The sequence below is a fragment of the Phasianus colchicus genome, chromosome 2 (genome assembly GCF_987193195.1).
Source record: "Phasianus colchicus chromosome 2, bPhaCol1.hap1.1, whole genome shotgun sequence".
NCBI lineage: Eukaryota > Metazoa > Chordata > Aves > Galliformes > Phasianidae > Phasianus > Phasianus colchicus.
In genome coordinates, this window is record NC_143437.1 from 67,048,544 (window position 1) to 67,192,722 (window position 144,179).

Here is a 144,179-nt window from a genome sequence, read left to right on the forward strand (position 1 = left end):
AATGCCTTTACAGTCAGTGGTAGTTTTGTAAGAGAAGCCCTGACTTCACAACCTTCTACTTCTGAGGCAGTGATATGGTTGCAAAATACCTCCTCTCCCTGTAAGCTCTCCTTTAAATTTTTCCACCAACTTCTTTCTTAGTCTGTTTCTTGCTGAGATACATGAGGCTGCACCAAGAAGCCAGATACACCTGCTGGGGACTCCGCAGACATCTTGCCTCTCTGGAATCAGTGTGAGCCCTCAGACCATCCTTGTGTGAGGAAAAGGATGCAAAAGTATGGACGCAGCCACTCATGCTTTGACGGCTGCTCTGTGCCAGTTAGATAATTTGCTCCTGCAGATGCGGTCTTGGCATGCCTCAGGTGATGTCTGCTCAGGGTGGTACCCTTTGTAGCGATAGCATCAGTTTCCCGTATCAAATCACATCTCAGTGAACAAGCAGGGAGACAGCCTTGTCATACTTCCTCTGTACCTGATGAGATGGCAGCATCAGTGAGGGTAACTGATGGCTGCTTTTCAATTACTCCAAATGCTAGGCAGAAGGAAGATCACTTGCATCTGCATGAGATTTTGAATAGATTTTAAGAGTCCGAAGGGAGAAGCAACTGGGTATGAGCACACACTGTATTAGCAAGACCAGCACTGGGATGGCTCGTGTTTTTAAATTGATATTGAAAAATTGGCAGTGGAACATTAGAGCCACACAAAATGATTCAGAGTTTGAAGAAAATGCTTTGCAATTAGAGACTTGCAGCATTCACTCACTCTAGCTTATCAAAAAAAGACTGAGCAGGGAATTGATTATGACGGTAAGGAACTTCATTGGGAGAAATATATCAGGTACTGAAAGGCTCTTTAATCTAGTAAATTATGAGAATGTGTATCAGGAAGCTGAAACCAGATAAATTCACATGAAAAACTGAGATCAAATTTATTAGAATGAAGGTGATTAATCACTGTAACAAGCTGTCAGGGCAGTTGGCACATTTTACGGATGTGCCCAAGCCAAGACAGGCACGTTTCTCATGGATGTGCTCTAACTGCATTTAAAAGCATGAATGACACTGTAGTCAAGGTAAGCAGGCGAGATTTGAAGGGCTGTGATATACAAGAGGTCTGACTAACAGTTCCCAGAGGATCCACAGAGATCTAATGGTTCCCATCTGTCCTTACCCTCTAAGAGACTGAGAAAATAGCACTTAGCAGAGAGCGGAAGGGAAGGATGGAAATGACAGCCCTGCCACTGGCACACTAATGTGCCCTCTGTATCTAGGAGGATTGTACCCTTCGTCTTTTCAGATCTTCATTAATATATTTTCAACACCAATTTTGACACTATTTTTTCTCCAGCCCACCGCTGATTGGTGTCAGTGTCTTTCACCTTACTAGAGTGTGAATAAAAAACTGTGATGCCGAGCTGCTCATATGGTAGCTTGGAAAAGTAGTTTCCTATTTTGTTTGCTGTTACTTCATCTACTTGAGCTTTGTGGTCACCTTTCCTCCATACATCCTAGTTCCCTTACCACCCATTTCCTTTTATTTCCTTTGCCACCAGGTTCTGTACAGCATCAATAGTCTCTGGTGCAGTACATCTTGGAGGCTTCTTTTAACTTATTCCAGGATAAATGTAACAAAGTGAACCCTTTCTTGCACAGATTTCGCATGGGAGGGCTATGTGCTGTTTAGATAAGATAAACCCTTCATTCAGAAGTATAAATTTGTAGTTAACTGTAGCTATTGATGCTCTAAGGTGTCCTTGCAAAATAACTCCTACTGCAATCTGTATCTAGAAGAGTGCTCTAATCTAATTTTAAAAATGAGACTTCTTTCCTGGAAAACCAGTTGGTTGTGAAAAGCAAGATTTTCTCATTCTCTGTTGCCTTTTCCAGGGTCCCAACGCTCTCCCACTTTTTCCCCATCTGCTCAGAATGATGTAAGAATTTGCTGTTCTCTCGAGCCCTAAGTAAAGTCTGCTGGCTTTTCCCTGTGCCAGAGCGTAATTTTGTACAAAGTCAGAGCTGAAACAAGGCAAGCAGAGGGACAGAGATCTAGTCATCATCAGTACCCGTGGGCCATTAACCTGATGTGTGGAGTCTATGTTTGAAACATGGAAAATAAGTGGTAGAGAAGGAATTTGAATTAAAATTTTCAAATATTAAGTGAGAGCCCTGAGTTTATTTTAGCATGGAAAAATCTTTTTAAGGATAAGAAATCTTATTTATTTATTTATTTATTTAAGGAAATACAAGTAGTGTTTCATATGGCTGGCAAAATGCCAGAGGCCCACATGCCTCAGAAAAGAGGCAGGAGCATCTGCATGAGCAAAGAGCTCCAATCTGGGAAAAGACAGAAGATGTGGCAAGAATCAGGCTGTGGCCTGATAATGGTTTAGTCAGGGTACCTAAGTCCTGCCATGGCTGGTCTTATCTGCAAAGGCTGCAGCTGAAAGCAGACCAAGGTAAAAGCTGATCCAGAATATTCCCAAATTTAGGGGAATATTGGGGTCAAATAACCCATGTTTTAGGCTGAACTGAACCCATAAATATCAAACTTTCTCAAAACTCAGGGGAGATGTTGCTTTTGACTTTACTCCATAGCTCGGCTCCATTTGTTTAACCCTAGCCATATGAAGATTATTCACCTTTGCTCTCTAGCTCAGATTTAGTTTACTGTCCTCTCTCCATGTTTTTCTTCGTTCATCTGTTTTTCAATGTACATCCTGCTGTTACACGTGAGTGAAATAAGTGGGTAGCCCTTTTACTCTGTTTTATTTTGGCTTGTTGATCACAGGATTCAGTCATATGCATAGTAGTGCGCAATGGAAGGATGGCAGCTTTGCCCAGCTGGCTGAGATTTCACCTCTAAGCTCAAAAAGACCTACCTATTCTGAGTGGCGTAGGAAGCTCTCCAGGGCACAGAAGGAGAGAAGTAATCAATTCTTGTAGAAATGTTTCTGCGATGCCGTGGAATCCAGCCAAGAGACATGATGAAAGTGAAAACTGTTTTCTAGGGCATCCAGTTTCATTTAATTTTGTCGTGCCCATAGAACTTTTCAGCAAATGTCTGTATCCCTTTGTGTGTTGTGTCCCGTATGCTTTTGTGATTTGGTTACCCTGGCAATCCAGCTAATTTCCCAGAAAAATCTGTTCCATCAAAGTTAGCTGACTTGCTACAGTAAAAATCTCTTCTTATGTGTCGCCTTTCAAAGTGCTGTTGTTCATTCTTGGAATACAGGCAGTGGACAGGATTGTTGCAAGCTGAGCCATGTGGGAGGAGTTGAGAGTCTGATGACTAATTAGTGGCAGAACAGGACAGGGGACCTTCCAGAAGCTCTTATCAGGGCAAGCATGATAGGACAAGGGGGAATGGTTTTAAACTGAGACAGGGGAGGTTTAGGTTAGATATTAGGAGAAAGTTTTTCACACACAGGGTGGTGACGCACTGGCACAGGTTGCCCAAGGAAGTTGTGGATGCCCCATCCCTGGAGGCATTCAAGACCAGACTAGATGTGGCTCTGGGCAGCCTGGTCTGGTGGTTGGCAACCCTGCACATAGCAGGGGGTTGAAATTAGATGATCATTGTGGTTCTTTTCAACCCAGGTCATTCTATGATTCTATGATTCCATGAAGAATCATCTCTTTTTGTAGAGGCATAATCATGGGTTTTTCTTTAAGAGGATTCTACTGTAAGACGAATATTAAGAATGCTCTGGATCTCAGATCAGCAGAGTTTCAGGCTTCTCTAGGCTAGAAAGGCACTGGCTCGTGCTATTAGGGAAGAAACGAGGTTGTGTCAACTCCAAATCTGTTCCAGGTGTTGTGATTTTTTGAGAACAGTGTCAAGATCCCAGCAGAGGAAGAATATATTGCTCTAAGATTTCCTTACTGAGATACAGAATATCTTGTCATCACAGCTGCAATTGAAGTTGGGTAATTCACAGTTACACCTGAAATTGGTAATTCTCCCTCTATCCCAAGGCTACTTGTGTATGCACACACAATTAAATAAAAGCCTAGCCATGGATGACACTAGTCATCACCCACTTGCCAAAAAGTCCCCACATGCAGGGGTAGCAATGATCCTCTTCAAAGAGCTTCCATGCTGGGGGGAGGAAAAGGCCCCCCAGCACCAATGAGCTCAGTCACAAGAGAGAACAGCTTGGAGGTGCAGACCAGCCGGGGATGTGCCAGTCCTTCAGGGAAGCCTGTGGGGGATGAAGTACCTCATGAGCTTAGCTCCCCAGGCAGAGGAATGGTTACCATGATCACCACTCTAGGTCCAACTCTTTGTCACCTTCTCCACTTCTCTCCACTTTAAATCAAGCTCTAGCTTCCCTCCCAGGCTGTTCCTCCTAGCAAAGGCTGATTATAACACAGGGATCTGCAAGCCTATTGGTGTTGTTATGCAAAGGTAACACCTGGCAGTTTTTCATGGTCATCTTCCTTACGTCAGTATACACTCTGCTTTCTCTGATAATGCTTTTCTTCCACACTCTCTAGAACTGGTCTGCATCTGCTTCATTGCTTGAAGATCTCTGTTCACTCATCTCCTTGTTTTTTCTGTTGCCTTTGCTGACTGGACTCCAAAGTGAAACCACTGAGATGAGCCTGAAAATTTGAATTGGCCTCTTATGTGTGATCATGGAGCACATCACTTACTCTGCACAGGTAACCAAACCCCTCTCTAATGGTTCCTCCTTACTCCCCTTACAGGTTCTAGATTCTCTATTCCAGAGGCACAACAGCACAGGTGGACAAAGCCCTACTCTTGTTCACCCTGAGGTTAGAGCAGCCCCAGGTGCTCACAAGACTAAATGATATTTGACTGGCTACGTACTAAAAAGAACTCTTCTGTGTCATGTCATCCTTATCCTACACAACTCTTTGCTGCCCAACTGCCCCATACTGCCCTGTACAACAGCCTCCCTGTCACCCTGTGTGACTCCTCTGCCTCCTTTTTTTTTTTTTTTTTTTTTTTTTTTTGTGATCACCTGCTTGTATCTCATCCAACAGTGTCTACAGGGTGCCATTAAGCCATTAAGCCCCTGGTGTAATTGCACTCATTGTTTCTGCCTGCAGCCAGCTGTGGGCTTCAGTGCTGCAGAACCCTCCTGCAGGGCCAATGGTTGGGCTAGTTGGTCTTAGAGATCTTAATGATCTTAATGATTCTGTAATTCTATGATTATATGCACACCTCTAGGTAGACACAGGTCTCTCTCTTTGAAAAAGTCATACTTGCTTACTTACCTCTTTCCTACCAGCCTTTATGCAGCTTTGCCATGTTGTTTGAGGCTGGGATTCTACCTGAAGCTCAGGGCAAATCGCCAAGCCAAGTCTTGGAGGTTGCAACAGAAGCGGGATCTACTGCCACAGGGCACTGCAGAGGAGCCTGCTGTTTTGTTTTGTGCCAGGAGCAGAGGGCTTTGGAGCTTACATTTTTTTCCAGCACTTTGCAAAAACAGTCTCTTTCCAAAGTAGGACCGTGTGTTTATTTCACTTTGTTCTCTGCATGACAGCAATGTGAAAGCCATCAGCAACCTTTATCCGCTTCTTAACTTTATGTAAACTGTAGGAAGAAAGAAAGAAAAAAAAAAAAAAAAAAAAAAAAAAAAAAAGTGAAGTTCTTTACAGGAACAGCTCTGACCAACCCGGAGGCTGCCGGGTCACCTCGCCCAGCAGCGCAACAGCAGCTGCGGAAGCCCCTCCCCGCTCTCCGGGCGGTTCCCGGTCCGCAGCCGATGGATGCCCCATGTCGTGGTGCAACGCTGCCATCTCGTGGTCCTCTTCTTCCTTGCAGGCAAACGCCCACCGAGTTCTCACGGCTTCCAGTGTCGTTGCACGTGTTCGTGCAGCTTTTTATTATTTAGGGAATGCGTTTCAGTAGGAAAAGGTACCGAACCTCAAGAAAAAATGTGTGTTTCATGGGAACCTGCCTGCTTGGTATCGTTGAAACACAGCATTTAAGAGAGAGCATTTATATTGCTTACAAGTTAGCATGGGAAGAGGAGAGGATCCCGACGCATGGTGGAGCTAGATGATGGCGTATGAAGTGTCCGGCCTCCATAGGCGGACCCCGTAGCACAAAGGTGCTCCTACAGGGTTAGGGACTCGCTTTCTGTTGTCATTTACTGCTTATCCTGTTGTAGCCTGCATTCTACATTTTCGCCTAAGCTATGGAGCATTTTTGCCTAAGTTTAGTTGCCTAACATCCTCTTAAATACAACAGTGACCTTATCTATTGCTACTGATTGTAACTGCACCAAAGCTAATAGAGAGGTAGACCCAACACCTGACTTGTCCAGCTGCTCCCTTTGGTGAATGGGAGTGTCTCAGCTCTCCTGAAACAGTGAAACCTTCCAAAGAGCCACAGCTCTGTATGAGCATGAGAAGTGCTACGAAGCAAAGGTGATGGGAAAAGGGGAGCTCCTGTCTGTTTTACAGAGCTGGGAAGCTCTGCCACAAGCTCTGGTTTTAAGCATCTGCTTGAACTGCTATATGTAAGGCACGTGAGCTCAGTCATCTTTGTGTTTACAAGACAGGAAGTGCTGCATCCAGCTCTTATGCAGAAACCTACAATTTACTCCAGTGAGGTATCCTAGTACATCGGAAGATTTAGACCCAAGGGCTGAGGCTTTTGCGTCTCATTTCACTTGGGACGTAGGCAGGAGCAGGGCATTAGCAGCTGTAGTAGTTTCAGTTCAGCAACACTATAAAACTGTGCTTGGGCATGGGCATGCCAAGGGGTATTTGGGTGCAGGCAGGTCCTGTCTGGTACACCGAGACTTGGTCTGAGAGGCAGAAGGCAATTGAGCAAGGAAAAGGCAAAGCTTTGTAATGCTGTGGATGGAGGGTAAAATGAGAGCAATCAATGAGCAAGCTGCTGTGGCTTCAGGAAGGCGATTACAGACATACTAATGTAATGAGCACATCTGATGCACAGGAGCTATTTAACCTTCAGCCTTTTGCCTTATAAAGCACCTCTGGGGCACTGGGTAAGGCTGTTAATTATTGGGGTCAACCTTAGCAGATGGAGGTGTCCTCAAGTATGGGTTGCTGTGATACGCTCAGATAATTTCTCCATTATGTCAATAACTAATTTCCTAAATTGTTTAAGAATTTACAGATTAGAGTCCATTAACCAAGCCTTAACTCATGGCTGCAGGAGCAGTTACAGTCCACAAGGACTGCAAAGCCCATTAATATGTCCTCGAGTACATATATATATGTGTGTGTGCATATATACATGCTATGTCACAGCCATTAGTGAAGCAAATAATCAATGCCCATAAAAAGCCTGAGTAGGAAATGACAGGTACTGGCTTAGGCAGAGCAAGCACAGCCTTCAGATGCTCAGATAACAGAGGGGGATGTCTGTCTGTTATTTACAGCACTGTGTATTTAGAAATTGTAATTGAATAGAGTCAGACCAAAGTGCTGGTTATGCTTAGAAACATAACAGTGTAGAATCGTTAAGGTTGGAAAAGACCTCTAAGCTCACCTAGGCTGACTGTCAGCCCATCCCCACCATGCCTACTAACCAAGGAAATCAGTGACACATCCACACGCTCCTTGAACACCTCCAGGGATATGACTACCACCTCCTTGGCAGTCCATTCCAGTGCCTCACCACTCTGAGCTTTTCATAATATCCAACCTGAACCTCCTCTAGTGCAACTCAAGGCCATTCCCTCTCGTCCTATTGATGTTACCTGGGAGATTTCAACCTCCACCTCATCACAACCTCCTTTCAGGGAGTTGTAGAGAGTGATAAAGTCTCCCTTGAGCCATTGCCAGGCTGAAATCCCAGTTCCCTCAGCCTCTCCTCATAAGGCCTGTGCTCCAGACTTTTCACCAGCTTTGTTGCCCTTCTCTGGACATGCTCCAGGGCCTCAATGTCTTTCTTGTATGAGAAGCCCCAAACTGAACACAGTACTTGAGGTGCAGCGCTTAATACTAGTAGTGAACTATTTGTTTCTGCAGAAATTATCTACAATAAATAGTTTATGGATTTGATAAGCTATGACTTGCTGCATTTCTCACCCTTACTCTGCACGACAAATCCCACTGCTCCTGTTAATATATACCACATAGTTGTTTGTACTTCAATGCAAGCAGTCTATGAAGAACCAATGTATTTGGAAACTGCAAGACAGAAAGATAGGAGATCCCATTGTTTCATGTGGAAGCCAAGCATGACTGGAAAAGCAGCTGTCATGAGGGCTGCAGGGCCAAAGACTGTGCTGCCTGAGCTGGCACACACAACCCATGAGCAGAAGAGCACTGTGTGTGTCTCAGTGTACCTGCTTGGTGCTCTCCTGGCTGACTGCTGGGAGTTAAACTGAGGGAAGCTGAAGAAAGACGAGAGAAAGGAGGAAATCAGTGATGGCAGCAGTAAGGCCTAGTGACACCACCAGGCCTTCAGGAGATCCGTGGGGAGCAAGTTCCTGTAAAAGGCCCCACCAGCCCCTGCCAGCATGGTCCAGGCTGTTTTTCCAAGGCTGGTGGTGGACATGAAAGCATATTGAACCCTCCTCCAGCACAGATGAGAGGCCCAGAGTGCAGAAAGGAGGTGGGAGCAGCCTCAAAAGGAGAGGCATTGCTGGAGCTGCAGATGCAGCTGGATGTGTACAGACTGATGGGCTTTGGGGAAAATCTCAGGGAAATCTCAAAAGCCTGAGCTTTTGGAGAGGTGTCAGGTGGGGAGCCCCGAGCCCTCATGCAGGCTTGGCTGTGTCCATTCCTGTCCACAGGTTCAGCCAGTTGTTCTGCCCAGAGGGAACAGCTTTAGGGGTCTGATGCAGGGTTTTTTGGAGGGGAAGGGGCTGGCAGGCAATATGTCCATCTTTATATCAGTACAGGAATCAGGGACAGCTGGGACAGAAAAGGGATGCCATCCCCCAGTAGTGCTGCACTGAGCAGAGGGAGACGAATGTGGCAACTTTGTGTCTGGGGAGAGGTGGCAAAGCTGGGCCAGGGCAGCGTCCAGCATCCCAGTTGGGCACCTGGGTACACATCTGGCTGTTGTTTTTCCCCACAGACTCCCCTCACCTGTGCCCTCAGGGCTGCACAGCACTGTGTGCCATGAGCACAGGTGCACTGTGTGCTGGAACCATCTCCCACCCACAGCGGCCAGGCGGCTCTGACTGAAATTTAATTTGCCTGGTGCGTTCAGGGGACATTCTAATCAGCATTTCCTACAATTTACTTGGCAAAGAAGCTCAACTGGCAGCTGCCTCACTGAATGGGCTTTGCACCCAGTCTAACCTTCTCCATTCGCTATTTGCAGTGCTGGAAAACCTCTCCGTCTCACTCTCAGAAGTTTCTATAGCAATCACTGCCGTCGTAGTGAAGCACCGAAAATGGTGAACCATTCAGATTGCAATTTTGCTGGACAGTAGTTGCTCCTCTCCCCACCGGCCTCTGAAATTTCACTTTTTGTGAGATATCACAATTGAAGGAGACCAGTCTTCAGCCCGTGTATGCAACGAATGACCGCGTTAGCTGCGTGCAGTGCCTGAATATCGGCCAGCAGGACCTGGGGCGGCTGCTTGCTCCCTGAGCTCCAGGACAGGCCTTACGTGAGCGATGTTCTTAACAAGGCGGCAGGAAAGAAACAACCCGCCGACACGTCATCGTGTGACCCGAACGTCATCCATCACTGGAGGTAGAACAAACAAGTTACACAAGTGCGTTTGGCTTTACTAATTGTAAAAGAACAGAGGACACAAAGGGAGCTTTCTCTTCGTGTCAGCGAGCTTACTTTCCCTGGTTCATTTAACTTTAGCTTAAACAATCGCTTGATCTTTTGTTGCGCGCTTCATCTTCCAGCGGCTGTGATCTCTCTTAATTACTGTGACGTTCACAAACCGTGCACTAAAAATATATTAAGCAACAGAACTGAAGCGCTTGCTTTCTGCCCCGAGAGGATGTGCCAGAATTGTACCATGGCTTCTGAAGGAACCGAATGACCATTTCCTAAGCTCTTCTAATAATCTTTTCCTACACTTTTATGGCTATTGTTGCCCACTGGAAAAATTAGCGCAAAGCTGAGTAAGGGGAATTGCGGATAAGTGTTTGTAATTTGGCTTTGGACTAACACAGTGTGATTGCACTGAAAGAATCTGAAATCTTTGCACTGGCAGCGGTACTCGAATCTGGGAATATAGGATTCGCATTGGAAAAGAGTGGATTTTTATAACGATTTAAATGAACAATTTCAGCTAGAGAGTGGATTAACGGAGCCAACTAAACCCTTCACCCTGACAAAGAACTGGCGGGAGAACTATAGAAACTCATCCAAAATTTTACCAACATGAATGCGGAGTAATAGGTCAGTGAGAAGCGTTTCTGTGTTTTAATGACGCTCTTAGAATTCAATTCAATTTGAAACAAAAGTTGTTTTACAAATATGAGGAGAATGCAGAAGGCTGGAGAGGGAGTGAGTGGCCTGCATCCCCCATCTGCTCTGTCCTCCCTCTGCTCTCACACGTCGAGCTGCCACTGCAAGTCCTGCTTCTTAGCAAACAGGAGGGAAAACACAGGCGCTGCCGTAGCCAAAAGGTCAGAAACATCTCCCACTTTGCAGGGCCACGGATGCTCCTGCTGTTTTGCTGCTACACTCCCTGTATTGAGAGGAGCAGTGCTGCGCTTCACAGCAGAACCTCCAGAGGATGTGATGTTACATGAGATGAAACACAGGGAGGATGCAATCTCCTGCTTCACACACCTTGGTGAATCTCTAACATGCTATGGAGGAATTTCCAGATCATCTTTATCACCGGGTATCAACTGAGTCCATGCTAGCCTTTCCTGTGCTGCAGAGTGCGTGCAGGCAGGGAAGTGTAAGAGGAAGCCATGACTGCTTCTCAATCAGAATGTTCTGCTTTCCAGCCTGGCCAGTACAGGATCCCCAGACTGGCTCAGAGCAGAACCACAGCAGAGCAGTTCTGCTCTGAGCTGGCCCCATTGCTCGCCCAAGCAGGATGCTTTGCAAATCCATCTTACTAGTTTTAAAAGTAGAGATCAACCATTTTGCACAAGTTGTGATTTTAAAGGTGAAGAATATTTCCCATACCTATGTCAATAGACACATTGGGCTAATGCTCTTCCTTCTTCATCAGATCTTCCAAGCCGTGCAAAACCCACTGCCAACCGCAGAACTAATTGGCTGATAGTGAAAGCAGCTCTCAAGCAATAAGAACCTCATACTAGAAGAAAGAGAGCATTTTAATTGTGGTTTGCACTGAGATGGAGCACCCAACCCTCAGGCTGCTGGAGAAGAGAGAGATGTGAAAAAATGGTTTCCAAGACAGAAATGAGAGCCTGTCAGTGCCAGGCTGTTGGCAGCAGTAACAGACGAGGACAAACTCAAATCTGTTCAGAACATGTACCAAGAAAGAGAGGGAACAATAAGTGAAATGCTTATAAAATCTGGATGTATTACTTTTTTTTTTTTTTTTTTTTTGTATTACAACATAACTTATTTTCAAATAACAGAAAGATTTAACAGGGCTCATTTATATATTAGACTCAAAATTACGTATTTTTAAAAATTCTCAGTATCCATTAAAATGAAAATCCCAACAAAATCTACAAAGATGCTGTAGTTCACAGGTACAGGAGTTAACGCTGTAATTAAATGTAAAGACAATCTGTCTTTACAGACAGGTAGAAGAAAAACAGCCTGAGTTGTTTAAGGTTTTAATCACATTGCTCTTTTTTTCTTTAAAATAGTCGAGTTGTATAAAAAAAAAAAAAATTACTCCACAAAGAGGCACGTGGTGTTTAGTTGAAGGCATTCATTCTGTAACCCAAATCCCAAACTCCTCATGGAGTAGTTAATTTTATTTTGCACTGTTTATACACTTTCATCCCACAGCCTCAGTATATCCAAATAATTATGAACTAAGCCCAGCAGCACTCCAGTGCTAGTAAGTAAGACAATAACATTCTCATTTTATCAATAAGGAAACTGAGGCGGCGTAGTTTAGATCCAGACAGCTGCAGGAAGCAACTTTCTGGATCTGCGTTGTCTGGTCTTGATGGAGACACTCTTCTTCCTCCTTGGCAGATGTCTGGTGGCCGTGATGAGCACTGGTTGAAACCTGGTCATTTTATTCATGGTTAAATTGCTGCAAAGCAGGTGATGTCTACCCAGCTGCAGTGTCACTATGATCACATTTATTCACAAAAAGCCACTCGTGCTTTTCCTTTGTAGATCAAAATAGCACCATAAGAAGCACACCTTCAATTCCTATGAAGGCCTCGGGTAGGCTGTCTCACTATGCCCACAATACTGCAATTGTTCCCTCAATTTGTGCAAAGGCAAACAATGAAAACCAGTAGCTTAGAACAACAGAATTGTGTTCTTTGTTTAAAAATAATAATAAAAAAATAGCTACTGCACAAGAATGTGAAAGACAAATAAAGCTTTAAAGATAGCTTGTCTACACAGATAAAGTAACAACACTCACAGAGATTGTATCTTGAATTACTGGTCATTGGGAAATAGTTTATCTCTGAGGTCTTTTCCAACCTTGGTGATTCTACAGCTCCTTTGTCAGTCAGGTATTTGCAACACATTGGCCAAGAGATTCTCAGCCAGGATGTACCCTTTACAAACCAACATGAAGAACTTCACATGGTCAATAATCACATGAATTTTACTTTCTATGACAGCAAAATATCATACTGCACCAATAAGGTTGCTGTAAGTGTTTCAAAAAATTACATTAATGCTCACTTAGTAACTAAAAGTTAAATAGAAACACTTGTGGATCTGAGGTGACATGAGTTTGCAAGATAAGAAAAGCCCAAGAAGCCTGGACTAGATCTTGAGATAGCATAAATCCAGCAATTTTAAGGCCATTAAGGGACATTTTATTCACAGGCATTTCATTGTTTGCATTCTGGCAACTAAAACATCTTAATGTTTTAATTAATTGACGCCTCGGGGACACATCTCATACAATGCTCAGTTGCTTGGAAGCTATTTGGGTCCCCAAAATTGCCATTGGAAAGAGAATTTATGCATGCCACACAATTATAAATGACACCCTACAAGAAGAATATAGGGCTTTACATACTTTAAGGAAGTGGATACATGCAAATATGCTTCTTTTGCAGGTACTGCAGTGATCTCTGCTCTGGCATCCAGGCTGGCAGATAGATTGGTCCCAGCAACTTCTCCTCATGGTCCTGACCTCAGTGCAACCACAAATGCTGCACAGATTATAGCAGTTTTTCCTGTTTTTCCAGCTCCTTTCAGCCCCAAATTGCTTCTGAAATACTCCCCATTTCCTCTGCCTGACTGCTGGCAGCACCTACCAAAGAATCCCAACAGAAGGCTTCCTAGCTGGCCAACTCAAGGCTGCACTATGGCTTTACTCAGGAATGCGCTCAGTGCTGACTCTGGAAGCTTTTGGGAACGTGGCTTCCCTCCCATGGTTCAGCAGAGCTAACCTGCATCCCCAGGAGGCTTTCAATGATTCTGAATTGCAGGCCTGCTGCAATTAGGGGCTGTGCTTCCAGAAAATTCTGGAGATTTTCAAGAAGAAGGTAGATGTGGCACTGAGGGACATGGCTTAGGGGCATGGTGGCAATGGGTTGACAGTTGGACTTGATTATCTTACAGGCCCTTTCCAAGCTTAATGAGTCTACAATTCCATGAAACTTGGAGAATCTGAGTTTGGGGTCAGTGCACAGAATACAGGAAAGCCTCAAATACCACCAGATAAAGCTGTGCCTGTTGGAGCACAAGCACATCAGCCCCAGGGCTCCTGGGAAGCCCTGGTTTAATGAGATTAACCCACAGAGACTGGGAGAAAGCACTCTGCTTCCACAGCCTAAGTTCTGTGGGAACACAGCCTGCCAGAGCTCCTCTCTCACGTGTCCCATGTCTCACCTGCATTTCTGCAAGATTCTGCATTTCTTTTCTATCATAGATAGAGGAGAACATAGGAGCTAAATATACGCACTGGTTTTTAAATAATGCAAAAAAATATCTACCACAGTAAATTCTGGCTTAGACAAGGCCACGGGGATTTCATGCAATTAGAAAAAAAGAAAAGTTGAGTCTAAACTGAAACTTCAGGACAGCTGTTAGCTTAGGCCAGGCTGATGAGCAGAGATTGCTATGTACAAATATATGACCAACCTCTTAAGTTATATGTATTAGCTTTACCTACACGTAGGTATGTATAAATGAAGTATACATCTATGTGTCTGTGTATACACACAGATGTGCATGAATCTCAGCAGTCTCTCTTTTGAAAAACAAAACAAAAAAATTCCTGAAAGCATACATCCATTCTTCAGCAATTCCTAAGTAAACGTAATATATTCTCATTAGATTTTTCATAAATATACATTAAAATTCTCAGGTGTGGTCACTCTTGTGGGCATAACACAGTTGCATCAATTGTAAACTGTAAGCACAGGCTCTAAAGATTATTTGGAGAGCAGACATAGTCTGTACAAATAATACCCAGGCCAAAGAGGTGGTCAGAACAGGAATCCAGACTTGAGCACATGACTCCCAAAGCATCTGTACTGCTGTAAAACTCTAAGTGCAGAGGACCTCTCCTCTTCCTCCTATTAAAAAGTCCCTTTTAAAAGCTTGCTTTAATTGTGATGGGGGTTAGGGCTCAAACAAGCATCATAAAGGCAGAGATGAATATTTTTGATAATAATATTTTACCAAAATAATATTTTTGGTAAGAACACACTCGTATTGCAAAATGGTGGCACTGCCTCAGTAGCACTGTCCTGCCATCTCCAGCTCAGGGCAGATGTGTCACTAGTGATGGAAGGTACTGCAGAGATGAAAGTTCAGGAATACATTATTAGAGTGAAAGGAGTAAATGCAGCTTGCAAAATACAGGGGAAGTATTAAGTTGCACTTACAAGTTATGGTATACACTGCCAAGTTAGTTTCTTTTACTTTATGTTATTACTTGGATTTAATCCTCTGAAGTTTCCAGTACCCTCTAGCTCCTTCTCAGGCTGCTCTGGGATCAAACTGTTCATTTTCTATTAACCAAACTGAGCAACGGGCTGATTACATGAAACTCTTGGAGTCTGAAAGTCAGCAGATGGTTACACACAGAAAACAGGGGGGGGAAAAAAACAAGGAGAATACATTACAGAGGAGCTACGTAGCTCTCTGCAGAGAGCTACAGAACATGAGGAGTTTCATCAGGAAAGCCTTCCATCTCTCTTTTGTGCAAACTGTGCAAGAGGGGACAGACGCAGTGCATGATCCACAAAGTGCCCTCTTTGGGTAACAGCATTCCCGACCCACTGTGAATCCTACAGAGCCCAGTGATTTCGTCTCCAGACTAATTCTACAGTCATACTACCTCAACATCAAATTATGTTTCACAGAAAATAAAATGAAGGTAAAATTTCACATGCCCACACACTGAGGGTACAGAAGAATAAGTCTTCATGTCCTAAGCATGAAAACCAAACAATGAAAGAAACACAGTCCAGATGATAAAGTGCCATTATTACTTCAGTTGTGCTATAAGGCCTTCTAATTCTGTAGTTTTACTTCTTTGCATACTTCCTGGTGCTTTTATTCAACTTTTAATTACAACTGCTCTTTGTTTCTGTCCCCATCTTTCCAGTATTGTTCAGTCTGCATTTCTGTGAGCCGTGAGATAGTACGCTGAAATGCAAAGATTTCCTCTTCTCCCGTGAACATGGAGAGACTTTTGGCAGCATCCTGTATCAGTACACAAAAACAGTACCACAATAAGTGAGAAACAGAGCCATACTGAAGGGCATCCGACCTCAGTCTTTACATGCTGAGTGCTTTACAGGCTTGGACAACAAAAACAGCAGCATGGCACCAAGAGAAAACAAAATTAACCCCCTAAAATTGAACAAAACCACCTATTTCAGCTAAGCAATCCTCTGACAGAGCACAGCAAGGTAAGAATTTGGATGCTAACACAGTAGCCATCTACTTCCACTTCTCTGTTGGCTACTTGTATGCTGATTTAAACAAGTTTAAAAATCATTAACAATAGCTCTAAGAAAATGGAAAAACAGAATGAGCAACACAGAGAACTGTCTGTGAAGATGTGCGAGGAAGCCCTGGCAGCCTAACAGGAGACAGAAGAGATCATTTGTAATTTCTGGACTTTAAATGTCGGAGCTAAACTTATTTTCATATATCACTGAACACATCTAGTGACTAACAATCAAAATTACCTTAAAATTTAAGCAAAATGGTTCTTTAAATTGTCATATTTTCTTTGACTATGAATAAGTAACAAAGCATACAATTATGAGAGCGACAGATATGCTGCAGAAAAAAAACAACAGATCACTGGTTAAACGTTTACCTGATTCCTCTTCTTAAAACGGCTGCTGTAATTACGAGACCACAACCAATTTTGTTACAAAAGGGAGAGGATATTAGTATCATGTACCTGGCTCAAATCCAAATCATCCATCAACACTCTGCTGTCCTCCAGCTCACCGCTGCCGGCTTCCACTACAAACAAGCTTTGGAGAGGAGTGGCTGCAGAGCAGATAATGCGCACCTGAAAGGAACCAGGCAACGATATTCAGCATCCATGCTGCGTGGAAAAAGGATAGCAAGCATCTTTTATGAGAGTCAAACCTCAAGTAGGATCTTGTGAGTTCTTTTTCCATGTGCTTCTCCTTTCTCTAACACTGCTGATAGATTAACGTTACTTCTTCATCTGGAATATTGACCTCACGGGACCTTTTCCTTAATAGCACCTCAAACAGTAACTTTTACTCAGAGAACAGAACAACTGTGCCATTAAACACTTGATGCACTGCCCACATGTTTCTACCTGAAGAATGCCTACACTCGAGATGTCCCAGCAGTCTGAGTCACTCCTCTCGCACCTAAGACACTCAGATGCACGCTGTTTGCTGATAACAAAGGCTGGTCTGTGTCTGCTGGGAGAATATGCCAGGTGCAGTGGGACATGGGCTGACTGCAGCCTTGTGGTCCCAGCACTGTGGCCTGGCCTGCACACCGCATGCAGGCAGCCAGCGAGCACCAGGAACCTGGCTGTGATGTGACTGCGAGCACGCTTAGCTCAGTGCCTTGCTGGGTCAGGGCCTCTCTCATCTTGCCAGGACAGACTTGAAAAAAATCTCAATTTATATTTCTGATTGCATAAATATTGAAGTTTATGCATATATAATTAAACATAACACGTAAAATCCTTTCTTTCATTACTTTAAAGAAAATCTAAAACATGAACTTTTCTTTTTTTGTTGCTTTAAAAATCCTGATTTTGCTTCCATGATTGAAACCACTGTAAATCCAAGTGAAGTGCTGTATTTATCATCACTATTTCATTAGCAGCTCCACACCTAATGTAAAGCCCAAAGCGATTGTTTCCTTTAAAATTAATAATGTAACGATGCTATTAACTCCTTAGTGCTCAGTGCAGGAAGGATACCTGACCAGTGCCCATTCAGCCTGAAACCACTTACTCTCAGTTAGGCTTCAACACAATCTTTCATTATTAAAATATGGTCATGCTTATTACTCACAGAAATACAATACCTCCTCGTTTGCCTTATTCACAATGGGGCAATCTGTGAAACCAGAAGGATGTTTCCTTGCAGCCTTTGCTGCTTATGTTTTCCAGAGTATTGATATTTAATTGGCTGAAGGTAACAGGCAGCTCTGGGGGCTCTTGCTGTTACTTCTACTCATGTCTGAAAGGCTCAGTTCTTACCTTATGCTCATAAAAGGTATCAATCAGAGTAATGAAACGCCGAGCTTGAGTCCTTTTTGCCATGGTAAGAGCTGGGATGTCACGAACAAACACTGTGTCAAAATGCTTTGATATTTCCAAGTAGTCACTGGCCCCAAGAGGCTGAAACAAAACAAACCACAGGAAATGGAAACCCGTGAGAGAAAGATCTATAGCACTGTACTCTGAACTATTATGCTTACAGAAGAAAGGGTGAAAAGTCCTCATCACATTCTTATTTTTCAGGAATAGTCCAGTTTGCTCTTACTGACACAGGTAAACGTGTGCTCACTCAGACTAATGGTTTTACCCAAACACTGTTTGTTAAAAACTTGGCTTTTCTGTACCTGACCACCTCATGTCTTGACAACTTCAAACAGAAATGAACCACAAACTGTAAAACAGTAATACATAGAAGAAGAGAAAAAAATAGTTAAGCAACAACATCAACCTAAAGCATAAATAATTTGAACAACGAACAGGACCTAAACCATCAACAGAAGGTACAGACAAGAAGTGGTCCCTCATTCAAGTATTCAAACGTATTCATTTAAAATGACTTTCATTACCTGGAAGGTCATCTTTTAAGTCACTGTATTCAGGAAAAAAAGCATCATACACCTGAAATCCATCTCGTTAGTTTTACTCGTGTGGGTACTTGAGTATATTGATGCAACCATTCCATAGAGTAAGATCAGCAGCATCTTGCACAATGTTACAACTCCCTTCCTAATGAAATGCACTGTCTCAACAGGACAATATGGTGACAAAGCATGGCAATATTGCTTTGTCACAAAAATAACATAAAAACAGGAAAACAGAAATATTGTACATAACAAATTACTAAACAAATTTACTGTAGGCCAAGCATAGCTGCTTCACTAGAATCTTTCCTCAAGAAATTATGGGCAATTATTAATGATGATCCATGAAGAGGACCTTGGGTTTTATTTTGAGGATGAAAACCCCACAGAAACTGTCAACACACCAGCAGAGGACAGTGAAGCTCTGATAGCATTTCAGAAATTCTTCTGGTGACAAATAGGAACAAGGAGAGCTTCTCACCAACCAACCTCGCAGGCAAGGATCGAAGACCCAGACTCTAAGCCAGTTCCCCCACGTGCACTTTGGTGAATCACCTGCTTCCCTATTCACAACCGTGCAACTTCCTTGTGACATCTGCAGGAAAGAATTACTACACTTTCAAGTACTTTTAGCAGTGTTAAAGAGCAGTATGTATCGTTTCTTCAGCTCCAAGTTGCACATACTGTTTACTTTCTCTCTGGTTTCAGCCCCCCTGCCATTATTATGGTGTGAAAACGTTCAAGAAAGTCAAAGGAACTGATGGACAAACACTGCAGAGCCAGCCCACTTAGCATCTCACCACTGGATAAAGGTCAAGACTATTTGGACAACAATTATATTGCGTGCAAAAGAAAACAAGGCAAACTGTAAAAGCATGACACACCTTGTGAAGAAAGGAAGACATTGTACTACTTTTGCTTCTTTCTACTGCCATAAAAACATTTTTAATAGATGGTTACAATAGGCATCCTTATCACAGCCAAACAAGGATTCAACCTACTTCAGCAGCACAAGAAGCAGGCAGTTCAAAATTCCTCTAATTAAAGGAAGGCAGATCATTCTGAGTGTTTTAACAAGAATTTGTGAAACACCTACATCAGCACTGAGTGGTGATATTCTGTAAGTGTGGATGGAAAAGTGCCCTTGGAGACTCCCGGATCTTATCAGAAAGATCTGAGCCAAGCAGCCATGACTGTTTAGATTGCACCTCCCTGCCAAGACTCGAGTCTGGTGAGACAACAAAATTGCTGAAGCAGCCAGCTGTTGTATACAGTTTAGCTGTATAGTTCTCCACACAGAAAAGTTCTCCAACCCTCTACTTCTGGAGTTGAGAAATACATGGCCCTGCACATGGAGACAAAGCTTTTAATGTTAATCCCAGCATAACTTGCTCTCACTTTGAACAAATCCTTCAAATTCCCTTCTGCCCTCTTCTACTTCTGTAAAAAGAAGGAACAACTCACTAATGGTCTGGGGACAGTTTAAAGCTCTGCCCTAACTAACTAGCTCGTGCAGCAAAGGGAACAAAGCCAGACTAATGTGTTCAAGGCCAGCTGACACCACTGCTAGAGATGCAGACTGTATACTCTACACACAAAGGCTCAACCTAGGAGAGGACTTCCACTGTTAGAGCAGCCAACAGCCTGTGCAGCAAGATCCTCAGTACTGGCTGGGTTCTGACTTCCAGCAATTGAGGCTTGGATAAGAGGACAAGATTAGTGAGAAACAATTTCAAACACTTACCACTGTCCCCTCTGTAAGTCTGCAGTGCTGAAGTTTATTTTATGAACCTTAGCCAGCGACGGAAAGTCTTCTGTTTTTTATTCAGTAGAGTACTCAAAGGTATTACTTTCTCTGAAGTTGCTAATGAAGCTAATATTCCTCCTAATATTAACACAGATATGTAATCTTCTAACTAGAAGTTAAGCCTGGTTAATCTGGTCCTCTGAACAGCATCCTACAAATAACCACTTAATTTGGTATGTGTTTCTCCTACTGTCTGATCTTCCTTCTGTTTTAGAGGTTATTGATCAAAGCTGAGCTTCAGAACCATAGCAAAATAATTGTCAATAACCATTTGTTACCCACTCTTTCATCTAATGAGATTTTTGTTGTCTTGCACAAAATGTTAACAGATATGAATTTTTCTCATGGTTCTGTTCTTCCTGGATGTAAAACTGCTGTAGATTAACTCTGATGCCAGGAGTCACTATTTTCTAGACATTGTACTAATGCAAACTGCATTAGCACTAGCATGGGCTAGCCTCCTTACAGAGTGCTTACCCCACTTCAGCCTGCTGGAGACTGAGTTCTTGTCTTCATTTGTTTTTGTTCTTCTCTCTACTTAATGCATTTTCAGCCATCATCATCTCAGTTCGAGTAGGATGTTTATTATTTGGAGCTCTCAGTGGACTGTTTTAAGAGTTAGTTGTCATCTGTTTCTATTATATATCCCATTAATTAAAGTAGAAAGCACCCATCTTTAGTGGCTCATCAATGACAAAGCAGCTCATCTTTTAGAGGTTGCCTGAAGAATAAAAAACGCTTTACATATGTTAGGAAAAGATATTTCATCTTAGGAGAATATTTGCTTGTTGACGTTGGAAGATGTTCCAGAGCTACTTCCAATAAAACACTGAGGAGTTGTGATTGACAGTAATTATAATTTAATGCAGAAACTCCAACACTTCAAAATTTCCTAAAAACGAAATACAGTTTAAGACTATATAACATTTACAACTTACATATTAGACAACAACAAAAAATTACAAAGCTCTTTCTGCTGTTTCCTAAGGAGCCACTACTATGGATGATGAGATAGAGCACCAATGTAACATTTCAAGATCACAATTCAAGTAAGAAACAGTGAAGAATAGGTCTGTGATGCATCTACATCGAAGTTTAAGCAAAAACAAAGCATTTATGGTTCAGGTAACTTGGTGAAGAAATTTAAAGAGTCTTAAGGCAGTATGAACCTTTTAGAAAATTTGGTTGATCAAAGGCAAAGAGGAGTTCACTGAAGCCCTATAAGTAACCTGGGAATTTCATGAAGAAGGCAATTTCTTAGTAAGTTTTACTCAAGGGGTCTTGTGGGGAAAAAAAAAAAAAAAAAAAAAGGAAACATCATTGTGTCATTAAAGATCACATCTGAGGGCATACCAAGGGAAGTTCCAAATAATAGTACTGATTTCGTGTTTCCTACATAAGCATTGTGAGACAGTCTGCAACTTTAGATCATGTAACCTGCCTCAATATCGCTTGATAGGAGGCTATATAACCTCTTTGCTGAAATATAAACTTACTGATCTGTTATTCTTTCTTTTAAATATGCTTTAAAGTATGTTTTAGCTACTCTCAGTATGACCCCCCAAAAAAAAACCCCAAACAACCTACTTCTCTTCACTGTTAATCGCACAAACAGAAGACACATTGAAAAAACTGACAGTTCAGACAGATGTTAGCCTGTGCAACCTTAAATCTTTTGAATATATGACATCTGATAAAGTCTTGAATGGCATTACCCAATGTTTCCTCCTACCCTGTAGGGCCCTTGACCCACCCAGGGTATAGAACAGAGATTTTCACATAACACACATTCTTAAGTACTAGTTTTGTCCTCTTTACTGGTGTGTCACAAGGTCTCATTTTTCATGGACTTTTCAAATACTCGTGTTGAAGAAAAACTGTGCATTTCTTCTTTGGCTTTTGTTACCACAACAACTTCACTAGTAATGAATTTATCTCCACAACTATGGCTGGGAATCAAGAAAGTGATACTGCCTCTATAGTACAGATGACAGAGAAATTCAAGCTACAAGTAAGCTTTTGGTACTAGACCAATGCCCTCTGAAACTCAGTCTTCCAGGTTTCATGGATGACATCAATTCAAAGCAGAATTCCTGCTGACTTCAGCTGACTACAGCCATGACTATTGCAAGTTATGCTACAGAGACAGGGGAAAGTCCAGAAAAATGGTTATGATTGCCAACAGTAAAGAGGTGGGTATTTTGTTTTCGTTTTGTTTTCTTAGAGGAATAGCATTTTGGCATTTAACATCACCATTCTTTAGGTTACCCATCCATAAGATCAGTTTTATAAGTACTGCCAGCAGAGGGCAGCAATTGCTATGCTCAAGCAAGAGGAGGACTGAAAGACAAGAATAGTAGCTAAACAGTACCTACTCACTCCTTTAGGAACTTGGAGAATTAACTTGGAGAATTAAATACAATGCTGTCTTCTCAATTATTTATACCAGATCAGAAGTCAAGCTGCCACAACAACCAGGTTTTAAGCAAAATTTTAAAAGAAAAGTGAAGAAAGAAGACTGGCAGAGGGTGATTTTTCTAAGGCTTAATGAATACTGACCTTAATGTGTGTGCATAGAAATGAAACTTGGCTTTGATGGGGTATGATAAAAAAAAAGGAACAAAAACACAGTTCTGAAAGATTAAACCAGAGAAGCACATTTTCCAGGAAGCCATTCTAATAAGCAGATAACTACTTTCACGCCACCACTCACGATACTGCCACATAAGCCCCAGATGTGGCACAGACCTGAAAGATTGCTTTTTATTTGGCCTTAAAGCAATTGAAATAGGTCAATATTCTATCACCCCATATTTTACAGTTTCTCACATGCTTACGTAATCCAGTAAAATTTTAAAAAAAGAAAAAATTTAACATTTGATTTGAACTGAATTAGTTAAAACATGCAACTTTCCTCAGTGAGGAAACTGATGTAAAAATTAATGCTATCAAATCAGCTGCATGCCACATGTCTCTGTGTTTTACTTCTATACAGATTAATTGGCAACTGCTAGTTATTAATACCTGATGCATTATTTTAGACCTATTGTTGATATAGAAAAAAAATTATAGTAAGACATGAAGCAAGATAATAAACTGTAATACTATGTAGGTCACTCTAAAAGTAATGCCTCCCATTTATTTTCACGGAAACTACAACAGACACAGAGAGCACAATAACAATGTTTGATAGAGCAAATTCTCAGCTACAAAACACAATTTTTCAACGCTGTCATCACCATTAGCTATGCATTTTTGCCAGTGATGAACAGCCTGCATGCTGCACTTGTAATAATCAGCACCAGTGGAGGTGATCCACCGTTGCTGTCATCACAGCTGAAACGCAGCTCCCACTGCCTCACTGTGCTCACATCCACTGTTTGGTCCCCATCAGTGTTCAGCAAATATCAAAGAATGTCAGTGGGTGCCAGTTTTTTCCACATGGAGGAACTCAGTGACACACCTTTGCTTCATTCTTCCATGCCAGACAATATTCTGTCAGACTGCCCCTCTGCTGCTGTCTGTGGATTAAGAATGTCAAATTTGGAAGAAAGTTGCTTGGTGTCAGGGTGATGTCTTACACATGACCAGGGCACCACTCAAACCACAGGAAGTGACTGGCCTTGGCAAAATGCACTCTGCAATCACCACACTCATGGTAGAGTAAGAACTGCCCATCTCCCAGAAGTGATGACTGAGCACAGGCAGTCGTCGTGCCCCCCCCAACATTCCCCTGTGAGCTGCTGACCTCAGTTACTGCACGCACAAAGGGTAGTGACAGCAGTGATTCCAACACCCTCACGTCTCTGGCTGCAGACATTTTAAGACCAGAAGAGATCTTGAGATCACCCACTTCCCTAAATTTTAGAGACGGTCAGCCAAAGAACAATTACTATTTTAGCTCAAACACCTCTTCCTAAAATGATACACAGTTTGGACACAAAACATAGCACAAGTAGGCTCTGCCATTTCCTTCAATACTTGGGGAAAGTATGCTGCTGTTTTTTTTTTTCCCCCTCTAATCTGAATCTCTCTGCATTCTCTGGCTTTCATCACGTTTCTTCTGCTAGATTTAGGAGCCCATTAATACCTCTATTTTTTCCAACTAAGACAGCTGTGTGTTACAAAACTATCTTCCAGTCCTCTTTTTGACAAACTGAACAAAACAAACTGTAAATCTGTCATGCGAGGGCACAAATTCTCCAGCTTCAACAATTTGTGCCTTTTTCAACAGCCTCTTCAGAATTTTCTGTATCTTCTAAAAATTCTGATGTCAAAACCACAGCTAACATTCTGCCATCAATCTCACAGTGCTGCTTCCAAAGCTAAAATAGTCTTTCTACCCTCTTTTCTATGCCACCAACCCAGGAGAAATCAGGCCTCAGTACTCTAGCACTCTATTTGGTAACAACTCTTCTGCAAGAATTATACATTTATACATTAGTTAACTAACTTTTCAATCCATTTAACAGATAATGCCAATTTATTAGTAAGAACACCATGTAGAAAAGTCAGCCTTCTCTGCAAAATCAGAGAGACTGAAATTCATTTCCTTTCCATTCTTTAATTATTTACAGTATGAAACCAGAACCAACTTTTCCAAGACCATTTCTGGGCTAAAAGCTGACTGATAGACTGAAGTTATACAGATCCTACTGGTGGCTTTTTGCCTCTTTGTCTGTTACCACTGACACACAGTAGCACTCTTTAGCGCTCTGGAATTTCACTTGCAGAACATTCACTTTAAATAAAAGCCCTGTCAAAGATCTCAGCCCAATTTTCCAGCACTAATGATCCAAAATGCATTTGCAGGCTACTTATAACATATTCTCAAATTATTAGCAGATTGAAAGTTATTTTACTACTCTTTAGTGAAATACATATTTTACCCTGCTTCATCTTGAACTAAGTTTTTCTTGAAAAACCTTTTCCTTTTTCCACATTGTTATTAAAGGTTCAGTCACCTCGCCTGAGAAGAAGTCAGCAATGCTCAGGTAATATAAACTGTGCCAAAATTCCTGTCTTACTTGACGAAAACAAAAACTGGTTTTGTTTGAAACTGAAAACCCGTAAAATCCCAAACCTACAGTCTGCAATGTAATTATCTGAAAAGCACTTTCACTGATTATCACCTCAGTAGCTACAAGGAAGTGAAAACAATGCCTACAAGGAAGTGAAAACAATGCTACAATCAAAGGACTGGTGAACATATTGGGAAGAAAGGAATAAAGGTGCTATCAGCCCAGCTAAGAGTTCTGATCACATCACAGTAACTTCGGGTGTAAGGCTCCTGGGGGACTGTCTTCACACATGTGAGGTCATACACAGACAGCATTTCAGGAATTGCACCCACATACAATCACAAAACACACCTAACAGGATTTGGCAGTATTTAAAGAAATATAGCAAGTTTTTAAGAAAGCCTGGGACTAAATAGGCCTTGTACAGCTAGTCACAACCAAGGAATGCAACAACAGATTAGAACAGCAGCAAAGCATTAATCTGATAGCAGCAGGATTACTAGTCTTTTGCTCAAGTACCAACTTATAACCCAAATTTTAAGCACAGTATTTGGATGCTTTTTATATATGATTAAGTTTTGTCTCCTAATATTCCAACAATGATCCTAGCCCAGGCACAGACTGCAGTAGGATCTTCAAAGGCAATGTAATTAAAAGTGAATTTACCGTATCATTAAAAAGAAAATGATTACTGTTCTTTTGGGAAGTTTTGTGGGTTTTTTTTTTTTTTCCTTTTAAATTCAAAATCTTTCTGTGGGTTAAAAAAGCTTTTAATTCAGTAAGACTTGGAAAAATAGTAAGTTTGCATGGTGTTTTTTTAAACTGTGAAAAGTCTGAGCGTTAACTGATCTAGATTTGACTGGGTACTCACTCTGTCACACAGCTCTTCAAATGTGAAGTCTGCAATGGTTCCACACGCTTTATTCAGCCTCAGCTCTCTGCCTTGCACTTTTAGAATCCTTGGTCTAGTTACTATGGGAACATGAACAAAGACTCAATCTTCTCTGGATAATTACTATAAAATTCATCTCTTACAGATAGGAAATGCATAGCTTGATGAATAATAGCACATGATTCAACACATAAATTAGACAAAATGCTGATACAATGACTGCCACTTGAGTGTGGCATCAACCCATATACAGCAATGGAACTTATTAATTGGTCAGTGGAGATTGGGCATTGTGTTCTAAATGTATTCTCTTTCAAGAGAAATTAACTTACGTACAATCATTTTGTTTCTGAGCCAGCTCATCAAACAACTTATCCATGACAGCCTCCACATCAGCTTCACTTGTGCTACAGTGAAAAGAATAATAGAATATGAAATTAATAACACTTGAAGCCAACATCAAACAGCTGCCTGAGCCTGCTTAGCTTTTTGCCCATAAAAAAGAGAACAGGATGTTATGCTCTAAATACAAACATTAGATTTAGAATACACTTAAAAGTAGAGAATATTAACTCTCAGGTAGATGATTCTGCCTTATTTGCATACACTGAAAGACTTCTGTGTTTTGAGCCGTTTCCAGTAATGAGGCAATACAGGCAGAGCAGATCCATTAACACTATGTGTACACAATGAGAAAAAAGGCTTCTGGCTCTATCTAGCATGCAAAATAAGAGCAAATAGACAAGGCAAGGCAGTCAAGCACCTAAAGAAGTATCCTTTGAAATGTCTGAAGGGACTTCTTGAAATTAAATATTAGAGCAGCTTTATGGAGAAAAAAAAAAATCAAGTCAAATGATTGTATTGAATGAAATGTACACAGCTTGTAAAATTAAAGTGAGATTCATAATGCCAGCATTAGTAATTGTATCCGCTTCATTTTTTCCACCAACCCACAGAATGCTGTTTTGGAAAAGGTCAACCACGGGTAAGGAAAAGGTACACTATCTGTGCACACTGCTGAAGTTTATGTTCTACTTCTGATACCACAAGAATGACACATCAGTCCAATCAGAGAATTATTTTTCCCATAATGGTTTACAAGGCCAAACTCTTTGTGTCCATCTTCCTTAAATAAGACAGTATGTCTAGCTGAGTTCAAAAGCAGAGAACAGTAAATTAAGGCTACAGCACACAACAAACCTGTGCTAAAATATATAATGCTTCGTTGAAGCTTGTATAATACTTGATGCAAAAAGTCTCCCTTTATAGATAGTGTATGCTATCTATAACTTAAGTTGTGTTGCTGCACACAGACATCCGTAAAGTGACAAGTGACAATCAGCAAATCACACAAATATTTTCCCCTTCATTAAGCCTCAAGCATCTTAAAAATGTTAAAAGCAAAACTGAAATAACTACTTTAGTAGTTCAAAATTAGTGATACCAAACCTCGTAGACACATAGAATCTGGGGGAAAAAAGACTTCTGCAAGTTCTATTTGAAACCCTCAGAATAAAACTCTTCTAAAGTATGAGGTTACATCAGATAAAATATGTTCCAAAAGATTAGATTTCTTAAAAAAAAAAGTGTCAAATGAAAAGGAGCAGACAAACCCAGAACAAAGCCATAGAACAGAGAGGAGAGTGCTTACGTATCAGAGAACATGCACCTGTGCATTCATGTACCGGTCACAAAGTGTGATACAAAGACTATGAGAAACACACAAACATGACACAAGGTGGATATTTGCACCTAATTAGCAAGAAAGTTTGTTTTGAAAATAGACACCTGAGACTGAGATCAAGGAAGTTGCTTTGATCAGTCATCTTGTAATTATGTTACACTGATTGCTTTCAGATGAGTAAAAGCAACTTAAAGCAACTCCTGGATGCAACCCTTATTTGAAATGAAGAAAAGACTACACAGATCATGAAGCAATGTGAGGAGTTAAAAAAAATTATGATGATGATATTATAACCATTAGTAGGGGAATGTACATATGTTGAACAAAAAGATTTTCTTTGGTGGAAAAGACTAAATGAATTTCAAAAATTTGAAGCAAAATACTATACAGTACCTAATAATTAAGAAAAAATACACAAAAAAAAAACCACTAGATGAGTTATGCAGGGCTGAAAGTTCCAGTGAGCAACGCTGAATAGAAGAATAAATGCAATTCCCTCAGAGAAAGAGCAGACAATGAGACTAAGCATCTTATTTCCAATGGCAACTTCAGGACTTCTGTTTTTTCACTGCTTCCAAATGAATTACTAAATTCTAGAGGTAGTCAACATCCTTCCAATGTCAGAACGTGGAAAAGACTTATCACCAATCTCTGCCATTCACTTGGTCTCAAGTTTCTCAGCGGAACACCATGAAATGCACGGAAGGGCACTGCTCCTGGGCCTTATTCACACGTTCCTTCTCCTCTGAGAAGCGATGCCACTTAGCCTGTTACCTATGGGAAACCACATGTGTAGTCTTCATTTACTCAGAGTATGGACAGTGAAGAAAAGAACATGGTAATGGCTCCCCACAGCTCCCGAACAGAAGGTCACAAAGTGCACCAGGCACACTAAGCACAGCCAGAAGCAAGGACAGCTGTGTAGGGACCAGAGTAAGAGCCACAGGGACCAACTCTGAGATAACAGTGGCTACTTCCAGCAATGCCTCCAAGAAGACAACATGAAACTTAAAAAAAAAGTTAATAAAAATAAAAAAAAATGGAGCTACACAAGAATACAGAACAAGAGACTTTTTCTTGAGCTTGTTTGCAGATGCAGAGCCTCCATTTAAGCTGCATTTTCCATACATAGGATGTTGTAATTTCCTTCCAGAATTAGCTAGAGCTGAGTATGTTCCTTTCACACATGTGAGCAAGTAACAGTGGGGCCAGGCCCTAACAATCTTGGAATGAAGGAAGCAATGAAGGAAAACATTCAAACATAGGTTTGGAATAAAGGGAAGGAAGAAATCTGTATTTCATCAACATTTTCCAGAAACAACTTACCTGCTGCAATTCCCCTTATCTTCTTTCAGACAAAAAAGTAAAACTTCTAATTTTATAGTGAAGCAATGGGGGCATGCTTGATTTCAAATATTCATGACAGAGGTGGAAATACTGCACTCTTAAGGCAAACATGATTTTAAATCAATATTATATGCCGGGTTGAAAGATACCATGGTTAAAAATCTTATTTTAAGCTACTGTCTGCCTTACTCATGTTGTCACCAATTAAATAACACTGTAACTTAAGAGCAAATAAGAGAAAAATGCCTGCAATGTAAAGGTTTCCAAGTAGTTTTAAAAAAAGAAAGGACATTTCTAGTAGGCAGATAATGCTGCAACTGTGAATGTGATCTTTAAAGACATTTATTTGCAAACACAGAATGAAGTGCTGAAGAAATTTTGTCACAATAAACAGAAAATGTCAAAATATGAGTTTGCTGGTTTTTTTTTTTTCCAATCCACAGCACTGGAAACACCCAACATGAGATGAATCCTTGTCATTGGAAACACCCAACATTAAATGAATCCTTGTCATTAGATTTCTGCAAATACTTAATTACTTAAATACAATAAGGATGTTCTTCTATTATAAGAGAATTGTGCAATCTCTTACAAGAGGATATTCATTACTTTCTAACCATCTGTCACTTCAGTTCTCCAAACACCACACCTCCCCAAAAAATCTAATTAGTTTTTATTCAGTCACACATTATAAATGATGCTAGTGTGGGGACTGAAAATGTAGTTTAATGAAGTTAATATCGAGGCATAATGGAAGGCGGTTTGCTGAACAAAATGGACCAGAAAGCAAAGAAAGGAAAAGTCACACCCTGCTAATTCTACTACACATTTTTCATCTCCCATTCACTAGGAAATTATTGGCTAATAAGGAAAAAGAGGGCAAATACCATACTGTAGATCAACTTACAGGTAGTACAGTTTTCCAGCAGCAGGAAGCACTCGTTTCCTGTAGTCTATTCCAGAATCAAGCTGGACTGTGCTGCAGTATTTCTACAGAGAGGGAAAAAAGAAAGAAGCTTTCCTCAAGCCAAAGCTGTAGTTATTACTGCCTGTATTAGATAGAGGCACACTGCTGTGGCAAACTATCAGCATGAATATCACCTACAATCCAGATTTAAGACATAAAATTGAAGTCACTACTGAAGGAAAAAATAAGATGAAAATTATACACACATTCAAAACAAAAAAAAAAGTGACTGTTCTCAAAAACGTATCAGTTAGAAAATTTACACAGATTAGAAGAGTAATAAACAAAGTGGGTATTACTTAATAACTGTGATAAGGTTTTGTTTGGTGGTAGCGATTAGAAATAATTATTTGACATTCAAGAATATAAGTTTAAAAATAGGAAATGTGATTTTAACAGATCACAACCAACTTCTAGCAACAGAGATGTCTAAAACTACTACTCACCCTGCTAAAAATAGTTGGTTTTTTTCCCTCTACTAAGATTAACAGTGCTGTAAGTCAAACATCATATATGTAAGCCATACAAAGTCCTGCTACAAAATGCACTGAAGCATAAAGGGGAGCGAATGAACCAAACCTTTTCTGACAAAGTACCATCCATTCAGACAAGGAACTTTAAAAGAAAAAAAAATTAAGCTTCTGAGTATGATATAGATGTCCCTGAGCATTCATACGTGCTGTATTAAACAGTTCGTTATTATTGTTACTATTATTATTTACACATGACCTTAAGGTTGAGAGCAATGTTTTCCTCTAACCCCAGTGGGATTAAGATTTTACAGCCCCTAGCAAAGGGAATATCTCTGTTTATCTATCAGTATTGCTGCCAGCATACACCACTGCTAGCTGTTACCCAACCCCAAGCAAAAGAAGCTGTAAAAGAAAAGGAGGGAAAGTGTTAGTATTTTAGAAAATATAACTCTATCAGCAATTTAATTAAACCGATCTAATTTATTTTTGTAGGTAACTCAGCCCTATTAGAGTTCTTTGGGTTGGTGGAATCCACTAAGTGATCCTGCAGTGTCAGTGCACTCTGAACTACCAGTTTCTCTTTAATGTTCTCACTTACCATTTCATATTCTCTATCAAACTTTTTCAGATATCAAAATTGGAAATGTCAAATCTCACTTACAGCAACTACGTTACAGAAAAAAAAAAACATCCTTAAATATCTGAATTACTATCCTCAGTGACTTAAGGGACAGTGGAAAAAAACATGTTGCACGGGACTTAGCAAATACAAATATCTGCCAGAGTGACTGCGACGACTCACGGCACTCATTTTTGCCCCTGACAATTACTGAAGCTTCTGTAATTATTTTAAACCTCCAGCTTCTCTGCAGAGACGTACAGAGAAAGAAAGATGATGAAGAAATGATTCTGAGAGCACAGAATCCCGGGGAAACGCATGTATTTTTAATTGCGGTAAGTGAGAAAGCCATGCTAATCAAATCATTATGCCGGGCTAAGGCTACTGCAAACACAATAGCATTGGTGCTACAATATTATTACAATCTATTCCCTTTCTCTTGGTGAAAGCTTACAAAGGAAAAGAGTAATGGAGCAGAAGAAAAAAGTTACAGAGGCGTGTGATAACATGCGGAAGGAAAGGAGGATATGTGCGTTTTCTTCAGCATCAGGCAGGCAGGCAGGGCTGGAAGGGAGGTTGCTGAAGTCTCAGTGCAAAGCTGTGCACTTGGCTGTTCCTCGACAAGCAGCGACGCTGGGCATCTTTCTGCCTACAGCTGTATTTTTTCAAAGTGGTAGATTAGCTCAAGTACTATCTTCTTCACGTTAGCAGGAATAAAATCCTGCTGTCAGGATGGAGGATGTGCAGATGTTGGAGTTTATTTAGATTTTAGATACTCTGATATTTAGCAATACTGTTTAGCACCTTTTTTTTTTCTTTTTTTTTTTTTCTTTTTCCCCCCTGAAAACAACAGATGGCAAATTCAGCATGAATTCAGCCTTATCTCTTTGGCCTTCAAGACAGGATGCCAAACCATGCCACTCTTGCAGGGTGCTGTGCTGCAAGACAGAGAGAACAGCAAACACAGAACTAGACATGCTTAGGAGCCTGGCATGTTTTTTTCTATTACTGAAAGAAAAAAAATGCACCTGAAACACTGTAGCTGGTGTAAATTCATCGTGCTGATATTTACAGCAGTGCTAGCAGCTAGGCTGCTAATGACTGCTGTGAAAAGCAGGCACTGTGCGTGCTCGAATACAGACCAACAGCAGGGAAAACGACACAGGTTAGTGAGGCATGCAGAAATACGTATCAGCACTTGGGGATGAAACACTTCAGCCTGTTTGCATTCTGCTTCCAAACTTTGTGCTCCTTAAACACAATCACAATCTGTTCTGACTCATGATATTACATTACAGTGAATGAGTTTTGGAGATAAGAACTGGAGATGTAAATATTATTGACATAGATATGAAGTGGCTGCATTGCTTCCAACTTCCCTCCCTTTTCTAATCCTTCAAAATAATTAGTGGTATCAATATTCAGGATAAATCACTATCGTTAACAACACCAGTGAAGAAGAACTTGTTTACAAAAAGCTAATTTATGGTTTGGGGCCCTTTCACAGCTATGAACAGTTGCCTGAGGGAAAGATACTACTTTTTCCTATAAACCTTATAGTGTATAATCATAGACACGCATCGCACCACATTAGAACTCAAAGTCTTGTACCATTACATAGCTTACTTGGAAAATATAGATATCATGGACTATAGTGCCTCTCATCCAGAAAAGAGCAACATCCAGTTCAGAGAGATATCAAATACAGTTCTTACAGTCCTATTGATTTTTTGCTTCCTTAGGAAGCGAAGGTCAACTTAACAAAACATACACAATACGGAAAAACACAATTCTGATACACAGCAGTTTTCTGTAAGACATGATATAAACACAGGGGACAGCTAACTGGCAGTTCTGAAAGATGGAAAACATTCAGGGTTTTACTGTCTTTCTCTTTGGATCATCGTAAATTTTTTTGCTCTGTTCAGCAGTGTACTGCAACCACTGGACACAGACCCATGTTCTAAACAAGAACAGCCACAAAACTTTCCTGACCCTTCTGTGGGTTCACGTGAATAAGAATCTCCAACTTTTTGCCAATAACTATTTTTACTGTTTTAAAGCACACTCCCAATTATTTTAGAATTGTATAAATATATATAAAATAGATGGCCCCTGCCATTAAAGGAAAATGTTATAATCTGTAGAGCAACGTGTTTCCAGAAAGCATTCCTTTCCAGCACAATTGCTGTTGTTATATTGTAAGCTTGGAAGGCAGGAACAGCTTTCTCCTTGTGTGAATGTACAGCACAGATCTGTAGGTACTACTGGAAAATAACAACAACAATAACAAAAGCAAAACAAAAGCATGAATAACACAAGCAATCATTAAATGATGTGGTGGAAGAAGTAGCTGCCGACAAAACATCTCACAACCAAGCACTGTTGTGGGCATTGCGATTTCCACAAACTCAGCTCAGACTCCACACTGAGGAGAGAAAGGGTCTGACAGCAGCATCAGTGAACTCAGGGCTGCTGTGGGAGGACTGCTCGCACCAACAGGCAGTAACAACAGCATTTCTCATCCACGTTGGTGGAGATTGTTCTAAAGGGGAGGGGGGTTCAGCACTTGGTCACCTTCATTCAAAGCCAGAGTCAAAAAGGTCACAAGGAAGCTACGCACAGAGCAGAGATCTGAAGGATTTTCCTTTTGGGGTTTCCTTTGTAGGCAACGGTAGCCACCCAGGCTCTTTGTGTCTATACATGTAAACATTCACTTATCTGCTTCACAGGAGCACACGGGGCAAAACGTTCATATTTGTAAATGCTTTAAATGGTAAAAAAAAAAAAAAAGACAGCACGCAATCTAAACACGTAAGAGAAGAAAATAAAAGAAACTAAAACATGCATTTCCAGGCTAAAAATGTAAAATATTAGAATTACAAAAATAAAAAAATAGATCCGTGGTTGCATAATATGGAATGAAATGCTGAATGCCATAGAAGTCAAGCACATTGAGTGCCACAATGCATTTTCTCACTTCTTCAGAGTATATCCCTCTTATTACAGAACCAGGAAAAAAAAAAACAGTATTATCACTCACAAATTTCACAAACTCTTAATTTTAAAAAAAAAAAAAAAGAATGGCACACTTCTACTTTTTACCCTTATTTTTTTCTATAGCATGGGAAAAAAACACCCAAAAACCTAATAGAATTACATACAGAAGTTCTAGTTTCTCCCTCTGTCTTCAGACTAACAACTTCACCACCAAACTGATTAAATCCTGCAGATGTGATTGCATCCTCACAGTCACTAATCACCACCATGGAATTCTAATCAACAGTCAAAGAACTAACCAGTGACTTCAGACTGTTAGTACTTAATTGTCAAAGCTGCACTTGTAACTATTAGTTTACATAGTTTTATATATATGTGTATATATATATATATATTTTTTTTTTTTAAGATGGAGATTTACAATTACAAATTTCACTTAGGCTACATTTCTACTTCCCTTTTGATGAAAACGTGTAAAATCAAAGCTACAGCTCATCCGGTCTTTTCCTGTAGAACCACTTTCAGTTTCTGAGAGATTTTCTATTCTACTGAGACATTTCTAGTCTGACTTACCCTATTCAAATTAAATGCACAAAATTAATTAGTCATACAATTTATTTTGAAGTCATTTATGTATTTATGTATACAAAGAACAAATACAATTACAATATTGAAAAAGCAATCAGTAAGTCAAAAATACAGCTTGATCATGCACTCATTTCCAGTGAAGTGGTAGAAAAACTTCCAGAAGGAAAAGAAACAAAGGCTGAGTTCAAGTAAGAACACCTAAAATGACAGTCTTCAGATAGAATAGTTAAAATAAGACTCTAGGTAGAAAGTTATTAACCATAGACTTAGAATATTTTTCTCCTTGTAAGCTCCTCTGATATACCTCTGCTGCTGCATTCCTGAACGGTAGCAATTGAAATGCTTAAACTACTTAAAATACATGATGTGGTGGTTTCTTAAGTAGAGGAACAAAAGTTTTAGAAAATTTCAAGATGTTCCAAGCGAGTTGGATAACCTGCAATTTCTCACCATGTTTGTTTCCATGTATCACAATAAGATACACAAAATGCCAAAGGCCTTGGAGTCCATGAAGGACACTCGACTAAGTAAAACATGTTCCTGTTAACTCAAATACTGTGATCAGCTCATGACCCTTGATAATGCTGATGAGCAACTATTCTTTAATTTTATCCAAGACCGCTGTAGGTCAACTCAATCATCGTTCTCTGCTCCAAACTTTAATGGCAATAAAAAAAAAAAAAAACCACACACAAAAGCATACATTATGTCCTGCTGGCCTACGAGAACAGACAAACCCTATCTGAGAACCCCAGAGAAGGTATAAAGTGACGGAGACAGAAGTGATTCATCTTGGGATGATGATTACCCTAATTTCCACACCTGATGAGCTTCCTCAGCCTGTCACACTCAGGTCACAGCTAAGTGAGAAGTGCAACTTCTAACCAGTCTGATATTTCTTCCATCTATCACATCAGAAAACGAGACTGTTCATTGGCAATGTTTCTCTTCATACACGTACATCCATCCAAGGAGAGAAACATTCTCCCAGAACACACAATGCATACATACACCACAAGAGCCTTGGCCTGCAACAGAGAAAGAGTTCCTCAGGTAAACGAAGCTCACCGGAATGACTCAATTTAGCCTCAAGTTATCCACTAGAAATTTATTTATTTGATCTTATTTTTTTTTCCTAAGTGATTTCAAGAAAGGGTTTCTTCATCCAAAGGATATCGTTACAGCAGGTGTTTTCCCAAGTGTTTCACAACTCTGGTAGAACAAGAATCCTCTCAAGTCAGTTGCAGTGTGCCATTAAAAACGTGTTTTCTGACCTGCAAAGCATACCGCAGGCTTTACCTTTAGCCTAGTCTCCAATTTATCAGCAAGCAGCAATCACCAGCATGCTTCAGAACATGAAACTGGTCTGACTGGGACTTGTGCTAAGAGAAGCATGAAAAATACGTGCTGTGCTTCCTCAACTCCATTAGGAAACCACCCTGACAGTTGCAGGCAAGCATGGCACGGATGCAGGACCTTCAAAGAGCTGCTCACTTTATTCATGCTTAAAATTGGCCCTGTTAAAAACAGAATTTGTAACATGCCTAACTTTCTCCTACACAGATCCATGAGACTACAGATGTACTTGTAGGGAGAGGGAAGCAGAAAGAATCATCAGGTATTTTGTGATGGATAAAAACTTGGTCTAAGCACTGTTGGGTATGCACACAGTTTTTGGTCTTTCTGTTCACATGTTGCTGAAACAGTAGACTTTAAAGAAAATGTCAATGAATCCTCATAAGCACTATGTGTGACCTCTGGGGTAATTAGCAATCATTCAAAAGCAACAACACTAAAATGTTCTATTCTTTATTACTGTCAGCTCTTGTCTTGATCAGCATTTTAATAAAGATGGTTCATTGCTAAGACAGTTTCATGAATCAGTCATAATTACATTCTGACATGCAGTGAATAGTAAAGCAAAACTAAATATCACTTCATCAACCTTTCTAACCTTTATGCAAGTATTAACTGTAAATAATTTTTACACAATCTTACAACAGAAAATCTGCATACTTCTTAGCTTTGTACATACTCTACCCTAACTGAATTTGCTGTGACCTATACCTGAAAAAAAAATTAATCCTACAATCAGACATAATTACTTAGCATGATATTCAGGTGTTGCCTTTCACAGATCAAATCAACTTCAAGTACAAAAGCCTACCTGATCTATAAAAATAGTGCAATGCTGTAAGGAGTTAAACTGATTTCTTAGTCCTTTTTCCCCATGTTCTTCATTACCTGCAATAAGGAAATACAGGGAATTGCTGCAATAGCCTTGGACAGAGGTATTTGTTTCAATTTTAAGCGTTGAAAAAAAAAAAAAAAGATGAACTAAGTATACTATACAATGTCAACAAAACTAATACTTTGGATGATTTTAGAACATTTTATTTGTGAATTGTTTTTAAATGGACTTAAAGCACAAAGATCTGGGAAGTCAAATACTGACTAGCAGAATTTCTTAAATGAATCTTTGTCTTGTACTGTGACAAGAACACATTAAACTGAAGAGTTCAGCATAGATAATATTTAGAGTTAAAATGAATTCAGTGGAAGTTGTGCAAGTTTACATTACAGCCCTCAAAACTTTTAACAACTAAGAAAGCCCACTATTATTGCTACCGCAAGGAACATAAGATCCATTGTAGGACTTTTCAATAACTTATTTTAAGATCTATCTATAAATCAGCTACCCCCTAAGAAGAGGAAAAATAGACAATTAACTTGTAAAATAATGGTGCATGAATAAAGACAGAGACTCTTAAAATGCACTGTTACGTGAATAGTATTTCAGATATTCAGACAAAAGTGAAAGAATTCAGGCGGTACAGATGTGGCAGTTCTGAGTAGGAGACAAGTAGTCTCTCCTTTTTCCAGGCAAGGAACAGAATAATGGCAAACAGCAAACTTCCAGCACAGCATCACACTGAACAGCTTTCCTCATTTCACATTGCTTAGGAAAAAAGAAAAGTGCCCTTGAAGACTAAATGTAAATTAAAAAAAAACACACAAAGATTGTATAAGATGCAGTTTTGCTAAAGAGCCACAATGACTGTAACTTTCAATCTCCTAATAAACGAGCCGTGCTGTTCTGTGAAAAGCAAATTGCCAAGAGTTCACTCCGAATTTCTAGCACAATGATTCATGAGCTAAGGGTCAAATTCACCCCTACTACATGTATTTCACTTGAATGACGCCCCGAAGTTATTTGTCTCCATTTCTTTTTTTTTTGCTGTTTTTTTTTTTTTAACGTTTGATTCGTATTTCTTTTCCCAGTATTAGCCTTTGCTCCTGCCAGAGCTGTTGGCAGGCAGGGGGAAAAAAAAAAGTATTGATTTGCGAAACTGGATTTCTCAGAATAAGAAAAAAAAATGCGATTAAGATCTAAACAAAGGCTAAAGATGGCTTACGCTTAGCTCTGATGAGGTCCACTACCTCATTACCAACAACTGAAAACTTCTGATGCATTTTGTTTCAAGAGAATCCAAAAGTCCTTGCTGTAAAGCAGACTGGGGGGTGCAGAGTCCATTCACTCTTTCTGTATCACGACCATTATGCGAGAAGTATAAAACACTGCCTTTATGCTGCCAAACCACAATGACTCTTCTTACATCAAAGCATTTTCACCACTAGGGTTTTTTTTCTCCGAAATTTATTCAAGCCGAGGGCAGGGAGACAACAATTCATACACGCTAATTACACCTAATTATCTATTCCTTTTTTTTTTTTTCCACCAGCTTCGGCCAGTGTTATTTGCTATCTGGGTTTCTCACAACCTCCCCTTGCCCTGTCCATCCAGCTCAACAGTAAAGTCTTTGAAGAAAACAGTCGTGGCTTCTTAGAATTTTAACAATATAAGGTTCGACTCGAATTAAATTATTCTATTATTAGTTTTGACACATTTATGTGTTAAATATGAAGGCCTCTCGGTTAATTTGGCAAATTCCTCACATCTCTTCGTGGCTAGAATCGCTGGTAACACCCTCTTGTAGGAGCTTCTCCTCATGCTTTCTTTTCATGATCTAAATGAAATGTTTATTGGATTAAAGTTCTTCTCTGCAGACCTCCACGGTGGCCTGTGACAAAGAGCTTAAAAGCTTTATTAATTGGCTCGGGCTTTTGAGGGGGAGGCAGGACCTCATTTCACATTACATCACAAGCAAATAAAACTGCCACGTGTAATTAGACTAATTTACCCTGATACAGCAGGAATCAGTGATTCCATATCTACGATATGCTTCGGTTTATTCATTTTATTCAAAGTGCAAACAAATCAAGCAAGAATTTGGGAAATAACAAATCAAGGAAATAAGGAGCAGAAGTGCCCCGCATGGAGCTACAATAGGAAATGTTTTATCCTCAGATAAAGTTTTGGTCTGTGTCTAAATAAGCTGTCTAGGAGCGAGCCCAGGCGTGTGTGTATAAGACAGTCATGGAAAGTAAACAAACAGCTGCTTGGTAATGGGAGAACAAGCTAAGGCAATAGGTACTCTATAATAAGCAGTAGTGCTTTAAGCTACAGAATTCAACTAACCCTTGAGTTTAAATTTAAAACAGACGTTGAAGGCTGTATGCAGAAAGGGCTGATAACCTCTAATTTGACACCTTGCTTTCTAAATACAACATTTTTTCAGTTCAGTCTTGCAAATTTGTCACTCAAATTACCCATAAATGACACTGGTGTTCAGCACAGAAATACTTGCAATCATGCTATATTTTCTATTTTTACATGTTTAATTAGGTACACTTCACAAAAGATGAATGCTTCTATTACTCGCGAGGAGAGAGAGAACAAGAACAAATGCTCCTTCTACTTAGGAGTTTGCTTGGTTACATACTAAGAAGGGAAACAAAAGGCCTAACATCTTCAGTAATGAAAAAGTCAATTGATAGGCGAAGCCATCACAATATCAAAGGATTAATCCCAGCAATCCTGACTCAGGTGACAGTTCACAGGGGTCAGAGTGGCTGACACTGACCTCAAAAGCAGGTTTTAACTATTCAACATACTGAAAGCTGCTGGGCTATCACACCATTAGAATGGAACAAACTGACAAATCAATTTCATCAATGAGATGACTTTTTTTTTTTTTTTTTTTTTTAAGAGAGCAGATCCGCCACTCAACAAATCCCTGTATTTCCAGCACAGGTGGTTGGACAAAAGCTGAATGCACAGTCAAAGAAATTTTATATCTACCGAATGCCTTTGTACAAAGCTGACTTGCACCAATTTCCTAAGGGACAGCTCAAAATGTTTTAAATATTTTCACCTATTTCAGTTATTAAAAAGTGAAAACAGTTTTCCATCTCTCCATTTGTTGCTTTGGAAGAGAGAGTACGTTTTAACTAAAACTCACCAGAGCAGATAAAAACGTCCATAAATAATCACCAACCCAATCTGAGACAAATAATAAACACAACACAGCACACACAGACACTGCTTTCTATGTGAAAGGTGTTTACCAGGCTTGCTGTTAACAGTCATTTTAACCAAACAGTTGGAAAGAAATAATGAAATAAAATTCACCATAGGAAGCTTACAGTAATTTCCTGTCCTACTAAAACCAGACTTCTGGTTGCTTCTTTATCTTTAGTTCAAGCAGGACAGGTAACCAAAGTCAGCTTGCTTTTATTGTTACTATTATTTTAAATATTTACTTTTTAAAAGGTATACTCAGGCAATCAAAGCCCCTAAAACCTCCTGACTTAGAGTTGGGACTTTGTGCAGTTTCAGTTCTATTCTGGAAAGAAAACCTGACAATATGCTGAAGGTACGTATTCAATATTTTGACTTGGCTTGACATTTTAAAACTTTGTACTACAGCTCCATGAAATCTTTGCAAATACAAGAATAGTTTAAAATTTTAGTTGATATACAGCTAACTATTTGAGGAAAAGCGTTTGCCTGAAGAAGCCACTGAATTAGAATTTAGGATTCCAGAGCAGTGAATGACTGATGTAAATATCTTCATTAAATGTGTATAAAAATTAAAATTGCCAAATTACTGTCAAACCAGTAAATTAAATTTTTATTTTCTCTTTTCTGAAAAGCCTCACTTCTGATCTTACATCACGTTAGGGATGCATGGCTTTATTTGTAAACTAACGGTAAAACGTTGAGAAAGTTTTCACATTTTCATATTACTTTAAACTAATAATGTAGGAAGCATTTCTGCTCCAAGCACTTGATCAAAGTAACCAGTACACAAGGTTTTCTTGTCAAGAACTGCCTTTATAAAAAATCACTAAGGAGTTCCATGCACTTCAAAATTCTCAGTAAGAGATGCCGCAAGATTAAAAGCTCAATCAGAAGGGACTGAATCTAATTGCAATTATAGAATTAAAAGATTTTTCCTTCCTAATACTTATCTCTGAAAAGCTGTATTTTTAATAAAATTGCATCGACTGGAGAAGCACTCCTATCTGCTGCAGAATGTTAGCCTTTCTTTAAAGAATATTCCATCCCAAAGAATTTCAGCCACAACAAACCAATCAACTGAGTGTATTTCCCTATTTAAGAAAACTAAGACTCTAAGTTACAGCATGAAATAATCAGTGAAAATTCAGATCCCAAACTATGTAAGATTTTAAAGGATCAAGACACTGGGATAATGGGATAAAAGCAGACTGCAGAGGGAACCATGTGTTGAACTACAGATGCGGGCTATAGGACCTGCACCTTTCACGTGGGCCTAAAAAAAATGACACCGATTGCAAGACCCACAGTAGGCATGCAGCAATTACGTGCCCCCAGTAGTCTACCTTCTAGAAAAGCAATGGGAATTCTAGAAAAGCAACGTGAAGAAATTCTGCAAGGCACATTTTCCATAAACCACTGTTTCTCCTTGTGTTTATCACACAGAAATCGGCTTACAATTGTCTTTGCGAGAAACAGGAATCCAAATACAGATACTAGAACTATGTAATCTGAATAAAATGAAATCCAAACAAAAAAAAAAATCAAAGATGAAAATAAACAAATCCTAGATTTAAGATGGAAACTATTTCGCTATCATATGAAAACAGGAAAAAAGAGTTTTGCTACAGTTATCAGGGTATCTAGGAGCTACTCACTCCACTTTTGTAGAATAGAAAGACCCTGAAGTCTCTACCATTTCAAGTGAAATTTCTCTTCACAGAAACACTGTTGATATCTTCCATTCATCCTATCTTCCTAAGATGATTTGAAGGAATTTAAGACTCATATGTTGAATTACTTCCAGTGCTAAGTTTTTATCTTAAGATTTATGGTCACAAAAGACAGGAAAGAAAGAAAAAACATCGCCAAATCCCAAGCAAAGGCAGGGCAGGAGGCTCTGAATCCAAAGAAAAGTAAGACAGAAATTAGTCCAAGTTATCAAAGCCACTTCAAGGAAACAGGTTAGATTACAATAAAAATAACACAGACACATTTGGCTTGGAATGAGCTGAAGGTACAGAAGGTAGTAAATCAAAGATTCGCCAGTACGCAATCTAGTATTTTCCCATTATATTTTAATTCAGAATCCTAAAAAATATCATCTTTCCACTTCCTAAAGACACACACGGAATTCTGAACAACTGAGGAAGCTCCTTCGTGCAGTAACACCACTGTAGTGAGGAAAGATACAGGGGTACATGATGTAGATTGTATGCCCCTGGAGGAGGCCTAAATCTGCACTTCTCAGGCCACCACAACCAGAAGATGGGTTTCTTTATATCCTGTGCCTTTGTAATTTAACAGTCACCTGTTAAAATCTTACTTCAAAATACATTCAATTCATGAGGTTTCTAATGCCTGTTTCTGATGTGCTGAATTAAAAATGTAGACCTGGATATTTTATTAATTATTATTGTTTTTAATGACTTGTCATCACCCTTCCACTTTCCGACTAAGGTCAGAGAAACATTTGTTGATAAGCTTCATCTGATCCTCTCTTCAAGCATTATGTTTTGGGAAAGAATCATACTACTTTGGTAACACTTACTGAACACTTATAATAAAGGCAGGTATATTTAGAGTTGTATTAAAACGCAAAGACATGGGGGCAAAACAAGCAATCCAGAATTTTAGAAACGTCCTTCTGAGTAGAATATTCAAACTTCATTTCTCCCTTCCCTCATTACTATGGTAATGTATCTCGTTTATGTTGTGCTACTTATTTCTTTTCACATTACTCCATCCTCAAATGCAGCTCTACACCAATGCACCAATCAATAGGATTTCTGTCAGCACCGAATCTACGAGGTCCTTTTGAAACATTTATTTTCCCAGTCCTAATGAGACATTCTTTACGTGTAAACTACATTCTGCTTTTTTTTCTTCTGCTAGCCAAAGGGAAAGTAAAAGTAAACTACAGATAAGCATGCACGACAGATATTCATTAAGTCTATCATAAGTGAAATAAAAGAGCTTTACATTCATCAAGGTAGAAAACTAAGAGCTAACCAGGAAAAATACATAGAAAAGATGGGTTAACAGCAAGGAAAAGAAAGATTTGTCATAGATGCTGAGAATGATGCTGCATTTAGAAAAACAAACGTATGTAAAATTATTACTCTTCTTGAAAATGTTCTGTGATTACAACCTATCATGCATCTATTAGCTACAAAATAAACCCTTTCCAAGAATCTAAAGTGGTTATAGTTGTTCACTTGTTTTTACATTTTTTACTTTTTCAAAGCCGTCCTGTTAAGAACCACTTTAAGTGGTAACCTCCCTGACTTTATACACAGCCATTCTGAGATATGTAGGGTTGCCTGTGTCAACGGCATATTAACTTTGGAACATGGTAATTGTTCAAATATGTACATCAGATAGGATTTTCAAAGGTGGTTAGGCAATTAAGTAATCTCATGATTCCAGCATGCCCCACTGAAAGTCCAAAGCACTTAACTACCTCACTGCTGACCACCTTAGCAAAAATATCCAACCAATCTGCCTATTCTGCAATTCCAAATTCTTTATTAATCCAAACCTGACCTCAATTTCTACGTTCCCTTTCTTCTTAGATATTGATATAATTCACCTTATTTATGTATTTACGCTTGGCAACGCTACTGTAAGAAAGGAAGTGCTGTTATTTGCACCTTGCACGTCATGTCAGTCCAGCCAGACCCAAATACAGGGGCTGTATGCTAACCCCACCAGCTGCAGATTAGCCCTCAATGCATGTAATAACATCAGTATTAAATACATAATATATAATAAATATATAAATAAATACAGTCACAGTTTGGGAATTAGAAAGATTTGCAACTCTTCCAGAACTTAAAATGTGAATTCAGCATATATTCTTTTAAAAGCAAAGTGAATGATTGTATTTTTCACGTTTAAGAAGCATGTTCCATTTTTTCACCTAAATGAAGCACTTCACACATGTCACACTCCAGGGAGCGTGCTTTGGAACTTCTACTTGTTGGGCATCACACAAAGCCTTGCAAATACAGACTCAGAAGTCCACTTCCACGCAAGGGGAAAAAAATCCCCAAAGAAGGTAAAAAAAATCCACAAAGAAGGGAATTCAAAGGTACATGTACAATACTAATTTCTTTAAACCAAAGGAATATAGTTTTTTTGGTATAATAAATGTAAAATGTCCACATGTATAATACTGTATCACTGTTACAGGAATTAGTATGTCACACAACAGTGAGAAAGTCCCATCCAAACAAATTCTGCTGCTTCAGCCAAGAAGGCAAACTTTTTCTCGTGCTGAATGTCCTGTTTGAGAACTATGTCTGTTCTAGAGAGGAAAAGTTCCTCTTTGCCTTACTTTCAATTATTTTTGATCCAAGCATATACATCCTATCTGGAAACTACAGGGGCTGCTCCAAAAGTAATGCCTCCTATTTCATTATGTTGACCCATGATGTCAGAGGCAGATGTTGAGGATACAGCAGTAGAGGTTGAACGCTCCGACCAATTACACGTTGTTGTCATGTGAGAGATGGCAGCAGGGGGACAGTCTGACAGAACTGTGTCTGACATGGAAGTACAGACTAAATTCCTCTGAGCAGAAAAGATGGCACCCACTGACATTCATTAATGGTTGCTGAATGTTGATGGAGACCAAACAGTAGATGTGAGCACAACGAGGTGGCAGGTGATACATTTCAGCAGTGGCAACAATGATGTGAAATACAATCCACACTCCAGACAGCTGTGCACAGCTGTCACACCACAAAATGAAGAGCATCTTGATCAGCTCATCCATGCAAATCAGCAGATTACAACCAGGGAACTGCGTACAGAACTGAATACTGGCATCAGTGCATTTGAAATGATGGTTGCAGCTTTGGAATATTGCAAAGTTTGTGCCAGGTGGGTCCCACAAATGCTCACACAGGAACCAAAAGAACACTGTATGCAAGCTTGTCAGGATCTACTTGAACCAATACGAGGCTGAAGGTGACAGCTTCCTGGAGTATATTATGAAAAGTGACAAGACATGGTGCCATCATTAGAAGCCAGAGTGAAAACAGCAGTCCATGGTTGGTGACATATGAATTCCCTATCAAAGTTCAAGATGCAGCTCTCAGTGGGTAAAGTGAAGTGTAATGTCTGTTGAGATAGAAAAAGGATTATTCTTTGGGATTTCCTGAAACCTGAGCAAACCATCAGCTCTGACCACTATGTCACAGTGCTAACTAAGCTGAAGGCTTGAACTTCTGGAGTCAGACCAGAGAGGATGAACTTTCCCTTGTAACATGAAAATACGAGGCCCTGTACCACACTGAAGACCAAGGAGAACATCGTCAATCTTGGCTGGACTGTCCTACCGCACCCACCATATAGTCCTGACTTGGTGCCTTCTGACTTCCATCTGTTCAGGATGATGACAGATGGACTGTGTGGGCAACATTTTCCTAGCAACAATGCTATCATAGCAGCTGTGAAACAGAGGGTCATCCCCACTGGAGCAGACTTTTACAAGTGCAGCATGCAGGTTCTTGTTCATTGGTGGCAAAAATGCATAGCTAACGATGGCAACTGTGTTGAAAAATAGCATTTTGTAGTTGAGAATTTGCTCCATCAAATAGTGCTATCATGTTTTTTGTATATGTTGTAGTTTCCATGGTAATAAGTAGGAGGCACTTCTTTCAGAGCAGCCCAAGTAGTATCAAAGCAATCCTGTCCAAATCAAATTGATTAATACAGCAGGCAAAATTGAAAAGCATTTATAAAGTGATTCTCCTTACCTTCAGCACAGCAATGAATGGTACAAAATTAGCTCTCTGAAGACCGTTTTTATAAAGATCTGAAAGAAAGGAAATCAGTACCAGTTTTGCTACTTAGTCTTAATAACAATGTGAGCTTGTCTTTTAGACTTGCAAATAAAACTGTGTTGCTAGAGCGATAAGGAACAAAAGTGGAAAAAGGAAAGCTGAAATTGATTTCTGTTCTCTTACTGTATGAAAATTCATTACATTTTCAAGTAAGAAAGGAACATCCTTAGGAAGTCTGGAAAAGGCACAGAGTAAAAGATGAGACATGTCTAATGAGGTAACTGATTTTAGCAGAAGACATCTATTAAAAAAAAGGATACAAAAAAGATTTGTAATGCTCAAAATAAACTGTTATAAGGCTGTCACTATATAGTTGCTAAATACAAATTATTGGGTAGAAGAGAAAGACTCAGATTAAACTAAAATAAGCAACTTGTATTTAAAAAGTTAGTATAATTCTTTTTCAGTGTAGTTTGGTAAACTTGAAGCTTTAGCAACTGTACCAGGTGCACTCTTTTTCTAAAAGGACAAGAACAGTCGTCTCTAAGGCAAAAACAAACAAGAAACAACCTTACGTGAAGTTGCTCAAAATGCAACCGAATACAAAAAATATTAAGATGATTTTTGTGCAATGGAATAAAGATCTGTGCTTAGAGAAACTATCCAACTGTCTAACATAATCAAAAAACAATTATTATGTCTGCTCTGTGAGGATTAGTAAAAAAGACTGTAATTTTGGTGGTAAAAATAAACCAGGATTCCTCACATACTATACCTTAGTATTTCCCCTCATACTGTATTTGGACAGAATTGTAACATGGTTAAGCAGTTCACTAATGGTCAGCTGCTGAGTGCATCTGCCTGCTAATGAAAAAGCCACTTTTTTCTTTTGTATTTACAATAGGAGAATTTCTTAATTCAATCTTAAACCTTGATACAACATAGTGCATTAATCCAGCACTCCTCTCTATAGAAGGATTTCAGACACACAGTGTAAGTATTTACAAATACGGAGCAGTACAGGGAAAAAACAAAAACAACAAACAGCAAGCAGTGATCAGTGAATGGACAGCAATACTGCTCATTTCTGGAGAAGCCTTTATTGATGTGACAACCCTACCCACAGCAGGAACTGAGTGATCTTTAAGTTGCTTTCCAATCCAAGCTATTCTACGATTCTATGATGTGCTCTGCTAAGCAGGTAGTAGAAATGAATGCTATTCAGGTTAACTAAATAAGTACTAAAAAATAAACACATGACAATAATGGTCACAGATTGACAAATTAAGATGTAAGATGGAATACCCAAATTATAAGAATTTCTCCTGTATTTCAGAGAGTAGTGATACTGATTCAACAAACACGAGGACATCCCAAGCGAGCGATGTCCCAGTGCTGAGTTAATCTGTAGTTCACTTAGCTAAATTAGTTCTGATCTTATACTGCACACTAAAAAAAAAAAAGAAAAATAACAGGAAATTATTTTGCCTTTCAGTAACAGTATTTTATTGTTTTCTTGTCTTTTTAAAGATTAAAAAAAATTGCAGTGATTCTCTTTTACCTAATTTATTTGGGTAGAAAAATTAAGTGGTACTCAGTTAATGCTGTAACCTTTTAGTATGCTTTGCAAACATTTGCTATTAATCTGAATTGTGAATTGTCATAAAAGTTGCATAGAAATCATGCATTATGCTATCTACTAATGCTATGCTATAACAAAACACTATATATGCTACATTATGGTGAAAAAAAAAAAAAAGACAATTTTTGCTTGATTAAAACCCATGCAGATTTGAGGGCTTTTAGAAGAATCTATCTAGTCACACTCTAAAAATACTGTTAGAAATGGAAACAACTCTCCATCTAAGTACTTCCCAACGAATGACCTCAAACTATGCTATGAAAATGGTATCTTAAAAAAGGGGCATGCTCCTCCCCTGAGCTGGTGTAGAAAGTCTGCAGTTTGCTAGCTACAAACTAGTAGACAAACTGTCTTACTTTACCTCTCTTCTACTGGGTACGATCTTTTCCTGCCCTGGAAACTCCCAAACAGAAGCAATATTTCACCCATCCCCATTCCTAAATATTCTCCCCCCCACTGGTTTGGATAGAGTATAGAAAATCAAAAACCACAGAAGGACAAGGGAAAGAAGAAGTATGAAGTTCAGCACAAGGAAATAAAGGAGTAAGATGAAGTGAAAAATCTTTTTTCCTTAAGAGCACACACACAAAAAAAACCCCAAAAACAGGAGGCAAATTGGAGCGTGTCAGATTTTTGAAGGCCAGTGAGTTCATTAGTACTAAATAGTATATCAAGTTTTTTGGTAAGATACTGAGATTAACTGTACCTGGTTAATAGTGGTAGCATGTTTGTTTTTACCTTCTGGCGGCCTGTTAGATGTTGCCACAACGACAACCCCATTTTGGAACAAGTTTTCAAAAAGCTGCTTCAGAATCATGGCATCAGCAATGTCAGTGACCTGCGGAAGACAACACATTTGTTTTGTCTTGCTTTCAGCTTCTGCCGCAATAGATTTGCAAGTGGCTTTATAGCTAGGAAAAATGCTTGTTAGTGAAAGCCATGGAGAAAGATTCTAATTATTGCTTGGTGAGAAAAAAATAAAAGGGATAATTAATAAGCAGTGAATGTACCACAGCCTTTCAAAACTTGCCTGCTTTTTATTACAGAACTCCACCATATCTTTACCGATTGCTAAATGATTCCATGTTAACTTCTATTATAAAACCACAGGTGGGAAACACAGAAAACAGATCTAAACATTTAAGAGACCTAATCAATTGGAAACAACATGAAGAAAAGAAAAACCAGAAAACAAAGACAATACACACCGGCTGTTTTACATTTCTATTACCTTTGAGGCAAAGGTTTGCAGAGGTGAATTTAAATGGTCATGGGACTTCAGAAATAAAGACAAGGAGCCAACTATACATAATCAGCTGCTGTTGAAAATAGAATGATATGACATAGATACTATTGTGTGATTGTTGCAAAAAACAATTCAACAGATGGCCCATCACAAAAATAAGCAATTTCATTGTTCTTTTTAAGTGCCTTCTATTACTGTCCATGAATAATCAAAAGGCACGGCAGTCACTTCCAGCACAGTCAGCCTCTTCTAACCTTCAAGCAGAAAACACTAACAAAAATATAAAGGGGTGGGACAGGCAATACTGAAATAAAAAAGCCTAAACAATAAGCAGTAAAGTAAAATTTCTCTAAATATCCAAGTTTAGCTGAACTAACTTCTTTACAGTATCAAGAAATAAAAGGAATGCCAAACAGCAACCATTCTACACAAATGAAAGAAAGGAATAAATTTGTCTGAACAGATTGAAAAAACATAACGTTGTTACAAAAGCAATTTATATTTTGCAGGTGTTCAGCAGCTGAAATTAGCGGTCCTATTAAGTAAATCACCTTTGCTGTCATTAAGCTCTTGTTCCTTCTGCCTTCTCCTACATTGATATATAGACACTTGTTGCATTTTGACTTACCACAGACCCCAGTTCTGGAAAAATAAAAAGGTGGTGGTCTGCTGGCAGTTATACATGCTGATTACAGAACGATGCACTGCTATGCTTTTGCTAGTTTAGACACGAATGTTGCAATGGCAATGCAAGCTACAGAAAAGACTGATCAGTATTGTACTTCTCTGAATCCCCACTCCCAAATTCTAACAGACCTATCTGAGAAGTAAAACAAAGTAATTCTACATTAGAGACAGAAAAAGAATGAGGCTATGATTCTCACAGCTAGAGTAGAAGCAATAAAGTTCATAAGGAAATGTATGTAAATATCAATTTCCTTCTCCCAAAGATTTCTTTTATTTATTTCTATGGAATCCTTAATATGGATTTTTTCTCTTTTTCAAAACCAAACTGTTTCATATGATCACTTCTCAGATTTGCATCTCTCTCATCACTAGGCTTTAGGAACATGTAGTGATTCACAGTGGTGCTGTATATCTGATGTAGCTGATAGGAAGTTGATGCTTCCACCTACAATTTATTTCTTCCAAATATTAGACTTTAGGAATTTTCCATTTTGTCTTTAAAAAGAATACATATACAAAACCAATATATGCATTTTAGGGGTAAATGAATTTCTTGACTATTAGGTTTGCTTTGTGATGCAAGTTTTATAAATCCATGTTATAAATAATTTTTTTTTTTTAACAAACTTGTGTTCAGAAAACACTCTAAGGCACACTACCTTTAGAAAACAAAATGGAAGGAATGTTAGTGCTTGCATGACAGAAAGCAGTGAATAAAATTCTCTTATTAACGAGAACTGTTGTTCGATACTAAATTCTGGTGTTCTCACTGTACTACACAAGAAAACCAAACTCCTTAAGCTCTGTCAAAAAGCCAGAGCCATTTTGAGAACTGGAATGCAAATTTAAGTTCTTTGGAACTAATAGAGCTTTGGTAAGGGAAGAATTCTACCAGCCAATGCAACTAGCTGACAGTAACTAGAGCGCTGTCATTTCTCATGTTTTTTCCCATAACCTTACAAGGTGGAACAGAAGCAAAGGCTACAAATTAGCAGTAAGGAGTGCCTGGTAATGGAAAGAATGGAGACATTTCATTAACATTTAAGAGAAATAAATTTTATGACCCTGTGTTGCTTTCCACTGTGGCTCACTTACATGAATTAAAAAATATAAAAAGCACATCACTAAGAGTTAATTTACATGTGTAAGTGCTCAAGACTCAGTCATCCACTGATTGGTATAGTTCCATGTAATGAATGATAAACATAAGCATGCATTACCAGTAATTAGTATTAGCACAAAAATAAGAGCCTAATTTTTATTAAAGGCTTTTAATAGCATACAGGTTATGTTAGTAAAAAAAACTCCCTAAATTGTAGCTTGGTTTAAGTCCAAGTGGTACTGATGGTATATAAATACTAACACTGTGACCATTCAGCACACCAAGAAGTACGGATTCTGTTTTCATTATCAATACTAACTGTCACAGGTTACAGTCACATGGCAAAATGAATGCTTCTGATTACTAGTGTATAGTTACCTGATCACTAAACAATGACTAGACTCGTTATATTGGGCAATGTCTGCATTTTGAAACATGAAGATCATAATTACAAATGGATTCATTCTCTGAGGCTTTTTTTCTGTTGTTTTTCAAGTGAGGATACGTTTTTAGAATGGCTAAAAGAAAAAGGTCTAGCATTTCTATCACACTGGTATGATAAAGATCAGTAAGAAGCAGCACAGTTTTAACAACCTGAGAGCCTGTATCTCAGGTGGATGCTGATGCTTCACCAGCTTCAGAATGGTCAGAAGCTTAATGCCATGTCTAATGGCCTGGCTCTATCACAGAGAGTTTGCAAAAATTCACATTTAAAAAAAGAAAAAACAACAATACATCTGAAGACAAAAATCAACCTCAAGGAGTACTGAAATACTTTTGAAGTGTATTAATCAAGCAACTGTTTGAGGTTTCTTTAGGCAACAATGATGTACTTCAGAGTACTTTTGGTTTGCTTTAGCCTCCTGTCAAGGGGGAATTTGCAACCTCAGTTTTATAAAGTCAACTCAGCTTATTCTCCTCCCCCGACACCCCAAAAAGACACTTGGAGTTCTTCAAACAAATCTCAGTAGTGTTTCTGAAGTTTCTTCAACACACAAGCATTCTGCCATTGCAAGACCTCCTACATGTCAAAACAGACAGCAGCTTTGCCTGCAAGTGGGAACTGCATATCATCTGTCTGTCCAGGTTTTTTTGTTTGGTTGCTTTGGGCTGTATTTTTTTTATTTGTTTGCTTGGGTTTTGTTTTGTTTTGTTTTACTCTAGCAATTCTTTAAATATAAATCAGTTCTAGTGGAAATAATGGACATATTTCACTGGAGGAATCAGCAGAGAAAGTCTTGAGTTAGGCTATCAACATTAATTTTGTCACTCCATGAACTGCTCTTCCAGCCACTGCACTACTTGAAGAGTTTTTAAGCAGAAGGTTTCTCATTCCAAATTCAGAGCCTTCTGCACACTCTCAGAAAGCTGCAACTCCTCTTCAGTAGACAGAGCCTGAGTAGCATCTCATGCTGCAGAAGATCAGCCAAGAAATCCATGGATTCTGACCATTAATGCATCAAGAACAAATATTTTCATTAAAAATATCACATAAGAATGCAGAGTCCAAGAAATATACTTTTAAATATATTTCCTTCTTATTTTCCCAACTGTGATTCACTGATAAAACACAAAGTGATTTTTACAGCTGAAGTGATTGCTGTACCTCGACCAAGTCAGCAGGGGGAGCAGAAAAACAATTTGAAAACAAAATCACCAGTCTCTCTCGGAATATAGAGAGATGACAGACAATATGTAAATGCAGAATAACAGTATATGAAAACAGTGGGCATTTATACAGAAGAGGAGGTTCTTACACTTAATATGGTGCTACTGTTAGCAAAGATGCCTCTGTGAAACCTTTCAAATGATATATCACTTCCCCCTACCCCACTCCAAATCTTCCCACTTCTGCATAGCATAAACACAGTTGTCTCAGTATTTTATTTCATTTTGTGAGTTTTGGAAGTCCAGCATTCTAGCTCAGCTAGATAAAACACATGATCAAATAGCAGCATTTGAAATAAGGAAAAAAAAAAACACTATTAAAAAGCTGAGGATGAAAACATGCGCCATCAAAATTCACATTGAAACCATGCACTATTCAATCTGTGAATGAGTTCACAAGTTGTTCACATGCGCAAGCACACAACTTGAAAAGATGAGTGGGTCTTTGACAAGAGGAAAGAAGGTTCATTATATACACCTCTCCTCGCCTATCTCCTCCTTGAGCTGGTAGCACCAGATACTCTATGGGTATGGGCAGACATGCCCAACTGCATGTATGCCAATGAACTGTTCAGAATTGACTTTTTTTTTTTTTACCAAAACAGAATCTGCAGCTCTTCAGCTGATGAACTTTGGCAATATGATTTTCAGTTCTTGATAACCTTAACATATTTTAGTGAACATACTCTAACAAAACACATTTAATAACTGAGAAGTGTTCTTTTAACACACTGATACCCTGCAAAAATATAACGCAAATACAACTTCTTATTGAACATTTTCAATAAGAATGCAGTGACTCCACACATTCTGAAACCACAGGTTTAAGGATTATTCCTTGCTGCAAAATGCAGAAGTAACAAAACAAACACCTACTGAATGGCAAAAATCCCCATCATGGAAGCTGATCATAAATCTTTCTTAGTGTACAAGCTATATGTAGTACCTAGGAGATTAAAATTGTTCTATCCATTTCAGTTATATATTAAGAGTGTAATGCACAAAATTTACAGTTGATTATTCTTTTGATTGGTGTTGATTTGAACAACATGGACCTGTTCTCATCTTCCCCTGTAGTTTCTAGATGAGATTTCTGCATTGAGAGAACTGAGCTGCTAAGTATACTTCTTCTCTCTAGAAAAAATTATAAAGCAACTCTATGCTTAAATTTGTGACATGTCCTTAGAACAGAATTTACAGGTCACATAAAACAATTGAAACAATCAAGTGAGTTTCACAGAGATGAATTTTATCACTTCATTTTTTACTTTTCATATTTAATGCAATAAAATTTTCTCTAAAGTAGATTATGCCAACATAACCTGACACTGATGTGCCAGAGGCTCCAGTAATTCTAAGAAGGAACTCAGATTGAAATTGAAATATTATTTCCGTATCCTTAATGACAGTGAAACCATTTTGTTCCACTCTGAGAGACACAGCAAAGACCAGGCACCAGAAGCCTGTATCATGTCACTGCTGGCCTGGGTGCTGCACAGACTCATTTTAAGATGACAGCTCCTGCCCTGAAGCGCTCACAAGCCTCTCACCACACTCTGAATTACTCACTAGCATGAACAGTAATTACATGGGAAAGTGACAGTACTGTAAGGGGGCACGTAGCTGACTCCTTAAAAAAAAAAAAAAACCAACAAAAACATCACCTTCAAAATTGTGAAACTGAACTTCCCCAGTTCAATTCTGGCCAGTAATTCAAATAACAGATTACTGAAAATAAATATCATAGTTGTAGATTAAAAATAATTGTGTGAAGTTTCCCTTGAAACCAAGGATTAATCTCCAATTTCTTACCTGAAATTCATCAAAACATAAGAGACATGCTTCTTCACTTATTTCCTCTGCTACTGGTGCAATTGGGTCGTATGATTTGGCCATAAATCCCGGCTTTCTTTTAGGCAAGCTCTGCTTAAGGCGATGTATTCCTGAGTAGATAAAATAGAAGTGAATAAAGTATTTCGTCTTCTTCTAAATATTCTATGTCTTCTAAAATATTCTAAAATATAGAAAACAAAATTTAGCTATCAAATAAAAAGGTGATTGAAAACAAACAAACATGTCAAATTTCATCTAACTCTGAGAGGGCAAAACTGCTAAGTTTGCAACCACATCCAGGCAACTAGTAAAACCACAGAGACTCTGTGATTTATATTTTCTTGCTTAGAAATAGGTTAAATAAAGAACTATGAACTCTTGAGCACTAATATCAAACATTTATATTTTATTTTAAAAACTGATCCAAATTACAGTTTTGTCTTGCTCCAATTCATTAGCTTAGCTGCAGTTTCACTTCATAATTTGGCATTTTATGACTTAATCTTCTGAATATAAAAAACCCTTATAGTTTCCAAGTCCATGACACATTGCCTGGTCTGGAGATATACTTAGAATGCACTTAGTTACAGAAACTAAGACAAAGCAATACAATTATATTTTACAATGTAAACAAGGTAACACTGAAATATCGAATAAGGTTATTAAATACATACTTTAATATGTCATGGACTACATTCCATCTGCCTATGCAAAGACTTTTGGCAAACCAATGTCCTACAGTAAGAAGCTGGCTTTACAAGAAACAAGAAATGGAAAAAGAAAATCTCAGTGATTCAGTGACAACAGAAAAAAGGACAGTCAAAAGGGCAGAGCTTCTTTACGCCAGTGAAAGCTTTCCAAAAAAAATACTGCTGTCACAATACTTGTAAATTGTACCATTACACATAACCAATTTCACAGTACTTTAAAATCTCATACATTTTAGAAACAGCTTTTAAAATACTTATATTCCATGCAGCAAAAAGCACCTTGTTCATTCTGTCAGAAAAAAAAGTTCTGAAACTTAGGATCACTCTCCTTCTACTTTCCCAAAATTGATGATAGTATTGCTAAGTTCACCAGCCCAGAACATTTCTCATTCTTGTTGGCATTTATACCTCATTTAGTTATTGCTTATTCAAGTTACACAGATCAAAATTATCTATAAACACAACTGTTAAAAAACAGTTTACACAATGCTCTTACTCAGCAATTACGCAATCAATTCATTGCTATAGATTTGTCTGTAACGGTGCCTTAGGAAACAAACTACTATTTGCTAACATGTTATACAGTACATTATTATTATAGTCTCTGCCATTATCCAAATTCATTAGTTTTTCTTCTCCCTCAGTCATGACCGAGTTCCATTACCATTTATTTTTGTGATCATTTTCTGTTAATAAATCTATGATTTAACTTCTCATTCCCCACGCACGCGTGCTCTCTTTACTCAACTGAACTTTCTTTTTGTGTGTAAGGACCACAACCTATTCCTTAGCGACAAACACATAAGTGCTATTAAAACCCGAAACATAACATAGCAGCAGTTGTTTCGTTTTTCATAAAAACTGAACTCTTCCCAGACTAATGTGAAAAGAAATATGGGGCCAAGCAGTAATGAATGAACGTGACAACTTGACCAATACTGCACAAGTCTTGGAAAAATTAATCCATTTCTCTGAAGCACAAATTTTGGCTCTGAAGCTTGATCCAGTGAAGAAAATCACAATATCACATTTATATTTATCTTTCCCTTTTTTCTGACATCACCATGTTGCTCTGTACATTGTTATTCTATTTCAGCAGGTGCTTTCTTTAGATTGCAGCAAACTAATTAACCAGAGAATATTTAGATGAAGATTCAATCCTTATTATATCATCCTTAAATATACATGCAGTCTTCTATACAATCAGGTATACAGAACATCAGAGTATTTGAAAGGATACTTGAGAAATAGTATACAATTAGCATCTAATCTGGTATGACAAACAACGCCCAAATCTTCTAATTTACTCCTTTTTTTTGTTGTTGCTTCATTTGTTTAAAAACTTCAAGAAAATTACACTGTATGATGTATAATATACATACGAGAATGAGTCAAGCTTTTCCACAGTTAATGGTTTTTCATACAATTCTTGTAAATATCAGTATCTTCACTTACTCTGGTGCACATCCAGCATGAAGCCATGAAAATGGACTCTCTTTTTCCTTTCTACTTCCAAGTGAGAATAGAACATATCCATCACCATTGTCTTTCCTGTGCCTTCAAATAAGAAAATAACAAACAAAAAAAAACCCCATCCAACAGGTAGTTAATTTAAGAACAGTTACATACTGATTACAATAATGATTGTTCATTAGCTTTTAACTAATGAAATATTGAATAACCACTGAATAAGTACACTGAACAAGTACAAGGCCAGACTGGGAAGAAAGGTTCTGTTTTACATTCAAACACTCAGAACAACTGGACTGTTATTTTTCCATTTAAAATTTTGATCTATATAGGGTTGGCAGAAAGGTTGCAAAAATGCCTCCATTTGCATCCTTATCTCAGTTTGAGAAGCGAGCACTACTTTATTCTGTATTACAATTATAATATATAAATTCCCTCCCTGGCTCCCCATTCTTGAATAAGAGAGAATGGGTAACATTGGAAAGAATACACATGGTAAAGCAGTCCAATTCAACAGCTTCCAAACTTCTAAATCTTAATTGCATTAATTAAGTCTGTGCCTTTGGAGGGACTCAAGGCCAGGTTGCTGCAGCCCAATCTGGTGGGGGGCAACGCTGCCCACTGCAGGGTGTTGGAGTTCAGAGGACTTTATGATCCCTTCCCACCCAAGCCATTCTATGATTCCACTCTATGAACTAATATCATAATACAGAAGAAAAATAAACCCAGAACATTCATTAAAAGTAATCATGCTACATAAATTTCAGGCTTTTAGATACTTTACAATGTGAATAAACATGTATTAAGACAAAATTTCACTAAAACCGATGCAGCTGAGACTTACCAACATCTCCATAGACATAAAGACCTTTCGGAGGTTTGTTTTTTGCAAAGAGCTGCAAATCAAGAGGAGAACAATAAATACAAACATGGAGCATAATAAAAGCAAGCACATAGCTGTGATCAATTAATCAAGTGGCTACAGGTAACTATCTGAATAGGAATAGCCAGCAAAGTATAACCTTGAATAAATTATTAACTCTGAATTAGTATGCTATCTAATGATGTATTTGAGGAAATTAAAAAAAAAAGGAGGAGGGAGGCAAATACCCATTCTTTTTTTTTTTAATCACCATGAAAATATTTCCATCCTAAGTCACAGTACATGTGATTTTTTTTTTTATTTTTTTAACCAGAACACATACAGAATTATTAAACGCATCCCAATACATCATGATTAAAACAAACTCTTATCAATTCATTTGAACAAACAGACTTAGAAAAAATGAGGTAAAATTACTATTGTACTATCGTACTTGCAGGTATAGGTTCTATATACCAGCTCTGCTTTAGGTTTAAACCATTAGAATTTAGAAAAGCCATATGACAAAGTCGATGAATATTCCAGATCCCCTTCCTTCCTCTCCACTTTCAATCTTAAATGCATTTACCTGTTTTAAACATACTTAAAAAAAAAAAAAAAAAAAATCAACAGAAGCACAGTAAAAATGTGTCATATGTGTAAGTTTATATTTAAAGTATGCATTTTACGTTTTTATTTTATATTATATTTTATATTCACAAGTGAATTTATCTCAAACTGACACTGGTTAAGAAGATTTAATCTCTTAATGCAACTCAAGACATATGTTATGACATCTGATGGTTTTCTTTATTTTACTCAAATACGTATTTCATAAGATGCACTTATTTCAATTTGAAACTGTTCTCCCCCATTCCAGTACTGCACAGACACTTCCAAGTAAAACTCTGAAAGGAAGGAGTTTCTAAAATATTATACATCTTAAAGAATTCTCATCAAATTGATATCCACAAAAATCATCACACTACAGCATAAAGTTACGTTAAAGCGTTCCTCATTCTGAGCTATACAAGCTGAGCCAAAACTGAGGAAAATTAAAATTATAACCTCATGGTCTCATTTGGAGCTGAGTAATTGCTGAAGAACTTCAATCTAAAGTGCTTTACAAAACACAACACCATCTTAAAGAAATGAGTAGCAAAACACTAATTAAACGTGGAAGAAAATGTATGAACGAAGTAGAAAGATAATGTCTCAGATCTACAGTATTCATTCAGAAAGAATCCAAGCATAGCTCTTACATAAGATCCACTTACAGATTTAATTTAGAGCTGCATTAAGAGGGAAACAAAAATGTGTATCATCAGTCTGTGGCTGAAGAGGGTTTCAGATGTTCTGAATCAGTTCCATTAATACACACGGCTGCGACTACTTGCTAGTGCCTCTAAAGCTCTGCAAGACAATTTAATTGACATGGATATTTCTTTGTACACTTCTTAAGAGCTCGCACTCACTGAAACTAATTCTCAAAGTTATAAAGCAAAGAAAGGAGAAATAGAAAAAAACTCTGTATCAGAGACATTTGTCAGAATGTCTTAATTTTGAGATAAATAACATGGTTTTTAACAATTAAAAAGATGGCTTGTAGATGTACAAAGAATGACAAAACTGTACAAAGTGCTTTACTTGTTACCTGTTCTACTTGTATAATCTTTACGGAGACAAGGCCTATCTTTATATTACAGTTTGCAAAAGGATATGTTCATTAATTATATTTAATGATCTTAAAATTTGTACTCTTAAGTATGTTTTATTCTTTCGCCAGTATTTACCACTTCTAGAAAATGTTACAGGCATTTTGTTTGTTTGTTTTGTTTCACTAAAGGAAATAAATAAAATGGCTTGAGCTCAGTAAAGTCTAAATCAACTCCTGATTGATTTAGAAAAATAGAACTAGAGAAGATGGCAGATGCTAAGTCATGCCTCAGCCCCCTCAGTCCTTAAAAAAAAAAAAAAGATGAATAAAAGAAAGGAGAGGTACTGTGGCAGATCTGAATAAATTTGCTGAAGTTGATAAACTCTAAAAGTAAATCCTCTTCAAGCAAATTAAAGACATCTGTAGGAAGTATTTTGTTTTCAAGCAAAGGTCTTTTGTTCAATTCTGATAGAAGTGACACTATTGCCACCTAGGGTATTCTCTTTCTTAAACATTTCCGATATTGTAGAATACTAAAGATGTATATCTATTTATACATGTATAGGTATATGGATCTCTATATGTATATTTATCTACATATATGAACTACAAATATATATATATACATCTTTTTATATAAATTATATAAAAATATTTATCTTCCAGACTTTTGATTTACCTTTTCTTATTAAAAAATACAATACGTACATATGAAAACTTGTTATGTAGATTTCTAGTATTGAAACCAAAGCTTCCACAGGTTTCAAGTTATCCCACATGATCTCATATGATTTACTTTTTTTTCCCCCACTGCTCCAGTTAATGTTTCTCATGCACCTCCTGAAGCACAAAAAATTAACTTTCACTAGGATTTCTGATACAATCCAGAAAAAAGTCCAGTGTTGGCTCACTTGAGACCACAGTAAGAAGGCAAGCAAAGTATGGGAATGAAGAAAGCAGTAGACTGATCTTGGCTCCATCAAAGTGCACACTGCTAAAGAACAAATAGGAGGGAGATCTCAGACCTCCTAAATTAAGAGTAGATTTGTCTATTTCAGGGAGAGAAGGAAGAAGAGTGGGTGATGTAGAAGACAGAGTAAGTCTATGTGCTTCTCCTCACCCCTCAGACTTCCCTATTGTCTGAGTGAGGTATGAGTCAAGGTTTTAGTACAATCAAGTTCAATTAATTTACATCAAATTTTCTTTTGCAGGAGTAAAAAGATGTAAGAACATTAATGCTTACATTTAAATATAAAAACTGAAAGACTTTTAGGAATGCAGAGAATTTGACTTTGAAGGAGAGAATTCAGACATCTTTAAATGTATGTTTTGAGTGCTCTGCCACATCTTTTTAAATAAGTGTATCCCCAGAAACATGCCAATACTCCAAAGTCCTCTAGGTTTCTTAATTCCTGTAACATTCTTTCCAATAACCAAAGACATCTAACTTCATTGCTTCACTGAGCTTCGTTACTATTAGAATGTGCTTACAATAGGAAGCTTTTTTTAAAAAAAGTTATTCATACTCTAGAATATCTACAGTTACAGAAGAAAAAAGGACAGTAATCCCGGATTTATGGAATTTCCTTCTTTGCTTTCAAAATGTGTTATAAGTTTCTGTTTCAAAATGGAATGCTTGCTTTGATTCCATCACATCATATTTGTCTTCATTCAGACTTCACTTTAATTGATCAGTATCCCATATCAGGAATTATATTCATTACAATATCTCCTTCTCCCTAAAGATTCTATTCTTTCTTCAGTTTATTTAACAGACTACAACATCTTCCCATCTTCTCCCATACAGCCTGCCTCGTATGCCAAAAGAAAACAACTCATTTCCTGGGAATATTCATGCACCAATTCAGGAAACTTTTAGGTGAAAATCCACATATTATGGTGGTTAATTAAAATACACAAAATTCAAAAGAGAAGTATCCAGACAGCAGTTTCTTTAAAAAAAAAACAACAAAGACAAAGCACTAACTGCCTCTTTCTCCTACTCCTTCAGACCTCTTTTTTGGTTGCTGTTGTAGCTGAAGACATTTTCAAGGTCTTGGATGGCATTTACTATTGTTCGTACCTCTTTTCAAAACATGACCTCAGTTATAATTGAGCTTATTTCAAGTCATTAGCACAGAAACTCAACAACTCTTAAGATGACCCAATTGGTATTATTTTGAAAAGCTAGAGATCTGAAACATCTATGGAAACTCTTATGGCCTTGAACTTCAATTCAGAGGATCTCAAAATATCTCAACATACAAGGCCACGCTTTCACCAAGTTGAAGATCAAAGTCATTGTTCACATTTGAGTAATAATTCTGAAAAACAGAAGCATACTTGATTTGCAGCAACAGATTAATTGCTTTTTCCCCCCTTAGATTCGTTCTAAGCTGATGTCCAAAAATATATAATAAGATATATATAGTTTAATTATCATAAAGGAAGTGGCTGTTGGCTTTTTTCTTTCCTAAAACTGCTTATTTTATAAAGGCTTTGCCTACCAGGTGATGCAAGTCCCTCAGGTAAATAATGATATGCTTTTATTGTCTGTCAGTGTTTGTTCCCTAATCCTACTTTTACTGTGCTTTCAGTGAATAAAAGGTGACAAAAAATTACAGTCAAAGCAGACATTATTTTAATCACCTATAAATATAATAAGTTTCTAGTTCTGGAATAACTCATTTCTGAAGAGACTTCTGCATTTCTATAACAGGCAATAAGATAATGAGTATCAGACCAAAGAAGAGAAATAACTATTTTCCTACCATCTCTTTTTTTTCTTTTTTTCGTTTTTTCCCTATTTCTTCACATTCACCTCTTAACCACATTCTCTTCAATGCCAAAAACCAGGAAAAACTGAGATGCTGTGCATCACTTTTTTTCTGTCTTTTTTTTGTTTTGTTCATTTTTATAGTTTTAAAAGGCTGCCACTAGAATCATTTCAAAATGGATTCCATACTAAAAGTAGATTGGTCACTTTCAAGAAACCTAACACAACAAACTCAAGCTACTGTGCGTAACTGCTTAAGAGTTTTTTAATTTGCAAGAATTTCTCAGCTTAAAATACATCAATGTGTTTTGTTTAAATCCATTAAATTAAAATTATTTTTAAAAATGCCAGTCCTTGCATTAAAAAACTGAACATCTATAGCATAGAATGGCTTAGGGTGGAAGGAACCTTAAAGATCACCAAGTTCCAACCCACTTGCCATAGGGAGTTTGCCACCCACCAAATTAGACTGCCCAGGACCCCATCTAACCTGGCCTTTAGTGTCATCACAGATGGGGCATCCACTGCTTCTGTGGACCTGCACCAGTGGCTTACCACCCTCTGAGTAAAGAATTTCCTCCCAACATCTAATCTAAATCTCATCTCTTTTATAAAAGTTTAAAACCCTTTATCACTATTTGCCCATGTTAAGTCAGTCTGCCTCCTGTTTACAAGATCCCCTGAAGTAATGGAAGGCTGCAATTGGGTCTCCCTAGAGTCTTCTCCAAGCTAAAGAAGTGCATCAATCTGATAATTTTCATGACCCTTCCCTGGATCCACTCCAACAGTTTCACATCTTCCTTATGTCAGGAGCCTGAATGCAGTACTCCAAACGGGGCCTCACAGGAACAGAGAGGGACAATCACCTCCTTCACCCTGCTGGCCACCTTTCTTGTGATGCAGCTCAGGATGCAGTTGGCCTTCCAGGTTGCAAGTGCACACCACTGGCTCATGTCCAGCTTTTCATCCACCAGGACTCCCAAGTCTGCTCCCAAGACCACTCTCAATGAGTTCTTCTCCCAGTCTATACACATACCTGAGATTGTCCCAACCCAAGTGCAACACCTTGCATTTGGCCTTGTTGAATCTCATTTGGTTCATGCAGGCCAATTTCCCACGACTGTCCAGGTCACTCTGGATGGTATCCTTTCCTTCTGCCACATCAACTGCAACACCCATCCCACTAAGATAATTGTGAAAGAAGTTGAAGAGTACCAGTCCCAAAACTGACCCCTGGGGGAAGTCGCTCATCACCGGTGTCCATCTGAACACAGAGCTGTTGGCAAGAACTCTCTGGTTGTGATCATCCAACCAATTCTTTATTCATCGAATAGTCCAGCCTTCAAATCTGTATTTCTCCAATTTAGCGATGAGAATGTGATGTGGGACCATGTCAAAGGCCTTGTACAAGTCCAGGTAAACAACATCAGTTGCCTTTCCTTTGTCCACCAATACCAGCACTCCATCAGAGAAGGCCACCAGATTTGTTATGCATTATCTGCCCTTGGTGAAGCTACACTGGCTGTCTCAGATCACCTCATCTCACATATGTCTTAACAGTTTCCAAGAGGATCTGCTCCATGATCTCCTCAGACACAGAAGAGAGGCTCACCGGTCTGCAGTTCCACTGGTCTTCCTTTCTCCCTTTCCTAAAAAGGAGAGGGATGTTTTCCTGTTTCCAGTCACTGGAGACTTTGCCTGACAGCCATGATTTCTCAAGTATAATGGATAGTGGCTTAGGCAACCACATCAGCCAGTGCCTTCAGGACTGTGAGATGCCCATCATCTGGCCCCACAGACTTGTACACATACATTCTCATGACATGAGCTGATCTGACTTGCTCTGCTCTAACAAAGGGATTTTGCTCTCCCAACCCTCCCCTTGAAGTTCAGGGACATGAGAAGCACGGGAAGCCTGACAGCCAGTGAAGACAGAAACAAAGAACTCATTGAGTACCTCAGCCTTCCCCATGTCTGTTTAAGCTAGTTTTCCCCTCTCATTTATCAGAGGGGGTACACTATCCTTTGCCTCTCTCTTCTAACCTATGTATTTGTAGAATCCTTTCTTGTTATTTTTCACATCTCGTCAAGTTCACTTCCATCTGTGCCTTGGCTTTCCCCTTGGCTAAGATGAAGTGTAGTGTATTGTAGCATGCAAAGCTACAATGCACAAGGTCTACACAAGAGGAGAGTGCAAATGCTTACTTAAACTCTTCAACAGATGCAGACATATGAAAAGCACATGGTATCACTGTCTACAATCAATATAGTGCCTGTTGTCTATGATTTTACCAACTATTCTGTTGTAACTCACTCTGAGGAAAACTTTTATTAAGGATGTTGATTACTTTACTGAAGCAAAGCCTGTCCTGAACTAGAACTTAAACCACATTGTTTGGCTTAAAACTTTATTTTAAAAGGAACCACGCCAATTGACAACTAACATCCTCAAAAATACCAGAAGAGAAACAAGGACATTACTACTTCTCCATCACAAATTGTGATTTAATATATTTATGCAAGCTAGAAGCCTTTAACAGAATTACACAAAACTCACTGATCTCCACATTTCCTAAGATTCTGATCTATGGCACCACATTGCTTAATCTGATTCCCAAACTTCTAAAGTCTTCCACACAGGTATCAGACTGTAGAAGAAAAACCTCTACCCTACCACTTGTAACATTAACAAGTAATTCCACAGCTGCATCTCACTGAAGATGACATGAGCTGTCAGTATCACAGAGCTCTAAACTTGAACTTTAGAAATTTTTAATTAAAAGATTCCTTTAGAATTAGAGGAAGCTCACATTCACACCCTAAAACAATGGTATTTGAATTTTTCCTTTTAGGAGAAAGTTGGTTAGGTGGTGTATAATCAATATACAGGTGTTATAATTAAGAAATATAGAAGAGAGTTTGCCTAAGCAGGTTACTACGTCAAAAAAAAAAAAAAAAAGGATAGAGGGCTTACCCTTATCTTGGGCTCACCGTAAAACTTCAAAAGGAGGGATCTCCAGAAAGAGATCCTTCCCCACTGGGGAAGCTCTTAAATGGGGTCTAGGAGAGGTGGTGCCAAGCTCCACCCCTTCTGGCAGATTACACTTATGGAAATAGTTTGCCTATGCCACACCAGCAAAATAGGTTTAGGAATCTAGCCTGATCTCCTTACACTCACAGGAAAACAGATTATCTTATAGGCAAGCCATTAGATTGCTTTGAATAACAAAGATAAGCAATAATCACTTTTGAATTTTTTTTTCCAGAAAGATCATCAAATCCAACAGTCTGACTACTACAGGGCTAACCAAAAGGTAAAGCATGGTATTGAAAGCATTATCCAAATGTCTCACGAGCACAAAGAGGCACAGGGCATCCATGACAGAAGCCTGTTCCAGTGCTTGACTACTCTGACAGTAAATAAATGTTTCCTAACGCCCACTCTGAGCCTTTCCTGGCACAACTTTGTACCATTGCCATCCTGCCATCGGTACCAGGGAGCAGAGCCCAGTACCTCCCTCTTCTCCTTAGAGGGGAATGCTCTCCTGCAGAGAGCAGTGAGGTTGCCTCTCGGTCTTCTCCAGATGAGATAACTCAACTGTCCTCAGCCTCTGCTCATTAGATGTCTTACAGCCATGCTGCCCTTCTCGGGATGCTTTCAAGAACCTTAACATGCTTTTTACATTGAGGGGCCCTGAACTGCACTCAATATTCAAGGTGAGACTGCACCAATGCTAAATATAGTGAAAGAATCACTTCTTTTGACCAGCTGGCTAAATAAAAAGGTGAGTAGTGAGATTAACTAATTTACTTGTTGGAGAAGGCAAAACTATTCTCCAAACAATTGTTGGGCTCTGATTACCATAACTAAGTTAAATTTATAGAATGATTTAAGTTGGAAGGAAGCTCAGGAGACTGTATGGTCAAACTCCCTGCTCAAAGTTTTATTAACTTTTTTTCAAAACAGAACTTCCAAAGACTCATTCCTTTCAAAGAATCATAGAACCATTTGAGTTGGAAAGTAACCTTAAAGGTCATCTAGTCCAACTCACCTTCAATGAACAGAAACATCTACAACCAGATCAGGTTGCTCAGAGCCTTGCCCAGCCTGACCTTGAACGTCTCCAGGGACAAGGCATTCATCTCTAGGATCAATCTTGCCCCTGCACTTTGCTCCCTGTTCTTTACCATTCTCATGTTTTTCTTTCCACAGTTTCTGACTTCTCCTTGGAAATTTCTCTCATTCAGTTTTCTTCCCACTGTATATCAAAAACAAAAAAAGAGCTCCTTCCTAGGAGTCTAGTCTGCTACATTTTGTCAGAAGGCAGGAAGACATTTGTAGAATTCCCAGTCAAGCATGATTAGCAGATACATGACATACAGCTACAAGTATGAGTTTAAAACATTCAAGGCAAATTGAAGGCAGGCTGGTAAATGAGTATTAAGACCCAGGGCTCTGTACCTTGCTATTTGAAACACATACTTTCACTTGCATAGTACTTGCTCTCACTGCAATATTCTGCTTGCTGCTTTTTCTCATTCCTCGAAGCTAACACAATTTAGAAGAGACTTGGAGGGGTAATTTCTGGTTTGGTACTTAAAGGGTAGAGGACAGCATGTCATTTACAAGTATTTGTGCCCTGAAGGTTTCAGCTCCTCTGATTTCATGCTACCTCATGTAGGGTTATCACGCAAACACAATACAGTATTGTGCCATGTAATTGAAGAATTTGGGGTTGCAATGGCAAGTATATAATTTACTAACAACATACAGTCCAGTATTTAGTCATATCATTCTATGCCCATGAGATGAAGTGCACTGTATAATAGATGCTGAGAGAGGTTGACAGACTTATTAACAGGATCTGTTGTTGATGACATAACTTTAGCTATTAAGTCAATGTATTGCTATTGAAAAAATAAAAAGCAAAAATAGTACAATAGAGAGAAAGAAAAGGAAAAACTCTCAGTGACTGGCTGGAAAAAAAAAACAAACAGTAAAGATATTGACATGGGAGATGTCTCCCCAGTGCAAGCAGCCTAGAAAATAAAGATTATGATGATGGCAATGAGTATTTTTCTATGCTTTTTCCAAGTATGATACATTTTTTCCAAATGAGTTTTCCAATTTGAGTTTTCCAAACTCAAATTCCAAATTCTGTCCCCATCCCCAGTTATGACTTTGTGCTGACTGAAATACACTGATCTGGTGCACAAGTTGCACATTCACTGGTCATTCCACTTCTTAGCACATATATTATTGACTAATATTTATCTAGGATTTAAGAACTTGCATACCTTGCTGTGCACTATGTTTGGTTTTCAGGTATATAAACTGAAGTCTACAAAACAAGATACATGGAAGGCAGGGGAAGATTAGACATTCTCACACCAGTTCTAGCCACTTCCCATGAGAACAACACTATCAGAATTTGCAGGTGCAAGGCCACAAGAGCAAGAGCATGAAAATAACAGCATGAGAACAAGATATGGTAAGTACTGCTACAGTAGCTCTGGAAAATACTGTGCCAAAAACTTCAGGGAAAAGTTACTGAAATGCAACAGCAGGTCCTTAGAAGTCAGTAAGGTTGCTATGCACTGTACAACAGGTGTGAGCCTGGTTTTTTATTAATGCTTTGAAAAAAAACCTCCAAAAATGCAATCGGGTTGCAGACCCAAATACAAAGGAAGATTTACTTGTAAAGACCCAGTGCAAAAATAAGACTAAGTTAATGATAGAAATTTATGTGTTTTTAAGCACATTCTTATGAGAAACTATAAATTCTAAAAATATATTTATCATCATCAATCTCACCTTTGAGAGAAAATTTTTTGAGCTGATGCTGTAGCCTTTAAGACTCTCATGCAATTTTTGCAGATGCTGCACAACTTTTCTTTGCTGTTCATCATTCCTCAGTTCTTCTTGCTTAATCAGAAAGTCATAATGTTCTAAAGGTCCATTGCAAACCAGTAAGGCTCTAGAATTAGCATCCGTAACCGTACCAAGAACCACCTTTTCATCTGCTGCCTGACTTGCATATGCTGTAAAATAGAAAACAGACTATTAATAGAGATGTTTTGAAAAGTGTTCTCTTAAAATCATAAACATAGCACATCATTAACAGTTCATACAAAGACTGATATACATTACTTACCTAGACAGCTGCACAAGTGTGTTATGCCTTTGTTTCTCATTAATCCACTACTAACTACAAAATACATTTAGCATAGTTACATTTTAACAATTTTATTAATAAAAAGCACATACACACAGTGCTCAGTGGGGAAGCTGACGACTGAATGAGCTGTTGGAAGGAAAGTGCTGACATACCTGTTGCAAAGTAGGGTAAAATCACTTAAAATCCCTGGCAGAGAGCATTTTTTTTCTGAACAGATGAATCATTTAGAAAGAGGCATGCTAAAAGAAAGAATTTAGAAGACAGCAAAGACGAGAGACCAAAACAGGAGTTTTGTAAGCACGTTTAAAGAGTGAAAGACCACAGTCAGCAACACAGTAACTGTGAAACCCTGCAATACCACAGTTCACTTTGCTGGCTTAATCTTCTACTTAGAGACAGGATCATACCAAGGAATTCTGTTTAGATTAAAAAGAAAAAAGTCAGAATTGACAGGCACAAAATGAGATATAACTACTATAATTAGGAATTAAAGAATATAAATCGTGATGAATGAGAGGCAGTTATCAACTCCTCAGGAACAGTGTGAGAGCAACAGTCTTCCCCACTGACCTTGTAATACATTTGGTTGAAAGAGGAAAAGCGTTCTTAATCGCAGCAACCATTCTGTCATCGGGTCACACAGTGCTCTCCATATATAAAGTAGGAAAGCTAGATGCAAGTGACATAACTTTTGAGCAAGTACAAAATAAATTAGAAAAAACTGTAGGTAATGAATAACTACTACAGTTAAGCTACGTTCATGTTTTCAATAGAGTTTCATAGAGGGCTCAGAAGCTCAACTTCGTGCAATTCAGAATTTCCATCCATGAGCTGTGTAAGGTAAAGTGAGCTTCATGGAATGGGCTTGCAGGTAAGATTGTCAGCAGGGGGGCTGCCAACACTCCAGAATATAAGGCAGAGTACAATAAATAGAATGTATTGCAACAAGGCATTGTTCTTTGTGGGAATTATTAGCTGAACTTCAGAGATGGACATTGACCATCTAAAGAGCAACTCTGCAGAAAACAATCCAAGGCTATACTGGATCACAGAGTGGCAGTGAAACAAGAGAGTAAGGAAAGAAGAAAGTACTCTGAGGTACAGAATCATAGAATCACAGAGTGTATGTGCATAGAAGTACAAAAAACATAAGCACACATGAAACAACCCTGTTCTACTCAACAGCGATATGCTCCATCCTAGAATACACTTTGATTTTCATATCATATTTCATAAAAGGTATGGACACAACAGAGCCTTGACAAATGTGTGATTTAGTATTTGTTATACCATGGGTCACAAACCACAGAGAAGTTGTAAGAGCACTCAGAGAGGCACAAGGCACTCCTTGCCTTCAAGACAGAAAATACTCCCAGCAGTTGAGAACTGTACCTAAACCAAAATCACCACGGAGACTACAAGTGCACCAAAGTCCACAACTCAGAGATCACCCAGCTGCCAGCAAGAAGCTGGAACAGCATTGGCTAAGCCAGTGCCAATGCAGGAAGCACATCCATTTCATTGCTACTTTGCAGACTTCATTCTGCCTTAAGAGCTTTTCACAAACACTAGGATTTGAGGGGGTGACAGCAAGGTCACAGAAAGCAACTTTTACAAACTTTTCAGATCAGAAAAGGCAAACTGCAGATAAGATACAAGGTCTTAGACTGCCCATTCATCTTTGTCTCCTTGTATGAGGAGAAACTTAGATGGATCACTTAGACCATATTTAGCCTTCCCACAGTCCATTCGTTATATGAATATTCTTATATGAATATATATATATATGTATTCTGTATGTAAACTTCTAGAGAATATGAGTGTTACAGTAGAACTAGAACTCTGATTTTTCCATAGGTGCCTGTGACATTATGAGGAAATTTACATTTCTTGTCCTATTTCCAAGCACAGCCCATTTAACCTCCTCAGCTAGAGGTGAAAGTAGGAATGACAAGAAAGTTTGTCAGGGAAATTGTTCACAGGTATTAATTCTGAGGTCTTTCAAGAGGTTTAAAGGTACAGCAGGCAGATCACACAAAAAAATAAAATGCTGATTATAAGAACAGGATTATAAATCAATTCAGTGATCATTGCCCATCTCTGCAGATGTCCTCAAACAATAAGCGGAGCAACACCTAACATGGAAGCCAAAAAAAATACAGATAAAATTTTTATCTTAAAATTTTTAATTTAAAAAAAATGGATATGGTTGTAAAATAAAAAAACTGAAAACACCCCAGTTTCTCCAAAGCAAGGCAGCCAATATTTACAACTGTAGCCAATAATTACACCAAATTCTCTTGCCCCAAAGGAACTGAGTTACTGCCACAAATTAAAAGTAATTAGCTCATCCCTAGCAAAAAAGATCACCTAGAGAGTTGAGTTCAATGTCCGTTATTGCAAAAATTTCAATAAAATCTTTACAGAAGGCTAAAGAAAATCATATAGCATTCTCAGAATCCTTTACCTATGTGGAGATAAGGAAAAGACTGTAAATCTACTTAAGGTAGTGAAATGGGTTAACTGATGAAAAAAGAATTTTAACAGTAACATTGATGAAAATCTTTCAATAATGGGCCAGTAAATCCTGATCTGCATTCAAATAGAAGGAGATAATGGGAAGAGAAACAAATAGATGATCTCTCAAAGTTCACCTTCATTTTATTTTTTCCAAATAGTTACTCCTACATAAACTCAGCCTCAGTCCTGCGGTTTGCACCTCCGAACTACTGACTGCCTTCACAACACATACAGCTCAATGGCTCCAACAGGTCTGATGAGGGTCTGGCTTTACCCTGCTATACCTACAAAGTCTGTAGTTCCCACTGCTTACCATGAGATTAGGAGAAAAAAAATAAAAGCGGCTTTCGGGATAAGAGGCAGTTTGTGGCTCATTACCTTTCTGGCCATGGACAAGGGATACCAGCAGGGCTGCTCACATGCATGCCTTCTGTGTCAGATTACATGTACTCACAGCTGACCATAAGTGGAAATAAAGTGGGAATAAAACACTATGTCATCAACAGATGACAGAGATGAAGACTGTGCAAGTGATGACAGAGGGTGTTGTGGGACAAACTGCTCACTGTTCTCCTAAAAGAATACTGAATGCCAAGATTTAAATATGGTGAAGGGTACCAGGAGACGTACAGTAACTGGTAAGTGATAAATTCAAATGTGTTGCTGTAGAGCAAAGTCATAGACCCTAAAAAGAACATAAAGCATGTATGAGTTTTAAAGAGAAATCAACAGAAGACAGCTATTCAAGTGATAAACCATACTGAGAGACAAACAAGTGAGTCTTCCATTCTCACCTGCATTGTGGAGCAGACTGCAAAAATCATTCACAATACTACAGCTTCTAGAATAATCTATGCCTGAACAGATAAAGAAAATGAATTTTTAGAAATTTTAATACATAGCAGAGGAATACCAGACAATTTCCTTATACAGTTTTGTATCAAGGAAAATGTTAGAAAAGAATTGCCTACATGTAAGTCAGCATATTAATGCTAGTCCTGCAGCCTTCTCCATATTGCAAAAACTCCTTTTTCTCTCTTCCTGTTTCACATCTTCATGTTATACAAAGTTACTTGCTCATATTAGTTTTCTTCTGAAACGCTCCATTGTCACAGAGAAAAAGCACTTTGTGTATCCACATAAGACTACAGAAAAGCTCAATGTCAATTCATTACTCAGTTTTACATAAACCAGTGTAAAACTAGAGACATGATCCATAATCTTTTCCACTCCCAGGGTGCAGGATTTTATCATATTTTCCCTAACATTCACTACGATTTAAGAATTGCCAGTAGGTTGCCACTTTCTATTGAATTCTTGTTCCTGAAACAGAAGCATTAGGGCAATCTCATTTCACTTCAAGCCGCACAATTTGGTGCATTTGCCTTTCTGCCTCCTATCCAAGCATCACAGACCTAGCTGCAACAAAAACCTACTGTGATACATAAACACAAACAAAAAGAAAAAAAAAAAAAAGAGAGAGAGAGAGAGAGAAATCTTGGAGAAATAAGAGGGGGAAAAAAACTCAAAGACAACAAAAACTTTTTAATGTAAAATTAATGTAAATGCCACCCTGAAAGTATAAATTCTCTTCAAGTGAGCTACTTAAGACACCTTCAGTAAACTAGCACTGATCTATCACTGCAAAGATAAGTGCTAGCATCAAAATCTAAAAATAAAAAGCATTCTTAACTTCAAAGACATTTTGCTCTGGAAAAGAGCAGCAAATTGGAAACTCAACCAGTACATTGTCAAGCTTTCCTTCTGCCACTTAGAACTCATGTTTGAGATGACGTTGGAAAAAGACAAGCAAGTTTCAATTACACTGCTTCTGAAAGCTCACAGCTGAGGCAAACACTAGAGTTATTTATGTAAGAAGACAATCTGAAATGGAAGCTGGATTGTGGCCTGTCATAAACTGATCTTGACAGAAGCCAGGAAGTTGAAAGGTCAGAAAGGTAACTGAGGAAAACACTACTCACCCTGGTACCTCTTTTTTTTCTCCCCCTTAGTTGTATGTAATCATGGAATTTGAACCTACAAAAGAACATGGGCTTCCCTGCCATTAATTTCATTTTTTCCATATTTCTATGAGCGTAGAAACCAACTCCTTGAAAACTCATAGATGAATAAATTCAAAGTTATGCAGAGAAGATCTCGTGTTTAAAATGATTATTCATTACTGAGAAAGTGTTTTACTTCTACAGATTAATTCAAATTTGATCTGCAGAATCCTTTACAGAACAGAGCATCTTTAAAACATCTGATTAGAATTGTGAACCTTCAATGGAAAGAAATATGGAAAAAATCTAAGGAAAAAAGGAAAAACATGAAAAAGATACATAATATCCAGCTAAAGAAGCAAAGGTCAAAGAAACGGAACCTAGCTCCTTTTATTGCAAAAGGTAAATCAAGCTTCAGATAATAGCATTCACTTCATAGATTGTCAGCCATATACAGTACTTGTGTAAATGTGTATTATTAATTTTCAAAGTTAATCAAAGAGGAAACAAATCCTCAAAGGGGTTTAAAAAGCATTTAACTTTTGTTCTGTATGTATGCTTCAAATCACTCTACCATGAGAATGATCACAAATACTTTTCCTGGAAATTAAGGACAACAACAAACCTTTTAATTATTAGGAACAGCAGTATTCACCTAATTACCTCTATGCCTGTGAATTGTGATTACTACACTTTCTGAGGAAAGTGCATTGCAAAGGCATAAGTGATGGGGAATCAACCACTTCCCATAATAACTTCCCCTACTGGTTCACTGCTCTTTGCCTTCAAGACAGAAAAAACTTCCAGCAGTTGAGAACTGTACATAAACCAAAATCACCATGGGGACTACAAGTGCACCAAAGTCCACAACCCAGAAATCACCCTGCTGCCAGCAAGAAGCTGGAACAGCATTGGCTAAGCCAGTGCCAATGCAGGAAGCACATCCATTTCATTGCTACTTTGCAGACTTCATTCTGCCTTAAGAGCTTTTCACAAACACTAGGATTTGAGGGGGTGACAGCAAGGTCACAGAAAGCAACTTTTACAAACTTTTCAGATCAGAAAGGGCAAATTGCAGATAAGGTACAAGGTCTTAGACTGCCCATTCATCTTTGTCTCCTTGTATGAGGAGAAACTTAGATGGATCACTTAGACCATATTTAGCCTTCCCACAGTCCATTCGTTATATGAATATTCTTATATGAATATATATATATATGTATTCTGTATGTAAACTTCTAGAGAATATGAGTGTTACAGTAGAACTAGAACTCTGATTTTTCCATAGGTGCCTGTGACATTATGAGGAAATTTACATTTCTTGTCCTATTTCCACGCACAACCCATTTAACCTCCTCAGCTAGAGATGAAAGTAGAAATGACAGGAAAGTTTGTCAGGGAAATTGTTCACAGGTATTAATTCTGAGGTCTTTCCAGAGGCTTAAAGGTACAGCAGGCAGATCACACAGAAAAGAAAATGCTGATTATAAGAACAGGATTATAAGTCAATTCAGTGATCACTGCCCATCCCTGCAGATGTCCTCAAACAATAAGCGGAGCGACCACCTTTCCTTTTAACATGGAAGCCAAAAAAATACAGATAAAGTCACCGAATTTCCTCTGACTTAAAAAAAGGACACAAATGTAAAGGTTTGAAGCAATAGCACAATTAAATAAAAACACAAGCATTGTACTAACTATATCACTCATTTAATCAGCACATCTCTTTTCAGTCTATGTGCCTTAGGATGTAAGTAAGCATTGTACTGCCACAGTACACCACCTGTACGTGAACACTTATTCGTCCCAATGACCCACAGGGATCACTGAGTCCTCTGGGCTCCACGCAGGACCACCCAAAATCCAAGCCTGTCCCAACACTCCCTGAACTTGTGGCAGTGTTCACTGCTCTGGAAGAGCTCTCACTAAAGAGAAATGAACTCAGCTTCTAATCTAAGTCTCATGCTAGCAAAACCTGCTTTCCTATGAATTTATGTACTGTACTGACTTTTCATCAGGCTACGAGTGAAAGCTCAGCTGCTGTGACAGATGGGAGGACCCTTCCGGGAAAGAGTTAACGAGACAAGCGAGCAGTCAGGCAGAGCCGCAGTCCAGGCTGGCCGGGAAGTCACAGGGCCGGCTGAGCCTGCCGCAGGCCCCGGGCCGGGCAGAGACGGCAGGCCGCACAGAACCGGAGGACGCGGCAGAGCCCCGCAGGGGCAGCCAGGCGCAGCGGCCGCCTTCTCCCCCCGCACAGCACAGAGCCGGCACGGAGCTCGGCCGGCAGCCCCGTGGCGGAGTCCGGCATTAGCGTGCCCCCTCTCCTGCGGAGCCGCCCCCGCCCGGCTCCCACCTCCAGGGCACCGCGCTCCAGGGTTCGCCTTCCCTCGGGCACGGCGCGGGATCGGCGGCACTGACCTCTCGGCAGGGCCCGTGCCGGCAGCAGACGGGCAGCACGCCGCGCCGGTGCCCGCAGCAAGCAGCGCGCAGTAACCAAGGGCGACACGGGCGCCGCCATCTTCTCGGCGCGGCCTCTACGGCGGAGGACGCGGGGCGAGCTGGGAAATGGAGTCCCGGAGCGGGGGCGCTGCAACCGGCATCGGCCGCGGTGCCTCAGGGCGCTGGGCGAGGAGTGCCAGCGCTGCAGCCACCGGCTTCAGTTTGCCGGACGACTTGACAGAAAGGCACAATGCAGTAAACAAACAGACAAGCGTAGATTGCAATGAAAGGCACCGGCAGTCAGGAGCCAATAACCCTACCCTTGACCTGCCGGCTGGCTGCCTCTCTGCTCCTGTCACAAATGCACCCACGTGTCAGGATGTGGACTCGGCAGATGTTGCTCGCAGTAAAAGCATGAAGGAAATGCTTGAATTGATTTTTGGCTTTTTGATATCAAGATTCCTATAACGTATTCTAGAGTTAAGTTTCTGTGCAACATGAGCAAGTGAACAAGTCATTACCACAGAACGCTATTCAACAGGGCTTCTTACATAAGAAGGGAGCAAAATATCACATCACTGTACTGTATCACAGCACTGTAGAACTGATTGCAAACATAATCTACAAAAGCAGATTCTACTGAACGGTATTACTAATGTTTTTAAAATAAAATTTATGATCTTGAAAATATTAATGATACTTGAAGTTATTTTCTAGCACGTTGGAGCCACTGTCCCTAAAGGCATCCAAGGAACATGTGGCACTGAGAGACATGGTTACTGGGCATGGTGGGGATGGGCTGACAGTTGGACTACATGATCTTACTATTCTTTTCCAACCTTAATGATTCTATGATTCAGTGATTCCATGGTCAACTGTTTTGAAATATGCAGTTGCACCAGGCACATCTTCAATACTACATATCTAATTAAGTGGTGAACTAAAATGCCAATTTATCATATCTTAAAAGAGCTGTTCTCAGTGCATTTTCTTTCATCTTCCTTCTATTGAGCACTTATTGGTTTTGACTCATTCTAGCTATCAACACCTGTGCCCATTTAGGAATGAATTTCAGTACAAATCATAGTGAAGTGAATAGGCGTTTCAAAGATGCATCACAATTGTTGCAATATTTTTAGAATCTCAAACAAGGAAACAAACAACTTCAGTAAAAGTGATTTAAATAACAAATATCCTTATAAACAGCTTATCTCCTTGAGAACAAAGCATAAACAAGGCGACGAGAGCTGTTCTTTTTCTTCCATTATTAACTCAGATCACAATACGATTGGGTGAAATGTCAAGAATAATTGGAGAAAATGACAGCATAATCTTCAGCAAAAACATCTGATTTATTTAAATTGTCACTGTTTTTTTGTCTTAACAGATTCTCTGCTTGACCTTGTTATGCAAGACAGTATAGAAAAACTTCCCATTTGGGTTTGTTGTTTTATTCTCTACCTAAGTGAGAAAACTTTTTGCAGTGCTTCTGTATACCGCAAACTCTGAAATGCCATGATATGTGCCACTGTACTGAACACCCTGGGGACTGAATCTTCATTTGGCAAAGTCACATTTTGTTGTTAACCTAGAATAACAAGAATTGGACAATCTGTAGATCATCATGGTTAATGCCTTGTAACAAGTACAGATCCATTCTATAGGACATTCATACACTTCATTCACTGTATTCATCTTTTTTCATGCCTCCAGAGAAATAAAGTTACAAAGATGATGGAATTAGACTGATGCTTGCCTAACTTAGCACCATTATTAGTTTGCAAGCTAAGTGAAATAATAAGTGGTTTTAAATAGGAATACAAACAGGGGCATAATAAAACCCCTCTGAAGTCCCCCACTAGCCTCTGGAGTTAGAAAATTCACTTCTCTGAAAAATCGAGTGTGTTGAACCCACAAGGATGTTTGTGTCTAAAGACCTTTGGATCTTTTCCAAACCTCCCCTAAATTCCTTCAGAAGGAGGGCAGGGTCTACCTGCCTGCAAGGTTCCAGGATGTTTCCATCATGGAAAACATGTTTGGCTCCAACACATATATGTACTTTTGACATAAGAGAAGTCATTCACCCTACTCTAGGAAAATGGATTTTGTGGTTTGTTTTTATTAATACAAGTTTGTATCAAATGCCATTTTCCTAGAGTTATAACAGAACTTTTTGAGGTAAACTTGATTTTAGCTTTATCTATTCAGGAATAATCAAATATGCAATAGATAGTTTATGTTGCTTACCAAACCAAAGATTCTTAAAGCTGCAAAAATGTTCCCAAACTTATGGACTTAAAGCTATTTTTACACATCCGTCTGTTTACAGCTTGCATTTCAGCCAGCTCACTCAGCTCCATGTGTTAGAAGCTCATTGTGCAACTTTCCAGCTACATGGGCAGTGCTCAGCTTCTCTAGAACAAGGGGTTCACAAAGTAAATACCTGTGAGTTGGTGGTTGACATTTTAAACAATAAGAAATCTAAAAGTATAGAAGAGGATCACCTGTGTTGAAAAATATCAGGTAAAAAGAGAGAAGAGGCAGTGAATAGTTAATATATGTGGATATAACAAGTTATATTTATATGCAAAATATTTAAATCTGGAAGATAAGAACCAAATGTAGATCTCTAAACACCACACTTGAAAGAACCACCTACTAACACTGTCATCAGGAAGTCATCTTTCCACATAAAGCATTGCACAATTAGTTCTATGCTTTATGTCAGTTTTTCTTCTATGGCTTATCCTGGGTCAGCATTCTTCAGAAGTTTTGACAAAATATGCCAGTGTTGACTAAAATGTATTAACTTGGGAGCTTGTCACAGGGCTGGGGAACCCCCACTGGGTAATGGAGAGATTTGGTTTCCTACCCAGTTAATGTAATATAATTTTTTTCTTTTAAAAACAAATATCTACTTGAGAGGTATCACTATACTAAACTTAAGAATTAATCATACATTAATACTTGCTTCTGGGTACATGTCAGGAAACTCCAGTATTCATAAAACTACTTGAAGTTATGCAAGAAAATCTTAGCTGAATAAATAATGTGTGGCAACAAATCCATGAATTCCTAATCTCTTGTTTGTCTAAGTGCTTGATTTCTTGCATATAATCTTTGGACCTACAAACACAGCTGACCTCTCTCCCTCTAGATTTGAAATTTGGCCCAAAGTTCACATCAGAAATAGAATTAAAACATTCTTTCTGAATTTATGGTTCACCTTTTTCATCCTGAGAGATGAAGCACTGCAGCAAGCAGGTAGTGAACTACAGACAGTGTAACTCCAGAGTTCCATGGTTCACAAAAAATATGATTCATAATTGAGAATAAACACATTCTCTGAGGGTTGGAAGGAAACAAGAAGACTCAAAGGACTCTAATTTTCCCACACCTTCATTCCCTTCTCTCTGCAGCACCAGCCAGCCAGTGTGGCATATGTGCTTTCACACATGCAAGGAGGGTCTAGTTTTGAAGCAGGGCATCTTCCCCTTTGTCTTCCAGTACAGAGGATCTGATTCCCAGCTGAGAAAAAACAGCAACAACAGAGATGGGAGACATTATTGAATGACTGTAGCCTCCATATTCACCAATGCTATTGACACATGGGCACTAAAACATTCATTCCCTTTTGCTTGCCTCTCTGTGGCTCTCCAGCACCAGTAATCTCTGTTAGGAAAAGCAGAGAAAACAGTGTTACTAGGATGATATGCTGTGAGAAAAAACAGTCAACTTAAGGCTCACTGTTAGTAGAATTTACTCAGCATAAGAACAAATTTATTCATCATTCATCATATGCTCACCATCTTCCCAAATATTACAAAGTGCACAATATTAGGCACTTCTTTGTTATCTTGAATGGATAATAAAACCAGTCAGGCAATATATTACTTAATATATACTTAAGATAATAGCAGTGCTCTGTCTTATTTTCATGTTTGCAGTCAGATGTGGTTGCATAAGTTGTGTAACAAACAAAAGTGTATGCAAAAGTGTATACGAGTAATCTCAGTAGAATGCACGAGATTTTCTTGCTTTGGCTGCAAGACCAGTTTAATAACTCACGTAAGTCAAATAAGACTTTCTTTCACTGTTACATTGTAAAATTCTGTCAGCTTAATTTCTGTTTATAATTATAAAGTGAGTAGTTAGCAGCTATTAGCAGTAAGAATAAGGAAGGTGCATTAGGACAAGAATTATACTGGAGGAGTGATGAGCAGGAAATTCAGAGAAAAGTTACCAAGCAAAACACCTACAGCATTCTCATTCTGTGGATGGGCTATTTTTGTAACTTGGGTTCATATGAGCTTCTTAATTACCTTTTTATTCTAGACCACTGTTATCCAAACTTGCTGGATGTGAAATTTGAGTCTCTTGCATGTGATTTGTGGACAACCTGCCATTTTGGCTATTGCCTAGACACAAATTCTTAGAAAAAAAAAATATAACTAGTTTTTCTACAGACTCATTCTACCTATTTAGTAGTTGAGTACCGTAACACTTTCATAATGAAGGAAAATGAAATATGCATTTTCTCACTGCAAGGATACTGTTAACAGATATTAAATCAAAAATCTGGAAGACGATAAAAATCTCTAAGATGATAAGAGTCATTTACAAGTATTAGCAATGAGATAACAGAATTACCATTCACTGAAGTCCTTGGTGAAGCAGAAAGTAAACTTTCCACTTCTTTTGCCAATGGTTGAGTTGGGAATTTGAGTCAGGTACAGAAAGCAGCAATAGCCTTATGTCCTTGCAGAGAAGGCCACGCTTCTCCGTCTCATTCTTTTCTCCCCTGTTTACTTTTCTTCAAGGTCCTATTCTCCAGTTTACTTATTTTCTGGGAATACAAATTTCCCTTCTTATCCTTTATAAATGAAATGTTAACAAACTCTTAGCTTTGTAAGCTATCAAATCTGAGCTAGTTGGTTATAATGCTATTAAGTGCATATCATTTGTGAAAACTGAAGGATTTGCCATCGCTAAAAGCCTTAAGGCTACTGCAGACATCATTATCACTTTCCTTATGGCCTTGTCCATCCTCCAGGCTCTATTTTCAAGGCAGGACCTTTGCTGGGGTCCCTCTGGCCCATGCCTGGCACTGGGTATGGCCCACCCAAGCCTCTCAGCTGACATTTTGCCTTATGGAATGACAACGACAGAATTTTTTTTCCTTCATCTTGGTACAGACAGCTTTGTCTACACCTACTGGTAATGCTGTCACAAGGATTCTTTCTTGTTCTCATACTTCAATTATGAAAACTGTCAAGTGTCTTTATAGTCCTCCATTTGCCACCTGAAAAACAACTGCACATACATTACTGAGGTGTCATCTGCTAATTCAAACCAGCCCGTAACCGCAGGCCCAATGCCTATTTCTAAACGTTGCCCCCACATTTACAAACACCTCCAGAACTCCCTCACAGCCTGGCAGAACTGCTGGCCAGACATAATGCTTCACCTCAGCTATGCTCCTCGCTAATGTAACTTATTCTGGATCCCCCATCCCTATGCACAGTGCTAAGATTCGCTGGTGAGAAGTTCCAGCTCAGAGTAAAGTATTATTTTTGCCGTAATCGCTAACCTCCCTTCTGTTTAAAAACCCACAGCCACGGGCGGGCCCGAGGACCCGACCTCTCTCAGCCTGCGAGCCACCCATGCCCCGCGCACGCCGGGACTTGTAGTTCGGAAGGCGGGCGGCCTCGCGGGGCGCCGCGAGCGGGGCTGCGGCTGCGGACTACAGCTCCCAGGCTGCCTTGCGCGCGGGCGGCGGGCGCATCCGCTGGCGGCGGCGTGGGCGCGCGTTGCCGGGCAGTCAGCTGGCCGCGGGGCGATAAGAGGGCGGACGGCGGAGGGCGGCCGCGTTACGGAGCTTGGTCGCGTCCTGCCGGTCATCGGTGGGGGGGGGGGGTGGGAAGGCGTCCGCTCCGCTATGGCTGAAACTATCGCGGACACCCGGCGGCTGATCAGCAAGCCGCAGAACCTGAACGACGCCTACGGGCCTCCCAGCAACTTCCTAGAGATCGACGTGGGCAACCCGCAGACCGTGGGAGTGGGCCGCGGCCGCTTCACCACCTACGAAATCCGCGTCAAGGTGAGGGCACGGCCCCACCCGGCCTTCCCGGGGCTCTGGCGCCTCGCACGGCTGCGTGAGGCCGAAGCGGGACGCCCCGCGGCCCGGCGTTGCTTTCTGGGCTCGGCGGGGCTGGTGGCGGCCGCCAGGGCCCGGACTGGGAGCCCGGGGGCGGTGGGCTCCTCCTTCGGCGGGACGGGAGGCCCCGCCGCCGGGCTGGGGGCTGATAAAGCGGCGGTTGGTCCCGCAGCACGGCTCTCTGTAGATAACCGGGAGCGAGCACCGCGAGATGCGCTGCTGTTGGAGTAGTCCTCTAGGACGTGCCATTATGTGACTGTTCTAATGTCACTAGAAGAGAGTGAGCTTTCAGCTGAGGAGGTGTAACGTGGGTGGATGTACCGAGAGAAAGGAGTTCGAGTTCAGGATTTCAGTACTTTCAGCATGCTGTAAAGAGTGTGTAAACAAGCCTAGCAGGCAGGCTGGGTTAAACCTAGCTTTCTCCTGAGTGTAAGGGAGAAGGGAGGAAAAGCTGTGTGAGGTTATTGCTGTGTTCCCCATTTATGATGTTTGTTTATGTAAACAGGGCATTAGAGGAGTGGATGGAAAAACACCGTATATGCAGGACACTCAATGCCTGTGGCTAGCAGGGTCCAGAGGGAGGATGCTCTTGCAGTCTGGTGGGGATAAGTTGGGTTGGGAAAGACAACCTCCTACGGTTTGACCTTTCTCTGTAGTTTGTGATTGAGTCTGCTGCCTTGTAGCTGTCATCATTGAAGCTGCTCGATAATAACTGCCTGAAGTAGAGACCTCACTGATCTCTTGCGCATGCACTACTCAGGCTCTGCAGTATAAGTTCTGCTTTTAGTGAATGCCACAAAGTGTACGTGCCTTCCTGGCATAAGAGGCTTAAGCTGACATCTGCCTTCTTAGCCATTAAAAGTCTTCAGATGAAACTACAACATTGTATGTATCTTCAGGTAGTAAAGGTCCATGTTTTCAGCCTGGCATGATTTTGCTTAGGAATGCAAAATCAACTGAAACCTAAAGCTACTAGAGAGGATGCTGCTTTAATTTTAGTGCTGCTAAATTGTTGTGCTCTAGTAGCTATTATAAAATTCCAGGATGCGTCTGTATGGCAGGAGGAATAAACTGAAATGGAACTGTAGCTTAAGTTTGGCTTCTGTGTGAGGACAGATTGGAACTAGCTGCTTTATGTTACATTATGCTGTCATTATCAGGGCCTCAGCTACCCTCTTAGCAGAAAGAAGGATGCAACTTTTTACCTTGCTGATGAGTAAGATACTCTAGTGCCTTAAGTTTCTTATATCTTTTTTTTTTCCGTGAGTCTGAGCATCTGGAGTTACTGGATCCAAGGAGTGTAATGCAAAAGAGCAGTCATAGCCTTGGTATGTCCTTGAGAATTACAGGGAGTTGCTTGGGATTAAAAAATAAAAATCCAACTGAAGTCCTTCAGGTTCAAGGAAAACAGAAGGCCGGGTTTCTGGATTGTAGAGAGGTTAAAGTAGCCTATTTAGGATAGAAATCTTGAATTGCTGTTGTGAAGAGCTGGAAGTGACCTTACAAATGTATTGTAATGATACAGTGACCTTCTATTTTTCCTGCTAATCCAGTTACTATGTAAATACTTCCTCCTTCATCTCCCTTGCATGCATCTGTGTGCATAGGTATACAAAACTATCTCTTGTAGTACATGATTATTCCCTTTCCAGTTGTGTTATTGTACACGTTGTGTCCTTGATGTGTATTCTCATAGGTATCATGAACTGTAAAGGTTTTATGTTTCTGTATACTGAAAGGCTACAGAGCAGGTACTGCGAGTCATGCAGAATGATATTTGCTATCGTCCATTATTTTTTTCTCAGATGGACACAAACTATATTGCTAATATGAAAATGTTAGCATGAAACTAGTTTGAACTTGAATTACTCCAGTATTGCTTTTCTAAAAGGTAAATCTGTTTGTTGAGCATTGCAGACAGGAGCCACTAACTAGTCTCTGTGGTTTGGTGTCTTGTAGTCACAGAAAACAGTAGCTGATGTTCCCAGCTTCCCCCAGCAGTGCTAGTAATATCAGCAGAACAAACCTGGGGAGATGAATTGACATACTTGTGTTGTATCTGGAAGGCTTTGTTTTAAACCGTCACCAACGCTAACGTGAAGTGGCACAGAAATGAATGACTAAACACCTAGAAAATTCTGGTGGAACCTATTGGACAGCTTTATCATGTGCAGATATCATGTAAAGGCAGAAACAATGTCACAGGAGATGCTGAGAGTCATTCTGGTGTTGAAGCAATTAGACTTGTGCTATTGTTATGGTACCTTCAAACTTGGTTTGGGGGTAATTCTATCTTTGTTTTGTCTGGATCTCAAGATTTAACTTTTAGGAAGACTGAGCTTGGTAGCAAACTTTTGAACTGATGTCTGATAATTAACATTTTGCTAAAGGTACTTATGTGAGGCTTTGCAGATTTTTGCCATCACCTGTATTGGAAAGCGTTCTGCTAGAATTGCAGCTGAAGCATATCTGTTGTTTGGAAAGCTGCAAGTGAATTGATTTCATGCCTTCTCAGTTTGCTGTATTCTTCAGCTTCTGGTGGACATCAGTCTTGAAAAGCTTAATATGGAACCCAAATGTGTTTACACTGCTTAGCAATACGCTACTGGATAAGCAAGTTGGTTGTATTTTGGTATTTAGAAAAGGTTTCTGTAGTTTACCTCTGTTGTGGTAAATATGTGGTACATGGACAGACAGTTAAACTCTCCTGTGTGTACTGCAAGTGCAAGCTTTATGTAGTGGTTCCAGTGTGGCAGCTTGCTTAACAAGTGATCAGTTGCCTGTGTGATTTTTGTTTTGTTAGCATTTAAAGATATGGTCACAGATATTGGAATCTTTCAGTAAAAGTTGTTAGGTGGGATTGGCCAAAATATTGTCTTCTGATGCTGTGCTTGCATTAAGTGACATTCTTTTCTCAGCAAACTGGATAAGGTGATGATGGAAAGCTTTTCACTGCAGCAACCAGTAAGGCACACAATGTGGCAATATGGGACTATACTACTGCAGCAGCATCATGACAGTAAAATCAGACACCTTGTTCAGTATTGGTAAATGATGGAAAATACTATCTTGTCACTTAAGTGCATCGCTAAAATAGCAAATTTGAGAGGGTAATGTTCTTGACAGAGTACTTGAGAATTTGCTTTCTGTCAGCAACATTAGGCAGTGAGTTCATACTATTCTGAGGTGTCCTTTGTCTGCAGGCTTGGAGTAAGCTAAAAAGGAGAATAAAGTGGTTAGGACATGAAGCTCCAAGTATGTTTTCTAAGTAAGTACAGCTTGGTAAATTAGTCATCTAAAGGAGTCTAGATGGCTTGGACCTTGTGCAATGGTTATAACTGATAAAAGCAACAAGATGGCCTGTTAAGCCAATACAGCAAGGTATTTTATTGCCCTTGCCCCTTGAGAAGAAATGTGATTTAACAGTTAAGTTCTGAGTGGAAATATACTTGCACGCTTTGTGCAGTTTCTCAGGAGTCTTTACTGGCTTTTCAGTTGAGTCCTTTTTGTGGGGAAGAGCACCCTCTTCTCTCAGAGGGCAAAAGTGATCCTTAGACATATTTTTTGTTTTACCTTTTCAGGCCTACACATGTTAGCACACTTCAGCAAAAGCATATGTTACTACTTATGGTCCATAAGCTAGAACTTTTTCTGAGTTGCAGGAAACAAATCTAGAATACATGACATATTACCCTCTTAGAGCATATCTTCAGTCTAATCCAGTTCCGGGTATTACCTTACTTATGCTGCAATTGGGAGCAATGGTATTCCTGGTAAGTGGGTCAGCAGGAGCATCCATGCTCAAGTGGGTTCTGTGCAACAACCTTAGTTGCTAAATCCTTTAAGGAGACAAGATTTAAGCTTTACAAGCTGACTTTGATCTCAGCAATTGGTGACACTTCAGAACCACACTCTCATAAGCAAAGCAGTGCCACAGTAGGTGAGCATGTAGGTTAGAAGGACAACAAAGCATACAAATACACAGGAACTTAATATATTTGGAAAAATATGTATTAAACACAATTCCTTGTAGAAAGGTAACGTGGCTGCTTTGCTTCCAGATATGACACATTACTTGAGTGGAACTAATGCTCCATAAGGCAGTGGTCACCTTTTCTATGTACTTTGCACGAAGGCATCTGTGGGCCTGCGGAGGTACGGTGGCTGCTCTGAAGGTAATGCCTTGCATTATACTGTGTTGGCCCATGATGTCAGAGGTGGATGTTGAGGGTATGGCAGTAGAGGTTGAACATTCCTGTCAGTGTTCTGTTAAATTTTGTTGCTGTGTGACAAATGGCGGCAGAGGGGCAATTTGACAATGGCATCTGACGTGGAAGCATGTATGAAGCAAAGGTGCATCATTGAGTTCCTTTGTGTGGAAAAAAACTGGTGCCCTTGACATTCATTGACGCTTGCTGAACATTGATGGAGACCAAACAGTGAATGTGAGCACAGTGAGGCAGAGAGTGGTGCTTTTTGGTAGTGATGGCAGCAACATGAAAGACAACCCATATTTCAATGAGACCATGCACAGCTGTTGCACCATAAAATGAAGAGTCTTGATCAGCACATCTGTGTGAATCAGCAGATTACAATCAGGGAACTGTGGAAAAAGCTGAATACTGGCTTCAGTGTGTTGGAAGTGATGGGGGTGATGTTGGAATATTGCGAAGTTTGTGCCAGGTGGATCCCACAAATGCTCACACAGGAACAGAAGGAACACTGTATGCAGGTTTGTCAGGATCTACTGAACCAATACGAAGCTGAAGGTGACAGTTTCCTGGAGTGCATTGTTGTGAGAAACAAGACATGGTATTATCACTATGAGCTGGAGTTGAAATAGCAGCCTTTGGAGTGGCAGTGTGCAAAATGTCCAAACAAATAAACGGTTGAAGACACAGCCCTCAGTGGGTAAAGTCTGTGCACTGTCTTTTGGGTTAGGAAAGGGGTGATCTTTCTGAATTTCCCACAGCATCAGCTGTGATAGTTATGTTGTGGTGCTATCTAAGGTGAAGGCTTGAGCTTCCCCGAGTAGGGTCAGAGAAGAATACAATCCTTCTCTTGCAACGCAATAATGCCAGACCACATACCAGTTTGAAAACTATGGGGCACATCGCCAGTTTTGGCTGGACTGACCCATCACACTCACTGTATAGTCCAGATTTGGTGCCTTCTGACTTCCAAGTGTTCAGGCCAATGACAGATGGACTGTGTAGGTATATGGGAACTACTGAATCACAGCCTGAACCTCTGATTGACCACCTGAGGTGAGCAATGAGTCAGCCCTGGGAGGACAGGTGAATTGCCTTCACCTGTGCTACTGGAAGGGGTGGAGCCTGGCTCCACCTCTCCTAGACCTCATTCCAGTGGGGAAGGATCTCTTTCAGAGATTGCTCCTCTTGAAGCCTTCTCAGCAAGCCCAGGACAAGGGTAAGCTTTCCATCCATTCTTCTTTAGCGTGATAACCTGTTTAGCCTAACTTACTTGTATATTTCTTAATTATAACATCCGTATATTCACTGATTATACAGTAGGGAAATCTTCCTAGCAATGATGCCATTATATCCAGCTGTGAAACAGTGGATTGCCTCCACTAGTGCAGATTTTTGAAGGTGGCATGCAGGCTTTGTTCATTGCTGGTGAAAATACATAGCTAACGGTGATTGTTGACAAATAATGTTTTGCAGCTAAGAATATGCTCTATCAGGTAGCATTATTGTGTTCTTTTTCTGTTGTAGTTTTCATAGCTTTACTGTCAGAACATCATACGTACTTGACTCTGTAGACCAAATGTGGGGAAGGAAATGAATACAGGCTGTGAAGTGCATGTGGTGTTAAGAATAGTATTGGTTTCAAAGGATTGGGGAAGTAAATCACAGTAGTGTTAAACTTCAGTTTCTTTTGAAATTTTTTTGTCACCTTAAACCAGTATGTGTTTTTGTTTGGACACTATATTTGTATTCCAGATTACTGATAGTAGTCTGAGTTAAGTAGTTATATTATCAAATCAATTCAGAATGATTAAAGAGCAGAAAGCATGTGTCTTATTTGTGGTAATCTTGAACTAGCGAATATGGTTTTAATGTGTTTTGTTCCTTGAGCCATAGCAAACTTCCAGTCCTTGAGTTCAGTAGGGATTAAAGTTGTAGACCTCTCCTGCCAAGGGAAGAAGAGAGTCTGCTGGTACTCATAATTCACTTTAGTGTCATTCAGCTTTCTGGCCTGTGAAGCTTGTGGTGGGGTAATGACTAAACACTGACTCAGTGTGGATATGTTTAGGGATGCATAGTCAGCATGAATTCTCTATGCCACTGCAAATTTTGTATCACATTGCAAGGCTTCTTTAATGCTAGCTAATTACTCTTCTAATATACTGTTCTAGATGCTAATACTAATTGTGAATGTTTTTAGACTTCAAAGAATAAAAATGCAGTGATTCAGGTAACTTTGTTCTATAACCCAGGTGCTACACATTTACAAATATTAACAGTTTTCTGAAACAATGATTCAGAGCATTAGCTGAAAAACTAAGAAATTCCCAATATACTAACTAAGGAGACCAAGAACAGGCATGTTTTCAACAAACTTCTGAAGCAAAAAAAAAAAAAGAGATTTACAGATCTATTCCATGCATTTGCTCTGAGCAGCTATTTTTCTGTGGTGTTTTTACTCAGGAACCTAATTCAAAGGTACTGGACTAGCTTGATGTTGATGTCTGTTACTGTGTAAATAAAATAACCATGTCTTTGAATAGCACTTATTAGTATATTAGTTTAACTAGTGACTTAGACACTTTTTCTTTCTGCTCATACAATGCATGCCTTGATTGTCATGTATTGAGTGCACTCTAATACAGTGCTGAACAGACCAAATCAAACAGAACAGTGTCTAATCTTTGTAGGACAGATGGCTGTGATCCAGGTAGGCATGTGATGCCAGAGTTTTTTTATGCATCTTTATTTTCAGCTGGCTTGTAAAAAAAAAAAAAAAAGTCAACTTTAGAACAGTTAAGTGGTCTTCTGTTTTTCATCTGGTGATATAAATAGGATAGTATGAATTGTGGCTTTGAACGGTAAAGGAAATATGTTGTCTTTTTTTTTTCCCCTTGGTATTGCAATACCAATTGTTCTATTAAAGACCATTCCAGTAAGTACAGCACCATGCTAGGTTGCTATTGATCCTTTTTGATGTGAGGATGGAGAAGCCCTCATCTTCTTAGTGAAGTGAGGAGGGGGGCAGCAAAACTGCTACCTTAGACTTCCAGAGGGTGGACTTTGAACTGTTCAAGATGCTGGTAGGGAGGGTCCCTTGGGATTCTGTCCTGAAGGGTAAAAGGATCTGGAAAGGCTGGAAGTAAGTCTTAAAGGTGCAGGAGCAGCTATCCACCAGTGCCACAGGGTGGGCCAGCTGGGAAGAAGGCTGGTGTGGATTAACAGGGAGCTTTTCCTGGTGCTCCAGGAGGAGGAGAATCTACCTCCTGTGGAAGAAGGGACAGGCAGCTCAGGGAGAGTGCAAAGAATTTATTAGGACATACAAAGAGAAAACTAGAAAGGCAAAAGCCAAACTTGAACTCAACTTGGCTATTGGGGTAAAAGAGACTAAACCTTTTTACAAATACATTAACAGTGAGAGGAGGGTTAAGGAGAATCTCTGTACTTTACTGTATGTGATGAACATGACCACTGAGGATAAGAAAAAGGCTGAGATTCTCAACTCCTTCTTTATATCTGTCTTTAAAAGTCAGACCAGTTATCCACAGGGAACTCTACCCCCTCACCTGGAAGTTTGGGATGGGGAGTAGAATAAAGCCCCCATGATTCAGGCTGCTTTCCACCATCTCTCAGTGTTCCTGATTAGCTGGAGAGGTCACAGAGGATTGGAGGCTTGCCAGTTTGACTCCCACCTACAAGAAGGGTCATAAGAAGGATCTGGGAAACTACAGGCCTATCAGCCTGACCTTGGTATCAGGAAAGGTTATGGAGCAGATCATCTTGAGTGCTATCACTTGGTATTTGTGAGACAATTTGGGGATCAGGCCCAGCTTGTTTGACCAATGTGATCTCCTTCTATGATCAATTGACCTGCCTGGTGGATGAGGGAAGGGCTGTGACATAGTTTATCTAGACTTCAGCAAAGCCTTTGACACTGCCTCCCATAGTATTAGTATTCTCCTAGAGAAGCTGGCAGCCCATGGCTTATGTGGGTGTACTCTTTTGGTAAAGAACTGGCTGGATGGCCAGACTCAGAGAGTGGTGGTGGGTGGAGTTAAATCCAGCCAGCAACAGTCACAAGTGGTATTCCCTAGTGATCAGTATTGGGGCCTGTGCTGTTCAGTAACTTTAGTGATGATCTGGATGAAGGCATTGAGTGCACCCTTAGTAAGTTTGCAGATGACACCAGGTTAGAAAGAAGTGATCTGCCTGGGGGTGGGAAGGTCCTTCAGAGGGATCTGGATGGGCTGGGTAGCTCGGCTGAGGCCAATGGGATGAGGTTCGACAAGACCAAGTGCTGGTCCTGCACTTTGGCCACAACCACAGGCAGTGCTGCAGGTTTGGGTTTCATACAGGCTGGAAGACTGTATAAAAGAAATGGACCTGGGGGTGTTGGTTGATGCCTGGCTAGACGTGAGCCAGCAGTGTGTCCATGTAGCCAAGAGTACCAATAGCATCCTGGCTCGTATCAGAAATAGTGTTGCCAGTAGGAGCAGGGAAGTGATCATCCCTCTGCAATCAGCTCTGAGGCTGCACCTCAAGTACTGCATTTAATTTTGAGCCCCTCACTAAAGGAAAGACATTGAGGCCACAGTGTGTGTTTGGGGAAGGGCAGTGAACTGTGGAGGAGTTTGGAGCACAAGTCTTATGAGGAGCAGCTGAGGGAAATGGGATTATTTCCTCTGGAGAAGAGGAAGCTCAGGGGAGACTTTATTGCTCTCTACAAATCCCTGGAAAGAGGTTGTGATGAGGTGGGGGTTGGCCTTTTCTCCTGCCTAACTAGTGATAGGACTAGATGGAATGGCCTCAAGTTGTACTGGGGGAGATTCAGGTTGAATGTTAGGAAGAACTTCTCTGAAAGAGCATTTAGGCTCTGGAATGGGCTGCCCAGGGAGGTGATGGAGTCACCGTCCCTGGAGGTGTTCAAGAAACATTTAGATGTAGAGGGGCATGGTTTTAGTAGGAAATATTTGTAATGGATGGATGGTTGGACTGGATGATCTTGGAGTTCTTTGCCAACCTTGGTGATTCTATGATTCTGGTCTTTATATTCTTGTAAATCTTGACAATGTTTGTTATAAAAACACATGCTACCAACTAAGAACAGGTCCATGGCAAGTTCTTTTTGTAACTATTTCTTGAGAATCTAGCTCAAGTCCTGTTGTAGGAAGATCTTCTGGAACTCATAGGAGCATGCCTTGTCTTCATGAGCAATCTTGAAAATAGTGCTATAAGCTAGTGCAGAGCAGCTTTGCTCTAAAATTCATGAAAAGGAAGCTAGGTCTTAAGTAGTTTTAAGTCACCTCTAGATCTGGGGGGAAAAACATCAGGGGGCTCTTTTTTTTTTTAAATAGGTCTAAGTTGCAGTAGCCCTAAGGCTGAGGATGTCTGACAAACTACTCAACAGGAGCTATTGGCTGTTCTGTAGCTGTTGCAGGATTCTTAATATGAATGAATATTGCTTCAATATAACCAGAAATCTGAAGAGACCTTTTCTGGGGCTACTTAAGTAGCTACAGAAATATAGAAATAAGTATATATACCTGTTTTTCTGCATGGTTACGTGATGTGTAGGAATATTACAGTCAGTAGCTCACAAAGCATATTAAAACTTTTTTTGCCTAATAAAAACCATCAGCAGCAACTAATTGTAGGTTTTTTGTGCCTATCTAGCCATAGCTGGTGGATATGAACTAAAGTCGCTAAAACATCAACTTAATTTCATGCCTGTTTCAGTCATTCTTACTGGGAAAATAATAATTTGACCTTACAGTAGGCTATATCAGAGCAGATGGTGGTTTTACCTTGCAGCTGTGTGAAGGGAAAAAGAAGGAACTATCAGAAGAAATGCTTGATGTTTCAAAGGAGGCTTGCTCTGGCTTGAAAACTCAGAAATAACTGCCTGGATTCACTAATTCTTTGCCTGAATGTGTTCTCTTTAAAATGACCTCCTGTTTTTAGTCTAGGCTGCTGGGGATACAACCTGAAGCATCATGAAGCAATCTGTTATTTCTAGTCTAATCTTAAGGTTTATTCCGCTTTGAGCCTGTTGACTGTGGCATACCTAGTTTAGTTGTTCAGGATACTGGTAAACTTTACCATGTAATGACAGAACCTGTTTGGCAAAAAAATCCAAAAACTTTGAATCTATGCTAATTATCATAGAGCAGCTCTGGGCTCAAGACAGTTACCAGAAGTTAACTTCTGTCTGTAGTTGAGACTGATAATGTTCATGGTTACTTCACTATTAGGATCCTACTGCTTTAGTCTTCAAGATGAAAAATATTATAGCTTTGTGTCTCAGTACTGTAGAATGGGAAGATCTGCAGAGCTTGATATAGTTAAGTCAGCATTGTTTTAAATCCAGGCTTATAGGTATGGTCAGATTTGCTTCAGTGTTTTGCTAACTTTTTGGTGTGTAAGATACCTACAGCAGGCCTGGATGCCAAGTGCACGTAAGGGAAAGCTGTAGAATTTGGCTTTGATCAGATGACTGATTTTTAGAAAGCATGTATGAAAATAAGTCTTATATATTCACTTCTGCAGGAAAGGAGGCTTGCATTTGGTGAAGTACATAGCAAAAAGTTTAAACTTGGAGTGACCTGAAGTTCAGAGCCTGCTTGCTTTTGTTTTGTCCTTTTTATAATTGTAGGAAATAGACGAGTTGCTGCTTATGTGTAGTCTGGAAGGAAACAAACCACTGACAGGGTGTCTGCAATAGCAGTGGACTGCTGGAGCTCTTTTTTGTAATAAAGAATGGTGGGCTCTCGAATTAAGAAAACTGTAATACTTTTTCTCCACCCTGAGACCGCTTACTGTAATCCTCTGGTGCTGCCATTGGCTGCCTGTAAACATAGCTGGCAGTGTAGCTTCTTGACAAAGATTGTGGTTAGTATGGTGGGATGGTAAGAAGCTTGAATTTAGCTTCTGAGAGTCAAGGCCACAAACTTCTATCACAAGAGAGCTGAGTGCTTTCTTTCATTCTATTTTAATGGAAATAGAGTAGTATCAAGGCTACCACAACCTACTTGAAAAGACAACATCAAAGTAGGTGCTATGGCAACAGTGTCGCTTTATTCTCAGTTTGTTAAGAGTAGGAGATGTGAGCAATGCCATGCTGCTGATTAGTGCAATATTGGCATATGAGAAAATGAATCAAATCTGCCTCAAACTGTCCTAGTTAGCAGTCATGGGGGGGGAGGGGGACTAGGCTGTGTGATGTGCTGAGTCAGTCTTGTGGAGTGTCAGCGTGCTCTTTGAAGGAGCCCAAATGCTCCTTTTTTAGTTGAATTTATAGGGATAAATCTGGCTATTTGCTAGGCTGTTTATTGGCTGGGTGATTTAATCTGGATAATAGAACACTTAAATGATTTGAGTAGTTGATAGTAGTAAAGCACTTTAGTTGTCTTCCTGCATTTAAATTTATTTCTATACCAGAATGGCTGCATTGGAGTACTGTTGCATATGAAGTTGAAGCGTAGTGTTGGCTTGTACTCATTTACTTGCTCTCTGCATCTGCAAATCTCTTCAGCTGCATCTGTACACCATTTTAAAACCTTCTAACTGGACATATCATGGCAATTAACCATAGTAGCAGCTAGAAGGCTATTCTGTGGTCATCCAAGCTGCATCCAATCTTAGAATTGTCATTTGCTTCTGAAGTGACTCTCCTGAGCTTGGGACTAGACTTTGTAGTTTGAATGTTACAAACATAGCTGAAATAGGGCAAAACCTGCATTTGCAGAGAAACTAAAATGTATTAGTAGGCAGCTGCTGCTTCCTGCTGTCAGTTTGCTAAACACCAGTCAGATGACTTGATTGTGGAAACTTGCTTGGCATCTGAGTGGAGGAATGCAGGAGAGACTTAAGATTTGATTGTGGTTTAGATTTTTATCAAAGTAGTTTAACTTGGCAACAGTTCTGACAATGCTTATCTTAGTGTACTGACTTGGCTGTTAGTTCATACAGCAAAATAAAATTGATAAATTTAGAGTATTAGGAGAGTAGAAAGCCTAATGGGTGTGTGTGTACGTTCTGATGAAGAAATGATACTAGACAGCATCTCTTTTCTTAGTATCTTTCTATACTTGAAATTTGGGGCCTCTACAGTTCTGGTTTATTGGTCCTGGAGTTATGATTTGTCTGCAGTTCTGGTAAGTGACTTGCTTGTCTAGTGTATTTGATAACACCCAATCCTTTCAGATTAATAACTTGCATTCAAACTACTAAAGAGACTGGAAATTTGTTAAAAATGGTTTTGATTAAAAAAGACAATTATGCTGTAGAAGAAACAGTTGTTACAATAACTGTGCTGGATGAGCTATGATCCAAAGGCTGTGCCAAACTGGGTCATGAGTTTCATGACAGACTGTGCAGATCAACAGGCCAGAAAAATTGAAGGAGTTTATAAAAATGAAATTAGCTTGACTTGAAGTCTTGTATATTACTCTCATCTCTGTTCTAGCAGGCAAACAGAGCTAATACCATGTTCTGAATAGCCACTGGCTCATTGGTGGCTAAACAAAGAACTATAAAGCTGAGCATAACTTTTAATACACTGTCTGGCTCTGGTGCTGACACTTTATTAGGAACTGAAGTTTCCCAATAGCTTTTTTTTAGAGTTGCCTTCTACAAAATTCTGGCTCAGTGGTTGCCCATGCTTCAGCAACTGACTGGCATGTTTAATGAAAACCATCTCTCCATGGCGAGTGGAGGTATGCAAAAACCCCTTCTTACTGAAGGAAGAAGTGGTCTGCTCAAATGGGGTAACAATCCTGCAATAGGGAAGGAATGTACTTCAGGTGTGCATATACTCTGAGTTAAAAATAGGTGCTTAAGATGTAAGTAGGCTAAGCAGTGTAGAAGAGAACTCTCAAATTTCTTTTTTACGTGGATCCTTTCTAACAGCTGCATAACTAAAGAATGGTAGAATTTCTGGAGGAAGAAGAATTGCTGCAGTTTGGACTTAAAGAAACATGATATTTAGAAGTTGATCTTAGCAGTTCTGAGTTCATATCTGGATTGAAGAGCAGTGGATGTGCTCTTCTAGCATGTAGTTTCAAGTTGTATAATATCACTTAGTGTAGTGCTAACCTTTTAACATACACGTTTGAACACTTTCAGTGATCAAAACTGGAGAAGCTTGTTCACCTTGGAGGGAAAGCAAGCCCTATATGTGTTTCTTTCTCCAACCTGCTAGCTTGACTAGTGTGTTAAAAGTTGAGAAGGGAATGCAGAGGTAAAATGAGCTTAATTGGCTCTTCTATCCCCACATTGTACATTAAAGCCTGACATGTTGTTCAGAGATTAACTTTTTTAGACTGTATGCCTATAAGCATGCAAAGAGTTCCTGAAGACTTGGGAACTTATGTTTATCTGCTATTATTCAGTTGTAATCCTTCTTGTAAGTAATTTGATAGGAGAATGGAATATTTTCTGCAGATGAGAGCCTAAATGTTAAATATTATAAAGGACTTTCTGTCCAAGATGCTAACAAAGAGTTGATGTTGTAATGTGTAAGGCTGAACTTAGTTAAAAAGCCAGTAGCTGAAATTGGAGAAAAATAATCCACTGCTTCAATTCTGGGAATCTCCTTCATGCACCTTTGGGGACCTAGATTCATTCACACTTGAGCAGAGTATTCTTATTTGGATGAGTGTTTATAAAGCCTGACTTCTGACATAATAAAATTGCACTCGGGGCTATTATTAGCCATCAGTACAATGAACAATAATTGCCTGGGAATGAGATCCTAAATACTTATAAACATTCAGCAATATGAGATTTCATAACAAAATACTGTTTTGTACTTCATCTGTGAATTGTGGATTAAATAGCATCATGTGAAAGTACCTAACTTCTCAATTACTTTTGAACTGTCACAGCCAAAAGCTTGTTATTGACAGGCAATAGCACAATGGCCTGCAGTTATAGGCCTGCCTGGTGCCAGAAAGTATAGCTTGGCAGTTAAACCTATCATGAATAGCCAAAAATGTCACTTGATAGCTAAGTGCAACAGCCCACAAATAATATTGTTCAGGGATATCCACTCAAATTGGGACCAGAAGCTGAGTGGGATGTTTAAGCCGTCCCACTTTAAGTTGCTAGCTGAGAGTAACTCTTGTGCTTCTGCTAACAGAAGACTTTGTATAATCATAGTTAAATCTTAGTGTCAGAGTATTGCTTGAAAGCTTCCTTTCTAGATGTATGAGACAAAGCTGGTGAATACACAGGCTGTCAGCAGTCTTTACTGTTACTGCTGGTTATGCATGGCATTTATGGACCCTTGGTCTTGCTTATAACAGTTCATAACTCCTACATGAACTTTTTTGTAACACTGTTGGCAGTTTACCATCATTATTTGAAGTGTAGATGTTGTTAAGATATTGAAACTTTTTCTGGGAACATCGTTAGAAGAGCGTTCATATCTGCTCTTTAGGTGTGGTTTAGGTAACAGTGGGATAAATGTGCATCCCAGGATTAATATATACAAATTAATACAAGTGGTGTGCAGCACTATAGCCTGACTTGCATTTGATGTTTCCTAAGGATGTTAGAGTTAGAGCTGACTTGTCTAGGTTCTGCCTCATGAAATGTTACTTGGTTTAACTTTGAGATCAGGTGGTTTTGCTACATTGAACGTTGTGTTGCATCTCCTCTTTGTTGGAGACCTTGTTGCCTCAGGTATCAGGAAAGCATAGGAAACTTGGCTAATTCAGTATGCTGGCACCTGAAACACTCTCTGGAGCACATTAAGAAGAGCCTGAGTGGATAAAGGGGCTTTTTTTATTCTGACTACCTCTCTCCAGTGTGCATATATTGATATTGGGAATTTAGCTTTTGAGAAAGTAAGGCTAGCAGATACCTGTGCAACCTTAGAAACATTGCAGGTGATGAGCAAATCTACTCCTAGGCAATGTGACAAAATGCCAGTTAACAGGATGCTGTACATATGAAGGGCCTGCAATTTGAGTAGTTGAGACATAGCTTAGTTATGTTGCATACGAAGAGCTTTATCAGCATTTCTGTATGGAGTGTTTCTCAATACTGTTGTGTTGTTGCTAAAGCAGCACTAACATTTGAGATAATTTTTGTTGTTTCTCTTCATGAAAGCTTCATTCTCATCTAATTGGGCTGTATTTCATTTCTAGACAAATCTCCCTATCTTCAAGTTGAAAGAATCTACAGTCAGAAGAAGATACAGTGACTTTGAATGGCTAAGGAATGAACTAGAAAGAGAAAGCAAGGTGGGTAAACTTAAATATGAATTAAGTCTTCATGTACATACAGGGAGAACTAATGATGAAATGTTACCTGTATCTTATGAAGCATATAGCTACATCATAAAGCTGATATTGCAGTTCTGAACTTCCAGAGCTAAAAGTATAGTTGAGGTTTGCTGAAAGACTAACACAGCTATTAGGCTGTTTAATGGCACTGAATTAGAGCTGATCAACTTAAATTCAGTTTATCAGTATGGGCAATTCCTGTTCTTTTCTAGTCCTGTTTTCCTTCACTAGAGATCTGAATGATGAGTTGGGTCCTCTAAAAGGAAGACGTGGCACAGGAGTTGTATAAATTTGCTTACAGGCTGCACTTAAGACACATTTCTAAATGTTTCAGGTCGTGGTACCGCCTTTACCAGGAAAAGCTCTTCTTCGTCAGCTCCCCTTCCGAGGAGATGATGGCATATTTGATGATTCCTTTATAGAGGAAAGGAAGCAAGCTCTTGAGCAATTCATAAACAAGTAAGTATTTGGTCTAGATATGTGGAGACAAACTCAGAATTGAGCTGTGTAAAATGGAATTATAGCTGCTACTCTGTTATGGTAGCTACACTAGGTTCAGTAATTAAAACTTTCCCGTAATCTCACAATAGGACACATTAACATTGCTCATCCAGTGTTAGGTTGGGATATCTTGATGTTTACCTGAACAGCTAAAGTGAATGCTAGTGTTATAGCTAATTTATGCAAATTACTACTAAAATTATAGCATTCAAAATAGTTCTACTTTTCACTTTGAGAAGATATCCTGCACTAGGTAAACAATGAAACTTACAGGAGGCTTACAGAGGTTTACTTTAATTGCAAATATGAGGTATTATCAGCTCATATAACTATGCATATTTTCTGTAATATCATAAGAATCTTTCTGAAAATGTAAAAAGTGCTTGAGGTATGTACGTGTGTAGTTTGAAACAGACACTTTGAACTTTGTCACTGACTTCCTAAGAGTAAATAGATATATCAGTAATAAAGATCTGTTTCTTGCTCTATCACCTGACACTACTAACTACTCAACATATAGTGATTTTAGGAGCTATTTTAACCTGTTATGCTGTAGATCCAAATCGCAGAATGATTTGGGTTGGAAGAGACCTTAAAGACCATCTTGTTCCAACTTTCTTGCTGTGGGCAGGTATATATCCCATGGAATTGGGCTGCCCAGGGCCTCAACCAACCTGGCTTTCTAAGCCTTCAGAGATGGAGCATCTGCAGCTTCTCTGGGCAATCTCTTGCAGCTCTTCCCAATCTCTGAGTTAAGAATTTCTACCTAACATCTAACCTAGATCTCCTCTCTTTTAGTTTAAAACCATTACCTTTTGTCCTATTACTATTACAATATGTAAAAGGTGGTTGTTTCTTTAATAAATTGTTTAAATACTAGAAGACCACAATGACATTTCTTCAGAGCTTTCTCTTCTCCAAGCTGAACAATGCCAGCTCCCTCAGCATTCATAGAAGAGGTGCTATAGCTGGATAGATGGGAATACTGTCGTTACCTAGTTTGTCAGATCTCTAAAGCTAATGTTGTTCGTACCATCTGATTCTGGACTTTTTCATCATAAAAGATTTGAGATTGTCAGTTCCACTAATATTTTAATCTTGTTCAATAATGCTGTTTAATGGGAATGGGAGATACCCTTCAGTTGAATAAGATCTTAATCTGCTCATATATAGCTGATTATAGTCAGTTTTTATTATCAGTTCAGGCCTGTGGCTTGGGGAGTCACAAGTGAATGGCTAGTTCACTAGAAACTAAAACTTGCACAAGTCTTCACATAGTTACTTGCTAGTTCAGTTTGGAGGTATTTCTAATTTCTGAGTAAACAAAATGCTTCCAACTGTTACTTCCCTGTTTGAAGACAAGTGGAATGAATGTCTTGCACATTCAGTTTTACTCTTATGGTACATGAAGGCAGATGTGCTTGTGCTAAGATGAAATGTGCTTTGTAAGGCTGTATGATACAGTTATAACTGGAGTTATAACTGTCATTCAAGCAGGCTTGGTACGGTCCGGTTTGGAGGAACTGTACATACTAACACTGAGTTTATCAACATGCACAGAAAGATGGTGTCTGACATTCTAAAGCAGCTGATAGTGAAACAGCTTAACTCAGGTAGCTGAACAATATCTCAAAGAACATTTCAGTATAGCTGATAGAAATAGAGTGATCAATTTGCTGATAACACTTTGAGTCTTACAGCCAGTGTGATGCACTGATCTTGTGGCAGTATGAAACTTCTTGGTCAATTTTCTTTTCCTTGAAAGATAGAAGCAGGCTGTTAGTGTAGTTATGATGTAGTGGCAGACTTGAGTACATCTGGAAGAAGACTCATCAGGCAGAACTCAGCTATTCAAGCTCATCAGTCTGTTCTAATGGTTGTATTTGCTTGAGTTGCCTATGCCAATTAAAGTTTTAAATCATGTAGCAGCTTTTAAGATTCTACAAAGTATTCTGTGCTGGTGAACTTAGCCTAGAGTGGATCTCGCATAATGCAGTACGGTACAGTTAAAGCATTCTCAAAGCTCATCTTTATTCAGTGCCTAAGATAACTGGTTCAGCTGCATCCAGAGAAGGTCATAGTGCACCAGTGCCAGTTCTTGATACTCAGGAATGTTTAAGTGACTGTTGAGAAGTTTTAGACAATGCTGAGCCTTTTTGAGCTAGCCCTAGTGGGCCAGCTTGCTTGTAAAGCCATCAGTACTACTCACAGTGCCAGATGCAGATGTAGCTATGCTGCAGAAGCCTTTTCTGCTTGAACCTAACTTAAGGAGGCATGAGAACTTTGCAAGTGTGCCCCCTTAGTGAAGAATACTGAGAGGGGAAAAGTACAAAATAAGGTATTCATGTGAAACCAAGAGCTGGATGTGAGATCAGATCTAGTCTAGCAGTTCAACCATCAATTTGTACCCTTTAGATGAGGGTGAAAGAATGTACTCTATTTCTTTTCAAAGAAAAATTCAGGAACTTAAAGGCAAACAATTTAGTCAGATATGAGTTAAAAAAAAAAAAAAAAACTAGCTACTCCAGGTTGTTCTGTGTTTTGCTGTAGACTGCTGCCTATTTACTTGTACTTGTTAAGGTTGATAGGCTTTGACTATTCTCAATGCAATCTATCAATGCTGGGTAGGAGAGCTTTGCTTGTTAAGAGGTACCCTCAGTAGCCAGTTATGACAAATTAATCGGTTCTGTGGAGGAATAAACACTACTAGATACATGTGGAGAAGGTGAATGTAAACTTTCTAAAGTACTGAGGCTGAGCCTCTGAAGTTGTCATTTAGTTTTGTGAATAATCTTCCATTTAGAGCAGAGTTCTAACAGATAATTCAGTTTCAGCTTCGTTACTAGTAAAAAAAAAAAAGTGGCTTGGTGTTTCAGATATGAACTACAAAAATCTATGGTAGAGATGTTATTCTTTTCTAGAACAGACAAACTCACTCTGTTTCATATCTAAAGACATCTTCAGTTAACAGAGTGGCCATATCTAGTACCCTTTGGTTAAGCATCAGTGCTGCTTGTGCATACTGAAAATATGACCATGGTAATGTTCTGCTTTAAATTGTGTCAGGGCCTGCAGAAGACCTTCACACCCCCTGGTGGACTAACTATTTTTCTGTCTGGGCTAACTAAATGAAATCAGACTGAGAACTGATGTGTTAAGCTGTTTTTAGAGAGGTATTCTGTGTCAAAGGCATCAAGATCAATAAAATCAGCTTAACTTTCTCATGTTAGAATGGGTGCTTTGATTGTACCCTCTCAGTTGCAGGTAATGGATGACATAATGTGCTTCCTACTGATCTGAGGTGACTCAGTTCTTATGAACTAATTTAATGCAGGGGAGAATTGCAAGTCTTGCCAGGCATCATTGTAGACACCAACAGTAGCTGGAAGTGGATCTGTGCTGAAGAGCAAGCCCATAGGTTGTTGGTATAACAGTTGCTACTGATAAGCTGCAAGTAGGCTCAGTTTGTGAGTACTAACACTTCTTTTTTTTTCTTCTCCAGGGTTGCAGGCCACCCACTGGCACAGAATGAGCGCTGTCTTCATATGTTCTTACAAGATGAAGTAATAGACAAAAACTACACACCATCCAAAATAAGACATACTTGAATTCTGAAATCCTTTCCAAACATTAGTGGTTCTTATGCTTGATTTTTAAGAGGTTGTAGTTTGTCTTAGCATGCTGAGGATAAACAGGCACAAAGTCTCCACTAACATCAGTACACTGCTTGGTCTTTGCATATACTTTATAGCATTAAAAAAACTCACTTGTCTTTTAGCTTAATCCCTCTGATTCAAGAATACTATATTATGAGACCATCCACCCCTTGCAATGTCTCACAAACCTTTCCACTCATTTGCAATGACTTAATGTTTACTGACTTGGCCTTACTTGAACTTGCACAGTTGTAGTATCACATGTTCACTTGTATTTGACTAAACTGCTATGCTTTCTGAGGTAGTCATTTGTCTGAACTTCTTTAAAAGACTGCTTTCTTTCTGATAACCATGTGTGAGATACACTTATGCAATTGTCTTCAAGCTTGTAAAACACTTTATACTGAAGTAATGAGGGAATTATCTTTATATTCTGTAAGAGGAAGAAATCAAATTTATATACTAAAATAACTTGTCTAAAAGTTTTGAAATAAAAGTGAAAATGCACATCAGATGTTTGTCACTCTTGACCTTGAGTGTGGACTATCTCATCATTTCTGAGAAGCAAAGACTTTGCTATTCTAAGTGAACCAATGTTTCAGCCTTGCTGTAATATTCTTCTGCAAGGTAGTGCTTTGCCCCTAACCACTAACTCTATAATCCCCCTAGATATGGGCATTCACCAGTCCAGTGTTATCATAGAATGGCTTGGGTTGGAATGGATGTCAAGGGTCATCAGAGATGGGGCATCCACAACCTGTCTGGGCAACCTGTTCCAGCACCTCACCACCCTCTCAGTGAAAAACTGTCACTGATAAAGGTGTTAAAGAGTACTGGTCCCAAGACAGACCACAGGAGGAAATCACTTGTCACCAGCCTTCACCTGGCCACAGAGCTGTTGATCATAATCCTGTCTATGACTTCTAACCAATTATCCATCAAATAGTCCACCCTTAAAATCTGTATTTCTCATTTTTAGAGATGAGGATGTGGTGGGGAACCATCTCAAAGGCTTTACCAAAGTCCAGTAGATGACATGAGTTGCCTTCCTTTTGTCCACTGATGCCATCATGTATAGAAGGCTTCTAGGCTAGTCAGGAATGACCTTCCCTTGGTGAAGCTGTGCTGGCTGTCTCCTGTTTGTCCTATGTGTGCCTTAGCATGTCTTCCATGAGGATCTGTTCCGTGATCTTCTCAGGCACAAAGGTGATATTTACTGGCCTGTAGTTCCCCAGTCTTCCCTCCCTTATAAATGGGAGTGATGTTTTCCTTTTTGTCATGGTATGAAATGTGGGAATGGTTGTTCCTGTGTTCTGGGCCTAAAGCCGCAGCCCTGTTCATGGTAGTCAACAGATACATGGCTTCATTAAACTTAGAAGAAGGATACATCTTCACTTGGTATGAGAAGCCTCAATCTAGATTTAGCTATTACATGAAAATTATACCATTCTGCAGAGAAAGCCCATGATAGGGCTTTTAGGTCTTATAGTTGAAGATTAAGGTGGCTCTGATCTGCAACAGCCATTAGGGATATGGAGTCTTGCAGGCATGCTATGAAATGTGATCATTTCCCTGAATGTTAAGGAAAGGCTGTAACACTGTGCTTGTATGACCAGTGGTGAAATGCACATTATGAATGCCTGAACTTGAGTTTGCAAGCAACAGTGCTAAAATAATCATTCTCCCTAAATGCTTCTAGGGCTAGAAAAGCCTTAGCGCTCTGAAACATGATGTGGAAGTTACTTAACCAGATGCTCTTGAAAACCAATTCAAGAACACTAGTAGCAGTCTGATCCAGTGTTTTGTGTTCTTAATGGTGCATGTTCTAAACAATTTGAGTGCATGTTGGCTTAGAGTTGGTTTTGCTGCTTTTTCCTTCTTATATAAAAATATATTGTTCTGTCACTATGTAGAGAACGTGCTACAAACAAGCAAAGTTACTAATTTTCTTTAAATAAGACTGTTAATCTCATTTTAAACTTCTGCTCTGTCATTTGTATAGAATTCTGGATGTGAAAGCTTGAGCTGACAAAATATCGGTGTGCTGACTGGGTTATGTGTAGTATCAGTGAACACTTGTCTTTAAGCATTCTATTTTGTGGCTGCAATAAAACAAGAATTCATTTCTGACTATATCAACAAAGGTTATCTGGTTGCTTGCAACCAAGTGCAATCTTTATTTTTGGATTTTGGAATGGAAGGAAACATACTAGATGCTAGTGGTACAGCTCTGGGTTGCAAGTGGGTTGTGTAAGTTTTGATGCTTGATTTTATGGGTAGGACTGTGAGATAGAATCAGCACAGAAGGCAAAGATCAGTTATTTTAGTGTGTAGCTTTTCAAGTAGTTCTAGTTAATGGGAAGCAATCTATTATAAAATTTCCTCCTACTTTTGAATTACGCTTAAAGGCTGAGTTACTCTTGAAAATGGGGAAAGGTTGATTGTATATGAAGTTGTATTATTTAGATACATAATCAGGTGTTCTTTTTCTTTTCTCAAACATTCTTTTTTGTGAGAGAAGCTTCTTTCTGAAATCAAAGTAAATCTTCTGTCATATCCCTAAAACATGATGTTACAATCTTTATCATCTGCTGCAGGCAAAAAAAAAATCTAAGCTGAAGAGGGAAGAGCTGCATATTGATGTCAGTAGATTCTTCTTGTATTTCGGAAGTGTAGCAAGGACTTTGGAGTTGCTACAACCTCTGAAGTTGACAGGATCTTGGATTCAATGGACATCTGCACTGGCTTCTAGGATTTCTCCTCAGTGTCACTGCTTTGAAGCTAGCTAATTTAGTGTAGCGTAAGTGATTCTGCTGCTGTACAATCTGTGGAGGAACACTGTCTGAGATTAGTCATCTAGGGACTGGGACTGGATAGCATGCTGCAGTGTACAGCTACCTCAAATCTTAGATGCAGTTCATGTTTATTGCTGCACAGCATGAGACTTGTTGAAATGAGTATTTTGTCATTGGTTCTGAACAGCAGTGGCCTCAACCTTTTTAACTCATAAACTGTACTGTCACAAGGGTGGGAAATAACTAATTGTCTGCCATCTTCAGTTTTCTGTAGTGTAGAGCAAGAAATAGTAAAAACTGTTGTAAGTGCAGAAAGAACTCTTAAGCGTTTGCTCATTTTTTTTTAAGAGATAAATTCACCCCATCATATGGTAAATGCATTCTCAAGCACTCCATGCTAGTTCGTACAGAAGGTGTTTCAAAGTCTTGTAGTCCATACTTTGTCTTACCTGACTCATTGGAAAACTAGTCTTGTACATGTAATGGTCCTGCTGTCTTGGAAAGAATGGAATGTGAGACCTCTCAGACTTAAGAGAGATGGGGTGGAAAAACTTTGATTTCTGTGTTTGGAATCCATGGAGTTGGGATTTCAGTCATGGTCTGTGTTTCTTGACACCAACAAAGAATGAGCTGTTGATATACGCTGTACATTTCCAGTTGCTGTTTTAATGTGCACAGTCTTCGGTTACTCACTGCCTTATAAACAGTGTGTTTTATTTCCCTTCTATTGCCAGCTTCATCCTATGCACTGGAGTTTCTTACCCTTTTCTTTGGTTTGATAACACAACTGGACACCTTAATAAAACTCCCGAATCTTTTTAGTTGAAGCAGTGTTTTTGTACTCATCAATCATTGTGAGCTGCACAACTCACAAATACTAAAAACTGAAATAACATGAAATGGAAAACTTACACAAGGTTAGACATCTAATCTGTTTAGAAGTATGTCCCCAAAAAAACTCTATGTCAGATCCTTGAGAAGGAAATGTTAGAAACCTTGCAGTAAGTATATATATGGATTACAGAAAACAGCTCTGTGCAAGACTTTGAAGTCCCTTTGGCTGAAGGTAGCATCACCTGTAGCTGAGTTATTCCCTTAATGTTTGTCTCGCCTGTTCTTTAAAACCTCTGATGATGAGACCCCCACAGTACCTAAGGCAATACATGGTAGTAGATATTATTTCTTTTCCCTGTTAAGTCAGGTACAGTGGAAGATGCTAATCCAGAAACAAAAGGAGAAGTGTTAAAAGGACAGTAGAAAGTAAATTCAATATATTTTTATTCTTTGTAAATACAATGAGTACAACTTTTTAACTTCACAAATCAGTTAATCCACTTTGTACAGGAAAAGTTTTACTCATTCTATGATAGTCCAAGTGCTGATTTTTCTCAGTGCTAGTTTCTAATAACAAATCAAATTTTGAAAAGTACAGCAGCTATCTTTAATTTTTTTCTACGTGTTTCATACATCAAATAAGCAGCTTATAACATTTTTGTGTGTAAGAGGGTGTAGGTGAACAAGGCTTCAAAATTAGAACCTGGAGTTTTCTAAAAAGGCATCGGAGACTTTTGAAAGTTGTTAGCATCGTTTCAGTCAACCAACTTTATTTCCTTGAAATAAAATTATTTCCGTTGGTGTCTTTACAGTCGTTTTCACTTCTCTGCACATCTCACTGACAAAGAGTTTGGCCGCCGTTGCCTTTGGTTTCAGCAGTGTGCCAACGGGACAGCCAGCAGGTCACTGAAGCAATCATCTCCATTGGATTTGGTTTTGCTGTTTTTGTCTTTCTTCCTTGACTTGTACTCTTTGCCAGAGGCTGTGTGGATGGGTGCGTGTGTGTAAGAAGGAGAGAAGGGTCGGGGAGTTGTATAAAGCTCTTCTGTCATGAGATGTTAATTCTGGTGACATCTGCATCACAGATCACCAGTTGATTTTGCAGGAAGAATGGAACTGCTGTCATAAGCTACTTTTTAATCAGTTCTGAAGGCCACTTCATGATGTATTACTGCAGAAGCGATGTTTTGGTAACCTGGTCTTAAATGTTGCCTATTTTATTAAAACATTTTACCAACATAGGCTACTTTTAGAACAGTTCTGAAGGCCACCACATCTCACGTTACAACAGAAGCCAAGTTTGGTCACCCGGTTCCAAATACTGAACAAAACTAAAGTACCTTCTTTCACATTTCGTCTCAGATCTGCCAGTTAAATGAGAGAATAGCACAGTCTTTGTTAACTATGACTGGCATCTGAATTGCCTCCATCCTGTAGTAACAGGAAAAGCAGCCAAATTCCAACCACTTTCACTTTTTCTGTAGAACAAAGCATTCTCTCCATGATCTAAATCACTCTGTTCAGAGCAGCAGAATCATATCTACTGGGGTATTTTTTTGTCAATGGGTTTAAAGGCTAAACATTCCCAGGCTTATGCTTCCTGTAGATTTTGTTAGTTGAGGCTTATTCTCCATAGGTAAAAGTTCTTCTCAAACTGTCCATCCTGATAGTTTGTTTTAAGGAAATTTATATGTCACTGGATTTGTACATATCTGAAAGCAGTCTTGTGATTGGTACATTCCCAATGGTCTTTTTGAAAAACACTTCTTCTATTGTAGATGGACTAATAGAACGTAAAGCTGGTAGAAGCAATAAAAGTTTTCCAAAACGACAGGGTTGTGTAGGGTACCTGGAAAGGAAAGAGGAAAAAAAATGTTAGTGAAGTTTTTCAGTATTTCTCTGAAGAAAATCTTTTATGTTGTAGAGAAGACCAATATTCAGTGAATTGTACAGATGGGTGCTATCTGTGCTAAACCCCTGGTTTGTACTCATGTGAGCAAGAAGGTTGACCCCAAGGAAAACTCTCTTAATGGAGGTTAGCAGAATATAGAGCAAGGTCCCTGAGTTTTGATTAGCTCCCTTGTTTATTCCCTCAGAGTAGTAACAATATAGATATAGGATCTGCTCTGGCTTGTCCCTCCGACAACACCTATGTTCTTGATGCAGTTCAGGGACGAGCTTGACCTATAATAAATACCCTGTCATTTAAAGTGCAATTTAAACTTAGCTGGATTGTCATGGTAATCATTTTGCCTCCTGATTGCCTTACACATTTAATAACAATTGACATTTTGAAATAATTTTTTTGATTAAAGAACCTGTGTGTTGTCCCCAGGTAACATATTTGCATAATAGGATATTTTCCATTCTTTCTCACAGCTTTTGAAGCTAATATAACACATGATACGTATTCTACTTGTGCTTACACTGACTTCACACTAGTGTGATTCTCAAGTCTCTGCATAGCAGTGCTTTCCCCATAAGCAGAAATAGATCCATTTAGAAACCTTTCTCCAGGCTGCTCTCCTTTGCACCCTGCTGAGTGCAGCTGCCCCCGCTGCAGTCAAAGGGCGGCAGTACTCTAACACTGACAGGAAGGCACGCTCAAGACTGAGGGTGAAGCAGGAGGTGAAAGCCATTGGAGTCAGTGTGACAGTTCTGATAGCAGAGCCAGGATTTCTTCTTTTCTAGAAAAGCTGCAGAAGCTTTGATTTCCCGATATAGGAAGATGAGGTTGATGAGCAAGCAGGCATTACTCGGAATACAGGCAGCCTTTCACTGCGTTGTTTGCAGCGTTCGTTACTTTGAGAAAAGTAATCTTTTATAAAAGATTCTCTTTAGCTTAATATTTCCTGCAGTGCAAAAATGGAATGGAGATGTCACCATGCCTGGAATGGAAAACATGGCAATGTGACAATATCTTTCCCTGGCTTTTCTTTCCAACAAGCCCTGGCTCTCTCAGAGTCTCCAGGGAGCACTCTCCGTGGGAAAGGCCTCCTGTGAGAACAGGTTGCTGCTCAGTGGTGATTCTTTTTGCTCTGAACTAGCCAGAACTGGACAGAATTTGTGTTTTTGCTCCCATTTGCAGAGCAGGACATTACCTTTGGGCTAAATAGAAGTGCTTCAAAGACTGCTGTCAACTATTCTCTAACACGGAGTTGACTTCTGCTAGACAGAACTGCTGTTAGAGTGGATAAAAGTTTCAGAAACAAAAACAGCATAAAAGAGCCTCTTCTACCACTTCATCTCCCACTGTGCTGCTCTCATGGATCTCCACTGCATGGGCTATGATATGGACTTCACAGGACCTGCTGCAGCTCTTCCCTGATCCATCCAGGAAAGCTGATGGAGAGGGTGTACTCTTTTGGCTTCTCCCCTGCCCCTCCTCTATGTATAGTTCCGTGGCAAGAGGCTGCTTGTCCCTTCAGCCACGTGTTACAGAGTGGGGATTTGCATTTTGTATAGCATATGTAACCCATTCCTGGGTTTAGCCCTGTACAACCTGTGGGATGCCAGCTACAGCTTGTACAGCAGGTTTTAAGATTGCTGTACCCTAGGAAACCTATACTAGGTGAGACAGGTAATTTTTTTCTTCTGAAACTGATTCTCATCTCTCTGCTCTGATACCAAGATGAGTTTCACAAGGTTTTTTATTTTTTTCAGTTTATATTGGAAGAGTAATTTAGCTTCTTTGTTTCTCAGTTTCTCTCTGCAAAATGGGAGAAATGAGATGGGGAAGTGTACTGGAGATCCTGGGTGAAAGGCACTTAAGCTGCCATAAGGCGCGATGTTAAGTGTCACTGTTAGCAGTACTTAACAGAATAGAAGGTGGAGGAAATCTAGCCTTTGAGAATGCAAAACGCCCCACAGCAGTATCAATTCCCAGAGGAAAATCTCTCCTTCTCCCATTTTCCATTTGTCTGAATAAACACCATTCTCCTTCTTTCCATGGGAAATGCCTGATTCCAGGAGGCCAGCTGCTGTAAAAACCTGTGTGGTTATGTCCTCTCTGCCAGAGTGGGAATGGGATGTCACTGCAACTATGGGAGGGATTCGACGGAGCTGACCTGGTATGGATGTAGCTGTTCAGGGTGAGCTGGGCCTCGTCCTGCAGGGCGGCGATGGCAGCGGCATTCCGGAAGCTCCTCAGCTCGGACCCGCTGTGTGTCGGCACTGAAAAGCAGATGGTTACAGCTCAGTGGGGTCAGGACAGGCCAGCTGATGCTACCCGTGGACATGAAGCAGTCTCACTAGTTCCCCAGCGCTCCGCTGCCAGGCTTTCAAAGCACAGCACTGACTATTGGAATTCCACACCAGGAAGCAATTGTGTGTTGCGGTGCTACGTGTGGTTTAAAACGTCATTTTCACTTCTACGTGGCAACTTCATAGCTATCGGGCCAGATAGGTGTGAGGTGACTTCTGCTTACCAGCTTTGAAAGTGACGATGCATTTGAGACAGGCAAATTCAGTAGCATCTAGCCGGAGTTGTCTAAATCTAGCCACAACCTCCTGTAAAGCCTGTATTTCTGAAATAATTTTATTCAGCTTCTGAGAATCTGTATTGTCACCGTTCATGCCTGAAACAGAAACAGATGAAATAAATAATATTAAATGCATTTGCTTTATTTTATATTGATTTCTGACAAAATCCTGCGTATCGATATCCATTCTATTGTCACACTTGTCTATCTGGTTCCATGTAAACTGACTATATTGTATGAAAGTTAATATAAAATCTTCTCTTGGATGATAACAAACACAGTAATTTGCATTTAAATGACAATGCAAGCAGTCATGAATACAACAAAACAACATTATTTGCATTTAAATATAGATTTATAAATGACAGGTATGCTCTATTGTTCAGTAGGGATTTGTTATTCTTTACATGTTGTTCTTTTTTCAGTAATGTATTTTTATGGTAATTTTTGTAACAAAGTCATTAAATTGTGCAATTCTTACCAGATACAGCCAGTAGAGTGTTAGCATCAACTGGAATGGCCCATTGTGCTATTCCTAGAACAAACAGTTCTCTCCAAGCATCTTCCAAAAGCATCAGCTGTCATACAATAGATGTACAATATAACATAGTGTATAATTTATAGATTTACAAACAATTTAAATATGTAAATTTCTGTTATTTTAAAAACTGCTTTAAATGCTTGTCATGGTATTTTCCCCACCGAATTTGTTAGCTCTTCTCTTAGCTTTTAGAGAAGGTGTCTGGAAATGAGACTATGTGTTGTAGAAAATCACTTGGTGTTGGCTCACTATGCACTGTGTTGTAGACCAAAAGGAAAGAGAAAGGAGAGTGAGAAGTCCTGCCCCTGAGAGCTTGCACTTGACCTGAGCTCTTGCCTATGTTTTTCAGCACAACTCCTGGCAGCATGGGCTTTCTCCTGCTCTCTGTGGGCACATAGTACTGTCCTAGGACAGACTGGAAGAGTGCTTTCCTCCTGTTCTCTGGGGATTTTCAGCTCTTCCTAACAGCCATCAGCAGGGCAGTGGGCTCTGAGCTCAGAAATGCTGTCAGCATTGCTGCTTCCCTGCAATTTCTGTACATTGTCTGGCTTTACAAATGATGTGCTTTTCTCTGTTTGGAGGCAATGCCATCTATTTCCGTGGAGAGGCACTGGTGCATATGAGGAGACGTGACTCCTGATAATGCATGTGGCAAAGCCAGTACTGAGAGCATCTAAGGGTTATTGGTCCAGACGAAACCTTAGGAGGTGTTTAGAGGGTCCCAGTTCAACTGACATTTGTTAGCTCCCTGACCCAGCCTAAGGGATGTGCTGGGGGATTTCCTGTCTCTTTGTATGCTGGGAGAGATGGGGAGGGGTGAGACTGTAGTGGGCTCAGAAGGGGTCATTTCATGGCTTCATTCAGTGAAAATAGATTGTGCAGAATATACGACAAAAAAGAGCAAACCACAGTAATATTGCTGTGGTCCCTGAAAATAGCAGCAGCATCTCAGGGAGATAGAAAGGAAGGCATATGAAGTCTAGAAAATTCTGAGAACGAAATACCTCATACCAAATGAATGTTTTCCTTGGAATCAGATATATGAAAGTAATAGATGGTACAGAAAACATGCTCTAAAAATGAATCCCTTATCTAAGTGCCCTAACAGCACTGAGAGTTTTAAACCACCCTGCTCAGAACTGAATGAGAAGAGCTCTCATAAGCTTGTTGCTATAGTCTTAAGACTTTAGTGTGCTATGTACTTTGTAGAACTTCTACGTAACTTGGTTAAGAAATTGTGACTGAAAAGCATGTTGTCTCTGGTTACATATAATTTGTTTGAAATAATTTCACTGACAATGCTAGAAGCTGCCCAGATCATTTTATGTGGGGGGAGTCTAGGCACAGCACCAATCTCAGCTCCAGCCTGAGCAAGAAAACCTGCCCTTGAGCCTTGGATATGCTGCAGTCTGCCTGCCCCAGCCCCTCCTCCAGGTAATCCTGGTGGGTATACAGGTTTCTGTATGACATAGGAAATGATTTGCCAGCCTTTCATTTGTTTTTGTAATACGTTTTTTTGTCATTCATTCATGCAGATACAATGGTAGTGAATGGTGGTTCCTGGAAGATATCAATTTCATATGTTCTTTCCCACTGAGCATTTAAAGTCAGAGGACTTTAGAAACAAGAGACTATTCCAATAGCTGAGGCTTTCTTCATGCCTATGCATAAGTCTGTAAAACCATCAATTAAAGTAATTCATGCTGAAGTCATACTCAGCCCTTCAAAGAAACAAAAAATGCCAGGCTTTCTAAAGGACCGGTTTTTGCTTCTTAATCCATCTCGTTTTGCTAGCATGGCCTTTTCTTGCTTTCTATTGCATTGGGCTGATCTGTCTTGTGGAGCAGCTGGGCAGGCACACAGGCCAGCAAGCTCAGAGCATGGCGTTTTGGTTGTGTGGCTCCACTATTAACAGTGTGATGGGCTTTGAAGAGGTGGGGAAGGGGCAGCCCTCTGCTTCAGGCAGAGGAGTGGCACGGCCATCATGGGTCTGTCTGGACAGCAAATTGGCTTCTGCTTGTTTCCTTCCTTTCAAAATCAGGCAGTTCCGGAGTCCCAGAGTCACAGTGTAGTTCCCTTTCCAGAAAAGCAAGAAGCTAGAGCAAATCCGGGAAAAGGTTTCTGATTCTACTCAAGCAGATGTCAGGGATACAAAAAGAGAAATTCAGACATTTACAGATGGGCCATTGTCAATTAAATACTGCAACAGCACTATTATAGAAATCAATGGTCTGATTATTTGTGAAATAAGGTGATTAAAATCAGGATTATTTCTTCTCCAGCTTTCCTGAACACGACAGGGGACCCATGTGGCAAAAGGCCCAAGCAGCTCGAAGGTTTGAGGAAGACAGTTTGCAATGAGGTACAGCAAGTGGGAATAAGGATCTAGAATGGCTGGGATTTTTTATATGTAGTTCACTCGTATTAGCCTTGAAGGTGATACAGGCAGTAGGTTGTTAATGATGGCAGGTGGCAGAAAAGCAGGCCTTGCTGGTTGAGGCGTGCCTGGTCACATGCAATGGAGACATCCCTTCTGCCTTACACACAAACAGAGATGGCCTGCCGGAAAATGCATCTGTATTATGTTAAATGAAGACTTCACCTAAGGAGCTTCCCATGAATGTTGTTGGTTGCTGCAGACATCGCTGGTCTGGAGATGTGCCCAGCACCTTCCTGCACCCTGCAGCTGTACTGATGCAGCATGCTTGCTGCATCTGTTTGGTAGTGAAGCCTGCTCCTTGGGATCCAATGCTGCACAGGAATAACAGCAAGGGAAGACAACGGTAGGAACCAGCATACTGCAATGAGACCACTGCCTTCCTGAGGGTGGTTGCTTAAGGCCTGTGCAGCCTCCTGGGCTCTGCCCACCCCTCCTCTCACACACTCAGTCGCTGACAGCATCACAGCTGCTTGTTAGTCTGCTATCATGACAGAGGTTTTAAGATCTGGTGCTATAAAAAAGACTTTTCAATAGACCTTAGCTTTATGACACACTGTCATGCTGCACCCTTCAGCATAAAACACTGTGTTCCCTAAGAAGCTCAGTTCAAAATCTATACTTGCATGTGTACTGCAAATCTTGCAACATGAATCCATGGAGAGCTAGTTCCTCTGATGTCTGGTACATGCAACATCTGAGGCATGGCATTTCTAGCAACAAGTTTGTGAAATTAGCTAAATCATATCAGAGTATCAAACATCTTTTATGATTGGAGTTTTGTGTAGATTTCTCCCCTTCCTTTTTACAATTATCTGATTACTTTTTTAGAATTAATGCATTATACAAAGCACACAGTGTCCTCATCAAGAATCAAGTCATTAAGAAATTGCTTCATCTTGTATGGTTCACATGTGATTTACTTGAAGCAAAGACAAATTGTCGTAGAGGAAAACAAGACAGATTAGGGAAGATTTTAATTAATGGTGAAAAAATATTGGGGGCTGACCAAATTCTCATACCATTATATTGGACTAATTTTAATGTAAGTTCACAGAAAACAATGGGAACAAGAAAAAAATGTTGTCTGTGTAAACAATAAGAGAGGAGAGGAGAGGAGAGGAGAGGAGAGGAGAGGAGAGGAGAGGAGAGGAGAGGAGAGGAGAGGAGAGGAGAGGAGAGGAGAGGAGAGGAGAGGAGAGGAGAGGAGAGGAGAGGAGAGGAGAGGAGAGGAGAGGAGAGGAGAGGAGAGGAGAGGAGAGGGGAGAAGGAGGAATGATCTTCAGAAATCATTCATATTCTCCTGGTTTGTATGTTTAACTAAGTACACCTTATTCTGAAATAGCAAAATAAGATGCTATTCCCATTTTTTAGAAGAAAAAATCAAGCCATAGGCAATTTCTAAATTACTGCCTTTTTTTTTTTTTTTTTTTTTTTTTTAGTAACAAAGTAGAACTCTGCCCTAAACTTTAGAGCTTTTTAGGTCCATGATAGCTAAAAAGGATTATGTGTGAAGGTCCCAGTCTGAGCTACGTTATCAGGCAGGCCAGACTGATTCACTCCCTCTACAGGAGCCTTACCTGGTCTTGTAAGGACAGGGTGGAGAAGGCTGGGACACTCTTGGCCCACTTGATGCTCATGAACAGAAGTCTGGCTGCTGACTCACACACAGATTCGGTGGCCACCTCGTAGAGATACATGGGGGTACCATTGACTTCATGCGGGTACTAATGTCAGAAAGAAAATAAAGTGACTTCACACAGTGTCTCCTCAGCAGCCTGCCCTTCCTCTCCCACACAGCTGCTGCTCGGTGAATCGTTCTCATGCTCAGCGCACAGCGTGCACTCTCCTGTTCTGCAACCAGATGGCATTGCTTCAGCGAGCCCACTCCACCCCACTCTTTGCTGCTGTCTGTGTGCTCAGACTGCACTACAGGAACAGCTCATTGAAGGATGCTGAAGGGAGAGTGACATTATTACATCAGGGAAAACATTATTAAAATGTGGTGTCATTCTTCATGCTTTTACATGATGGCACACCTGTGGTGGAATAGTCAGAAGGATACTGTGTTTGATCAAAGAAAGGCAGTTTGATAAAAAAAAAAAGGCAGTATTTTGTAACCTGTGCTTGGGAGGCTGCCCTGGCAATCTGGTCTTGCACAGCAGAGCAGGGAACACTTGTTTACCCTTAACCCTTTGTCCAACTCCTGAAGTGCAACAGGCTGTAAACAGATGCATAGAGATAACCATGTCTACCTATAGGACTGGAGTTGGGTGACGTTTCCAAGCATGTGCTGTGTTTTCTTACAAATTTCTGATTCAGCATTCCCCCAAAATATAATATGAAACTATATGTGAGGATCATGTTCATGATGCCAGGCTACCAACTCTGGAAGTGTAGAACTATTAACTGCTTTCCTGTCTAATTTTATAAGTGCTGTAAATAAGAAAAATGCCATTGCAATTAAATTAAAGAAAACTTTGCCTAATGGCTAGTGTCTGTGCAGTTGAGGCCATGGCAGTACTTCCAGTGGGGTGCTTTGGAAATGTGCCAGGAGGCACAGAGCCAATTTAGCCACAACCTGCATGCTTTGGTCAGCACAGGGAGCACTTTCTGGACTACACCACCATGGAGATGGGTGTTTTGCTGAAGAAAGCTCAGTCACTGCAGCTCATAAGGTTTAAAATTGACCTGAGGATACACTCCGGACAGGAAGGGCAAGTTATCAGCTGATCCTTCCGCATCTACTTCTTGCAAAAGGCACCTCACCCTTTGCACAGAACATGGGGAACATGCCATTGGAGACTCCACCACAATCCGTATCACCCCGAACCTTGCTCTTTGCCACATCCACCCTGTTGGCCCATCCCAGCAATAGGCTCTGCAGTACCATTAGGGTCTTTGGGCTAACCTTTGGGGTGGGCTGTGCCAGGCCCACCAGGGCCTGCCTCTCAGGAGTGCCAGCAACGGCAGCCAGTTCCAGGCCATGGGGCTCCAGCTGGGAGACAGCAGTGAAGAAAGCGGGTGCTGGCAGGGCAGTGGCAGGAAAGTGTGGGGCACCGCTGCTCTCCTCTTTGTGTCCGCGGAAGTAGAGGGCCACCTGTTTCCGTATTGTTGATGTACGTGGGCCCCGTTCGTGCTGCACAGCTGTGGGACACCAAGGAGAAGTTATGACCTTCATTGGCTGCAGGATAAATGGCTGAGGGAAGGGAAGGGAGGGGAAGGGAGGGGAAGGGAGGGGAAGGGAGGGGAAGGGAGGGGAAGGGAGGGGAAGGGAGGGGAAGGGAAGGGAAGGGAAGGGAAGGGAAGGGAAGGGAAGGGAAGGGAAGGGAAGGGAAGGGAAGGGAAGGGAAGGGAAGGGAAGGGAAGGGAAGGGAAGGGAAGGGAAGGGAAGGGAAGGGAAGGGAAGGGAAGGGAAGGGAAGGGAAGGGAAGGGAAGGGAAGGGAAGGGAAGGGAAGGGAAGGGAAGGGAAGGGAAGGGAAGGGAAGGGAAGGGAAGGGAAGGGAAGGGAAGGGAAGGGAAGGGAAGGGAAGGGAAGGGAAGGGAAGGGGGACACTGTGGAACTGAGAATGGATGGGGGAACTACACACCCCTTGGCTGTGAGGGGTGGGCATACCATCTTTGTTCATGTTGACTTCCAAGCACTTCTTCAGCCGGCAGGCCCGGCACTGGTTCCTGTGCGTCTTGTCCACCGGACAGCCCCCCTGCAACAAACGCAGCGAGCCGTCAGGTCGGGGGGTGCTCAGCCCGGCCCCCGCCCTCCCTCCTTCCCTTTCTTGCGAGGCCGGGCCGCCTTCAGCACCCGAGACAGCGACGGCGGCGGCGGCCCAGGGGCGCCCAGGGACACCGGGGGTCTGCGCGCAGCGCTGGGGTTTGGGGCGGATGGGAAGTGGGGGAGGAGTGGAGCGTTTTATGGCTTTGTTTTATTTCGTTTCACTATATATTTGTCTGTTTTCACTCTGCCTCGGCCTTCGTTGGCGGAGGGAGCGATGGACCGTGGAGGCAGCGAGCCGCGTACCTGATTTCCCGACTTGCAGACGTAGGTCCTGTTTCTCCTGATGCTCCGCTTGAAGAAACCCGAGCAGCCATCGCAGGCGTACACCCCATAGTGCTTGCCGGAGCTGCGGTCCCCGCACACTTTGCAGGGGATGTCCAAAATGCGACCTGAAAGCAGAGAGGGGAGGGAGGGAGAGCAGCTCTGAGCGGCCTGACCTCCACGGGGATTAGCCCCGGAGCCGCGCTACAAGCAAATAATGAAGTGATTTTATAGCCAACTTTCTTTTCCTTGAGCAAGTGTCAGTTTTCGACAATGAGCATTATTCATGCACCGCTACGTTTATTTGGGTCTCCTATAATCGCCAAGCCCCACTTTGGAAAGGGAGATTACAGCCGCGGGGGCAGCAGGATTTGCTGCTGGGAGCGGGGGGGCGGGGGCGGGTCTTCACCCTCCTGAAGCTCTGCACTTTCCCTGGGCAGGGAGCGGTCAGAGAGCGGGGCACGGAACGGAGCGAAACCAAATAAAACGGGAACCAAAGAGACCCCCTCTTTCCTTCCCGTAGGAGCCCCAGCGCAACGGGAAGGGACTATGTGCGGGTTTATTCAGCCCGAAATGGCAGCAAAAAGTCTTCTCCCGCCTCTGTGCGGCGAGAGGGTGCTCCCAGATCTGCGTCTGCTTCGGCCCCGAAGGGGTGGGAGAACTCGGGCTGGGGAGTATGGCAGCCCTGTGCGAGTCCCATCCGAATCCCGCGTGGCTTCGAGATGTTCACTGTCTTCTTTTCTTTTCTTTTCTTTTCTTTTCTTTTCTTTTCTTTTCTTTTCTTTTCTTCTCTTCTCTTCTCTTCTCTTCTCTTCTCTTCTCTTCTCTTCTCTTCTCTTCTCTTCTCTTCTCTTCTCTTCTCTTCTCTTCTCTTCTCTTCTCTTCTCTTCTCTTCTCTTCTCTTCTCTTCTCTTCTCTTCTCTTCTCTTCTCTTCTCTTCTCTCTCCCCTCCTCTCCCCTCTTCTCTCCCCTCCTCTCCCCTCCTCTTCTCTCATCCCCTCTCCCTCTCCCTCTCCCTCTCCCTCTCCCTCTCCCTCTCCCTCTCCCTCTCCCTCTCCCTCTCCCTCTCCCTCTCCCTCTCCCTCTCCCTCTCCCTCTCCCTCTCCCTCTCCCTCTCCCTCTCCCTCTCCCTCTCCCTCTCCCTCTCCCTCTCCCTCTCCCTCTCCCTCTCCCTCTCCCTCTCCCTCTCCCTCTCCCTCTCCCTCTCCCTCTCCCTCTCCCTCTCCCTCTCCCTCTCCCTCTCCCTTCCCTTCCCTTCCCTTCCCTTCCCTTCCCTTCCCTTCCCTTCCCTTCCCTTCCCTTCCCTTCCCTTCCCTTCCCTTCCCTTCCCTTCCCTTCCCTTCCCTTCCCTTCCCTTTTTCCCTCGCCCTAAGAACCCCAACCCCGACGCCGCCCCTTTCTTTGGGGGAGCGCTGTGGGCGCTGCGGCCGCTGCTGGGGGCTGTGCTCTGCGCGGGATCTGCGCGGAGCTCCCGGAGAATGTGGGAGCCGAGATGCTTTCAGACACGTCTCCGCCGAGGCCCTAAGACAATGCCTCCGGGCAGACAATGGGGACATTAGATAAAGTGTTAACTTAATGATTCTGCCCGCTGAGCCCCGTCTGACTGCCCCCGAGGAGCGCAAGCTGCCAGCTTCTCCCCAAATGAGAACCGACAGCTGCTGCACACAGCGCGGCGGAGGGACGGGGATTAGGGCCGGCACCGCGCGGGGAGGGGCGGGCGGGAGGGAGAGGTGAAAGCATTCAAAACTTTTCCGCAATTAATAACGAGTGCGGCCCCCCCCTCCCCCCCCCCCTCCGCCCGCCGCCCGCCGCAGGCCGCGGCCCGGAGCTGCAGGTAGCGCCCGTGGGGAGGGCCGGGGCCGAGGCGCGGCCTCTGGGAGCGCGTAATTACAAGTTCCCCTCGCCACCTGCCCATTGGGATACCAGTGACCCGTCAAAAAGTGTAGCATGGGAATTCGGATGGCGCACAATGCCAACGGGGGAGAGCGCTCCACTTCCCCCTGCGGCCCTCCGCATCCGCGGGGCGACGGTCCGCGCGCGCACGCACACACACACACACACACACACACACACAAAGGAGGAGGAGTGCCCCTTGTTGGGGGGGGGGAGGTGAAGGCTCGAAGCACCCCGCGCACACCCCAACCCGTGGGCCGCGGGGGAGCCGGGAGACCCGGATCGGGCTCGGAGGAGAGCCGGGGGCACAAGGAGAGTGGCAGAGGGGAACTTGGGCCGCTTTCACAGCGTGGTTCTCCCCAGGAGGGTTTAAAGCTGGGGGCTGCTTAAAAAAAAAGGTAATAATAATAATCATCATCATCAGACGCATTTCACAGATATATAAAAAATACATATACATACACACACGCTTATATACACCGCAGATGTTTGCTGTAGGACGCACGCAACCTCTCCTCCGGAGCTGAGCACCGCCGCTCCCCGCTCCGCTCCGCGCCCGCCGCAATCACGGCCGCGCTCTCCTCTGTCCCGCAGCACGGCGGTGGGAAAACTCGGAGCGCGATACGGAACGAGAGACGGGAAAACGAAAAACGGTAACGCGGGGTCAGGAGATGGCCGGGAAACTCTGTTTCAAAGCGCCGCGGCTCCCGAGGCACCGCTCGGTCCCAGAAGTTTAGCGCTAAGGAAAAGGGCTTTCTCATTCTCGGTTCAGCCGGGAAACCGTTGTGACCATCCCGCGACGGGGGGTCCTCGGGAGCTTTTTTGTGCTTGTCATAATTGCTTAAAGGATAGATGGCAGCCCCGATTACTGTAATTACCATCAGGGGCTGTTGAAAGAAGTTAGCCCGGCCCGGAGGGACGGGGGCTCGCTGCCACCCAGGCGGACTCGAGGCACGGCCCGGCCGGACCCCCCCGCTGCCGGGAGCCCCCAGCACACAGCGGGCGGTCGCCGGGCCCGGGACCGCGGCTCGGACTCTCCACGCTCGTCCCCGTTCCCGCGAGGCCTCGGGAGGGGGGGAGGCCGGGGGTTCGGGGCTGGGGGACCCTCGGGAAGGCCCGGCAGGGAGGAGAAGGGCTCAGCGGCCCCGCGGGCTCCTTCTCCGCAAAACGTCTCCTTCGGGGCAGCGGCTCCCGGCCCTCCCGCTCTCCCCGCCGGGCCGCTCTCCCCCGCTTTCCGCACCGAGGGCCGCCGTCGGCCGCGGCCTCCCGTCCCCGGCCGAGGGCAGCGGAGGGGCAGCGGAGAGGGAAGGCCTCGGCCCCGTCCCCCCGCCGCCCCCTCCCGCCCCGGCTCCTTTCCAGGCCCGAGCGCGGAGGAAATAAACGTCCGAGCCATCACTTGTCAGACATTAAATTGGATTGGGTATTTTTTCCCCCTTTGTCACCGACTCCATCCATATTGCGAACTCCGAAGGTCCCGTTGGGATTACTCTGACGGAGCCGCTGTGCGACAGCGCTCGGGCGGCTTTAAATTCCCCACTTATGAGGCGCACGGATTTAGGATTAAGGAAAATGTGACTTTTCCGTTGTTTCTGCTTTCCCCGTTGCGGGATTATTCGGTGTAACGGGAAATGCCGTGCGCAGTGCCGCTTTTAAATCCTCCTTCGGCGGAGCCGCTTACGCGATTCGAGCGATCGGAGTTGGAAACTCTTTTTTTGAACAACAACAAAAGAAGGGGGTTATGCCGGAGAAGGCTGCGCAAAGTCCGGCGGAGGAGGTGCGGTGCCCCGAACCCCGCAGCCTCGCTCACCCCATCCCCGAGGGGTCGAGAAGCGAGCGGCGGGACGGCGGCTCAGCACGGAGCCCCCCGTTCGTTGCCACTCGGGAGGGATGTCTGTGAAATACATACTCCTTTTTTTCTTTCCTTCCTTCCTTCCTTCTTTCTTTCTTTCCTTCTTTCCTTCCTTCCTTCCTTCCTTCCTTCCTTCCTTCCTTCCTTCCTTCCTTCTTTCTTTCTTTCTTTCTTTCTTTCTTTCTTTCTTTCTTTCTTTCTTTCTTTCTTTCTTTCTTTCTTTCTTTCTTTCTTTCTTTCTTTCTTTCTTTCTTTCTTTCTTTCTTTCTTTCTAATTTTCGGGATTCCGAACCCAAACGTCCCCCCCTCCCCCCCACCCCTTCATTTTCTCTTCCCCCACCCCATCCCCCAGGCTCGGAGGGGGCCAGCAGCCCGGCCGCGCCGTTACCCACTTGTTGATCCCGCCGGCTTGCTCATGCTCGGAGCCCCGGGAGCCGCTCCGTCGGGGCGCAGCGCGGTGCCCCCCCGGCAGCGGCGGGCGGGTGGGTGCCTCCCTCGGCCTCTCAGCGCTGCTTCGCTCGCTGGGGCCGACACATCCTCGCCGCGAGGTGCTTCCGAGGCGCGGGGACACGCGGAAAAAAAAAAAAAGAAAAAAAAAAAAAGAAAACCAAAAAACAAGACGAAACAAAAGAGCCAAAAGGCAAAAAATAATAATAAAGAAACGAAACGAGACGAAGAAGGAGCTCTCCCCGCGAGCTGAGGCGCTCGGGACCCCGGGAGGGTGAGGAGGTGGCAGCGCGCTGCCGGCGGGACTCGGGGCCGCGGCACAATGAGCGGAGGGGAAGGTGGGATGGAGCGGGCTCCGCGCGGAGCAGGAGATCAGAGCCGGCGAAAGAATGGCAGGGGGAAAAGGCGTCAGAGGAGGCAGTCTCAGCCTCTCAGAAAGTGAACGCTAGAAAAAGGGAAAGGTTTCCAGAAGTTCATTACACCGCTGACTCGGCGCTCGGAACCTCAGCCCTCGGCCCTATAATATCGGCGGCGCGGTGACAGCAAAGCGGGGAGGGGAGGGGAGATGCCGCCCCCCGCCCACGGCGCTCCCGCGCGTCCCCCCCAAATCCCGGCGGAGCGTGACGTCACCGGGCGGGGAGGGGGCAGGGAAGGGGGGGTGAGGGGGGTTCGGTGCCGATGGTGGTCGTGAACCTCCGAGCGGCTCCGCGCCTCCCGCTACCCCAGTCCCTCACGGCGACCCCGACCCAAATAAATAAATAAATAAATAGAAAGGAAGGGGGAAAAAAAAAAAAAGGAGACAAAAGGAGGATAAAGGAGGGATAGGGGTCCCGTTTCTTCAGCATTTTCCCCACTGTTCACGCTGGGAAGGAGAGGGTGAGCAAAAAGCGAGCTGAGGGAGGAAGGGAGCGCTCGGACGGCAGCTGTGTGTATCCATGGGACCGTCGCACCCGGCGCACGGAGGGGACCTTGGACGAGGACAGGGCTGGAGAGCAGTGGCTGCACGTCGTCGGACGTTGCTCAGGGGAATCCCAGAAAGCAAAACCACGGGCAAAACAGGGATGCAGGCAAGGTCACTCCCCGTGAAGGTTTGCCTTCCTGAGCGAAGTCTGAAGCACCAGAGAAGGAGATGAGCGCGTCAGCAGGGTTTGCAGTCCGAAGCGGGACCGTGTGGCAGCAGAGCCCGAACCTGGCCCCGTGTGTGTCTCACACCCACAAGGCACATCTCTGGCTCTACGGCAGCCCTCATCCTGGTTTCAGCTGGAAAAGTGCTAACTTTCTTCCTAGTAGCTGCTATGGTGCTATGGTTTAGATTTGATGAGAATCACGCTGATGACACACCGATGTTTTGGCTGCTGCTGAGCAGCTCAGCACAGAGTCAAAGACATTTCAGCTCCCCGTGCTGCCATGCAGGGAGGGGTTCGGGGTGCACAGGCACCAGAAGGGGACAGAAGGAGGACAGAGGGACCCAGCTTGGCCAGAGGGATGCCCTGTACCGTGTAGAGCCGTGCTGGATTGTAACACGGGGGAAGGTAAATGGGAGGGGACTGTTGCTTGGGGATTCACTGGGCATCAGTCAGTGGGTGGTGAGCAACTGCACTGTGCATCACTGGCTTTGTATATACTTATTATTATTATTATTATTATTATTATTATTATTATTATTATTATTATTATTATTCCCTTCCTTTTCTGTCCTATTAAACTACATCTCAGAAGATGTCTCTATACAGAAGATGCTAACGCACTAACAAAATTTACTGTCTCCTCATAATTCCTTAGAAGTACAAATTGGCACCAGCTGCGCTACAGGAGCCAGTGCGCACTTCTCCTCCAGGATTCCAGGCTGTTGCTGCAAGGATGTGGTGGTGACATTTCTCAGTTTTGTGTCACAGCCTCTGTTACCTCTTCTTCTGTTGGTGTCTGAGCAGCAAGAGAAGCTCTGAGTGTGACCTGGCCTTAATGTATCATTCCTTCTGCCTTTCCCTTTCTCATGGTCTCTGTTCTTTGGATGTAGAACTAAGAAATCTTCAGTAAACAGGAGAAGGGAGAGGAGGTGGGAAGGAAGGAGAGGGAAGGAAAAAGGAAGGGAAGGGAAGGGAAGAGAAGGGAAGGGAAGGGAAGGGAAGGGAAGGGAAGGGAAGGGAAGGGAAGGGAAGGGAAGGGAAGGGAAGGGAAGGGAAGGGAAGGGAAGGGAAGGGAAGGGAAGGGAAGGGAAGGGAAGGGAAGGGAAGGGAAGGGAAGGGAAGGGAGAGGGAGAGGGAGAGGGAGAGGGAGAGGGAGAGGGAGAGGGAGAGGGAGAGGGAGAGGGAGAGGGAGAGGGAGAGGGAGAGGGAGAGGGAGAGGGAGAGGGAGAGGGAGAGGGAGAGGGAGAGGGAGAGGGAGAGGGAGAGGGAGAGGGAGAGGGAGAGGGAGAGGGGATGAGAGAAGAGGAGGGGAGAGGAGGGGAGAGAGGAGGGGAGAGGAGGGGAGAGAAAAGAGAAGAGAAGAGAAGAGAAGAGAAGAGAAGAGAAGAGAAGAGAAGAGAAGAGAAGAGAAGAGAAGAGAAGAGAAGAGAAGAGAAGAGAAGAGAAGAGAAGAGAAGAGAAGAGAAGAGAAGAGAAGAGAAGAGAAGAGAAGAGATCATTTTGTGTAGTGGTTTTTCTTCTGAGCCAACTGTCTAAGAAACTCCCTCACCTAATGTTCCTCCCTGTGAAGGTAGCTGAGACACTTCTGGGGTTGCTCATTTTGCGCCATTGGTAGAAATGGCATTTCAGAATTATTACCTTGGTCTTATCTGACAGAAAAACTCTGTAAAATGAAACACATCTTGAGTAATGAACTTCCATGGTCTTGCTGTCCTAAAATGCCCAGGGGCAAAACTAGGCATTTTTCCAAAAGGTGAAAATCTGAGAAACAGAAAGATAATCCAATTAAAAGACTGTCTTGTAAACTCTCCCTCTGTCCTGGCTCAGGAGGGCTTTCCTCCTGTTTGTACATCCCCTGAAAAGTGAAACCATGCTCCTGCAGTCACCAGGAGTGACTTTTTACATGTTCAGCTACTGCTCACTGAGAAGAAGGCACCACTATTACCTCTGGTAGCCTTTTCATCTGAGTTGCTCTCAGCTCACCCTTCAGTTACCAACGCTGCAGAAACTCGACCTGTATTCCTTGCAGATACCAGAGAAATGGTGCTGAGTTTCTGCTTTGTGTGTGCGTGCTTGGTGAGAGAAGTCAATGACTGTATTAAACAATGACCATGTATCCCTATTCCCTCATGTGCATCTGAGGATAACATATTTGCAAAGCTCCCTTGTGTGGAATAGCAGGAAGAAACTGCACCTAGGAGAGAGATTTGGAGCAGAGAATCTGTGCAAGTCATTGCACTCTCTCTCAGTACTTTTATTCAGAGGTGGAACAAGCTTGAGTTCACTTGCAGCAATGAAATGCCCCATTAATCACTCATGCCTTTGAAAGGGATATGTCAGGCTTGGCTTATACGCCTACATTGGTACCTGATCCCATCTAGACAATGTGAGACAAGTGCCTAACAAAGCAGCTCTAGTTAGTAAGTTGACTTATTTGTTAGTTTGCTAGTTAGATATAAATCAAAATGTTGTAATAAGCCAATGATGTAGCAGCGGCTGCAATTTAATTTAGAGGGGAACAACCTCATTTCAGTTTTACTGACAAGAACACAAAAGGCAATATCAATGCTGGAGCCAGCTGAGACCCAGCTAGTTAAAGGCACAACTAGCTAACAGTCTGACCATGAGGACAAAGAGATAATTATCTCAATGAAAGAAAACCTTAAATAAATCAGTCCTGTACTTTCATAGTTGTTTATTGTCAATGCTGACTACAAGGCACAAATGCATCTTGGAGCTATGCTGTGATATTTAAAAATCATACTACTGTCCATTAAATGAATATCTCTGGTTAAGTCTTAAACCAAAGGGTTGCCTCAGCTGTGATTCTGATTGATAATACCTTGAGTGTAATCATTCTTGTGGTAGATTGGCTTCCCAAGTTTTGCTGCAGAAGCCTATTTACAAGCTGACCTTTGAGGCAATGGCACAATACTCTGTGCAATGGCAGCAATGAACGTTTTTCATAAGAAACATATTTCTAGTTGGCAGCAGAATGGCTCAGCTCTATTGACTTCCATTACAGCTATGTCTCTTGAAATTGGCTGGAGACCAGATCTGTGGTATCTATTTAGGGAAACGAATTTAGAACCAACAAAAATAAATATTTCCAGATGCAGCATTGAGTCAGCATATAGCATTCAGTGCTGCCTGAATGTACTGAGTCAGTCGGTGCAGAGAGATTTTACGAAAAGATGAATAGTTGTATGACTGTCTATGACATTTATAGGCATGCTTGCTTTATCTCCTGCCTCATAAAATATAGGTCACAGAATATCTTTGTGGGTAAAGCAATTACTTGCAAGTCCAAACAGAGAAGATCACAGCATGCGTCACTCTGAAACTAACTAGATTTATGATGAGGTTAGTTGGGATTTTCTGCCATTTGAAACATCAGAAATTGTTGAGAATAGGACACTGAACTTCTTAGGTGAGTGAGTTGAGTTTGCGTAGCAAAATCCAGCACTTTAAGCTCCAGGAAAGGAAGAAAGCAGAGCTCTGCCGCAATCCTCTGTAAAATCATTCCTGCAGCATTTTCCACTTGTTCTACCTGAACAAGCAACACAATCAAATGAAAACATATCACTGAGAGGCAGATTCTGATCCTGCAGTCTTCTATCTTCCATACAAAACAGGTTTAGTGTGCTTCAGTAGGATTGCTCACGTACATCTGCAAAATCTATCACGACCAATCAGAGCTGCAGGTCACCTGCTCAAATAGAATGTACTTCAACTCGCAGTGTTTTGGTAGTTCTCACTGCTTTCTGCCCTGTGGACTGGTTGCATACTATTGACCTGAGGATCCCAAGCTCCAAGTGCTTTAAAAAAAGACTTCAAGATGTTTTCAGTGGTGTCCTCACGTGATTCTGCCAGATGCAATTATACTGCAGTTGTCACAAGAACATTGCAGGACTGGAAGCATCAGCGGATTCCAAGTGGGTGGGTACAAGAGAAGCTACCTCTTTGGTGAGATGTGATCCAACAATCACGTCTCTCTTTTTCCTGAGGACTGGCTTGCATAAATAAATATATATATATCAGGGGAAAATATGTTGGGAGTTACTGAACAAAGCTTTACCTCGTGGCTTCAGTCTTTGTGCTACAATGCAGAACTGGAACATTTAGTCCAAGATTCAGAGGATGGGCACAGGTGGCAGTTCAGCATGGAGCAGTGTGTGTAGAATAGCAACAACCAGTTGCGTTTGCATTAACTGCTTCTTGCAGTTACTCAGCTCTGTGGCAGTGCTAATGCTGGCAAAGCAAAGTTGTGTAGCTCTGGTAGGTAACTTGGTTACTAGCTGCAGAAGTTCGATGCACAGACTGTTTCTCAACAGTGCTTTTCCTTCAATTACAAGTGCAGAAACTATACTGTATGTTAAATCATCATGTTAAGGAAACCTTGAAAGTGATCCAAATGCTACAATTTGGCTGCAAACGCACATGAGAAATTACTTAAAAATCCACTGTATGGTTAATTAACCAATTTTGTGTTGTCAAGAGCATTTGTTTGATAATTATTGGCATTTTCTATGTATTGTCCTGGCAGCCAGTGTTGGCTGATGCTGCTAAAGTCTACCTAGTACTTTTGCTGTCACGAGGCTAACAGACAAACAGAGGACCTGGGTTCTTCTGTTCACTTGGGCACTTGGTAAACATGCTATAGCTCAGGATATTTTTTGATACATCCAGAAGCTGGATTTTTCTTCTGGATATGACCAAAAATATAACGAGGGAAATCACTACTTGAGGAAGAAGGAGGGCTTTGTCTGTGGGAACCCTGTTGATCTGATTGATGCTGAGGGCCAGACATGAGAAGGGATTAAGGGTGGGACAACTAAGCTTCCTAGGGAATGTCATTGTCTCTGGTACTAGTGTTCTTCCCATGCCAGGGAAGAACATGGGTGTTAAGTTACTTTTGCATTCCTTGAGAGTCAAACAAATGAGGTCTCTACAGGAGAGATGCCACATGGGCCTGGACTTTCTGGAGAAAACTGTCTTAAAACATATTTGCAAGTACATTGCTTGACTTCTAGCCTGTCTTAGAGCTTTGCACCATTGCATGTTATGTCTGTGCTTACTCTTAGAGTCTCTTAAACCTCCTGTACAGATGGGGAAGGTCTGAGGGCATCCATTTGCCTGCTGCAGCTGAGAACACTGCAACTGTCTACTGAACATTGTCCCCTGTGCTGAAGGCCACCAAGAACATGAGATGCTCTCTAGTGTCTTCAAGCCACAATGTTTCATTTCTATCTCAGTGCCTCCCTGTTTTGCTGTAAACCTATTTGCTTGGAACTGCCCTAACCTAATTGCAAGGAACCCCTCCTTCTGGCTGATTTGTAATTAGGTAACAGCTGCTTCTACTCTCTTCCAATTCAAAGCACAGGTGTAGGCAGGGTTAGGGGGACGGAGTGGGTATAAAGCAAACTGACGACATTTTAGTGTCAGTTTGAACTTGGCCTTCATTTTTCTCGTGTTTCTCAGGAAATGCCTTGGGTAGGCCATCAAATAAACACCAATGGGCAGGGAAAGACTCAAACAATGAGGTTCTTTGAGAAACGTAGATCAAATCCATTTAAGATACAGCGAGACAAAGTAGTCTGACAGAAGAGCTGGACTGCCTGTCACCAGGCAATGGAGTTTCCTGAGCTCACCACAAAGTTTTGGGGCTGTGTAACTGCCATGCATCCATCTCTCATGCCCCTCCTTTCAGTCAGAAAACTGCAACAGCCCTACTTCAGCGAACTGGGTTTCCTCAGCTTTGTTTGGGAATTCAAACTGTTCAAATACCAGAAGATAAACAGCATCGCTGCAGAAGAACTGCTGGAGAATTCCCAAGAATTTGGCTTCTTTGCTGCCTCTGGGGCAGGACAGTTTATGCTCATGGTCTAGAAGGTCAAGGCAGAAGACAACCTGTGTATTGGGCTTTCCCAGGACACAGTGTAAGTTTTCATCTCCATGGAGCTACCAGCAACCTGCTGGTCACCCTAAATGGGTGTAACAGGGTGGGACGTGAAGTCATAGGTGTGATGAGGCATATTTTTTGCTGTCGCCCAAATTTGTGCCACAAAGAGATGCCAGCCTGTCAGGAGGCAGGGTTACCTCCTGCTGCCAGAAGAGGACATGGGCCTGCTGGTACCTGGCTGGGGAGAGAACTTCCAGTGCTCCCAGGAAGGCCTCATTAGACACTCAGCTCATGCAAATGGTCCCTCCAGCCCACAGCAGAGGTCATCCTTAAGGACCACAGCAGCACTGGTATGGTGGCAGGAAATAGCCAAGGGATTGTTTCAACCTTTTCCGCCTGGGTTATGGACCCCAGGGCACTGTGTATGGGAAATGCCTCACCATTCTGCTGACAAAAAGTTGCTCGTGTTGGTACAAATGTAGGTGTTGGTAACAGGTCTGGATCCCAGGCCTGCTGCTCCCAGAGCTGTCCCACCAGCAGCCCCCCTAGGCTGGGAAACCCTTCCAGCCTGGCATGGTGCTGTGTAGCAGATATGACAAAGCCATGTAAAAGGAGCTTCCTGAAAGACTTTCAGAAGTCAGAGCAGCCATATAACTGCCTAGGAGCTTGTTAGCTCCCTCACTGCATCTCCCTTGTCGTGAAACTGAGCCCCACCACCACCACTGTGCCCTGCTGCACCTCAGGTCTGGTGCCGTCCCACCTGCTCACAGACTCCCAGACAGACAGACAGACGGACAAGGATGCCCTTGCTCTTTCCCCCACACTTCTTTTTCTCCCCTTTTCCCTCCATGGCTTTTTGCTTTTAAAGGTTGCTGCTGACAAATCTATCTATTTGGGGCAAATTGTCAGTGAGAAACTTCCGCTCGAACTCTTTGGGACAAAACTGCCTCTTTGAAAGGGTAAATCCCGTTGCATGAAGGTCTGAACAATGGCCAAATGTGTTGCTGCTACTGCTGCCGCTGCTGCTGAGGCCGGGGCTGTGACAAAGAGCGGATTAATTGGTGCTGCGGCTGACTGGTTCGAGATGGCTCCACTCAGCCCGCGCTGCGGGGAGCCCCATTGACTGGGCCCCGAGTCCCACTTTTCACAAACTCCAAACAAAAGTCAATTTCTTTTTTATAAGGCGAGGGAAGAAAAAAAAAAAAAATCAGTTCATGTTTGAGCTCGGGAAGTTGACTTGTTGGATTATAGGGCGTCATGCTCTCTCTGTCTGTCTCTCCCATGCTTTAAAGTTTCTTCTACCCCTACGAGAAGAGCGAGGAGGGGAAAATGGAAGCAGAAGTGATCCATCCCCATCAGCACGAATCCAAGTGTGGGCTCTGGGGATTGGGAGATGCCCAAAGCCTGGACTCTGTGTGCTGGGCCTCAGACTGAGCACTTGTTCGGTGGAGATAAGGTTCTCTAAGGTGGCTGCAGCACATTCAGTCCTTGGGTAGATAGCACTGTCAGGAAACGAGAAATGTGGGTATGATTCAGGTCAGCATATCCGCATGGCAGGGTCACCTTCTCTCTAGCACTGATGGTGTTCTCATGTGGAAATGAGCAACACAACTAGACATCTTGTGTCCACCTCGCATGGCCTTGGTCTTCCCCCAGCACAAAGCAGGTGCCTCTAGGCGAGCAGAATGAGCTTCCTCAAAGCTATACCCCCTGTACTCGTAAAAAGTACCCCATATATAGGAGCAATCAGAATCTGAGACAAAACCAAACCACCACCACCAACAAAACAACAACAAACCAAACCCAACCAACCCAGGGGATTACTTTGATTCATATGAATGTTAATAGTCATTACCATGTTGGCACGCTTTCTGCAGCTGAGGTTACACTGGAACATTTTAGGAAGTTAATCCCTGTAATTGCTTTGACAATCATGTGGTATTTGCAATATTGCTTAATCAATATTTAGTTCTTCTCATGGAAAAAAGTGATCCCTAAATACAAGAAAGAGGCTATTATCAGATGTAACTGCTGACCCTCTCCTGCTGGCGGTGGTATAGTATCAGATCTCCTAATTACCTGCAATTTATTTGCATATATTTTGTCCTTGCAGAGGGGCATCTTACACTGGATTCTATTTCTCCTCTGTCTGCAGAGCAAACCCTTTGATCTGACACTCACTAATTGCTTTGACACACTGTGGAAGGAGTAGAGCATCTAAGAGTTAAAGTTAATTCCACCTTTTTAAACATCATTTTTTGCAACCTATTCTAGCCTCATCAGGAAAGAGGGTGTTTCACCATCCACCTCTGTGCTGCACACTGTACAGTAGGCAAACAGAGCATGAAACAAGAGTAGCAGGAGACAGAGTGCAGCAGTTGTAATCTCCCAGTTTGACGTGAAGTTCATGCTAACTCTCCTGAGTTGTGTGTCTCTGTGCTGTGAGAATGAACTTCTGATTTTAAGGTCTGCATATACTGATTATGGATTTTATTCCACCTGCTTTTAAAGTGAACAAATTTTGTGTAAAGGCGTACAGTCAGAGCAAAACAGTAGGAACATCTGATCGTGTTACCCATGTAACTTTGCAAAAGTAGTCTAGCTTGTAAAGAGCTTCTGGTTTCATTACCGAGCTATAGGATTTAAATTAAAAAAAACCTTTAGCCTTTGACTTTGACCTTCACTATGCCACAGTATTTGCTTTAGCTCTGCGTGATGTTCTTTGACTTTCAGCTAACCTGACACTGGAAAGCCTCTGTTATTTTCCCAGCCTGATTCTTTTTCTGTCTGTATTGTGTATCCATGTATAGTTCAAAATAAATCCATCTCCAATTTTCCTTACCGTTGGGTTTGCCCAACATGGTTACCTAAGAGAAACTTCATTAGTGTTCAGAAGACAATACAAAGAATTATCCTTTTCATTGTGCCCTTGTTCTTACACTTCTGGCTGTCAGCTACCACCCTCTCCTAAAACTAAAGATGGCAATTTTCAGTAGAGCAGCTGAGTTGTGGGGAACTCCAAGGGAAGGAATGGTCTGAAATGTCAAAGGTGTTGGAAAAAATCAAAGAGAAAGAGGCTGGAGAAGAGGCAGTTAGAATTGACTAGAAGGACATCATTAGAGATTTTAGAGAGAGCAATTCCTGCAGAGTGAAGTGGCTGAAAACCAGACTGCTGAGTGTCAGAGAGGTGAGTTCAGGAGAATGGGAGTAAACCAGTCATTTGAAAGCATAAGAGGTAAAGGAGATGAGAAAGGCATAATGGTATGTAGGGGAGGGTTGTTTTTGCAGGGACTTCAGAGGCTTATTTGAAAACAGAGGAAGAGGGGTTCCATAGAAAGAGCATGCTGGTGAGTCCAGAGAAGAAATGAGTAAAGCAAAGAATGAGAAGGGATGGGAGGAGGTTGAAGTGACTCTGACAGGGAGTGGATGAAAAAGGAGTTGTTTTTTCCCGAGGAGAAAAGCGAAGATGCAGAGTGTGAATGCAAAGATTCAAAGACATTCACCGGAGCCTCTGCAAGGATGAAGGGAGGCAGTGTGGGAGCTTGCAGTTAGTGCAAGTCAGTGGATATGGGAGAGAAAGGGAATCTGAGAGGAGAGTTACGGGTGCCTATAATCAGGCTGATGGGCTAAAGAGAGGACAAAACAAGACAAAGAATTCAGAGCAATAGTCAAAAGGTAACTGGAAAGTCCATGAGGTGCAAGAGGCAGAAACAGCCATACAGGGAGGTAAGCAACCATTTTATAGCTGGCAAATAGGACTCAAGCAGCAAGAGCAACAAGAGAAACCCAATTGGTGAAAAAGAGGAGGAAGAGAGAGGGTTGCCAGGAACACTCTATAGAGCAGTTCTATTTTGCTAAGAAAAAAGGGGAGAAAGAGATCAGCATCATAGCTGGAGGACGAAATGGAGTTCACAGTGAGGCAAAGTGAACAGCAATGCTGTTGTGTATCAGGGATTCTGAGACGTTAATCTGGTCCCAGATATGGCGACAAGGATTTCCACAACCAGCTGTCCCACCTCCGCCTGTGTAATTTGGAAGTAGAAAGGACATTCTTCAATTAAAACAGCAGCAATGCTGTTCTCTTCATTGCCCCTATGCAGAAAGAGGCTTAAATTACAGCTAGTCAGCTCTACATTCTGGCTAGTGTCTGGTATAAATGGCCACCAGTTTAATGAACAGATCTAACTCTTGACATCCAGAGAAATATTGGACATTCTTCCTTTGGACACTGGGATCTTTGTATACCTGTAAGAGCTGACATCCCAAGGAGATACATTTCCCTCCCTACTAACTGTGAAAGGCACAGGTGTATCAGACTGCGTTACTTTGGGGTAATGAGGAGCCAGGGATCAACTACCCTGCAGGGAACACAGGTGTGCTGACTGATAATCCAGCAGGGAGGAGAACATCTCAGCAACATCCTAACATCCAGCATCAATTGATTTTTGGTGATGGTGGACAAATGGATCAGAGGTGATCAAGCTTTCTTCTTCTGGGGGCAGGCTGCCAGGTAGGGAGAGGTACTATTGTTTTTCATGTAAATTAAGCATGTTGGGTACAGAAGCCATGAAGAGGCAACAAATGTGCAGCTTGCTCTGTTTTATATACAGCCTCTTTCGAGAACAAGGTCATGCTAAACTTGTGAAGGACTGGGGCTGACATCTCTGGTTTTGATGAGTCTATGAGCTTCCCCACCAGGAAAAGTTCAGAGTATGAAGAATGCCCAAGTGAGCCCCCTGGGCTGCGAAGCCAGCTCATCCAACCCCTCAGGACTGGGAAGGGGCCAGCTGCCATTCCTATCCAGATGTTGGGACACTGGCAAGTCCTGAAGTCCAGCTTCAACCCCATGAAAGCACCTGGACAAAAAGAGCCATGTGCTCGGACTTCACCACCAATTTCACCTCAAAATGTTCATTTTTGTGGTGATTAAAGGGATGTGGGGAGTCATGGTTTATATTCTCTGCCAGTAACGCTTCTTCGTGGTCATTTGTACGAAAGTGGTGTTGTTTCTGGATAAAAGCTGAAAGTAATTAAATTTAGCTGCATAGTAGCAAGTTCTGCAAGGTTATCTGGCAAAAACAATTATTTCCTCCAGAAAGGATTGGGCTGAGCTAGAGGGAGGCAGCAGCATCTAACGACTGCCTCTTTCACAGACTGTGAAATATGACTTCAGGTCAGAGAATGAGAAAGTTGAGACCATCTCTGGGTACTCAGAAATCCTGTGCGTTGTGTTGAGAAGAGACACAATTAGTATCTTGGTTGCTGTGAAATACTTCTATGGATCATTTATTTAGCTTGCAGCAACAAGATTTAAAATGTCTGCTATATTCATTACTAGGGAAAAAAGACTTAGATGTTCTTCTATTGATTGTCAATTAGGTTTTCCAAATTAATTAGCCACTCGATTATTTAAGATGCAAAGGCAGTTAAAGCAGTATTACAGAGCGCATAAACCAAGCCCTCTGTTGTGCTTGGTATTATATAAACAGAGGAGTTAATTTTGCCTCGTTTTAGAAAGCTGAATCACAGAACTGATTACCTTCACCTCTGTTATGATGAGAAAAAGGCATTTTCGTGGTTTATTCCTGAGATACTGTTCCTTTTTTCTATGAGAATTTTATTCTAAAACAACTTATTTAGTAGATGTCCTAAAAGTAGCAGTCTAATTTCCTGCCAAGTGAATCCTGGTGATGGTCTTTAAGGACCTAATTGTGTAAGAAGGCAAAAAAAGGGCAAAAGATAGAAGAAAGAAAATACCATTATCTAACCTGAATATGGATACATAGAAAAAAAAAATTTCTTCCTAGAAAGAGTGGTGATGCACTGGCACAGGCTGCCCAAGGAGGTGATGAAGTCACTGTCCCTGGAGATATTCAAGAAATGTGGAGATGTGACACTGAGGGACATGATTAGTGGGCATGGGAAGGGTGGGCTGGTGGCTTGACTAGGTGATCTCAGTGGTCCTTCCAACCTTTATGATTCTACTTTCTATGATCTCATAAAATGGGAAGAAGAAATACAAAGACACTGATGGGGGAGGATTCGTCTGACCACAGAATTGACATCTGCAGTGCTAACTAAATGCAAATGTTCCAAGTTTGATCCGTGGACTCTTCATAGCCAATAAGGAAAAGCTCTTCAGGAGCAGAGTGCATCTGTCTTTATTGGACATCCAAAACAGGCACTTCTGGGTTAGCAGTGCTATGACTGCTTCCCTTCCACTAATTCTTGAAGGATCCTATCTCTCAAGTTCATGTGCAGGTATCTCCATGTGGAAATCAAGAGTCAGGTGAAATGAATCTCTGGCTCTGTGCCACACAGGAGGTTTGTGCTGATGCCTGAGAATTAATCCCGTTTTCCTTAGAATATTAACAATGTCAGCTGTCTAGGAAGACCTCTTGCTTTAGCACAAACGCTCTCCCCAAGGCAGAGCCTGATACTGGGGACCTTGGGCACTCTCAGTGTTGTGAATCACCAAGCTGAGGAGGTGTTTATCTCCCCAAATTCTGCTCTCTGCACAGCCAGATGAAATGCTGCCCAGTTATGGTGCTCAGTCACAGCAAGGTTGAACATCAGGCCTCCATATGTACTTCAACTGCCCAGGGGGAGGGAAGATGGGCTTTGGCTTTCCCCCGTCCTTACCCTGTGTGTGCCATTTGACTGTTTTTCCCCAACAACCAAACCCTAATGATGCCAAACCTCTTCTGGGACTACACAGGCAGAACTGTAGGATATACATTTAACTGAAGATACTTTCTGAAATGTGACAGAGTTCAAATTTGCTCTGAACTATGTAATCATGGCCAGGATCTTCCTGGGATGCAGAAGGGACACCTGGGAGGATGATTAATATACCTTGCACCACTACACTGGAGAACAGTGCAAAGAAGCAGTAGGCACCATCTTACCTGCCAATTATTCTCTTTGAAAATGTACACATGGTGGCAGAATCAAACCATCAAAAAATGAATTGAGCTATTAGACAACTCACACTCTGTCTTAGAGTGCTGAAAGTTGCATGCCTGTAGCTTTCATATCTGATCAGTTCAAAACTTTTTTTTTTTAAATGTTACTTTAATGAAAAATTACTCCTTGTAAAAGTTGAGAAATAGAATCAAAGTGACCATTTGCTACTGTTAACCAATGGCAGAGAGGGATAAGGCTGAAGGCAGCCTGATTTTGGGGCTTCTCTAATCACCACGTTTTCTCCTCGGTTAATCAAAAAATATCCAAGCTATTTTGTCCTAGATTTTTTTTGTGATGTAAATTTAAAGTTCAGTACATTCTGTCCATGAATACGGGTTGTACAGTCAAATATTTGTGCAGGGATGCACATCCGTAGGTTTGTTGTGGAGAGCAATTATTACTCTCTTCTATCCTGCTCTGTTGTTCTATGCTGAGCAGAGAAAACTACAAACAATTAATTTCATGTATCTCCCATAAGCCAAAGAAGCACTCTCAATCTTTACTTTCAAGAAGCAATTAACTTCAGGTTTATTAGTCAAGTTGTGCTATGAAGTTTCAATCTTTCATTGTATGCTGTGAATTTTAATTACAATTTATTAAAATAATTTAATTGACTTCAGTCAATGGGCGTGAATGAGGGCAGAATTTCCCTGAGAAAGCTGTAGACAGAAGAAAAGGCCACCCAACCTAAATGCCTTCTGCCTGCCCTTTTTTGGGTTGCATCAGACTGTTTGAAAGAGGGCTGCATTTATCATCTTTGATGCCTTCAGCTCAATGGTCAATTCATATTAGATTCCACAAAAGCCAGTGAACCAAATTCATCTCTGATACAATTCCATTGACTTCAATGGTCTTACCACAGGGATTAATCTGGCCCAATTTTATAGCATTAGGCTACAAGTTTGTGTACTGTTAACCCAGTCTCTTTTCTTGAGATCGCGCCAGCTAAAAGCTGATAGCTGTTGCAGTTGCAATTTGCTCAAGAAATCCAATTCCTTTTGTTGACCCACTGAAGTTCACATTCCAAAAAAGAAAAAAAAAAAAGTCCAACCCCCCCCCCTTCTAAATCCCTAAACCAATTTGAAACTGCAGCTGAATTTAGATGCATATTTGCTAATTTGGTTTATTATGCATGCAAATATTGGTATAAAAGGTGTTTCAATTATTTTCTAAGGCAGGGACCTATGCATTCTCTGCAGTCACAAAGAGTTTAAACGCAGTTATTTTTCCCTGCCTATAATTGTTCTCCCTTTTAAGTACCCAGGCAGAAAAAGTAAGTTTACTGCTTCTAGCACAATGGCTCTCTTCACTTTTAGGTTTGGGAGACCTGGGTGACCTACGAAAGTTAATTAGAAGGTTAACAAAGACTAAGGCAGAGTAGAATACCGCGCCTCTCCTCCAGCCAAAGATGTCATCCATTAATTAGGGAAATCGTTAAGGTGGCCTTTATTGAATCCATAGAAAATTGGGAGTCGGCGGTCGACAGTTTTGATCAGATTTTCCTCTCCCCAGTAATACTACCCTTAGTCGTAGGAGCAGCAGAGGGCTTGGGGTGGGACGGGAGGGCGCGGGGGGGAAAGTGTGTGTGCATGTAGGGGGAGTGTGTGTTTCAGCGACATTACAGTTAAACAGCCACCGATTGTGACGGCTTTGATTCTCAGGCTTACATGGCATACTTTGTCCATGATGTAATCTTTATTGAACCTGGAAGCTCGGGGGTGGGGGGCAGGGGGCAAGCGAAGCTCACTGCCGCTCAGCCGCAGGAAGCTCTGGGAGTTAATATTGCAGTCATCATAGGCAGGGTTGGTGCTTTGGCATGGTAATACGCTATCTGACTCCTTTCCCTCTTAGCACCATGACTGGCTGCTTCTAGCAACCAGAGCAAACAGCCGTCCACACAACAAACCATTCATTTCTCCACCAATACATTCACTTCAAAGTTGAAGGGCCTTTCTGAAGACCTCAGATTTTTGTATACTCTGTTTTGTTGAGTTTTTTTTCCACTACAGTACCAAAGTGGTGTTGCTATGGAGAATTCCAAGTACAGTGTTGGACAATCGCGGCCTTTTAACATATGTATTTTTTAACCTACTGGGAGAATTGGCGGTGTGGGGTTCCTCACCAGCTTCCTTTTCCCTTTGTGCTGAACAAGCTCTGCCATGGACAGTAACCACAGGCAGCATGTCCAGTGCTTTAACCAAGAAAGGGACGTGGCATGGAAAGCAGTGCTCCACTGGAAGGGGAGATGCCATCAACTTCAACTGGAGGAAGGCAAGGACAAGATCAACCACAGCCCAGAATGGTTGCATTGAAGCCATGTTGTCCCTGCTCTGATGTCCTGGACTCTACCGGCTGGAGGCACTGTTTTAAGGGTTTTAACAAACATGGAGACAAGATATTTGGATGTCTGGAGGTCTATGTTCTATGTACCACATGGTACAAAATGTGCTAGAATTAAAAAAAAAAAGAAAAGGAGTAATAATACTTTAATTGACTGATCTTCAGGAGAAATCACACACAGTTTCAGGCTGTTAGACACTAATACGTTACTAAAAAATCCCACACTTATTCTTGCATTTCATATTCCGGTTAAAAGCTTCTGCTTGTTAACATGAATCTCTCTGTTGCAAAGTATTCGGATGTTAAATATCAAGAAAATATGACTGTATTTTAGAACCAAGTCTTAACCTAAAATGCACAGGGCACGCTTTGGCTGTACTGCCTACATCTTTCTGTGCATTGCAGTAGATATTATTTTATCTTTTATATAAGCTATAATTCAAGACCCCCCACTCAAAGATGTTTCAACCTTTGCTTAGTATCTTATTATTTTAATATATTCCAGTGAAAGCAATTATGAGCACAGAAGCGGCAGCAAAGAAATGCCAAGCTGCTTCCTGCACGTTACACACAATCATTCAGCTTGTCTGTGTCCTTCTTCCTGTGTTAAAAGGAGGCAACAAGGATTCTCCATGAGCAAGGCCTTCCCCATGTTTTGAACAGCTCAAAGAGAACTGGGGTTTGGCTTGGAGTGACGATGTGTTCCCACAGCTCTGTTCTGTCATTTTTCTCTCTTGGGCTAAGAGACAAACCAACTCACCCATTGTATAGCTGCTGAGGTCTCCAGATAAAGTGCTATAAGAGTGCCACACACTATTATTCTTTTATTACAGAGCAGCAGTAGCTTTTCAAGAGTTATTGTGAATTTTTATATGTTTTCCTATTGGCTTTTGTCTTCTAGTAGCAGTCCTGTGATTTTGAGAGCTTATTCCCCTCCTTGGAGTGCAAAGGAGATCTGGACAATTCCATCTGAGTTAGGCTCAACCTTGAAGCTGGAGCAGAAGTATTTTTTTAGTAAAGGGAGCCTAGGATGTCTAGATTTCACTGTAGCCGCATGAGGAAGGTGATGAGAAAAACAGGAGGAAAAGGTGAAAACATTCTTGGACTTTTTCAAGAACGTCCAATTGATAATTTAATGAACCTCTGTGTGAAATGGAGTGTGTGAAACAAAACCATAATTTATTCAGGTATGACAGGAACATTCAACAAGAAGAGCTGATGGCTTTCACAAATACAACAGATATGATTTGCAGTTGTGTAAAATGCACTTGCAGAACTCCTTCTGATTCATTGCTTTGGAACCAGAAGTTCAGTACTTAGAAATACAGTGGGGAAAAAAATCTTGTTCTGTTATTGACCACTCTGACCATGAGACACCAGATAGGTTGCCAAGAAGGCAAATGCAGTTCTAGGTTATATCAAATGATCTGTATCCAGCAGAGAAAGAAAAATAGGAATGCTGTGCTCTGCTGTGCACTGATACTTCCTGTGAAATTCTGTGAATAAAACCTGCAGAAATCAAGGATATCACAAATGGCTAAAATGAGGTCTAAAGGCCCGAGAATAGAGCATGAGACTTTGCTGAAGGGATTAAAGCGACATCTGAAGGCTTTACTGAAAGGCTTGAGAGATGGCCTGAGACTGGAGGTAGAATTTTTGGGGGCAGCAGAAACTGGATGAGGTTCAAAACAGATGAATAAGGAACCAGTAACCAGATGGCTGAGGACCAGCAGCTTTTCCGGGGACAGGAGAGGCCAAGGAATCTTTGGCAAGCCTGGAGGTTACCAACCAAGCAGAGCTGTAGTGAGGATTTAAAAAGCTAAAAATACCAGCAGCACAAGGAAATTAGAAAGTTGGAAAAGTCAGAAACCTGATGTAGAATTAAGGCTGTGGGAAGACTTCTGTTGCCTAGTCTCACAGTTAGAACTGCAGAAACAGGAAGGGAAGAAGTTGGACAAACCATTCCAATCTATAAGAAACTTAAAAAAAAAATTACAAAAATGCAGTGAACAATGTGAGGAGGAAAGCCTGAAACCCCTTATGTCAGCATTTAATATGCAGCACAAATCAATGGCAGAGAAAATGGGCATCAGTAGTGTTTCTCAGGAACCAAGCCATTCTGAAGCCTTACTTCCAGCAAAAAAGAGTGGATTATCTGCATCATTTTCAAGTCATGATGTACAGCCTGAAGTCACAAATTAGCCTTGTATGCTGGGGCTTGGCATGAAGAGAAGGGAAGAACCTGCTTCAGCTATGGGGGAACCTGAAGAGCCGTCCCTCCTGGCACTCCTCCAGCAGGGCTGCCAAGATGCTTTGGCAATGCACCAATCTAGAGGGACTCAGCTGGGCTTGGCCCAGCCTGCAGAGATCAGTGAAAGGAGGCCAGAGCCATCCTGAGAAGTGCTGGAATTTGCCATGGGGCTTGGGTGAAACTATGCAGTGAAAGGAGATATTTCTGCAGGACACACTGAGTGCGAGAAAGAGTCTGGTAGGTAGGATGGGAATCCTGCTGCTGATGGTTTGAAGTGATTTGAAGCAATGTTACAACCTGTTTGTACATTGAAACAAGGGAAATGGGTGCTAAGGGAAGCAGCCCTGCTAACTGCTCAGGGAGCAGGTAGGGTAATACCGCATTCAGGACAGCAGGAAGTGTGGCCAAAAATGAGCAACTACTGGTGCCCAGTGAAAGTCCTTGGGTTGGCTGTGGTCAAATGTGTGAGGAGTTACCAACCCTGGGGAACCACGGCCACCAGCTGAGCATAAGGCTGCGGGTGGGTATGGGCTGACAGGAAAGGACACGATGGGTGCTCTGCAGCCTGCTCCACTGCCTGTGGTGGATGGCCAGTCTGAACCATGGCCTAGCTCCAACAAGAGAGGACTTCAAGGTGTTGTGTGGATGATGCAGATGAGCTGAAGCCATTTGATCTCTAGAGAGTAAGTGACCTTACTTATTAGAGAAGAAGGTGTTGTTATTCAGTCTGTTTTCTGCCAGTAAGAGAGAGCTGGGAGGCATGCCCTGAGGTGTGGGAAATCTTGGCAGTGACAGCTCCAGGGCTGCAGTACGTATGAGCTCATCTCCTGCAGAAGAACGTTACTGATGAGACTCAGATGCCCGCCGAATGCCCTCCAAGCACTCAAGAAGTCATGAGCCGTGGGCAGCAAATAGACAAAAGTTGAGCACTGTTTCAAAACATCTCTTAAGGCCCCTAGTTAAAGAAAAAGCCCTATGAAGCTGTGCCTCTGGAGAAGGTTTAGGCTGGCTCCTCTGAGTCTTGGAGTCACTGGTTTTACTTCATCATTCAAGACTCAAGGTTCATCTTTAGGCACTGAAGCGTTAAGCAGACCCACTTCATCTGGGTAGCTGTTTCACAGTCCACTGAAGAAAAGTATTGAGGTGCTTTCAACTTCAGCGTCATCCACAAGTGTAAGCAAGGACAAGGATGGTGCATGACACAGTACAGAGCAGAATATGCTGAAAAAAATAGTGCCACCGTATGTGAAACCATTGCCTTGAGCAGGTAACAACCTAGGATATTGCGGCAGTTCATCCTGGTTTTCCATATGGGGCTTTAAGGAGAATTGGCAAGCAGCAGTGGAAGCAAAGAGCAGGGTGAAGGGCGGGAGACGGCATTGCTACTGCGTCAGTAGGCAGCACTTGAAAGTGCCGGCTTCTGGCTGACACCGAGTGATCTTGGAAGCGGTCACTGTAAAATAGGTCCCTCTCAGCCTGTCTGCTGTTCTGAGATGGCTCTGGGCACGCTCGGGGCTGCCGCTAAGAAAGACGGCATTTACAACCAGCCTGGGATCAGATCAAGGCTGCCACTGAGCCTGCGCTTCCTGAAAGGAGCGGTGCTCTGAAAAGAGGTGCCTTCTCCTGGACACCCAGCCTCGCGGGAGAGACTTCTCTGACAAAAAGAAAAATGAAGGCAAAGATTTAATACCAGTGAAGGTCTAAATAATCTAGAGATTTTGTGAAGAAGAATTCTGAGAGGCAGCTGGCCTGGAAATGGGAGAAACTGAGGATTTGTAATCACCCCCATGTCTTACAGTACTGAAGATGGCTGCAGACACCTGACCCTCCTTAAAACAGGAGAGGTGCTCTGGAAGGAAAGATTATATCTCCACTTTCACAGGTTATTCAGATGCAAAGGCTTCTGGAGCATGTACCAAAAGCCACTGGACATAGAATTAGGAGTGCCAGAGAAATGTATTTCCCAAAGATCATGCCTCAAGTGTAGAACATGGAGTGACTAGAAAATCTATTGACAATTGTACTTATCTACGAGTACTGCAGAACTGCCATTGCAACACAGAGATCAAGGGGAAATTGGTGTAAATGTGGTAAAAGTTACCGATTCCGTGATGGTTTTGGTACAAGCTGATACCAAAAAACCTTGTAGCTCAGCTCTGGGCCAAACAAGTGTTCTAACTGGCAGATATTTGGCAAATAGAGAAATATTAGGCAAACCATCAGGGGATTTCTGCTGAGTAAAGCATCAGAAAAAAAAAAAAAAAGAAAAAAAAGGAAATTCTCCAAGAAATGAGCAATTTGCAATAATAAAAATTTTGAGATAGACTAAACATACAGGAGTGAAGAAGAAGCTGGGTAAGGGTTTATTGGAGCAGGAATGGAGAAAAGGAAGCCCAAGTTTTTCAGTCTCCTGAACTTCTGCGATCAGGAACACCCCAGATAAGGCAGAGCCTGCCACATGGCTGCACACAGCTTGCACACAGCACGCATTATGCAGCAAAGGACCGTAGGTCACGTCATCAGCTGGGAGAAATCAGCACAGCTTCATTTACTTTCATGGAACACCACCAGTTCCCCCCAGCTGCGGATTCGGCTTCTCTGCACCCTTTTGCTCTGCAAAGGGAGCTGTTTTTCCCAGCAACTTCATTTTCTGGATTTAGTTTTTGCTGTGGGAACTGGGAGAAAAACAGAGATGTGTCTTTCCCAGGTGGACTTCGGAGCAGCTGGAAGGCTGTCCCTTTGCACAGCCACCCTTTGGCACCATCTCCCGAACCCAAGATTAGTGCAGTATGCTCAGTTACACAATCCTCTCACTTCAGGGGGCAGCCAGCCTTCCAACTCCTGTAAAGCCTTACCCTTAGTTCCAGGAAGAGGGAAGTTTTGTAGAGATTTATTAAAAGAGCTGCAATGAAGCCTCAGGGTTACCTGTGTAGTGACCAACTCGGTTCTCCATCTCCTCTCCAGACTGCACAACTGAAGTGCTTCTCATAGTGAAGGAGATGTAAGCCTTCTGCCTCGGTGGGAAGGGACAAGGGGCCAGGATAAGCTAAGAATCATAATGAATCATAGAATCATAAAATCATAGAATGGCTTGTGTTGAAAGGGACATCAAAGATCACCTTGTTCTACCCCCCTGCTCCTGGCAGCGCTGTCATCCCCCAGCTCAGCTGCCCAGATCCCCATCCAACCTGGCTTTGAGTGCCTCCAGAGATGGAGCACCCACAGCTTCTCTGGGCAGCTGTGCCAACACCTCACCACCTTCTGAGTGAAAAATTTCCCTCTGACATTCAACCTAAATCCCCTCAAAGGACTAGGAGGCAGTGAGGGGCAGAGACCAGTTTCATACTTCATCCTCTGCAGCTCTGGTAGTTCTGGCACCTGAGCAGGACTGTGAGGCCACTGCCCAGTCAATGAATGGGCCATGCTCTAATAGTCTGCTAAACAAACACTGCTCCCACTCTGCCATATTGCTTACCAAATGCACACAGTACAAATGAAAATGAAAACCCAGTCTCTCCAGGGCATGAATTCCAGGCTGCAGTGGCTGTGTTAATGCAACCCAAAGTACTTCAGCCCTCCTGGTGCAGTACTCCCCATGGAGCATCCCGTAGTCCTGGAGGCACAGGGGAGACCCATTCTGGGATGCAGGTGGGCTTCAGGATGGATTTGTGTTCCTTGCATTCCATGATGGCCCCGTGTGCAAATGAGATGCTCTGGGTGGTATAATTTGAAACCAAGATTAAATGAAGAGGTAACGCGCCTACAGCATACGCAAGAGAAGCACTCCTAAACCATGAGCTGACAGGGAGTGGGGAGCTTTTACATAATAGCAAAATTAGGCTTTGGCTGACTGGTATTCCTTCAACAAACTTCTCAGAAATATTTCCTGGAGAAAACCCAAGGAGAGAATCCTCATTTACCCTATTCCTTTCAGAGGTAATTGAATTCACTTGTTTAGGGTTTCTGCCTCCTCCACCTTTCATTCAGCGGCAATGTGAATTCTGCTAATCTCCCCACAAAACAGTCAATCTCCTCGGGTCTCACTAACATCATTCAGCCACCCAGTAATGAGAAAGAGCTTTGATCCTCTCCATCTACTTCTTATTCAAATATATATATATATATATTTGTTTAGTTTAGTGAAGATCTATCTATATATACATGTAGGTAGATAGATCTTCACTAAACTCTGCCAACAAGAGGGATGCACAGGGTTAGTGCAGCAGTTTTCCCTCTGATGTGAGTTGTTTGTGAAACAAACCCTGGGAGCTCAGGGTCTGCAAGAGCAGCTCACAGCTTTGGGTTTGCAGTGTTAATGTGAGTGTTCAGCGATTATACAAGCCGCTGAAAAGTATGCGGAGGAGAAAACAGAAAATGCAGGGAGGGGATTAGCACTCTTTCTGGATGCTGCATCCACAAGTGAAATCACTGCAGTGTCTCTGTGATGGATTTACAAGCTGATTGCCCTCTGCCTGCTGTCCCAGCCCCATGGTCACAGAGCTGATGCTATGAATGCTCTGCAGCACCTGGGAGAAGCAGCCACGCACTGTGGCTGCCAGCAGCCATGCAGGCACTTGGGGCAGGATGGGGAACACGGAGCATGGGTTGTTTCCCTGGATGAAGCACTGCCGTTCTGCACACAACCATGTGTCTCTATGTGTGCTTTTATTTTCCTAGACACATTAGTTTTAGTTATTTATCCATTTGTGCTCCAGATAATTGCACGCTGCACATTCAATTGGATGCAGATTTATTCTTCACTTCCTGTCCTAAATTCTCTGCAATTAAACAGCTGCTGTGTGCTTGGTGTAATGAATTTACACAGAAGCTGTGATGGTTTGGCACAGCAGGAAGGTGCTTGGCACGGGCTTGGGATGGCCCCGCCACTCACTGTGGCACCCCAGATTGTGCTGTGCACCCAAGGAGCGGAGCGCTGCCACGCAGCCACACAGCAGGGATGCTTACAGACACAGAACTTGGTTTGCTTGGCTGTTTTGGTTATCTTCTTGTGACCTGAAAAAAGAACTTCCTCATGAGCTAAGTCTTCTGAGAAGATTTAGGTGACAGGGAAGAAATTCTCCAGGAATTCTCCACGCCCTTTTCCTGAGTGCAGCTTTCTCCTACTGTCCTGCTGAGAAGGATGGGAAATATGGAACTGGGCTCTTTTACATTTTGCATGTCATCGAGCAAATGCAGATAGGACACTGATTCTCCCATTGGTGAGGGCACACAGCATCTCTAGCAGCCCTGCACCTGCCCTGTCTGGAGGATGTCAAATCTCCAAACTCCTTTTCCACATCACTTCTGGTGCATGCAGCATCCCCATCTCTCTGCAGCCTTAGATGCCCGTGATCTGTGTTGACTTCTTGGGGAGCAGATGTAGAGTCAGCCAGAGCATGGCCTGCGGCATGGAATTGGTGCTGCACTTCTGCCCATGAGTTAGCACACATGTCTTTTTGTTTCCTGCTACCTTCTGCATAATGAAGTCAGTGAGAGTGGCACTCCTCAGCTGTGATTCACATATTCATTAATCTGCTGCAATGACAAGAACACATTCTTACAATGCATACAGTGCGCTTATTACTCAAGTAAACAACTTGCAGCATCCTCCCTCCCCCCCCCCCAAGAAAAAAGAAAAAGAAATGTTGCAGGAATTAGGTCCCATTGTATTGAAGGGAAGGGAAGTCAAAGGAACCTGCTGTGGTGCTGCTTGGGCTGGGATGG

At 41.4% G+C, this 144,179-nt stretch overlaps 3 protein-coding genes and 1 long non-coding RNA gene across 6 annotated transcripts; 1 reads left to right on the forward strand and 3 right to left on the reverse strand.

Moving 5' to 3' along the window:
- Positions 1–10,130: 10,130 nt before the first annotated feature.
- On the reverse strand, positions 10,131–75,333 carry AFG1L (AFG1 like ATPase). Of its 2 annotated transcripts, XM_031611275.2 has the most exons (13): positions 74,722–75,333; positions 67,417–67,643; positions 57,151–57,202; positions 56,292–56,393; positions 54,106–54,236; positions 48,329–48,428; positions 45,922–45,980; positions 29,995–30,077; positions 26,393–26,463; positions 26,036–26,136; positions 17,735–17,875; positions 16,439–16,552; positions 10,132–15,726 (listed from the first exon to the last, which is right to left on the reverse strand). In XM_031611275.2, the coding sequence occupies exons 1-13, from the start codon at positions 74,819–74,821 to the stop codon at positions 15,592–15,594; spliced, it is 1,416 nt and encodes a 471-aa protein (XP_031467135.2). In that variant the 5' UTR covers positions 74,822–75,333; the 3' UTR covers positions 10,132–15,591. The 2 variants fall into 2 exon arrangements, with proteins under 2 accessions (XP_089992039.1, XP_031467135.2); XM_090135913.1 differs by lacking the exons at positions 26,036–26,136; positions 26,393–26,463; positions 29,995–30,077 and having other exon boundaries at positions 10,131–15,726; positions 74,722–75,332.
- A 784-nt stretch (positions 75,334–76,117) lies between these two features.
- On the reverse strand, positions 76,118–80,392 carry LOC149919084 (uncharacterized). 2 transcript variants are annotated; one of them, XR_016464758.1, is made up of 4 exons: positions 79,393–80,392; positions 78,140–78,414; positions 76,990–77,156; positions 76,118–76,330 (listed from the first exon to the last, which is right to left on the reverse strand). It is a non-coding gene; the product is annotated as an uncharacterized LOC149919084 (long non-coding RNA). The 2 variants fall into 2 exon arrangements; XR_016464757.1 differs by having other exon boundaries at positions 77,969–78,414.
- A 156-nt stretch (positions 80,393–80,548) lies between these two features.
- Positions 80,549–101,067, forward strand: SNX3 (sorting nexin 3). The gene is made up of 4 exons (XM_031610821.2): positions 80,549–80,842; positions 96,261–96,356; positions 96,733–96,857; positions 100,402–101,067. The coding sequence occupies exons 1-4, from the start codon at positions 80,681–80,683 to the stop codon at positions 100,505–100,507; spliced, it is 489 nt and encodes a 162-aa protein (XP_031466681.1). The 5' UTR covers positions 80,549–80,680; the 3' UTR covers positions 100,508–101,067.
- Positions 101,068–105,374: 4,307 nt separating this feature from the next.
- On the reverse strand, positions 105,375–119,985 carry NR2E1 (nuclear receptor subfamily 2 group E member 1). The gene is made up of 9 exons (XM_031610938.2): positions 119,815–119,985; positions 115,663–115,808; positions 115,261–115,348; positions 114,555–114,790; positions 113,224–113,370; positions 109,147–109,243; positions 108,612–108,761; positions 108,252–108,357; positions 105,375–106,033 (listed from the first exon to the last, which is right to left on the reverse strand). Exons 1-9 carry the CDS (start codon positions 119,837–119,839, stop codon positions 105,871–105,873), a joined length of 1,158 nt encoding a protein of 385 aa, XP_031466798.1. The 5' UTR covers positions 119,840–119,985; the 3' UTR covers positions 105,375–105,870.
- Between the last annotated feature and the right edge of the window lie 24,194 nt (positions 119,986–144,179).

Coding starts and splice junctions, on each gene's coding strand:
- AFG1L (XM_031611275.2), bottom strand. CDS start 74,821: ATGGCGGCGCCCGTGTCGCCCTTGGTTACTGCGCGCTGCTTGCTGCGG. Junction 48,429..54,105: donor TATGTTTTGATGAATTTCAG/GTAAGAAATTGG, acceptor TGTCTTCCGCAG/GTCACTGACATTGCTGATGC. Junction 26,137..26,392: donor GGCTCAGAAACAAAATGATT/GTACGTAAGTTA, acceptor ATGTTCCCATAG/TAACTAGACCAAGGATTCTA.
- SNX3 (XM_031610821.2), top strand. CDS start 80,681: ATGGCTGAAACTATCGCGGACACCCGGCGGCTGATCAGCAAGCCGCAG. Junction 96,357..96,732: donor AACTAGAAAGAGAAAGCAAG/GTGGGTAAACTT, acceptor TAAATGTTTCAG/GTCGTGGTACCGCCTTTACC. Junction 96,858..100,401: donor CTTGAGCAATTCATAAACAA/GTAAGTATTTGG, acceptor TTTCTTCTCCAG/GGTTGCAGGCCACCCACTGG.
- NR2E1 (XM_031610938.2), bottom strand. CDS start 119,839: ATGAGCAAGCCGGCGGGATCAACAA. Junction 115,349..115,662: donor TCTGCAAGTCGGGAAATCAG/GTACGCGGCTCG, acceptor CGTTTGTTGCAG/GGGGGCTGTCCGGTGGACAA. Junction 106,034..108,251: donor AACAGCTACATCCATACCAG/GTCAGCTCCGTC, acceptor TTTCCTTTCCAG/GTACCCTACACAACCCTGTC.